Here is a 144,179-nt window from a genome sequence, read left to right on the forward strand (position 1 = left end):
ATTATGATTAAGGCAGATGGCTGGCACCGTGTATTCCAGGTTTTGTAATTTTAGTTATGAAAGCTGCATGTCCCAGTCTCCCACACCAGATCACATTTGCATCTTACCTGCTTAGGAGGCTTTAAATCATTACTTTCTTAACTCTTGAGGACAGCTTGCCATGTTACCCCAAAAAAAAAAAAAAAAAAGAAAAGAAAATCCGATGTCTTTATAGTTTTAGTCTTTTTTTTCTCTCTTTGTGTGTGTGTGGTGCTTTTAAGTCTTTCCCTTCATGCTTAGCTGTCAATCAAAACTCAAAAATGTGAAATCAAACCTGAGGGAAGCAAATACTTTTTATTTTTTCCTCAAGGAAAAAAGGGATTACGGGAACCAAACTCAACTGTAATCTCCATAAACCATTTCTACGACTACTACTCCTAACGGAAAGCTCTGTTCCATTTCTGAAATAATTTTTATTTGTAAAGTGAAATGTGTAACACATAATAAAAGATCCTCTGAAGAACAATTATGCTGATTTGGTTTAACCAGACCCAGAGCATAACTGAGACTGGTCCACAAGCCTTTCAAATGTTCACATATTTTTCTGGAACATTCAAAACTGCTCTACACAAATACCTGCTACAAATCCAATGGAGCTGACAAGCCTCATTATCCAGTTCCCACTCCAGGCAATCATGAAATCTGAGTGTTGCTGACATGATCCATTTATATACAATATTTATTTAAGGACAAAACTTTACTTTTTCCTCAAGTCACTCTTTAACCAGACACTCAAAGGAAATGAATCAGTACTTCGTAACACTTGTGGAATCAGTCTCTCAGGTTTATTCAAGCTGAGTAACACATCATCTGGCAGACAAACTTTAAAGGACAATTTTGCAGCAGGTTATAATAATTATACTACCCTGGCTTCTAAGTGGTAGTAACACTTAGGACTGGCTAGACTCTGTCTGAGAATGAGTTAACAATACAAAGGATACCTGATTTATTGAGTTAAACTCTCAAGGTGTTATCTATTTCTTATGTGCTATGCCCACGTTTAAGTGTTGTGCAGTGTTTCTGGACAACCTTAGTTAGCATTTTCAAGCTTTTATTTTATGACTGACAATACAAAAGAGAAGAATGACTTGAAGATCTTATGAGTCATTAAGAATAACCGGAAGATGAGATTGGAAATAGGCACATAGCTAGGTAAGCATTGGTGCCTTATCTTTTGGCACTGGGCTACAGGACAAATGGGACTCTAGCTAAGCAATCCGCCTGGTATTTAAAGCTCTTAATTTTTAAATAATAGACAGCATAAGCAGTTAGCCATAACTCAAGTTTGTCCAACACACTTCTTCAAAGAATCACAGAATGGCTGAGGTTAGATCAGAATCATAGAATAGTTTGGGTTGGAAGGGACCTTTAAAGGTCATTTAGTCCAACCCCCCTGCAATGAGCAGGGACATCTTCAACTAGATCAGGTTGCTCAGAGCCCTGTCCAACCTGACCTTGAATGTTTCCAGGGATGGGGCATCTACCCCCTCTCTGGGCAACCTCTTCCAATGTTTTACCACACTCATTGTGAAAAATTTCTTCCTTATGTCCAATCTAAATCTACCCTCTTTCAGTTTAAAACCATTACCCCTTGTCCTATCAATACAGGCCCTACTAAAAAGTCTGTCCCCAAAGGCTGGAAGACTCTAGAAAACATCTAGTCCAACCTCAAAGTAGGGTCACCTACAGCAGGTTGTTCAGGCCTATGTCCAGTTGGGTTTTGAGTATCTCTAAGGATGGGGATTCCACGACTCTCTGAGCAAACTGTGGCAGTGTTCAGCCACCTTCACAGCTGAAGAGCTTTTCCTTCTATTTAAATGATATCTCCTGTTTCAGTTTGTGCCCACTGCCTCTTGCCTTGGGCAACACGGAAAAAAGTATGGCCCCATCCTCTTTATAACCTCCCATCAGCTATTTATGCACACTGACAAGATCTCCACTGAGACCTCTCTTCTTGAAGCTACACAATTCCAGCTCTCAGCCTCTTCTGGTACGGTCAGATGCTCCAATCTCTTCATCTTCGTGGTCTTGGACTTCCTCCAGTATGTCCACATCTCTCATGTCATGGGGAGCCAAGAACTGGACATAGCACTTCAGACGTGCTCTCACCTGGGCTGAACAGAGGCGAAGGATCACCTCCCTTGACCTGTTGGGCAGTGCTTTTCCCAGCACAGCCCAAGATACTGTTGGCCTTCTATGATGCGGTGGTGCACCGCTGATTCACGGCCAACTTGCAGTCCACCATGACCCACAGGTCTTTTTCTGCAGTTGCTTTCCAACTAGTAGATCTCCAGCCTATACTGCTGCACAGGATTATTCCACCCCTGGTGCAGGGCTTTGTTAAACTTCATGAGATTTCTACCAGCCCATTTCTCCAGCCTGTTGCAGTCCCTCTCAGATGGCGACACAAGCATCTGGTCGGTCAACCACTCCTCCCAATTGTGTATCATTTGCAAACATGCTGAGGATGCACTCTGTTCCACCATTCAAGTCATTAATGAAATGGCCAGTACTGGCCTCAGTATCAGATCCCAAAATACTCCATTAGTAATGGGACTGCAGCTGGACATTGTGCTGCTGATAACAATCCTTCAAGCCCTGAAGTTCAGCCAGTTTTCAATCCACCTCACTGCCCATTTATTTAGCCCATACTTCATCAGCTTCTATATAGAGAATGTTATGAGAGAAAGCTGTGAAAGCCTTGCTGAAGTCAAGATAAACAAAATACACCGCTCTCTCCTAGTCCACCATGCCAGTCATTTAACTGTAGAAGGTTAATGGGTTCGTCAGGCATGAGTCTGATCTCCTGAAGTCCAGGGTTATGATCCTGCTATTTGTCTTGTTCCCCTCTCTCAAGATCCTGGACTCCAGCATCTTACGGTCACTATAGACCAGGCAGAGCTCCATCCATCCCTGCTGCTCTCACATAAAACGTCGGTTCTGCTCCCCACTGTTCTGGCTCATCCTTCCTGGCCCAGGTCTGTCCACAGCAACACTCCAGTCATGTGAGCTATCCTGCCACGTCTCTGTGATCCCAAAGAAACTAGCACTGCAGCTGCACACAAGGGCTCAAACGTCCCTTCTTTGATCCCTGTGGGGTGTGCATTAGTGTACGCACACTTCAGAGCACCGTTGGTCTGATTTCCACAAAGAACTCTCAGAGCTTCTTGAATACTGTTAATGGGTAATGTGTAAAATACTGTGGCAAATGAACTGCTGGGGAGACAAAAGGCCTTCCAAAATGTTAATTCAGTGCACATCACATTACTGAGTTCCTCTTTGTAGCACTTTTAATGCTGCTATGCTTAATTAATACCACTGAATTGAACCACCTCTTCTTTCATCTAGTATAGAATTAAACAACTGACTGACTGAGTTGCATTTTGAAAAATTCGAGGCTCCTGTACTTTCTGTGGGTTTCAGTTAGACTTGCAAATGTTGAATGCATCTGAGAATCACTAGCTTGCTTTGTTTTCAGACACACTGACATGGAGGATGCTGCAAATGTAACTAAGCTGCCCTTTTTAGATGCACATCAGTTAATTTATCTCCTCTCTGTCGGAGAAGAGTGAACAGGAAGGCCACAATGTTACATGTGAAATGGTTTCAGGGATATAGCACATATTTAAAAAGTGCTTATCCCCATCATCCTATTCATTTTGGTTGTTATCTGAGCCTAACACTTCTCTTATGAAATCTAAACTAAGTCAAGTATGAGCAGAGTTCAAATTTTCATTGTGAGTTTGGATATATTCAACTTTCCACTAATGGCAACAGCTTTTCAAAATGAAATCCTTTCACAAACCATTCCCTGCAGAAACATGGTGCAAGACATTTTTGACATCCTAGCAAGTAACTTCTACCTCGAGCTAGAAAGATTTCCTGAAAGGACTTCTAAACTCCCAAAACTTTCAAAGATACATGACAGAACAAAATAATTCTCTGGCTTCTGAAAACATTTTCATTATGGGCCTGGTCCAAATGTCAGTGGGCCAGCCAGTTTTCCAGCTTTTTCTCAAAGTGGAGTAAAAATACAGAAACTTCTTGTAATCTGCTGGAAGAATTTTAATGGCAGGAGGAAAACTACATGTTGACAAGCTAACCAACGGCTCCTGTTCCTCCCTTTGTTCTCCCTCCTTAACCGAAGAGCTACAAGAGTGTACCTAACTGTAACAGGGACGCGTCCTGGTGATTTCACTGGGATTTTCAGGTGCAATTCTGTTTCCAGCTAAGCCACTGAGGTCTTACCGCTGACATAAAAGCAGAACAGGATCCTTAAGAGTGTAAGCAGAATTTTACTACCTGTTTATTAGAAAAATTAAAGTGTTTAAGCAAGAGTTTAATCTGTTTCTTATTTCCTTCTATTGTGAAGTCATAATATTGTTATTTGTGACTATAAAATAACAGCTGTGCTCTGCATCAAAGAGTCCCATTAAGCACAAATATCTCGGTAAGAATCAAATGCAACATAGTATTTGTTAAATAAACACCTTGTGGTATAAAGACACATTTATCTTCAAACATGATACAGTTTAAAAGCTTGCCTTAGAATCCGAGCCTATATTCTCACTGATTTTTCTAAGATGCTCTGAGGGCTGATGTGTATTAAGTATCTGAGGCCATGGTAAAGTTACATTGTGTTTATTTTGCCAAATTTTTAAAATCTGAAATGTCATCCTGTTTTCAGCTTTGTTTTCATGATGGTATAGTTCTTGTCACATTCCTTTGGAATGCATGCAGTTAAATGTATGACTATATGTATATTTCTAAAACAATGTAATTTGTTGGTTCTACATTACTTTTTATTTTTGAGCCACCGTCCCCAATGTATGTGGTGGCTGATATTCATGTAGTTTATCGTTGCAGCAACTGTATTAGTGCTTTCATGCCTGCTCTTCTTCCATTACTCTAATGTAACTGGCTAATCAAAACCCATGCACCTTTCATTAACTTCTGTTAGAACAAAACTCTGTCTAACTGCACACAGCTTAAAGATGCAACTTAACATTGCTCCAAGTTGCACAAATCTTCATTACTCTTTGAGCAGGCAGGTAGCTGCCTGCATGTCAGCTGCATGCAGAAAGAGCAGGTAGATCCAGGTATAAGGAAATTTATTGCCTTGCCTTGTTTCTGAAAATACTGTAGGATGTAGAATTTTGATTAGCCAGTCTGACTATCCATTTTCATTGTACACAATTTTACTGCACATGCCAAAAGGATCATGTTTTTTCTCTAATGCTTAATCCCGCCTTAACGTGCCATTAGAGTGACTGAAGTTTTCCGATAATTAGAAACAATGAGATTAATCCCAAACTGATGTCTCCTGCATTAAAAAAAGTAATCAAAGCTGCTTTAAAAATAGATCTTGCATGATATTTACACATAAGTGAAACTACTTAGTATTGAACTATTAAACGCATGTTAAAAGCGTTTTGCCAAAGTAATATCAAGGAGCTGGGAACTCATGTCCTTCATGTAACACTCTATTAAATCGCTACCGAGATATGAGGCAATCTGGATAGCTTTCTTGGTGGGGCTGATTTTTTTCAGCAAGAGTAAGATGGCTGTTACTGATTGCGTTTATAATTTGCAAAGCGTTACTGCATCCAGCTAAGCTCTTCGGAAAACGGGCAGAGGCAGAACGTTCTCTCACTTCAGCCTCTCCCGCAAACGTTCGATCTCGCTGCATGTCTGGTTCTTACCACACTCCCACCACCTCACTGCAGCTACCTCCTCTCTACCACGCCAGCTGCAAGGCCGCCGTCGGCCAGAGCGCCAGTTAAGCCTTCCATTGCACCAACTGTCCTCCCTGCTTCCTTACCTTTCCTTAGAAAGAAACTTTAGGTTCCTTTTTTTCCCCCTCCTCTACAGATTTTGCTACAAACAAGGGCCGCATTAGGAGGAAAACTGTATAGGCAGTATGGGTGAAGACGCCACCATTCCAGCTGGAGCAGCGACGCTCCACTCAGGGGCCACATTCCGGCCCCACGCCGCGTCTTTCACGTGTCACAGGCCTGTACCACACCGCCGCACGTACCACGCTCCACCTCGCGCGTGCCTGTGCGGGCGCGGACTTAATTCGGTGCGCGGAGCACGGCCCCGCGGCGCGGTCCCGCCTTACTCCCAGCCCTGCGCTGGGCTCTCCCGGGGGCTCGCCCCAGCAGCACCCACTCAGGCCAGGCGGCCTCCGGGCCATAGCTTCACGGCCGCCGGCTGCCTGAGAAGCCTTCGCGACAGCGGGGGCGCCGGGCGGCACACACCCCGGCCCCCGCCGCCTCGCGCACGGCACTTCCCCGCGGCGGGGCCCCACGCCCAGACCGCCTCTCGCGACACCGCCAGCAAACCTCGCGATAGCTTCCCCACTCCTGTCACTTCACCGCGGGCTCCTTTAAGAACGAAGTCCCGCTGGGCGGCTCCTCTCGCGATACCCGCCCTGGAGTCCGGCTGCGGCCGAGCCTGCGGCGGCGGGGGTGGGGCGACCAGCGCGGGGGAGCAGGGGCCGCTCGCCCTCGTCCCCGGGCACGGTTACGGCCCGCACCCTACGGGAGGGGAGGCCACCCTGGCGGAGGGCGCCGGGCTGTTATCGGGGCCGGTAGTGGTGCGGAGGTGGCGGGGGGGCAAGCGACGGTTTCCCTCGCTGACACGCTGTGAGCTGCCCCCTGCGTCTCCTCAGCCCCTTCCCCGCTGTGCTTTGCCCGGGGGAGCGTGAGGCCTCCACCGAAGGGGTGTGGGCGCTAGACCGGCCAGTGCCCCCGCTGCTGCGGCGGTAGGCCCCGCGAGCGGCGGGCCCGGCTAGCTTCTGGTCCCCACCTGCCCCGGGCTGCCTCCGCACACGGGCTCTGCACGGCCAAAAGTTAAAATGTGTGATGATGTCCCAGGTAAGCATCTTCTGTGTGTCTTTCCAGAGGGCTGTTCAGGCGCTTGTCGCTTACTCACGTTTACCCAGGTGGAAAATGAGAGCAGACGAGGCAGTTACGAGGTGCTTGGTGATCCACGGTGGGAGCTTGCTGGCAGTGCCTTGTGCGTGCATCTCCGTGCCACAGGGCTGCGAGGCCTCGCCTGACGGCAAAGCTGAGGTGCTGGAACGTAAGAAGGGTGGTGGTGTACGTGTTTTAGAAATAGTCAGTGAGAAAGCGCTTCAAATCGGTTCTGTTCATCAGAAACAATTGAGTTTGTTTCTTGGGACGAGTGGAAACTTGTCGTTAAGTCAACTCAAAACATCGCTTTTGGAAGACAACATTTTGGGGGTTTTTAGCCTCTTATTTAACAATTTTGTAGGTAAGCTTTGCAATTCAGGAAGGGCAATGTTTTTACTTTATATTAGCCTTGAGTTTTGCTTTTACAGTCATTTATTGGAGTGTAAAAAAACCTTGGCACTCTACATTAAGAGGTCAAACCCCAATACTTGGAAAGCATTCATGGTACTTTTGCTTTTTTTTTCGTAGAGGAGTAGTTGAAATGAACTAGTGTGTGACAGGAGGCCATTAGCAGCATGATTTAGTACAGTCGATATACATAATAGCATGGTTTTTTTCAACTGTGATAAAAGCGGTAGGTGTAGGCAGGCATCTTCAATACCAACTTTCTTCACTGATGGGGTGGTGTACTGTACCCATGCTAGGAAGCCATACCAGATCATTTTCTTCTTTTTTGAAGACAGTACCCTACATAAATTATAGTTCTCGTTCAAAACCCAAGAAGTCAGTGAATCAGGCTAGTTAAAGTAGCAATTCTTGCTTTAGCTTGTACAGCATTATTTTCTGGCGTCTTGTAGCAATGGTGTCCTTAATACCATTGCTTTGCTTTTCTATCCTTCTTTTTCATTCTGTTCCTTGTTTCTCACTATGTTTGCAGTTTGGTAATACTGAAACTGTTCTCCAGTGTGATATATTCCACTTTGTGCCTGGAACCCTAATTCTGACAAGTCTCATGCAACTCATTAAACTCAAGTAAATGCTTAGTTAAAAGCAAAGGCACTGTCATCTTAAATCATAGTTTTAACTTGAGAGTCTTTAAACTAATGTCACATGTCACTTCAGATATTACTGTAAAAGAAAGTAATTACGGAAATGCTCTCTTTTATTTTAAACTTTGTTTTGCATATTTAACAGTGTGCTGTATATAGCTGGTTTCGTTTTTTCAGTCTTGCTTCTTGATTTTGAGAAATTGCTCGAAGACTTAAGTGCTACTGGGGGAAGTTCATGTGCACATTTTTTTGCACGGATTTGAGCATGTGTGAGAGGCAGTACAAATGTCTTGAAGTTTAAGAGATTAGTTATATATGATTTGTTGAATATACTGTCTGTGCTTCACCCTTTGCCTCAGAAAGATATGTTTGAGCTTAAAGTCTCTGAGAAGGTCAGTGGGAATGGCTGAAGGTATGGAGCAGCTTATGTACAGGTCATAGGGTTTGGGGTTGAACTTATCAAGGATGATGGGGGGTGTAATGAAAGAGATATGCAAAATGATGAGCTTAACGGAGAGATCATGGTTTATGATCTTGTTAGTATAAGAACTAATGGGCCGTCAGTTTAGGTTGTGGGATCCAAGTTCATAGCAGAAAAAGCTTGTCAGGTATTAGAGAGCAGACCTGTGAAATTAATGGTCAGAAGACACTGAATGCAAGAAATCTGCTTGTGTTGAAGGTGGCATGGAGCTACTTGGGAGAGGTCCACTGGGGTTTGCTAAACAAACAAACCACACCTGGCCTGGGAAAGCTCTGTAGCTAAAAGAATACTTTAAGGATGAAGAATTTTAGAGGAGAAGTATTCTGTATGCTTTTGCAATTTTTGTTGTTACCTGGATGTCAACTTACGGCCACTGCTGGTTGCAGAACAGTGGGATACATGGATGTTTTTGTTTTCTTCTAATGCATGTAACTTAATTAATTTAAAAAAAAAGGAAGTATAATTGTCACTGATCTAACTAATACGTTGTGGAGAATAACCCTGCGAGTGTACACTTCCAGGACCTCAAGAAGTAGTGAGAAGAACCCATCTTCTCCATGAGGTTTTTTGCACTGACCCATAAAAATGAGGGAGGGTGGAGTTTCTTGCCTACCTCTGAAAAGTAACTGAGTTGACACACCCAGAAAGGTGTAATACCACTGATCATAGTTACAGAGTACGAATACATGCGCTGATGCAAGATTCTCTCTCTCTTGCTCCTTCCCATAAAAACGTTAGGTGCCTCTCACTGCTGCTAATAATGACTTTCTCAGAAGTAGCAGAACTTATTCCAACAAATAGATAAGAAACAACAAAAGTTCTGAAATGAGTCATACATGATCCTCTCTTTGTTTTGGGACAACTTAGCAGGGGAAGGTTGGAAATTGTTTCCACAACACAAAAGGCCAACACTTCCTCAGTTCAGATTTGGAAAACCTTGTGTGCAACTGTTCTTTACTCGGTCTTTCTGTTTTTACTATGAAGAGTGAAGGCCTTGTTTTTTTCTGATAGACATGTTTTGTTGGTTTTTTTCCTTGTCAGTGCGATGTGGATTCTTTGGACTCTGACATACTGCTGTTCATATCTTCCTCTTTCTTTGTTAGCAGCATACATACCATTTAAATAATTATCTTTGTGCATGAAATGTAAAACTGAGATAGCTGAAAATGAATCAGTTCAATCATACCTATTGTTAGTATCTGATAGATAGAGGAACAGATTTTAACAGTTCTAGACTGGACAGCTATATAAGCAGTTTACTGAGTAATTAGCCACTTTGATGAACAACATAGGCAAATTATATGCTGCTAAGTGCTTTTAGAGTATACTTCTGTTGTTTCTAAACATAAGGTTTTTTCACCTGTTCCAGACTTTAAGAGAAAGGTGATGTGTTCGTATGCAATTGTATTTGTAAAATAATTTACTGACACTGCAGTACTAGATTCAGATAGATCAGAACTGTATCTAATATAGAAGGCCTTTTTGACCAGTTCACGTGGTCTGTTAATTGGACACTAAACCTGCAGGCATCGGCATATCGGCATTTGGCTGTGTGAAGCTACTGTGGAACAACTTAATGTATCAGAATATGGCTTTTACATGAGATTTTTTCCAATAGACTTTCAGATATTTAAAAAATAGTAGCCCTTCAGCAAATTGTAATTTAATTTCTACCTCAGGATTTGGTTCTAAACGGTAATCAGTATCCTAATTCTAATTCTACCTTCAGTAAAATCTTTTACCTGGAGTTGTATGGATTTTGTCAAATTAAATTTATATCCAGTGTTTTATTACTGTGACAGAATGAAATACTTTCTACATTTGGCCAGTTTATCACTATGTGTATTTGGTTTTTTATAGGTAATTGGCATATTGGGGAGAAATGCCTTGCCCCTTGTCTTGAAAATGGGAAACTTCATGAAGGAACAATATCCTCTATTGAAAAGGACAAGAATGGAAAATCATTTGCTGTTGTATCATTCTTGGAGTCTGAAGAAAGGAAAATACTAATAACTAAACTTTGTAGAGTCCAAGCCAGTAGAGGACCCTGGAAAAGCTTAATATTTGATGATGGTGATCTGGAAAAGCCTTATTTTCCTGACCGAAATCTTCTGTCTCCTGCAGTTGCTTTTAAATTATCTGACAATGGCGATTTTATCCCATATACAATTAACAGATACCTGCGTGATTATCAAAGGGAAGGAGCTCAGTTTCTGTATGGACACTATGCTAATAAAAGGGGATGTATTCTTGGAGATGATATGGGCCTTGGAAAGACAATACAGGTATTCTTTTTGATTGTTACACTGAGAGAATAGATAATTTTTTTTGGCAGTGTATTTTCTGTGAGATGTAAGTCTTCTTTAAAAATAATGTATTTACGAAAAGCCACCTTAGTGGAGCTTAACCTTCCTTTTCTATTGTGGAGTTGGAGGAGGCAGGACGTGACCGTCCAGGACAGCACGTAGAGCCAGGAGTTATTGCTGTATTTAAGATTCATTTCTGACAGGCCACAAAACTGGGGTGTGGCCCCTTTTAGTGTAAGCACAGACAGTTACTGTAGTTAAAATGTTAGTATTCATTTTATGTTGAATTTACTTTGAGGATTGCTACCTATGCATCATGAAAGTAATTTGTGCTGGAGTATGCTGAAACTACTTACAGCTCTTACCTGACTGTAGCTCTTTAAATGTCTTTTTCCTTTTTTCTATGGAAACCAATAGTTTGACCCTACTGGGAACAAGAAAGAGCAGACACATGTACTCCCATCTCTGGAAAAAGTGCTTAGGTGTTCCGTGTTATTTTTATCACTCTTTTGGAAATACATCTTGGGTTGATGAAAGGACAAAGCATAGCTGGATTTTTCCATTATGCCTTGAATCAGTGTGGCCCAAATGATTCATTCATTTTACTAAAATTAGGGTGTTTTTATGTTTGAAAATTCTCTTGAATCTGTCTGGTTTTAAGTTAGCAGCTTGAATCTTATGGTGCCTAGTCTTTGTCCCCCTTTCTTTTTTTCCCTCCATGTGTCAAATGCAAACTCATTCCTTCACTGTCAAATTCTGGCTGTAGCATCTGTTGCCCTTCTATTCAGGAGAATGTTGACAGACACCCATAAGTGCAAAGAAGTAGAGAAGTATTGTTCTGTAGCAAATTTGACAAGAGGAGAGAGTAAACTAAACTAGCAAAACTCTGGATAGAGCATGAATCATAGAATCACAGAATCATTAAGGTTGGAAATGACCTGTAAGATCATCAAGCCCAACCATCAACCCAACACCACCATGCCCACTAAACCATGTCCCGCAATGCCACGTCCACACGTTCCTTGAACACCTCCAGGGATGGTGACTCCACCATCTCCTTGGGCAGCCTGTTCCAATGCTTCACCACTCTCTCAGTAAAGAAATTTTTCCTAATATCCAGCCTAAACCTTCCCTGGTGCAACTTGAGGCCATTTCCTCTTGTCCTATCACTTGTCACTTGGGAGAAGAGACCAACACCCACCTCTCTGCAGCCCCCTTTCAGGTAATTGTAGAGAGCGATGAGGTCTCCCCTCAGCCTCCTCTTCTCCAGACTGAACAACCCCAGCTCCCTCAGCCCCTCCTCATAAGACTTGTGCTCCAGACCCCTCACCAGCTTCGTTGTCCTTCTCTGGACGCGCTCCAGCATCTCAATGTCCTTCTTGTAGTGAGAGGCCCAAAACTGAACACAGGATTCGAGGTGCGGCCTCACCAATGCCAAGTACAGGGGCACGAGCACTTCCCTACTCCTGCTGGCCACACTATTTCTGATACAGGCCAGGATGCCGTTGGCCTTCTTGGCCACCTGGGCACACTGCTGGCTCATATTCAGCAGGCTGTCAATCAACACCCCCCAGGTCCTTTTCTGCGGGGGAGCTTTCCAGCCACTCATCCCCAAACCTGGAGCATTGTGGTTGTTGTGACCCAAGTGCAGGACCCGGCACTTGGCCTTGTTGAACTTCATCCAATTGGCCTCGGCCCATCGATCCAGCCTGTCCAGATCCCTCTGCAGAGCCTTCCTACCCTCGAGCAGATCAACCAACTTGGTGTCATCTGCAAACTTGCTGAGGGTGCACTCTATCCCCTCATCCAGATCATCAATAAAGATACTAAACAAGACCGGTCCCAAAACTGAGCCCTGGGGGACTCCGCTTGTGACCGGCCGCCAACTGGATTTCGCTCCATTCACCACGACTCTGGGCTTGGCTGTCCAGCCAGTTTTTAACCCAGCGGAGAGTGCACTTCTCTAAGCCATGATTTGCCAGCTTCTCCAGGAGAATAATGTGGGAGACAGTGTCAAAGGCTTTACTAAAGTCCAGACAACGTTGACAGCCTTTCCCTCATCCACTAGTCGGGTCACCTGGTCATAGAAGGAGATCAGGTTGGTCAAGCAGGACCTCCCCTTCATGAACCCGTGCTGGCTGGGCCTGATCCCTTGGTTGTCCTGTACATGCCCTGTGAGCGCCCTCAAGATGAACCTCTCCATAATCTTCCTGAGGCACTGAGGTCAGGTTGACAGCCCTGTAGTTCCCCGGATCCTCCTTCCAGCCCTTCTTGTAGATGGGCGTCACACTGGCAATCCTCCAGTCATCTGGGACCTCTCCTGTCAACCAGGACTGTTGATAAATGATGGAGAGTGGCTTGGCAAGCTCCTCAGCTAGGAGGGATGCATTTAGAGGTGCATCACACATTTGCATAGCTGCTGCTGATCTGTTAACAGATGTTTATTAAAACTAAACCATGTCCATTTACCTTATGTTTTACCTAAGCTTGGCCACATTTCTTGTCCATGGCAGTTTAAGATCTTGGTAGTTGTGGGAGTTTGTTTCTGCTCAGAACTGCAATTATCTGATTTCATACAGTAAGAAGCATCTATGTAAGGTAGCAGTAAACTGGAGGAGAAAAGTTGAGTTGTCTTGCTTCCATCTCATGTATTTTTCGATCTCAGAACTGATTCTGTAATGACCTGGTCACGTTTATTGCACAGTGACAGTGTGTTCTTGTGTGGAATTCACATCTGATGGTTATTTATTCTGATTACAGTGTCAAGTTTGCAGAAGAAAAGTAGAAGTTTTGAAGAATGTCTTGTGTATTTTTTTATAAAACACAGTATTTATGTTTTTCAAGTTCAGTATGGGAAAGGCAATTCAGTGGATATGAAGTAAGAGGATTTCACTTCTTTAGAAAAGATTAGTATGTATGAAAGAATAAATATTAAACTTCATCAGGTAGCAAGTAACTGATTTAGTCTTATAGAAAATTTGTTTTATAATTGGCTGAACCTTATTGTTTCTGAATTATAGGTTAATTTATGAGATAAAGAATTCTTCTAGAAAACTTTTGCATTTTAATATTCTTTGTACTTCTGAGCTGATTTCTGCTTAAATGGCCTGACTGTATGGCTTTTTCTTTTCAAGCTAAAGTTGAGGTGGAAGCAAGTAGAATAATGTTTTCTTAACATGATTGCAGTAAGTTAAAGTTTCCTATTAAGGCATTTAGGTTGCTTCCTGCTTTGTCTGGAAGAGCCAAAGGTTTCTTAGCAGAGTTGCCCTTTTACAGCCTTTCGCTATTGTTACAAATTTGTGATGCATAATTCTTCCAAAAATGGAGGATCTGGAAGACACATGGAGATTTTGTGTTCGGTTGAATTTTATTCTTATTCTTGAAAGGATTAAAAAAAAAAAAAAAGTTAAACAACATGTGCAAACTTGCAGTTCCTCTTAGCCTCAGTTTATATGAAATATTATTTATAAAATTATTTGGTTTTCTTCTACATACCTCTTTCCCATCCCGTGGCCCCATTTGTGATGGGTTTCCTCTCTCTTCTGCTCATCTAGCATTACTCTTCTCAGGTATTTTTCCTGCATTTCTCCACTCCTGGCTCGTTCTTCTCCCCTCATCGTTAGAGGGAGAAAGCTCTGGAAATTTCCTCTTTTTTAGAAATCAACAGATGACAGTTTTACCTCTGCCCTGGTATGAGCAGCTGTGTAGCAGCTGCAAAAGGAAGCGGCTGGAGCTGGCTGCTCAGAGTAAAGGGGGCCTGTTAAATTCCTAAAAGAAGGGCACCTCTGTGATGATGCATCTGGTTCTTGCTGCTGCTTAGCCCCATGGATACCAAGTGGTTTTTACGGATTTGAATGTTCTGGACAGATATCTCTGTGCCTTCTTCCTGTTTTCGATTACCCTGGGAGCAGCTTGGAATAGCCTGTGCTGGGATGTTTGTCCCCACTGTTGTATATTATACTGTGTCTTCTCATAATCAAAGGGAAATCGCCTTGACTGGTTTGAGGCAGATGAGAGAATGTAGGCCCAAACACAACAGAAAGAACTGGTTTTGAAGTAAACAGCAGGAATTGGAAGGAATGGAACATACAGAAAATGACATATTAATAAAAATCTGATCACTATTTAAAATCTCCTCTTCCTTTTGCAGAAGTAGTGTTGGGAGTATAGTTAGCGAGTATCTCTTCCTTCTGATTTCTCATCCAAGATTCAGGTTTCCTCCTGAAAATGGAGGAAGATTGCAAGGCATGCCTCATCTGTAGTTTTTGCTGGCTCATTCATAATATTTTCTGTATTTTTGGGACTTCTCCACTTAGAGGGTGAAAGAGTAAAATAGAGCAATTAATTGCTGTTATCATGAATTTGGGAATCTCCAAGGGAGTTCCCATGTTAAAAACAGATTGATGTTAAAACAAACAAACAAACCAATCCCCATTTCTAAATCCCATCCGGGATTTTGTCTTACATGTTTATTTTCAGTGGAACTAATTCACTTTCTGTTTGCATTTTTGTACATAATCACTGAGAGTTGTTTTCTTTCTCAAGGTCATTTCGTTTTTGGCCGCAGTGTTGCACAAAAAGGGAACACGTGAAGATATAGAAAATAATATGCCAGAATTTTTGCTGAGGACAATGAAAAAAGAATCAAAGTGTAACCCCAAGAAGGTACAGCTTTTAGTGGTGCAAGCTTAAGGATTTTGGTAAAAGGCAATGCTTGGATATTTTGTTTGTTTGTTTGCTTTAGGAGTTTACGCTTATTCATTTTTAATGTTCAGCTACTTAGGTAGATTAGGGGTTCATGGCCTTCCTAGTAGTGTTAGGGAAGCCTTCAGTTTTCCAGATTTTCATAGTGCATTATCTAGGTGTTACTGTCTAATCTGTTAATACTGTTGATTGGCACTAGCACAAAACATTTGGAAATATCTGAATGAGATTTTTGGCTAGAGTACTTCGAAAGGCCCATGCTAGTGAGTAGAAAATCGTAGTTTTGTGTGATTGTGTTTCTAAAGTACAAAAAGCACGTGTATATATATTAACATGATATTTAAATAATTAAGGTGAATGCATATATTTGGAAAATTTATTGCTAATATTCTGGTGCCCTCGCATATTTTCTTGAATGACTGTCATAATGTCAGAAGTAAAGCTGACTGATAATCTAGATAATCAAATACAGCAATAAAGATACACGTAAAAGTTCTGTGTGAACAAGAGATATGTGAAGAACATTTTAATTTTGCTCATCACAGTACCCATGCATTTTCTGTTTCCCATTGCTGTTTTTAATTTATTGAAATATTTAACTGGCATAATGGTTCATATGACACTATCTGTGTGAATAATGGATACAGGTTCCTCAGGAAAGACAGGGAGAGAAAAAGAGGTGAAGGGATAACACTTGTGTGAAAAAAAACAGGTATGCTTCTGACTGGGAATAAGAGAAGAAGAATTTTACTTTGAGGACAATTAAGTATTGGAACAGATCACAGAGAGGGGTTCTGGACCTCCCCATCCTTGGGGTTTTCAATACCTGAGTAGGGAACACACTAAATGTCTTAATTCAGTGTTGTGCCTGCTTTGAACAGAATGTTGGACTAGAAACTTGCTGAGATCGCTTCCCACCTCACTGATTTTATTATTGTATGATATTAAATGAGTTGTACAAGCTGTCTTAAGTTTTTAAACCCTTTTCAGGTCTTCCTGTTTTGAAGTCATATATTGACTAGACTTGTGGATTGAAGGAAGCTGCTTACCCTCTTCATGCTTTTGTTTTCTCCTGTAAAACATTTTATGGTACACAGATACAGATGCTAAAACAAAGCAAAGTGATAGTATCTCATGTCTTATTGCAGTTCTTAGAGTATAATTTGAGTAAGTAGCACTACTTTGGTATTTTCTGTAGTATTAAAGTATTTTTCTTCTGTACTATTTACATAATCTGAGTAAACGGATTACTTTTGAATTTATATTGACTCTTCAGATATTTTCTATACTATGCTTTGGAGTGACAGAATTAAACAATTCAAACTATAAAGCAGTAAAATAAATCTCAAGGTTTTGACTTTCCTTATTGCAAAAGTGCTATCTTGTAGTTTTTCCAGTAATACTATAACAGCTATTTGTTTTCAGATTTTCCTCATAGTGGCCCCTCTTTCAGTGCTGTACAACTGGAAGGATGAGTTAGACACATGGGGGTACTTCAAGGTCTCTGTCTTACATGGCAGTAAAAAGTATGATGACTTGAGTCGCATCAAGCAAGGAAAATGTGAAGTTGCCCTTACAACTTATGAGATAGTTCGCCTGTATTTGGATGAATTTAACAGGTAACGATTTTAATGTATTTTTTTACACACAGAATTTTAACTGTCTGTCTACGTTCGTGTTGCTCTTTGCAAGTACATATTCTTTCTGTGTAATGTATTTACTGTTAAATCCAATGACTCATTGTGTTGAGGAGAATCCCATTTAACTATCTTTGGAGAGTTTACCCTATACTATCTTTGTAGTGGGATGCTTGGGAGAAGTTTGAGTAGTTTTCACAAAGCTAGTTTTTCCTGTTAACCTGCTCATGAAGTGTTTTCTAAAGCATGCAGGAATTGCCTGCCTGAAAACCTGTGGTAGCTAAAAGATATGCAGAAGATATTTCTATCTTTCAGTACAGTGTAAGGAGCAAAAAATCTGGAATTTTTAGCAGATGTTCAAGAGTTATTTTCCTTGTTATTTGCGCTTTTCACCAGTTTGAAATTGTTGAGTCCGGAAAACTTTGAGATATAAGATGTGTCTGTGTGTGTACTTTTAAATACCTGATGGACTTAGCAGAATCAAGGTCTTTCGGACAGCAGATTGTATTAGAAATCCTACTTTATTTGCTCCATAGTTGTATGCATTTTCAAACTAGGACTGTTGACTTGCCTTTTTCTATGCTCAAGAGTACTTAGCCTCTCATCTGATTCTAGTGCTCTTCTTTTCTTATGTCGTCTTGGAAGTGGGGTGCAAGTTGTGTGAATAGCTAGGAGTAGCAGCCTTCTCTTAGCAGCTGGTGTTGTCAGTGGCTCTACAGATCTTGTCGTTTTAGGTGTTGGGAAAGGTCTCAGCAAGTGTCCTAGTGTTCTGGACAGCCATCACCAAAACAATCAGATCTCCAGCTCTGTCTGTGCTCAGGTCTGAAAAAGAAGTACAGATAGGGGAAGATTAAAGGAGTTGTGTTACCAGTAGCCTAATTCTTGCTGTTGTCTTTCTGAGGAACTCTTCAGGCATGGTCATTGAATAGGCAGTGGTCAGGAAATAGGTGCATGTGCAGAGCAGATCAGATTTGCGACTGACTGTATGCTGAAGTAATATGTTTGTAAGCAGATTTACCAAACTGTTTCTGCAGTGCATGTGACTGGATGGGCCTATGATTTTGACACTGGAAGAAGGTGTGTCTTGCTTAGCTAGAATGATGGATTGGCCTCAAAACCTGGTCTTAAATAATTAATTATCACTAATAAGAATATGTAGACTCAGTTATGCATGTAAATCAGCATAATGAGAGGTTAAGTTGAAGGAGCTAGCATATGGTCATCTGTTAGGCTCCTTTCAAAACCTCCAATTTTTAGCAGATTTTAGGAATGTAAGGAACTCGGATTGAATGAATGTATTTAGCAGGGATCAAAAATGCCACAAGATCAGCCTTTAGATTAGTGAACTAAATGCAGCCTGCTCAGGAGAGAGGTTTCCTTCTAAACATGTCTGTTTCAGCTTTTTGCTGCTTGAAGTATCATCAAAGGGGATATGATTTTTGTTCTGAAATATTCATTCATATATATAAAGCGATCTCATAAAGTTAATACATCTCTTCCTAGCAACTTGATGGCTTAAATTAGTATCCCAGTGTGCATGTCATTCTACCTCCAAGTTTTATGCTTGAACTGGCTGCAAAATATCATTTGGTCTCTGCTTCTAGGTATGTTTCTCCTAGTCACAAAATCATGAAATACTAGGACTCCTCTGCCATATTGGTATCATATAGGTATTAAAGAAATTGAGTGGTGCTTTCATGTAGGAAACATGCAGATTGAAATTCTTTCAGTCTGCTTCTGATTACACTGGATAGGTTTTGTTGGAAAAATGAAGCACACCTGTGTTAAGCATGTTTCAATAGTTTACCTTCAAAGACTTATTTAATTTTTCTAAATTTTACTTGTGGGTAGAATTAATGCTGGTGAGATATGCTGGATTGATTGCTCTGGAAATTGAAAGCTGCTTTCTTCACAGAAAGGATTTGATACAGTTAACAGTAGTTCATTTATTTGGTTATATAGTTTTGCCATTATAGCCAACTATGCCAACTAGCCATTATAGCCAACTATCGTAACTGAATTTACTAAACAAACAGAATATAAGGAAACTGAGTAGCATAATACAATGTAAAACAGGAAAACCAAAAAGTAATAGTGTCTTACAATAATCGTGGCTGTGTGTGTGGCTGACTTCACTTTGTATGTGTATGTGGGATGACGAGATAAGTAGTTTCAGTTAATACAATATTTCTTGTTGATCTGCAGTGTAGAATGGTCTGCTGTGATAGTGGATGAAGCACATAGAATCAAGAATCCAAAGGCTCAAATAACTCAAACCATGAAGTCATTAAAATGTAGCGTTCGCATAGGTCTTACTGGAACCATTCTTCAAAACAACATGAAGGAACTTTGGTGTGTTATGGACTGGTAAATAACTTTTTTATGATTTAAACACCTCTATACATTAACCATGCAGTGGGACTGGGATAGACCTGGATGATTTGGACCCATCTGTGTCAAAAAAACAACAACAACAAACCACAACCCTGCCCGAAAAAAACCCCAATGTTTTGAGAGAATGTATGTTTTTCCATAGATGTATTGGAGGTAAGCTCCTGGTAGATAAGCAGTATGTATTTTGCAGTTATTTAATACATTTGGAGCTCCTCTTGTCATCTGGCTTCTTTGTGGTATTTGGAAAGCAGTTAAAATTACTGTCTTTTTTCCCCTATGTTTACCTTTCTTTTTTAAGGACACTATTTTCTTCTTCATCTGTCCTCCACACAGTAGATTGAGAATCTATACACAGTTTTGAACAATGTTGTGCCTTTGTTCTGTCCAGTATATGCAGGTCATTCTGACTTACTTGGAAGTTGAAAGTAATAATATTTTGCTGTTTTTCAAAATGCACATATTTGGAAAGCAACAGTCTTGTCCAGGAAAACTTTTAATGGAGAGGGAGAGGTGGAAATAACCCTTTGTGTAAATCTAAGCATAGAAGACTTACTGGGCATGCTTTACAGAGGAGGAACAAAGTAAACATGCCTTAAATATAAGGAAATACAAACTAAATTGAAATACTAGTAAAGAAATAAGTTAACAGTAAGCTTAGTTCTGCATCCTATTCTGATATTAATAGGTTGTTCCAATATGTAGTGCTGCCAGTGATTACCAAATTCTTTTTCCGATTGGGTTTTTTAAGATTTTGTTTAGTAAATTGCAGTATCTGCATAACCTGATTTTAATAAAAACAGTAAAAATTGAAAACATGACTGCTTAGCTTCCAATTTAGGCTCCTGAACAGTAGCAGCCTTTTAGTTTAGAGGTTCTACATACTTGTGACTTCTGTTGCTCTGCTAAGCTTTAGTTTTTGTGGAGATGGCAACCCTTTCCTAAGGCGACTCGCTTAACATTTGAGGATCACAGTAAGTAAATGAAAAAATGGCATGTCTGGAAGTAGTAATGTTTCTATTTATATACACAATTTTTATTAATTTCTCTAGTGATTGTTAATCCAAGATCTCTTGCTGTTAGCCAGAAACAATTTATGTTATGCTTTTAATCAACGGAAAAGGGTAGACTGTCTTGGAGTAAAGAAAATGCTGTTATTCCTTCACCACCCCTCCTTTGTTTTTTAATAGGGCTGTACCAGGACTTTTGGGTAGCAGACTACATTTCAAGAAGAAATTTTCTGATCCAGTGGAGCATGGCCAGAGGCACACTGCAACTAAAAGAGAGCTAGCAACAGGTCGTAAGGCCATGGTGAAGCTAGCAAGAAAAATGTCTGGCTGGTTTCTGAGACGTACCAAAGCGCTTATCAGTGATCAGTTGCCAAAAAAAGAAGACAGAGTAAGAGCGCCTGCACATTTCAAATACAGTGCTAATGAATATATCTCTTCTTTTTTGTTTTTGTTGTGTTTTTTCTCTTTCATCATGCCTTTAGTAGTTTATGGTTTTCTTTTGGACTTACAAATTTAAGAGGAATCCAGAGCCTTGGAAAAAATGCACATGCAGTAGTTTGCTTTGTTCACATAATTACTATGATTGCATGTTGAAATGGAGTTAATCAAGCATGAAAATGCTCAGCTAGACTTCTGACTAGTGATTTACACATCTATTTTATGTGCACGTTTGTATTTATCTGTGCAAACCCAATGCAAGGTATGTAAATCTCTTGAAATTCTATGTAGGACTTCTGAATTCGCAGCTTGACAATTTGTACATAGAACAGTATGCTTTTCTTTTTTAACTCTCTCATTTTCGATCACTAAATAAAAGAAAAACCCCAAACCTAAAGCTGATTGTTTATAGGACTGTAATCCTGTTAATCTAATGGTATTGTAAACATTATATAAAGTGATGATACTTATGACTATAGGGAAGAGTTCTGATAAATTCTTATTAGGTATATTAGTACTTTCCTTCTAAGTAGGCATACACATTAGTTTGCAGCTGGTTTTGTTTTCGAAATTTGGTATTTATTCTTCATCCTTAGTGTATAATAATGTCATCTAAACTGTCTTCTGAAGGAAAGATTAACACAAATGTCAGTCATTTGCTTTTCTAAATCTAGCAGGTTTTATTCTTTTCATTCTCTTGATAATGTGAGTATGTGTTCACGTTACCGCTGTATTATTATAGCTCAGCATGGTGCCGCTACTGTGTGGGTGGCCTAGGTTAAGGAGTGAGCTTGGGATTTCTGTCTCCTGCTGCTTAAGACTAAAGATGTCATGGAGATGCCACCCATGGTCTCTAAGAAGAGGGATAAGAGTTTTGGCCATAGCACTGTGTAGATCCTTGCCTTCTCATTGCTTATTCTGTTTGTCCTGCCTGTGGTAGTGCCCTACAACAGCTAGTGCCTAAAAAGAGGAAAGAAAGGGTAAATTAAGCAACTGGCAAAGCAGAGGGGAATCCTTGATTACAATTATGCATTTATTTCTCACTTTTCCCTCCTCTTCCTATCCCTCCACAAAAGCCGTGCTGAAAGGTTCATAGAAACCTAACAGCAGGTTATTGTAGCTTGATATTGATGCTCTCTGTAGAATTTTGGGAGGGGTTAAAATAACTATACATACATTTTTGGCTATAATTTCGTACTATTTTGGTGTCAAGATCCAGATTTTTTCATTTGGTGGTAGAATAATTTCACGTAACTATTTGCTCAAATATATTCTTATTTTCTACTTTATTTTCAATTTTTTATGGTTTTTGATGCAGTGCTCTTTGCTTTTCATTGTATGCTGCCCCTAATTGTGTTTTGGGGGTTCTCTCTCTTTGGCAGATGGTATACTGTTCCCTGACGGAATTCCAGAAAGCGGTGTACCAGGCTGTGCTAGAGACAGAAGATGTAAGCTTAGTATTACGAGCAGGAGAGCCTTGTAGCTGCAACAGTGGCCATAAAAGGAAGAATTGTTGTTACAAGGTAGGAACTTGCACTGTTTGGATTTTAGAACATAGTCTTTCTGGTTTGAGCGGTATATAGGTTTTCTCAAGAGACTCTCTGCTGATGAAGAGCTGATTGAAATAGCTGCGTGTGGTTGTAGGCCATCTGTTTGGGAAATCCTGACTGGAAATATAGGTGGTTGCATCATGAGCATGATGGAGCTAGGCACTTTGGTATTACGCTTTGCATGCCCTGAGCAGGTGGTTGTTATTTATGCAGTAAATTCTGGATTTGTTGTATTAATAAATGCACCTGTGAAACAGTTGATGTTGGCAAGGATATTGCATTGAGATGTTCAGTATGTGTTGGGCTTGCTGCTCCCATACACCTCAGGTGGTCAGTGCAGAAGCTGCAAATCAGAGGCATACTCGACCCAGCAGGTTGTCTGGGCTTTGCTTGCGTTATAACTGCAGTTGGATTTCCGTGCCACTAAACATGCGCTTTGCTTTGCTTCGTTGAAGGGAGAACTCCTGACAGTAGCCATAGAGCACAAGCAGAACGTTGTTCACGAGTAGCAGCTCTGGAGATTTCTTCTGTCGTCTCTGGACTTCATTAACACTCAATTAGTCTAGCTTTGTATTTTTCTTTTGTCCGTATCACTCAGTAGGCTCAGATAAAGCATGTCTTTTTAATGTTTAGAAGCATATGTCTCATGCTTGCTTCTCCCTGTTTTCTTTCTGGTCTGTTTTGATTTTGTATAGTGTGGTTTTTTTGCTTTTTTTTTTTTTTCAAATGATGTAGCTTATTCAGTCTTCTGCATCTTTCTTTAAATGCAATCCCGCTGTCAGCCTGTTTAATATTGCATGGATACTAGCATTAGTTCTTTGCAGGCTTCTGTTTCTCATGATGTTTTGTACAAAAAAGTAAAATGCTGTTGAACTTAATTCACAAAGGGCATTAGGCAGGCCTGCAGATACTTAACTGCTCTTAGGGACTGTCTTATTCCAAAGTTAACCGTGAAATCTAGTAACTTGAGAATGGAAAAGTAAATTTATATTGGTCGAATCAGCCAACCATAATGAGAAAAATAGTTGATGCTGTTGCTGCTGCTGCATTGTAGAATGTTTGAAGTAGGTTGAATTATGTTCCTTGAGATGTTTATAAAACTTTGTACATTTCTGCTGTAAAGAAAAGTAAAGTTAGCAGTTGTAGGGTAAGAAGTCATTCAAACAGCTCTGGTTTGATTTACATTTAAATCAGTTGTAAAGTTACTGTCTTTTTGTCTACCAAGAAATTCTTGGTTATCTTAGTAATTTCTGTAGATATCATGCTATCTGAAATGTTTAGCAAACGATGAACATAGCTGTGGGTTTTTTCTCTTTTTGAGAAGATATTTTCTATCAATACGGTCACAAAGCTGAGGAAAAAAAACCTTGCTGTGCATTTTTGTTAGAAATACAGTATGCATCTCTTTGGGATCAATTATAGTACTACATTGCTAATGCATTAAACTTCATAAGAATGAAGATTATTTCTTTTTTTTTTAGGAGTATTTGTTTGCATAAACATTCTTTTTTTTGTAGGTAAATTCTTATGGTGAAACAATGAAGTCACTGCGCTTCAGTTACTTAACAATACTACAGAAGGTTGCAAATCATGCTGCACTACTGCAGACTGACAACACTAGCAAGCAGCAGGTGAGTTTCAGACGTATCTAAAAATACTTGTGGAAAATGGGATGAAAACTCTTGAATGAAAATTGCTGCTGGCCTCCTTTTTAAGTCTTAACTAACTGAAATTAAGATATTTTGCAAAATTCCTTTTCCATTCAATAATTCCAAATGTAGTCTTTATTTAATAGAGATGTTACACAATAGTATGTTCATTTAGTTGATATCTGAAAATGAGGGTTATAGAAACATTGGAGAGCTTTAGGGGGAAGGTAGGTAATTTTTTGTGATTTCTGATAACGCCATTTCTGTTCCATTTATGACAAGTGCCTAGTAAGAGGAATGTCTTTGTGCAAATAAATAAATAATAAGCAAATATAATATGGTTTTTTTCCTCTAGTATTTTATATTCAGAGCTGAGCTTCTTTAAATAACGAAAAGCATGTTTTAGTAGAAAATGCTCAATGAGAGAACAGTATCAGTTTGTCTTGTTACTGTGGTGAGTAACCTGCAAGACCCACAAGTGGCAGAGTTTTTAAAAAGGCTTGTATGTGATCCGGAAGATCCAAAAGTAAGCAAAGGGATTTAGGGATGTTACCAGTTCCTCTCAGAAGCCACAAGGGAATGGAAATGAGGAAATCGTAGCTAATTTTGGCAAGTTTGTTCCATAAAAGCAGTTTTGCTTTTTAGGAAATGTTAGTGTTAGTGTCCAGGGCCTTATATGCAGTAAATACCCGAATGTTTTCAGTGGGTTTTTTTGGTTTTTTTAATATTGTGTATGTAGTTTTTGTTGTAATAACATTGGAGAGTTTAAATAGCCACTGAGATAACTATAGATGAGTATTTTGAGACTTACTATCTTTTATAGCATACATAATTATTAACTTCTCCAAAATCTACTGCAGAAACTATACTTTGTAGTACTTCTTACCTTTAGTATTAAAGTCCATCACATGTGTTATTCTTAGGCGAGAGATGAGATCTTTTCTGCCCCTCTGGAAAAGGAGACTTAAAGTGTATGGTCACATTCAAGTTCAGAGCTACCCAAATTCTAGCAGTGGAGCTTTAATGTGGCTTTTGAACAGTTTGAGAATATATCCCATATTGTTTTTTGTCATATTGGTGGGACAATATGTAATTCCCATATTGGCTTATCATGCTAGAGGATCAAGAGAAATGCTGTTACACAACAGTTCAGTAAAGCAAACCTCAAGCCAACAGAGTTTTTGAGACTGACAATTCTGGCCAATCCTATTGTAGTCTCTGCCCAGGAGAAGAAATTTTGTGCATCTCTTACTCTAGTAACTAGAATCCATGGTTTCAGATTAGGATCCTCTCTCTTTTTTTAAATGAAGCAAATCAAAACACAGAGGAGATGTTTTATCTTGGCACTTTGTAGTGAGCTGAATAAAACACGTAACTCTTTCTGCTTGAGTTACTTCAGCAGATTACTTGTTTCAACCTGTTTAACTCCTTGTATGGCTTACTGGTATCCCAATGTAGCTCTAATTTTTAACACCTATTCAAATTTTCTGCTTTTCTTCCAGGAAGCACATATCAAACGGGTGTGCAGCCAGGTATTTTCCAGTTTTCCAGATTTTGTGCAGTTAAGCAAAGATGCAGCCTTTGAAACAATTTCAGATCCAAAGTACAGTGGAAAAATGAAGGTAAACCTGTTCTTTAGAGCAAAAATAAGTATTAGTGATAGTAATAGATCTACAGCTGTAGTATATGATATAAGAAAATATACACCTAATAGTTGTGGGTTTTTAATCATTCTGTTTATCATGGTGGTACCACAGCAGAGATCTCCTGTCTTAGATTGAGGTGCCTCTGGGCAAAGACTGGATAAGAGCGATCTGTGATGCTAAGATATCTTAAGATAATAGCTTCACATATTCAGTGGTCATGAATATAAACCTTGTAGTCAAGGAGGTTGGGGTCATAATATTATGACAGGTAGTTCCATGAAACCATCAACTCAGTGACAGTCAGAAATGTTTGGGGAAGGAAAAGAGACCAAAACAAAGTCCTTATGGACTTAATCGTTTGTGCACACCTTCGACATTGTGGGTAGTTCCAATCCCTCCTCCCAAAAAGCCTGTGTTAGACCTTGAGAAGGTTCAGAGAAGGGCCACAAAGGTTATCAGTGCTGTGGAATAGAAGCAACCAAGTGGGCTGGACTCTCCAGCCTGGAAAAAATGACTTAGGATGAATGTGAGAGGGACGATCATCAGTAGCATGGAAGTGGTGAAGATGTACTGAGTGTTTACTGTCTTTTCTAAGATTAAGCTAATGGGAGCCAGACTAAAGATTAACAAAATAAATGTGTTAAGGAGTTTTACAGGTTTACACTAACCTCAGAAACTGGTTTCAGGGGGCAACAGGATGAGTAACTGAAAAAGTTGTCTAATGTAGCTAATTAAAAAGAAAACCATATTAGGTTTAGGAATGTTCCTGAGCTGAGAGTAACTGGAGGTTGAGAAGCTATACAGAATGGAGTATACTATATTTTGGTATCTCTTTAAACCCAGATATTCACAGTTGCTGGTTGAGACTGAGGGGGAGGCAGCGGCTGGGCCATGTTTTTTTGTAACAGTGATGGTTGTTACCACTTTAATGATTCATTATTGTGTAAGCAATCTCTTGCTTTTCTGTTATTACATGCATGTAAGAGGCCTGCATATTACCTTTGTTTTATGCACTTTGTTATCTCATGAAAGTCAACTTTATTGTTAAATTAGCTAGCTATCAGCAAATACTTAATACATACCTGTAAAAACTAAGACCATGATCTTCAGTGGTGCTTATGAAGCTCTTCTTTTATTGGTTAAAACTAATTTTGCTTCTCTAGAAATTTTTGTCTTGGGGCCATTGCATACTTCACTCCAGCACTCCCTTAAGACATTTTCATTATGTGTTTTTTGACACAGGCAGTGTTTTGAACAGCACAGGCAAGCAAAAATGCTTGAGTAAAGGCAGAGGTTCCAACATTATGTGCCTTTAAAGTCTGCGGCTTACAGAGCTGCCTGTTGGGAGGAATCTGTTCCAAATCGTGGCTGTAAGTTTGAGTTGTTTCTGGGACAGCATAGACTGCAGTGTCTTCTCGGGGGTGCAGCTGGCTGTGGCTGTGTGGGTTGGGTGTAACCTTGGCTGGTAGCAGTAAGGCTCTTCTGCTGTGTGCAATGGCCTTGGGTGGTAAGGAAGAAGGTTCTCCTATATTGCAGTGCCAGAGGAAGAGCATAACTGATGCGGCAAGAGAGCAGAGGCTGTGATCTTTTTAGGTATACTGAGCTTGTCGTGATGGCTTGATACTGATGAGATGTCAGGCAGGTTGAATGTTTACTTTTGGCATTGAGAGATCCACATGGTTAGAAAAATGAATCTCTGAGCGACTAGTAGATAGTGCCAGGCCAATTTACATTTCTAGGTAAATTGCCCAAACATAAGTAGAATCATAGAATAGTTTGAGTTGGAAGGAACCTTTAAAGGTCATCTAGTCCAACCTTCAAACAGAACGAGATGAGAAATATGTGATTAAAAACAGTGAACTACTAGCATGGTGATTACTCCTGTTGGGTGGTTTTTTTGTGTTAGTGAATCATCTAATGCTTATCTTAATTTTCTCTCAGTAGAGACATTTCTGATTGTGCTTTTTATTTAATTTTTGATCTTTTAGCTTGTTACCAGTCTGTACTGATTACTATTCCTGTATTTCAAGGTATTTTTATATAGATTGTAAGTAATCACTAAAAAACCCCAAAACAAAAGAAAAAAACCCGCAACACCCCAAAAAACATAAAAAACCAAACCCCAAATCCTAAATAAGCACATCTTCTTGAGAAGAGCCTTGGTATGGAGAATTTCTATTTTTAAGAGAAAGTGCAGTGTATATCATGGAAAACTGGATTTTAAAATCCAACCTTGTGTTTTTGAAGTAATATTTATATTGACAAATATTTCTTCAGTATGTTTGGTGGATGAAAGATAAAGGCCATATATATTTCTGTAGAAAAGTAAAAAAGGAAATTAAAAAAAATTGCTATAATTCTTTCACAGAACATTTTATTACTCTGACCTTTTGAAAAAGCCAGGTCAGACACTACGCTGCAGTAGTAGTACGCAAAGGTACAAAGCAGTATGGACCTTTCTTTCCTCCAACGTAAGAAACTATGATCTGGTATTATGATGAGGGGTTCTGCTTGTTTTGTTTGTATTTCACTTTATGAATTATAGAAGCATTTTCAAATGCTGCATTTATGACAGTCCAGTAGACGTATAGGATATTTTTCCACTGTTGATGACCTGTGTTTTTGTATGTATGATGTTTTACTTTAGAAATCTGTAGTGTCTATTTCCGTCCATTGCAAATGGGATAGAATTTATCTAAGAATTATTGAAAGAATTGCTTACTTTGAAGGAAATGGGTCTGCTTCCTTTTTTAAGGGGAACTTGAATTTTGTATCAGTTCATGAACTATATCTTAGTATAAACAGTATAAACATGAACTATATCTTAGTATGAACTGTGTGGTGGTATCTTTGTGCCTGGAAAGAGGAGTTTTATGTAATGGGTCACGTAGCCATCATTGAAAAATAAGGTGGTTTTTGGGTCTGTTAAATTCGACTTCAAAGTAATTACAATGCCAAAAATTGGTTCATACGTGTTTGGTATTGTGGTGGCTTTTTTTCTGCTGATTGCATTGGAGGTTTGTCTTGTGAGAAAAGATTATCTAACTCTCATGTTTTCTATTCTGAATTTTAAAACAGAACCTGTTTGGGATGATTTTGGCTTTTATGCTCTGGAAGCAAAGTCATCCAGAAGGTATTCCATTTAGAAGGTCCTCTTACCATCAGAAAGTAATCAGAGGAGAGTCATCAGATACTAGAGCTTGAAAACTACTTTATATATTTTTAATGTGTTTGTTTGGAAATAAATGAGACAAATTATAGTAAAGTGCTTTTAATAGCCTTGTCCCACAGTAATACTTTACATTCTCTGTTCTATAAATAAATTCTAGAAACTAATTGAAATGCTTTTGTAACTTTCAACTGGTAGTGTAGACTGAATAGGCATTATTTAGTAGTTTAAATTAAAATTTAGTACAGGATACCCAGAAGTTTTGGCACAGGTGATTATTCTTTTGTAGATGAGCATATTTACAAAGGGAAAGTTTGTGGCATTTACTTAAATTCATTCAGGGTGGGGGGAAAGGCGGGATTTGTAAATGAAGTTCAGTAGCTAAGCAGTTGTAACTGTTTTGAACGGTTGAAAAGGTTAACGTATCTGCTAAAATACCTTCTATTCTCTCACAAAGCAGAGAAAACACGTAGGGAAGCACAGCTTTTTGTACTGTGGAATATGCCTACAGCCACCAGTAAAATTAGAATTGCTTGAAAGGAAGTGTGGGAATGTGGCATGTTGGTGTTTGTGTCCTACCTTATGCTGTGGCTGCAGTCATCTCTACGTGTTTTGCAAGCTGTAACACTTAAAATGTGCCACCCCAGGTTTGCTGTTTTGAATTTAAGATTATAATAAGAGCCTGGAAAAAAGAGTCTCTGTAATCCAAATGTACATGTGTAAGCGTTGATGGCATACCTGTGACTCTAATACATCTCGTTATGGTGGGAGGTGGGTAATAAAACAGTGACGTGATCTGAACTTCAGCTATTTTTGTGGAAGTATCCCTTTGTTTTCAATCACACTGCAGAACGTACAGTTTTCAGAAGACTTCGCTTACGCTTTCTATTGCAAGATGAATTTCATGCTTAGATTTTTAACTTGTGTCGTGGTATAAGCCCAGCTGGCAGCTAAGCACCACACAGCTGCTTGCTCACTCCCCGCCTGCCCCAGTGGGATGGGGGAGAGAATAGGAAAAGTAAAAGTGAGAAAGCTCGTGGGTTGAGATAAGAACAGTTTAAGTGAAATGAAATAAAATAAAATAATAATAATAATGATAATAAAAATTGCAATGAAAAGGAAAATAACAACAACAACAGCAAACAAGAAAGGCAAGTGATGCAAATGAAAACAATTGCTCACCACCCTCCAACCGATGCCCAGCCCAAGCAGCGGTCCCCAGCCAGCTTTCCCCCTAGTTTATATACTGAGCATGACATCATATGGTAGAGAATATCCCTTTGGTCAGTCGGGGTCAGCTGTCCCGGCTGTGTCCCCTCCCAACTTCCCGTGCACCCCCAGCCCACTCACCGGTGGGGTGGTGTGAGAAGCAGAAAAGGCCTTGACTCTGTGCAAGCACTGCTCAGCAGTAACTAAACCATCTCTGTATTGGCAGCACTGTTTCCAGCACAAATCCGAAACACAGCCCCATACTAGCTACTATGAAGAAAATTAACTCTATCCCAGCCAAAAGCAGCACAACTTGAAATAGTTGAACATGTGAGAATTGAAGTGAAAGGAGTGTGCTGCCTTGTTTGGAAAGCACCCTTTTCTGTCATGAAGTAGGAAAGTAGGGACCTGCAAATTGTAAGGACAAGTGATTCCATTGCTTTTTAAACACAAAGATTGGAGATTGTTCACACAGAAGTATTGGGGACTGCTTGAAAAACAAGTAAGGAAAATAAGGGTAGTTTTAAAAGCCTGCAGTAAGTCTCATTACTACTTTGTCTGATTATTTCTACAGTTTTGTTAAAATTCTGACTCAGAGAGGTTTTATGCTTTCTCAGTGAAAAGGGCTATTAAATATCTGGGCACTTGAAATAACTTCTTTTTTTTAAAACTACACGTATAATATTACCACAGACATTCATTTGTGGAGTTTTGGAATACTGTTCTTAATTAATATAAATCTCTTAGGAATAACTATACTGGATTGATTTATTTATTTTGCCTGGTATATTATCATTATTTCAGTAGGAAAATGGAAGTCTATTGGAGCACCTTGCAAATAACAGTAACGTCCACTATTAAATATAACCCTAACCCAGGCAGGCATGTTACTTTTGCTTAAGTGTGATCAAGTAATTATTTTTCAGACTAACAACTTTCAGGATAATACTCTGATGTGCGAGCATATAATTTATTTCTCTTTGGTGCAAAACCATTCATTACTTTTCCCTGTTCATCAGAGCTGTTCTTTACTCCAGAATACCTAAAATCCCTATGGGCGTGACATTGATCCATTTTATTTAAACAGACTGGGTGGATTTTTTTGTGTGTTCTCCTATAGAAAATTCATTATTTGACCTATACTTTACCCTAATAATAGCAACAATAATACAGTAGCCAAATTCCTTCTACTTTAAAAGCATGTCACTGTTTTTCTTCTGCTTCTTATTGTGGCTAAATAAAATGCAAATGTAAGTCATTTAGCTTTTGTTAAATTACCTGATGTGGATTTTTTTCCCAATAAAATAAACCCTGCTTTACATGTTGTTGTACAATGAAACCAGGCAAAAATGACCTTGTTTGTACCTTGTTTTCCCTTGTAACTGGCTGGCTAATATATACAAAAGGGCTTGTAAGTGATGTAGAATTACTATTTTATATTCTAGATATTATCCAGAACTGTAAATTTAATATAAACATTATTCATTTTTAGGTTATCAAAGACTTCCTAGGCTTTTAGTGAAATCACTGTCAAGTAACAATTTATGCATTTATCACTGAATAAATATAATTTTTAAATATTTATTGCCCAGTGGGAGAAAGCTACAGACAGGGTACAGAAAATTCCTCTTTCCCTTTTGTGTATTGCTTCTGCATGGTACTCTGGAGCTGCCATTGCCAGATGTGGACATGCTTCTGTTGAAAATAACAGTATCACTATTATACACAAGGCTCTGGATTATTTGCTTCCCCACCAGAAGAACGTTGTGTGTGGGCGGATTATTGGCATTTCAAGGTCTGTGCAGAGTCTGGGAAGCTGGATCCTGCTGTAAACAGACCAACAGTCAAGAGTGGGTGTGGGGAGGGGCATACATCTCTGATTATTTTAAGAAGAGAAGTTCCAAGAAGTTCTGAACTGAGATGTAGTACAGGAAACTTAAACAGACCTTCCTGTTTTCAGGGGAATTGTGTGCATTTGCTAAATGCAAAAATTCACAAGCTGAGCTAGTGCATGAGGTAAGTAACATTTTGTTTCAGTCTATGCACTGACACAAATAGCTTCTGAATTTACCTGTTAGTAGTATGATTGCCTTTTTATAGCAGGATTTCCATGTAGATCACTGAAAACCACGTAGGTCTGACATCCCCATTACCTTTGGTGCATTTATTATGTTAGTAATGTTTTTGTTATGCCTCTGATTGGCTTTGCAAACAATTAATTACAGTGTAGCCTCTTTAAAGGCTGAAAACACAAGTAAGTGTGTGTGAGATAACCTGTAGATAAAATGTCTTCACTTGTATTCTGTGATTCGTTTACAGGTCCTTCAGCAGCTTTTAAATCACTTCAGAAAAAACAAGGATAAAGTTCTTCTTTTCTCCTTTTCCACAAAGGTGAGCTCCATATGTTTGGTGGTTTTTTTTATCTATTAACTGCAGCAGTACGTTCTGAAGCTTAAAGCACTGAAGTGGCAGCTGTCAATCACTTTTCCTTCCTCTCTGTACTATGGGAAATAATGATAAGGACAGTGTGCCATACTCCAGAAGGATGTTGAATCCTTATGTTATCCCATGATAAAAATGGTGATGGCAAAACAAATGTAACACTTGGCTGCCTTCCTTAGAGCTTTTTAAAATTGTTGTATTACTTCACGTGTAGATAGCTCATGCTGAGTTCAGCTGTTATGTCTTGAGTTAGAACAGCGTCACGGCAAAATACAACTGAAATACGACTGAAATTTCATACAACCTTTATGGTAGCACTGAAAGTAGTTAAACTTCCTCTGTTCTGCTGGCTTTTGACTGTCACCAGTGGTGAAACTTCAACCTTGAGACTTACTACACCAGTTGGTTTGAACGGAAAACAGTGTTTAAATGGAGCAAGAGGTGTATGTGCACTTCACTTTTAAGGGACTTGCTCCTTGATTTTCTTGTTAGGGAATAACATGTTTCCTGAAATGGTGCAAACTATAATATGGTTTTCTTTACTTAAATATTCATAATGATAGCATTAAAAAGTATTAAAAAATAATAGTGTGAATGACGGTTCAGAGTCTTAAATATTTAATAACTTTGTGGCTTTAAGGTAAACTGCAAGTTTAATATTTAGATGTAGTAATAAAATGCTCATGTGTCTTAGGCTGTGCTTCATGGTGTTCGAGACCAGACTGACTGCTGGTTACTGCAGTGTCTTTTCACCCTGTCCCTTTGAACTCTGGCTGTGCATACCAGCCTGTTCCTCTGTGCTGGCTCTGGTGCTCATTTACCATAATTCAAGTCATTGTAACTTGCTAAGATGGTACGAAACTGTTTAAGTTGCCTCCCTGCTTTTTGGGTTGAGCTGACTCAGCATCACTTAGAGGTGGGACAGGCAGCCAGGGTTGGAGGATTGAGTGAGACCACAGCGGAGCAACAGGACAAGAGGAAATGGCCTCAAGTTGCACCAGGGCAGGTTTAGACTGGGTATTAGGAAAAATTTCTTTACTGAGAGAGTGGTGAAGCATTGGAACAGGCTGCCCAGGGAGGTGGTGGAGTCATCATCACTGGAGGTGTTCAAGGAGCATGTGGACATGGCATTATGGGACATGGTTTAGTGGGCATGGTGGTGTTGGGTTGATGGTTGGGCTTGATGATCTTACAGGTCATTTCCAACCTTAATGATTCTGTGATTCTGTGATTATTCACCTTGAGTGCTGTAGAATCACAGCTAAAGAATGTCGAGGATGTTGGTATGAAAATGGGAAAGTTTTACTCTTTGTTTTCAACACTTGGTCTATTGAAAATATATTTGAGAAACATGGCCTCTGTTTAATTGAAAAGATAATGGTAAGCACTTAATCCTTTTTTTTATTTTTCCACCCAGTTGCTAGATGTGCTGGAACAATACTGTATGGCATCTGGGCTAGATTACCGAAGACTTGATGGAAATACAAAATCAGAAGATAGAATCAGAGTTGTAAGAGAGTTCAACAGCATTCAAGAAATTAACATATGTCTAGTATCTACAATGTAAGAAAATTTAACTTGTGGTCTGTTTCACTCTGTCTTTCTAGTGTTTAGTAAATAGGTTACTCTGCATTTTATTTGATGGCCTTGTGAGGGATTACTTTTTTGAGAAAGTTGAGTTGTTCTCTTGTCTGTTAGTAAACATAGGCTCACTGCTGTGGACGGAATCTTCTTAAAATACCTGAAGACTTCCGCCCTTCCCATCTCCTCTGCTTTGAGGATTGCTAAGATGTGAAACGAGTGGGTCTTCTGAATCCTAGTTTTAAACTTCCACTTGCTGTGGGAGTGAGGAAACATGAAATGCTATATTGAACTGAAAAATTATCTTAGTGTTACTGTAATTTATTAACCACGTTAATTAGCATATGTCTATCTAAAATACTTGAAACAATTCTTAATTGTCTTCTAAAAATGTAGTTGCCTATCAGATCTGCTTATCAATTTATGATGGGTAATGAATTATTTTGAAATAGAGCAATATGTTCAACTAAAATTAATGAAAATATGATGACCATTCTTTTATCTTCTTTTCTTTTTTTTTTTCCTCCTTAATTCTGGTTACTTCCATGTTTCATCTTGGGTGAAGTTTGTTACCACGCAAGGGCAGGAAGTGAACAAAGAAAACTTTAATCTTCCTTCCCAGAGCAAAACTTAGTGAAACTTGATGAAACGTGTGAATGTGCTGTTGTTGCCTATATGGTCACTTTGGTCCTTCTTTACTGAAAGTGTGCATTTTGGAGTTAGGAGGAGCCACACTATCTCTGTTTAATTAGAAGTTAGATGTAATCTTAAAGACTGTTACAAGTGCATGTCAGAACTGTCTTCAGATACTTTCTGGTGCATGTGGGCAGGGTTGTGAAGAGATTTGTTTTGTTGGTCGTGCACATTTGTTTGTAATCTTCGTCAACTGTGGAACCTGGCTATCAGCTTGCCTAAGGCCTTCATGGGTCCCTGTTCTTTGTCCCAAAAGACAGCAGGGAATTACTTCATCTGTAGCCTTAGGAAAGACTATAGTTTGTGATTCTATCAGTCTTGTTTAGTTGTGTAATTATAACCTTTTCAATTCTGTTCCATTAATTTACATAGAAATAAAAATGAAGGTCAGGTAAACAGAGATGGAGTTTCTCCTTTCTGCTATTAGAGCTTGTGAATAAAGAGATTGGTGAGCTTTCTATGCCTGCTGGTCATGCTGGAGATGAGTCTTGATTCTGTTTTTCTTAGTGTTTCTCTCTTAGTGTTTCTCATCTTGCTGAGTAAAAGGAAGGAAGAAACAGTGACGGAATTGCAGTCAGTATAACCAGTGTTCACAAAGAAAAACAGAAGGTGCAATTCTTTGTGTAGTTTATCACAGATAACAAAAAATTATCTTTTTGCTTGCTTGATGTACAGTAATGGAAGCAGCTTTAATTTTGTAATCCTTTGGAAATCAGAAAGTGATTTATCCCAGTTCTACTCTACAAGAGATTCATCCTTCCCCTTAACTCAGGTTTCAGGCATTAGGACTTCACAGTATATTCTTTATTTCTCAACACATAGTAAGTTGACAGAATTGGATCATACTCTTCTGTCCATACTTTCTTGCAAAGTTTTTGGCCGACTGTTCTGTGTAGTCAACTTGTACGTGGTCTGAAAGTCCCTTTGCTTGAAGAGCCAAATGTTGATTTTTGCTGAAAATACTTGCACAGTCTTTTGGCTGCAAAAACGCATTCTGCAGAGGATGAATTCCCCGCATAGTGATCTTGAGTCTGCCATTCTAGTCCACTGTCACAGTTAACATACAACTTTAAACAGGAAGCTCCAATATATAAATTAGTGAGTTACAGTGCAGACAGTGGTGATGACTTCACTGTTAAATTTACAGTGTTCTTGTTTTGTATTCCATTTTTTTTATACTGGCAAAATGCCATTTCTGCCTGGAATTGCCTATGTATAGCCCGTAGACACTTGGAAATTCTGATTTTAATTGGTTGGTGAATTTTTTGAGAAATAGGGCCTTAAACAATAAAGTAAAAAAAAATATTAATAATCTATCTATATAACTTAACCTCAACTCTTACAGTTAATGTTAGTATTAAACATAGTCATGTAGCTATTCCTAATGCTTTCATGGATAGCTATGACTAATATAGCTATATGGGTATTTATATTTTATGGGTGTTGAGAGAAAATATGATTGATTTTTTTTTCAGAGCTTGTAAATTCCATCAAACCAGTAGGTATATATTATTAATTTCAGCCTTGAGCTTTATGGAAAAATAGGTATACATGTGTTGGAACTTTTAAGGCTCATGAAGTAAAGTCTATTTCGGAATACTTCAGTCCTGTGCTGGTGTTGCTGGGAAAATGTATGATTGTTTGGAAGAAAGGAAGGGGATTTTTGGTCATGCTTAGAAACATTAAAATAATTGCTGGTGTTGCTATAACTTGATAGGAGAATGTCAGAGCTTGCAACTCCATTGATGCTGCTTAGCCTGAAGAAGGGGAACAGCATATGTACAATACTCAAGTCTACACAGTCCTGTTCCATTGCAGTGTTCTGGAAGGAATAAGAGCAGCAAGCGTTCCCACCTTTTAAAACTAAATCACTATTCTCTGGGTTTTCTATGCTAGTCTTTGTCTAGATTAATTCCTTCAGAATAATCATAAACTAAAATCTGTTTCTGCTTCTTGGTTTTTTTATTATGTAAAGAGAAGTGCTTGAATGATGAAGAGATGATGGTTACAGAAAGTAAGATATATAGTATACTAGATAGTTTGGGGTTTTTTTATTGTGAAAGGTTACGGTATGCACTTCCATTCTGCCTGCAGTGTTGTCAATTACTGTCCATTCCTGAACTGCTCTCCATTACTTTGTACTTTTCCAGGGCTTCATTTAACTTGAATTCTTCACAACTAGGTTGCAAATAATTTTTGTTGTGCTTGCAATCACTTTAAAGAACTCTCAGCTGCAAGATCTCACTGAAACAGCAAACTTGCAAACTATAAAAAACTTACCTCAGTAAAGAGAATTACATAGTCACAGCCTTCATGGAAACTTTCCTAATGCGATATTGTTTTGTAACTTCTGAACATTGTGGTATTAAGTTGTCAGTGACAGAATATAAACCAAAGCCATTTATTTAACACTGTGCAGTTTTAAATAAGATGATATGTTGAAAACTGTTGTTTGTAACAGAACTGTTAAGAGACATTTCATACAGAGCTCTTCATTTGAGCTGTATTATAGTAATTTTCATGGACCATCTTACAACAATGACTTTAACCTCTGGTGAAAATGATGTCTAAAATGGAAGACCTTCTTTACAATGCACAAACTAACTACTGCATTCGTTCTGTTCATGAAGGATATAGGAGCCATTCTTTTTCTGTTTTGGAGTATCTGAATTTTTGTGGCACACCTAAAAATATTGAAAAGTAGAATCTTTAAGTATGCTGTTTAGTTAATTTTCATAGTCAGTCTGCTTTACTGACGCTAAGGCTTTGCACTGAGGTTTAATTCACATTTCAGTTCCAAATACTGCCATTTTTTTATGAGAAAGCATTTGGAAAAACATGTTGACTTACGTTTCAGTCTGACTGCAGGGTTGGTTTGGTAAGATGAGAGGCTGAATTCTGTCCTCACTAAAAAGAAATACACCAAAATTCCAAAATACAGTAAGGTATTCTGAAAAATACAAAGATTTTTATTCAGCATTTCAAACTTTGAGAGTGCTCATCCTCCGGAAACCTCCGTTAATATTGGTAGGTTCCCACATCCTCTCCCTTTCCAGATTTAACTAACCCAACACCACACCACACCTGGAAGGAAGAGGCCACAACTGTATTTACGTTAACAAGGATTCCATGAAGACCAAAAGGTGGTGGGGCTCCATAAGGTTTTGGTTTCTGTCTCCATTTGTTCACATCCCTGGAAACTTTACTTTTCACACTGCTTCAAACAAGCAGAATATAAAGTAATCTATTAAAACAAGGTGCTTGGTAAATTAAATGGGATTGACTTTTTCAATGTTGTGGTACCTCATTCAGAAAAAAACACACTTGAATTAGTGCTGTCTCTGTCAATGTAAAGAATTGTTTTAATAGTTAAATTAATAATAGTATTTGGCATGTGCTTGTATGGGAACTTGTCTCTTTTTGTAGGAATGTTGGTTGAGCCAGTTGAAAAGAATTTTCAGTATTAGCTTGTTTTGCAGCTGGATGAGAAGTGGCGATTTCTTCACTTTTGTTCCTGTCAAATCATACAGCTATGCACATGCCAAACTCCAAGTAACTGAGGAGTTTTGATTCAGCAAGGGCATTAGTTAGCTACCTCAGGTTAAACATATGCTCAAATTCTTTGTTGACTTGCAGGCTTTACCTGAAAGTACAATACAGCTGTTGAATGTTTAAGATGATGTAGCTGGTACCCCTGTGACTCCTTACCCCCACAGTAGACAATTTTCTTACAGTAACTTTTTTCCTTGTAATGACAGGTATGAATGTTGCTGATATGCAGCTTTGTGGCCAACTGTATTTTTAACAGTTGACTTACATACTGTACAAATATACTTGTGACAGTTGTTAATTCTTATAGATATGACTTACCCTAGACTGTGACCATTTTAGTGGAAGCTGCATAGCATTTTTGTCAAAACTATGTTCTGGGATTAGAGGAAGTAAAATTTAATGCAGACTTTTTATTTAAGCTATAGTTTTCCTGCTTCTATAATGTTAACTGGCATGAAAGTGGTTATGAATTTCAGTATAGTCAGTGGGGGAGTTAGCCTGTGTAGGGCTCAGTGGGTATGAAGCAGCAATTGACTTTACTGTAGTAAGCTGATAGCAGTTAGTTATGACTCAGCGAGTCATACAGTTTGTAACCTTCTTGCTACTTGGGTGCATTTTACATCAGTGGTTATTTAAGTATGTGGTGCTTGTTAACAGTAACACAAAGCTGTACCCCACTATTTTCAGTATCTCTATTGTGCTCTGCTTTTATTTTGGGGAAGGGTATGCTAATATGGACCTAATACACTGAAAAAAAAATATGTGTTTTTCGTACTGCCAAATAGTTCTATTTTTTCATTTTTACATTTTTAGGGCTGGTGGACTGGGTCTTAATTTTGTTGGTGCCAATGTTGTTATACTGTTTGATCCTACATGGAACCCAGCAAATGATCTTCAAGCTATTGACAGGTATACTCTCAAAATACAGAACTTGATCCATGTTGTACTCTTCTTTTGCTTTGATCCTGTAATCCAATTGTCCAACTAAACCTTCCTAAGGGAAGAAATTTTTGACATAGTCTGACTTGTCCACAAGACAGTAAGAAATGTCCAGCTAAATTATTTTTTAGCTTTGTTCTTGTTTTTAACCCTGAATTTTACTTCTTATTTTTCATTTTATTTTTGTGGCACTGTGGTGATGGGCTCATTTAAAAAAATAAAAGCAAAACGCTATAGTTACTGTAACTTTTTGTGATCTCTAGAACAAGTGTGTATGTGTGTATAGCTGGATGGCATTTTTCCTGTGTTTGTCAGGACAGAGTAGGTTGTAATTGACACTAGTTCAAGTGATGTTTTGAATTCCAGAATCCTTGAAGAAAAACATATATGTTCTTTACTGCTTCACCCTTGTGGAGATTAGTGTCTCTTCAGCACTCACTTCTATCTCTGATATTAGGCCATTGGAGGATTTCCAGGAGTCTGGATTTTTCTTTCAAGGCTTTTAGATCATAGGATATTTCCCTAGCAATTTGGGACAGACTTGTGAATAGGTGAAGTAAAGAATATTGGAAGCCTTCAAAATTCAGTAGGCTTATATATTTCCATGAGCAGAAATAAACTTGTTTCTGTTGTCCCATCCAATTACGTAATTCCATTTTAAGCATCTTTCTGACTTCTAAAAGATGTTTATGTGCACCTGTTCTAGAGAAATATGTATATCAGAAATGTGTATTGTTGGAAGTAGCTGTCTTTAAAGAATCCTTGGAAGACCACATTTCTATAAATTGGTTCAGTCTCTCTTGAATTTTCAGAATATAATCTATTAGAAGTCTCAGAATTTGCCGTTTAGATAGAACACTGCTTGTTCATTAGCTTTTTTTATTATGATGTAACTTGAAGTGTTTTATAAAGATAAGAAGGAACAGGATGCCCCAGGTAACCCATGATCTAACTCCTACATAATACAAATAATAGAATATCTTGTGTAAGAGCAGATAAAGATGGGGGGGGGGGGTGGGGGGTGGGGGGGGGTGGGGGCGGGCAACTGAGAAAACATAGTGGAAGATGTGTTTCAAGAGAGATAGGAGACAGGCCTTGTGATACAAATTGAGGAGAGAGATTTTTTGACTGGATAGTCCTGGGAAGAAACTTGGAAAAATAAGGGTGAAGGAAAAGGGAATGAAATACTGAGGAAAAGTGAAAAAGCAAACAAACAAAAAAAACAACAAAAACCAACCAACTCATAAATGATGTAGAGTACTCCTGTTCTATTGGAATGCTTTTATTTATTTATTTACTTATTTTACTACCCCTAAGAGCTCTCTTTTATTTTTTTACTGTTAAAATTTATGTTTTTTAATATGCCACTGTCCTTGCAGAGCTTATAGGATTGGCCAATACAAAGATGTCAAAGTGTTTAGATTGATATCCTTGGGAACTGTGGAAGAGATGATGTACTTGCGACAAGTTTATAAGCAGGTAAAGTTCACAGACTATTTAGATTGGGAGCTCATCAGCTGTTTCAATGACTGAAAGCTAAGCTAGCCTATAGCAAAATTGTAGTTTACCTTGGTTTTATGATATATGCTGTTACCTTAACTTACTAAGCAGAGATACATCGTTTAGCAATGGTCAAAGAACAAAACAGAATGATATTTGCATTCAAGTTTTTCTGTAACTTTTGACAGTATAATTATGCGTTATGATTATGCGTTAATCAGGTTATAGAGAGAACTATTTTATTTAGAAACTTGTAAAATATATCTGTGAAGGTTGTAGTTAGTATCTGCAGCAGCCTGATTCAGGCAGCTTTTTCTGTTGAAAGGTTGGAGAAAGAGAGCAAAAAATCTTGCTGGTGCTATAGAAGAAAAGCAAGAAGACATTGCTACTCTCCTGCCTTTGAAAACTTGCTTATAAAAGGAGGGGGAAACAGCTTGTAGTTGCTGCTATTATGAAGACAAGAAGTGATCTTGTCTGCCAGAATACTTAACCTGGAACAATTGCTCTGTCTAAATTTTGCTACTTGCATTGATAGGTTTAAAAACCTAAGAGTGGGAAAAACAAAGTGTGTGGTTTGAGGAACATAATCTAGCAACTGTTTCCTCATGAGATCAGAATTAAAACAAAAAATAAGCAAACTCAAACATGAACACCAAAGAGCAGGCTGCAGAATAATAAGTAACTAGATGAAATATGAACGTGTTTTTCTCAAGAAAAGTTGCAAGTTAAGAAATAAGATGACTGGCTTTAAGTTAAGATACTGATATTATAGGCTTATAAACTTGGAGAAGGGAAGAAAATCAGTGAGATAGAGTTGTCCTGAAGAATGCATTGCATAGAAAAGGCAAAGTAGGTCACCTCAGTGGGCAAATTTATACCATGTATTAAAGAAAGCTTTATAAAATTTGATGAATTAACCTAATAATTTCAATTTTTGGCCTTAAATAGGAAAAATTTGGTATTGAGTCTTCAGTGACAAGCACCCTCTTGTAGCTCGGTGATTTACAAGGAGGAGGTTGGAGGCTGAATGAGTGGGAAATGCAGTAATAGACAGATTCTCATTATCCTCATACAGATTTAAGTAAGTGACAAATAAGAATAAGGTTCTAAAATCAAGTGTTTGGATATGCTATCTGGTTTCACAGAGCAGATAGTCAGAAACCCCACAGCTGAAAGATCAAATCTTGAGCTGCTCTCGGTAATGTGTATGGCCTGCTTTAAAATGTTACTTTCAAAAGTGTAACTGACATTATCTCAAGTAAATTCAATGTTTTGTAGAAGCCAAAAAAATTAGTTCTGTTTATTTAGATAACTCTGACAAAATTAAAGAGGACACTTGTGAAGAAGAAATTAGAAGTAGTAGGTGATGGGCTGACGTGCTCACAGGTAATTGGGCAGTTTTCAGAGACTCTGTATGAGAAGCTCAGAATGAAGAAGACATTGTATTAATAGTTGAAATTATATACTAATGAGGTGAATTAAAAACACAGTAAGTCCAAAAACTGCTTTTGAGGGACAGTGGTCTAAAAACATAAAAGCTAATAATTAGGTTTTGAACACATCAGGAGCAGGAATTGTATTGCTCTATGGGTATTACTTGAGTGAAGTTTAAAGGAGTGTTCATTGCAAAATACCCCCTTGATCTGCTCTTTATATCCACATTCATGGAAAAGCTTAGAGAGCATCCTGTTCCAAAGTTTCTCTTGTGCAAAGTACTTCTGAGGATTAATTTCAACAACGAGAATAAATGAAGGAGTGGGTCATGCTTCACAGAGATCTTTGGAGTTGGTGATCTTACAGATAAAGAAGACCTGGATGATACTGTCTATTTGGATTTCCAAAAGGCATGTATAAAACTTCTTGAAAAGCTCTCGTTTTTTGCTTTTTTTTCAAGTTGACTTGTGTTTTTCAAGTCGCATAAGAAGCAATAAACAGAGTAATTGTAAATCTGGAATATTTTTTTTTAAGTGTGCACTTGGATTGCATTCCCTGCTATTGCCACTTGAGCACAGTTAGGAAGTTTTCAGTAAGTTGTGAAGAAAGCCTTTGTATGCTGTTGAAAATACAGAAGCCATGAGTACATGTGGATGTGTTGCTTTTGGTGAGCTATGCAAATGTGCTCTCAGAGAGCTAAATGTTGTCATCCGTCCTCTTAATGAATTTATGTGAAAGTGCCTTATCATGTTTGTGGTGTATTCTTACTGAGGGATCTATTTTGATTTTTAAATTGCTGATTTTTTTTTTGTTAGTGGTGTTTGGTTGTCTGACCTAGCCATATGTGATTGAAGAATCTGATATAAATAAAATGAAATCTAACATAATAGAAACCTGAATAAGTTATATAGGTATCCTAAAGTATATTTTTGTAAATACAGTGCATAATTCAGGAAAGAGTAAACTGTGCTTAGCTAAAGTTAAACTAGAATTTGACTGTATAGTTACTGGCCTACATAATTCAAGAGATATGCTGTCTAGGAAGATGCCTGTTCAGTGCTAGAACTAGAAGTGAGTAGAACTGAAGAACTACCAACTGCTTAGAGACAGTTACAAAAAATATTACAGGTCTGGTATCATAAAACCATGGTATTGACATTCTTCCACTTGAAGTCAAATATACTAATTGTGTAAGTATTGAAAATTTGCAGTCATTGGAATGTAGCTAAACCTGCCTGGCTTCAAAAATGTTTTAATTCTGCTTGACAAACTATTTACTTGTCTTTCCTTTTCACCTGGAAGATTTTTAAGTCACTTCTGTTCAATCTACTTAGCAAGAGTGCATGATAATTAAAATATTCAGAGACCAGTAGGAGTAATCTTGTGGCTTTTATTCAGTCCTTACCAAGTAAGCATGCAATGCAAAGGACTACGAAAAAATGGTAAGAATTTAGTATTGAGGAAAGATGAGCAGTCAAGGTATAGAGGAGTGTCAGTAGTGTTTATAGTGGGTGTCTGACACTAGACAGCAATGAAGTAAAAGACTTGAAACATTTTTATATTTTTTTATTCACTAAAACCAAGCAGGTTCATACTATACCACAATCTATTATACCAACATCTGCCAGGGAAATTAAAACAAAATATCCTCCCTTAGGAATTTCTGCCTGCTCCAACTAAAGCTGTGTATATATAATGTGGATGCCAGGAAATTCTGACATGTTGTTCGAGCACTTCTGAAATCTCTTGTGTTGTTCTGTTTTAGCAACTTCACTGTGCAGTGGTTGGAAGTGAAAACGCCAAGCGGTATTTTGAGGCAGTGCAAGGATCAAAAGAACATCAAGGAGAGCTTTTTGGGATCCATAATCTTTTCAAACTTAGGACTCATGGGTCCTGTCTTACCAAAGACATCCTGGAGGTGTGAAGCCCTACCCTTTTACTTCTGGATATTAGTTTTACATTTTCCTTTCCTCATGAGATGTTTCCATTCAAAATTATGACAAAATACTTGATAAAACAGAAAAACTTAAACAGTATCTGTCTATGCAGTGCCTTAAATGAAATAGGCATGCTAATTTCTTGCTCTGATGTAGATCAGATAAATTTCCTTAAATCAAACAAAAAACTGGGAAGAGTTTGGATTATAATTTCCAAAAGTTGGCTAATAAATTTCTTTTCCTAATAAAAATGCTGTAACTTTTTTTGTGATATTTTCACGTATTTTCAACTTTGTGCACATTTTATTCATCAGTAGCTCAGAGTGACCTTTTAAGCCAGAATTCTGATTATAAAAATATCTTTTATGATCATAGTAACCTTTATATAGTACATCTTGATGTCAAAAGCTGTTCAATAAAATATATTTTATCATGCTGGTTTTAAAAATGTTGCAAGGTGGAAGTAAATAACTGAGGCTCCATATGTTAAGATTTATTTCTTAGTTACTCTAAAAGTTAAAAATTATTAAAACATATGCATAAGATCCTCCCAATTTACGCAGTATGTTACTTTTCCTGCAGGTTATGGCTTAGATCAAAGAGCAGTAAGTGCCAAAATACTAAGTCTTAGTCTGGTCTTTGCTGATTGTAGTTCTGATGCTTATATATCTGTAGAAAAAAAGAAAAACTAATTTTTTCTGTGTTTGTCTTTGTTAACTTGAACAGATAAAGTTTTTATACTATATGTTCTTGATTGTTTTAGAGAGAAGGGCGAGTAGAAGCAGGAGTCATGACAGCAACTACATGGCTAAAGGAAGAGACTCCTCCATGCAGCTCAGAAAAGGTGAGGTGTCTTTGTGGACTATGGATCAGAGCATGACAGTCCCTCTAGTTCCTGGTACTACAGTGGCAAATGTGGACAGTATGTTGTGAGGCTGGTAATGCTTTTACCTTAGATTGCACTTGCCAACTTTTATTGTCTGCTTGCGCTTGGTTTCACATATTGTAAAGCATTAGATAATGTCATACTATTTGTATTTAAAGTGGAATATTCTGAACATCTGGTAATAGGGTATTCTATGACCTTTACAACACTTGGATATCCTCTGTCTGAATGAAGGTATTACTAACATGCTGTTATTACAGAGCAATATTGTTTACTGAAGCATTGCTCTGTAGTGTCTTAAGAGTGACAGCCTTATGATACGATGTGACATGATATGACAACCTTCTGATCAAGAAGTCAGTTGAGAATCTAACACCTACTGTTATTTAGATTTTGGTTAGGGAACTGTGGAAAGGAATACAATTGGTTTAGAGGATTGAAAGCTTGCTTCAGGCTTTGTGGGCCTCTGTAGAAGACATGGGCTGTTTAGTTGATGTAATCAGACAGTGATTTCCACTAGACCAGTGTTCCGTTCAATGCTAGCTTTTTTTTTTTAAATAACGTATCTAATAATTTCCCTCTGGAATAAGATTTTTTTTTTTTCCCTGTAAAGGCTGGGTTTAATGGGAGCATTTTTATTAATTTTTTTGATGGAACACTGTGTTCAGATGATTTGGAAAAGAAACAGGTCTACAATATGGCCTCTAAGCGTGACAATATCATTAGATTAGCTCACACTGAATGGTACTGAAAATTAGCCACTGTCTCTTACATTTTTTGGAGATTTCTGAGGGTAAATGTCAGTATCAGTTTAAATCAGTATGCCATCACGTTGGTCATAACCTCACATTGCTAATACATCACTGTATGGTCATGATCTCCCGGTGGATTTGGTGACAGAACTAACTTTTTTAGCTTGTGTTAAATGCTTTTTATAAACGGGGTGGTATTAGGATTAATATATTAATTTTAAAACTTCTCTTCATGTGCAAAAGTTTAGTATTTACCCTTCTGACTTTTCATTTACATATTGTCATAATTCTTATCTCAGTAGTACACAGGTTTGGAGTTGTATTCTGGACTTCCATAGCTTCAAAATGTTTTAAGGTTGCCTGGAGGTAATTTTTGTTTGATTACAGTAGGCCTTAACTAATTTTAAGAACAGAATGTTATGTACTCTGCTGTAGTGTTTAGCCCCCATATACAAGGAGGTTGACCACTGCTGGGAGATTTTTTTTTTAATGAATGTCATGACACACTGTTAAGGTTTGAATCATGAAGTCACTTTCAAACTATCCTTGAAAGACGAGAAGTTGCAGCAAGATCAGTATAAACTAGAAAAATATGGGTGTGGATAGTGAAGACATACGTTGTTTTAACAGTGTGCAGCATCTATAGTCTCAAACATATATTTTTGGTTATTTTCATTGTTGTTCTGCTAAAAATTTTGTTCTGACAAAGACTTTTATATAACTTCTCTTTATGTTTTTTTTGTATTTGCATTCTACTTTTGTATTGTAATACTATTTTGTATATTTTTTTGGTTGAGTAACATAGTGAAAATCCACTTGTTTTACATTGCTTTGGAATTAGGTGTGTTCCATATATTATTTATGTTTTAAATACCTTTGCTGTAAATTACTTTTATTTTTAGTGTGAACAACCAGATTATAAAGAAGAGAGAGATCCCAGAAGTATTCAAGCACAATTAAAGAGAGAAGAAACAGATTTTTGTGATGACTTTAGTGATGATGATATTCTGGAAAGTTCTGTGAAAAAATGTGACAGAAGGAAGCCTTGCAATGCAAATAATTTAATGGTAACAAAGGGACAGCTTTCCTTAATGCAGTGTGGATTCTCTAAGTTGTTGCAGAGAGAAATTGAAACTACCAAAGAAGAGTATAATAATTACAACTCTCATTGTTCAAATACTGATGATCAGACTGTAAGAACAAATGTAAATAGCAAGCATAGTGATTTTCAGAAGTGTGAAAGCCATGTGCATGTTTTGGGGCATGGGAAAACCGCTCAGTCACCAAGTGGAACTGATAAACAATATATGCATAGTACAGACTGGCTTGTTTTATCAGCCTCTGAGGAGGAAGGGGGCAGAGAAAGTGAGGATCAATGCATTTCAAAGCAAAGTGATGTAGTCATTGAAACTGAATGGAGTTCTGAAGAGAATGATGATGTCATCTTTCCTACCCAAGTTCCAGCATACCAGCAACCAATGCTTACTGAAAAAGCTGAAATTTACAGGTCAGCTTCTGAAAGTTGTGAAGAGTTAGCAAAAGAAAAAGATGGGTCAGTATGTAAGGGAGACAGTAGGCAACTTGGATTCCATAGTACTGAGTCATTTTTCAGCAGTGTCTTGTCTTTTGAAGACATCAAGAACAGCACAAGAGATTTGAAAGGGGTAAGCGACATAAGTGATGAGTCTGATGATATTGAAATTTCCCATAGGTCTGAATCAAAAAAGTTAAGAACTTCCAGCTTTCCAAAACGGAAAGAAAGACATGCCCATAACAATGGACTAGGTAGCTTCTCCAAATCTCTGCTACTATCAAAGAAGCCAAATAGAAAAGAAAAGGAAAGCGATTCTCAGCATATAGATGAATTTTCATCCTCTGAAGATAACTTACCCGTTGAGAAAATTCATGCCAGAAAGCAAAGCTATGAGTGTAAAAGACAGAGAGGCAGAGTTCACCTTGGGTCTAAAATGCTTCATCCTATTCAAGATACCTGTGTTGCACAAATGAAGTCTAGCAATTATGCTGTGCGTAGAACTTCTGCAGGTAAAACTGAATTTGAATATCAAGAGCAAAAAGTGGAATCAATGGACAGATACTTAGGTAATTAGTCATTTAATGTCTTTGATTTTATTTCAACTAAAGTAGTAACATGTTTAATTTACCATTGTTGGCAGGTTTTAAGTTCTTCCTGCTATACATGGTTTTTGTTACAAGATACTAATAAATGGTCTGCTAAATTATTTAGTAATGTCTTTCTGTATCTCTCTTTTTGCCTATTAGCCTTACTTTCCCATTTTCTGAGGTGATGGGTTGCTTTGTAATATTTTGTTAAACACTTACTGTCTGCTGACAGTGTTAACTGTTTGAACTATAAAACCTTCAGTCTTGACAGGGCTGTTAAGTTTTTTTTCACATATATAAGTTTTTATTTATGTGATTTGGGAGTTTGAAATACCATGTAGAAGATTTGATTCTGTTAGAGACTCAACCTTAAACATTAGTATTGCAGCCATTAAGTCATAGATGCTTTGAAACTTCTTTGTCCATCTGAAAAAATCCACACTGAAATGGAAGCAGTATTAAACTGTCTGGATAAATCTGATTAAGTCTAATGATTGTTATTCATTTCATAGAGCTGAGAAACTTGGTGCTGAGTGAAATCATGACAAATTTTACAACTTTAATGTAAAACTTTGTTAATGTAAAACTTTTTTAAAGTTACAATATCCTTCTTCAGTGCAACTGTGTACCTTCAGGGTTTTGGAATAAATCTTTGATTGTATCTTTCTCCTAATATATCAGATGGTGTTCAAGAAGTGGCATATATTCATTCAAATCAGAATGTGGTTGGATCCAGCAAGGCTGAAAATCGCTTGAGCCGGTGGGCAGTGCGAGACGTATTTGAGTTGAAGCAGTTTTCCCAGCTCCCTGCTAACGTAGCAGTCTGTAGTGCCAAGGTAAAGACAAATGTTTGGAAAGTGTTGTTTTTACTGTTTTTATCCTAATTTTTCATCCTAAAAAGCTCTAACAAACTTGTTTTTCTGTTAATGGCCACCATGAATGATCAAAGCCACTGAGGATGGGAGGAGGAGACTCAAATGGAGGTCTAATAAATTACTTTTGTGTTTTGGTTTTTTGTGGTTGGGTGGTTTGGTTTTTTTTTTTTTACATTGGCCAGCTCTGGAAGAGTTAGGAATTAAGCAGCAGAGTACCCTCTGTGGGATTTTTCTGAGAGGAATCGTAAGATTAAAGATTGGGTGTTTGAAATCAAATTCTGTGCCGTGTTTTTCTGATTTGAGGCTTGAAAAAACTTCAGTTTGTCCTGGATCCAGTTAACAAAAATACAGTTGCCACAGTACATGCTGGAATCTCTGTGGCGTAGAAAGTCCAACATAAATCAGTTTACAGATTATTTTTTTTGGGGGGTGGACACATGCAGTTGCTGTGATTGGTTAAAGTCATGGTCATTATTGTATGCTTAATGTCTGAAACGTAAAACTAGAGTGCTTATTTGCAGCAACAGATACTTTTTATGCTTTTTGTTTGTCATGCATCTTGTTTAATTACATTTTGAATACATACAAATCTGGAATAAATTCAGGTACAGCTTCCAAGTCTTTGTCCTTATTACATAGTGGTTTTAATCTACGCTGATTATCTGGACACTTTGTTGTTTGCTGTGCAATAAACATTTGCCGTTTCCTAGACTGATTCTTAAGATAAACCACAAGCATAGAATAAGTAACTGGTGAATGTGCAGTTTAGTCTTTACAAACATATTAGCAATCTCTATAAAAACTGTAGACAGAAGACTATGTCGTTCTGGAGTGCTGAACATCTGCAGTGGCTAAAAGAGTTTCTTCCAGTATTGTTGATGTACTGTATTTAATTAAGCCATTAGCAGGGATGCCAAAGAATTTTTGCACTGTAAAGATCAAACCAGGCCAACCAGTAAAAGTGAGGCCTTTTCAATTCTGACACATTTGCATTAGAATGTCCCTTATTAACAGAAGAGTTGGTCAAAAATACTCAAGACTACTGTAGAAAGGTCCTTATTTAATGGCAATGGCTGACAGCATTAATAAAACCAAATATAAGTGAAAGAAAACTCTGAAGAGAGTACTTTGAATAAATGTCTGTTGATCCACCTACATTCAGAACTAGTTTGTGGGAGTCATTTGTATTGTTCATGTAACGTACGTCTCATTATTTAGAGTTTGCGTGACTGCAACTATTACAAATTAACCTCTCGATTAACTTGTCAGTCAATTTTTGTATGGTATCTGTTTTTCACTCAGAAGCAACAGTAGTATCAATTCTCTTGGAGATTTAAGTAGGAAGAAAAGCATCAATAATTATGGAGAAGGCTGCCTTTTCCCTTGCTTCCTGTTCTTTCTTTGACATAGAGGCACTAACCTAGAAATAATCCCTAGATGGCTGCCTGTTCTTAAATGTGGAGCTTTGAATTTTTTGTGCTCGGCTTAAAAAAAGAGCTGCCAGAGCTTCACAGACAACTTTGAAATGTGATCTACTAGGAAAATAGTAGCAGTAACATTCTTTCTTCATTGTTTTATTTTTATTTTAAAAGGCATTCTATGAAAAACATGATCGTTGTTGCTCTTTTGGCCATCAGACTTTGCTGGTCATTTTGCACTTACTTGCCATCAGTTTAAGCTGAGACATTCACTGTCAGAGCAACTAATTGTGTTATAAGGAGAATGCTGATTTCAAATGAAGTTTAATAAAAAAGTTTTTCAACAGATTAAAGTAGCATTATGTGCAATATTAAAAAAACAGCTGAACAGTTTAAATTTCTATCATTAGTTTTGGTAAATAAAATTACAGTATTAAATACTGGAATGTTAATTGTAACCTCATAGTATTGAAAGAAAAAACTTTTGGCAGCTGAAATTTCTCACTAATGTTGCGCTTTCTAGCATCATTGTTCTAACTGTTTCTCAGAATTTGCATAGCTGTTTCTGTTCTCTCTGGGTATCAATGATCACATTCTTAATTAGAAGCTTTTTTTACAGTGTATTTATATTGAAGCTTTATTTGATAGCATCATGAAGGCTCCTGATTAATGCCCTGATAATATTTATGTCCCTTTTTAAGCGCATTTAATACATTTTTCTTATTTCTAAGTAAGAATGATCAAAAATGGATCTCTTCCTTTCATTTCATAGATAGGTCTCATAGATAGGTCTTTTTGGGACAAAAGTAAAATATCCTTTGTGCTGTTCAGTTCACTTATGCCAACTCTTTCCTTCCTGCTTTGCAGTTTTGCTCTGCAGTCTGTCTATAGTAATGCATTTCTGACTTAATAAAGTTTAAATAAATTTTTCAAGAAATGATTAATATCTCTGGGAAAGGGATGCAAGAACAATTAAAAAATAATGAAGTATTCCATTGAAGTGGGTGAGTTGGAATGTGGGAAATAGAGCTTTTTGTACAAATCTTCATTGAAGACTGAGTGAAACATTTTTATGTCCTGCTTATGTATGAATCCAGAATGACAGGCTTAATAATCTTGTAAGTAATAAGCAAAAAGTAATAAATAATAAGCAAAAGTAATAATTAAGGTAACATCTTGTAAGAACATTGACATTTTGTCAATTTTTTTTTTCTTTTTTTTTTTTTCTATTGACTAGTCATCTAATCACATTTTGGCTTCACTAAATTTCCATTAACTTTTACATCATAGGTTAAGTTCTTTTAGTTTCAGTAGCTAATTTGAGGAACAGAGGTGAATATGAGTAACAGCAAAAATAAGTTGCTGGAAAGCAATATAAAAGAAGCCTTCTTCCTGCTTTTCTACCTGCAGTAGATAAAAGGAGTATAAAATTAGGTTTATTAGTCCTTCCTTTATTGCTGAAGCATGGAGACTAAGGTAGTCACTTGAGTTGTAGAAACTGCTTAAAACAGGAGCAGACTGCAAAACCTGTGGGGACTCTTCCTTCAAAGTGAGAGAGGTTGCATGGGAAGAAGATCCTTGAGAGCCAAGGTAGAAGGGATGGGAGGCAGGGAGTTTTGTTTCTCAAATGAGAACTTTGAAGGTATGTAGAATATCTTATTTAAGAACATAAGTAACTAGTGAATAAGTAAACTTAGATTTAAGTTGATTGTAAAAAGTGTAAGATTTGAACTTCAGGATAAGAAAAGATGTTTGTCTTGGTGATAGTCTCCTTCCTTAACTTGACTTCAGAAGGTCTATGTTAGATCTGGACTGTTGGCACTAATGTAATTCACAGTCACATCTCTCTTAACCTTTTAAACTGTAGGTTTCAATCAAGCGTATTTTTTTATCCAGTAATAAGTAGTCAGTCTGTCCTTAATATTACTTGGGCTAGTATTCATATACCCCAGCTACATTTTCTCTGAAGTAATAGAACATATTATTTTAACCTGCCATTGTTCTGTACCATTAAAGGCTTAAGGGAACAAAATCTTGGTTCTTTTTATGAGAAATAGGTCTTGCTACTATTTCTTCTGTTCTTGCTTGCTTTGTGCTCCAGGTTCCGTAACAGTCCTGGTACATGGCTTCAAGACTGCTGCAGAGCCTTTGACTCTTCTTTCTCCCGAGGTGGTAGGGAGCACAGTCATACTCTATTTTTGTTTGTTTTGAAAGGGATTGTGTAAATTGACTAGTTTAGCTAGAACGTTCATGCTTATAATACTGAATGCTTGTTTAGCATGTATTTCCAGAAATTCTATATGACTATTGAATATACAGTTAGGTAACAGCAATCAGAAGATGATGTCTGCTGTCAAGAAATAAAAATAGAACATCATGAGAGCTCTCCCACAACTTATCAGCTATGAAAGGTGAGATAAAATCTAAAAGTAGTAAAAGTAACAGTATAAAGTATGCACTAATTATTCAAGCAAGAGAATAAACCGTATTTGGGTTGAATATCATTAGTCAAAATAAGTCCTGTCCAGCATCTGAATTAAAGACCATTATTTGAAGATAGTTTGTGTATGACAATAGTAGAAGCAAACAAATGTGTAAGGTTTTATTGCATGATCCTGAAGAAACTAAAATAAATTGTCATTTTGGGAATATATTCCCTTTATCACAGAAGTCCATGGGATTGCATAAAAGTGGAGGAAGATTCTGTAGCTATAGTTGAGTTGGAGTAGCATTTTGAATGAAAAGAGATTCTGTTGCCTTGTTATAGATGACTATTTATGAAAGCTCTCTCTACGGCATTGGATGTCTGCTTATACTTTATTTTGCAAGTGTAATCAGGGAGGTACTTAAAAGATTAATGATTTTTTTTTATAGACATGGTAGTTATATACTTAGTATTCTACATTTAAGTGATATCTAGAATTACAGTAAAAATATTTTCAGTCACTACCAACAGTTCCTGAATTGTACATGTTATCCTGTGTCTGAAGATGGTCCATATTCTGACTATTGACCACAGCTTACAGTGTCAGATCAATATAGATTTTGAGAAGAAAGGACAGTAGAACAGTATGATAATTGTCCCGCAAACAGTTGATTTTTCTGGTAGTGTTGCTTATGTGGAAGGCACTGAAGCATCAATAATTAGAGGTGTTTAAGAGCCTCAGTAATCAAAACAAAGCCAGGGATTTTTATTCCATGCAGAGATGGGGCAGACAGCTGTTCCTGAAGAAATTTTGGAGATAAAGATTATACATCTCAACTTCCTCTGTAGTTCTAAAAATTTATTGTACATCGCAGAACCTAAGTGTCTCAGAAGGCAGTCCGGTGTCTCTTTTTAGTTCTGGCTATTTGTAATCTTTCACAGCAAGTCCTAAGTGTTAAGGCAGAAATTATGGTCACTTCTGTGATACCACAACGCAAAGAGAATCACAGCAGGCTTTAGTATTCTAAACATCTGAGGGTAGAAAATGCATGTCATTTAGTGTCGCAGATATCCACTCCATTAAAAATTACTGAGTGAGTGCAGATCTTTGTTCCTTCCTTATGTATGTGACTACAAAATACACTTTATCTGCTATTTCATAGAAGATCATTAGTAACAACAGTTTTCTGGTCTTCCTGTGTAGAAGTCTGAGTGAAGAACATTATCTTAAAAATTAAATCTACAGGAATAAATAACTTGTTTTTCCTGCATTATTTTGTGTGTTGTTTTTAGGCTGATTTAATGACACTGAGTCATCTTTGTTCTGTGTTTTAGTTTCAATTCAAGTCTTCTGTTTGCACATGTGTGCAAATAGACTTGGTTAAAAACTCTTTTTTTTTTCCACAAAACGAGTGGAAGATTGTCTCTGTTACCCCATTACTATCTGTTAAGAGGTAGTTCCTCATTTTGTTTTTCATCTATCTTATGTAAATACAGAAAGAAGGATATTGAAAACAAAAGCTTCTAAAAGAAAACATGTGAGATGAACCTGTAGTCTGGACATGGTGGACTTACAAAGCCAGACTATAATTATCAGAGCAGACTTACAAGTATTTCAGCATTTCAGAAAAAAAGAAAGTCTTGAGTCATTCATGTGATATTTTGATCAAAATTATGCTGGCATTATTAATTTTGGGGAAAAAATGGAAGTGTTAACATTTTCTCTGAGATCTTAGTCATCTACTAATCATTTTTAGAAATTTTGGGGTGTTTGACCCTTTTTTTCTGGTGGGCTCCAGTTGATTTTCAGTGCAGGAGCTTGTTACTTTGGTTTTTGGGTAACTTGCACTGTTGTTTGTGAAGCTTTTTCTTAGCTACCATAAGAAATAGAAGCCTTCCAGAAGCAAGATTAAATACCTTCTTTTCACGTTTCTCATCTATTCTGAAGCAAACGACTGCATTCCTTAATTTCCTAATTAATTTCTGTGTTAATTGGCAAAAACAGTCTGTGTGAAATGTTTTACTTAAGTACAGAAGTCTGGAATAGGTTTTCTCTAGTTCTTATAAAGCTGAATTTGTGTAGTATTTCTTCAGTAGGAGTCTTGGGGGGGTGGTTAGAGCACGGGGAAGACTTTGGAGAAGGCTTGGAGGCATCACGAAAAGGACAAAAAATGGGAACAGGACATACTAAATTTGAAAAACTGATGCTGTCCCACATTAGAGCTAATTTGCACTTTTTAATATATGTGGAAAAGTATTAGTCACAAGGACTTGTACTGTACGTGTTGAATATGTGGAGTCTCATTTTTCTTTCAGTCAACTACATGTTTTCAACTTAAGTTTACTTAAAGTTTTACTGAAAAGAAATGTACAAAGACAGCCATTCAATTGAGGATTAATCACTATGGCAACAGAAATGTGGTGACTGAAAAGAGGGAGGATGTATTCTCCCCTCAGCTTCCTGCCAGCTGTCATACTCAACCTCTGCGGCATGAATTCAGGCCAAAATATAGACTGTTACCACCTCTAAGAAACTATATCTGTATTTTTATAAATTGGTACAAGAATCGCACTATAAAAGAAGACTTAATCCTCTGAATTGGATGACAGACATTTGGCACTCTTGCCAGTGTTTGACAGAGAAATAACGGGATGCTTTGTAGTAAAACCTGGATTAATGGTAAACCCCTCTTTATGTTATTGCAATGTGGTGTAAATGAGAGAACTAAGCATGCTGTCAGCCTAGGGAAAAACACGCCCTTTGTATCTCCAATGCAGACTTAAGTGCTGTTGAGAATACTGTAAATACAAAAGTTGTGTTATTAAGAACTCCTCTATATTGTATTTGTATAACATGGATGTTTTGTAGATTATTTGAACAGGGACTTTCTATCAGTTATAGTAACTTTGCAGTGTGTTTGCACAGCTTTCAAACTGAACAAGTTTAGATAGTTGTTTACAAAAAGTAGGCTTTTGGGAGATAACATTCCATTATCCCTGCTTTTCTAGGATGGGGAATGCTATGCAGCTTTAAAATAATTGTTCCCAAATGATTGGCCTGTAACACTGCTTTATTGAGTTTACAGTTTCAGCTTACAATGGAATTAACCGTTTCAGTATGGCTTTTGTTTTTGTTTTTTTTAAATGCAGTGAGTTCCTATGCGGCTTTCTGTGAAGCATGCAGTTGCATATTCATTATGGGGTGTGTGTGCATGGCTTGGTTTTGCTGCTGTTTGATGGAGGGGTGAGAGGGCGAAAGAAGATAGGTGCAAGTCCACAGGCTTCTGCTGAAATAAACAATTACCTTAGCTTTGAATTTGGAGACAGGCTGATTATCTCCTCCCATTCTCAACAGTAATAACAACTATATTGATTTATGGTCAGATTTTTGGTGCAAGAAAGTGATATGGTTTATAGGAGTTCTTTTTGTTAAAGAGACAACAAATAAAATAAAACTGCTCCCAATGAGAAATTCTTGCTGTGATTGGAGAAGAAACAGACTCAGAAGTAAATGTGAAATAGAGAGAACACAGTCCATCCTTGTGGTGGATTCTCCTCAGCTGGACAGGGGAGAGAAAATATAACAAAAGTCTTCTGGGTCGAGATAAGGACAGGGAGAGTTTATTCACCAATTACTGTCATGGGCAAACCAGACTCGACTTGGGGAAAGACTAATTTAATTTATTACCAATCAATCAGAGTAGGATAATGAGAAATAAAAACTAAATCTTAAAACACCACCACCCCCACCACCCCCCCCCTTCTTCCTGGGCTCAACTTCACTCCCGATTTCCTCTACCTCCTCCCCCCGAGCAGCACAGGGGGACAGGGAATGGGGGTTGCGGTCAGTTCATCACATGTTGTTTCTGCTGCTCCTTCCTTGTCACTCTCTTCCCCTGCTCCAGAGTGGGGTCCCTCCCATGGGAGACAGTTCTCCATGAACTTCTCCAATGTGGGTCCCTCCCACAGGCTGCAGTTCTTCACGAACTGCTCCAGCATGGGTCCTTTCCACGGGGTGCAGTCCTTCAGGAATAGACTGCTCTGGCATGGGGTCCCCCGCAGGGTCACAAGTCCTGCCAGCAAACCTGCTCCAGCATGGGCTCCTCTCTCCACAGCTCCACAGGTCCTGCCAGGAGCCCGCTCTAGCGTGGGCTTCCCACAGGGTCACAGCCTCCTTCGGGCATCCACCTGCTCCAGTGTGGGGTCCTCCACGGGCTGCAGGTGGATATCTGCTCCACCGTGGACCTCCACAGGCTGCAGGGGCACAGCCTGCCTCACCATGGTCTTCACCACGGGCTGCAGGGGAATCTCTGCTCCAGTGCCTGAAGCACCTCCTCCCCCTCCTTCACTGACCTTGGTGTCTGCAGAGTTGTTTCTGTCACATATTCTCATTCCTCTCTTCTCCGGCTGCTGTTGTGCAGTTGTTTTCGCCCTTTCTTAAATATGTTACTCCAGAGGTGCTACCACTGTCGCTGATGGGCTCAGCCTTGGCCAGCGGTGGGTCTGTCTTGGAGCCCGCTGGCACCGGCTGTATCAGACATAGGGGAAGCTTCTAGCAGCTTCTTGCAGAAGCCACCCCTGTAGCCCCACCCCCAGCTACCAAAACCTTGCCAGGCAAACCCAATATAGTCCTCAACTGACTTAGTAGTCAATTCTCCACTACCATGCAAAAGATTAGAGTTTATGGAATGTCCTTGTCTTGGTTTATACAAGAAGAAAAGCTAGATATGACAGCCAGCGGAAAATAGCTACACTTTACTCTAAAATTTCTTTACTTTTATCATCAAGTATAGCTAAATACTGGTCTCTAGGTGTTGGCAGGATATTTTGCAGGAGTAATTTGGGCCAAGAATAAGTCTTAACATTTTTTGTATCTTGAAGAATATTGCAGCTATTGGTCTTCTGTGATACAGTCAAATATTAGATATCTTTGTATTCAGAGCCAACATCCTGAGTAGCTTTGTTTAGTTCAGAAAGTTTGAGTATAAATATGATTATGCTAGAGTTTTCTAAAATTTTAAGGTAGGTTAGCTTCATTTTCTAAAACAATTGAGGTACTCATCATTAGCTGTACAATTACCTCTAATTCTCATTCTACAATCCTGTTTTGTTAGAACAATAGACAAATTCAGTCTGAGTGAGACTGCTTTTCAGTTAAGAAAGTTAAATTCAGAGGGAAAATTAATGTCCACATCAGAAACCATTCTAAAATATGATAAGATTCATTCTTATTTCAAACCGTAGAGTGTGTAAATTACCATAACCCTCTGAAGTAAATAGTTTGTTGAGTAGTGTATTCTCTAAGTAGAAGAGCAATTCTGGTTTAGTTAAGAATCACGTGAAAGTAGACACATTATTTGATAACTTTTTTATTATCTTGACCATATGGACCTCATTTTTAGACAAACTATGTGAAGTTTTATGTGGACACTATTATACTTTGCCTTCCTTGGCATACAGAATAATTTAGGAAGAAATTCTTGTTTGACAGGTATGTGTATAAGAGAGAAGGAAACAAGACCAAGAACTAACAGTCAGGTAGCAAACATTTCAGGCTATTTATATATGTCCTGACAAGTACAGGAAACATAGGTAAAATAAAAACAATATCTAAGAATAGTGTATGTTCAAGAAAAGCATATAGAAAAGTCAGTAATTCATACATATTATGGGAAAAGCTCCCATAAAAACAAGGAAAACTGTAAGGGAAAAAAGATTAGCTGAAATAATTTCAAATTGTAATTTGGGTGGATAAATTCACTGTAATGCAGTAACTATCACTTGATTAAAATAATAACAATCATCCAAACCCCACTGCAATGCACAGTATATCTGGAAAGTCATTTTTTTCTCAGGCTTTGAGGGGAGTGGGAAAATACAAAATAGAATATGGCATAAGGGTTTGTTATTTGCTTGCAGAGGCTGTGTTTTAAGAGGACAGTCATACTGAATTCACTGTGTTTCATGCTTTTGTATTATTTAGGCGACTGCAAGGCAGCTAAAGATTTGAGAAGGCCTTTCTTGTTTGTTTTAGAAATGAAAACAAACAATGAAACTGTGCAATGGAAAGTATCCTAGATATCTGGCAGCAGTGGTTTCATGCATACCTGAAGAGAAAAGCCTGTTAACACTGTTTCAGCTGTGAGCGGGGAGGTCAGAGGGGGTTGGTGCTGACTGGAAGTCAGTATTTGGCAAGATGCTTACCATAGTGATACTTTGGGTATTCAGGCAGTAAAAGAGAGGAAGATGCTCAGACATAGTACAACTATGGCTGAGGAATAATTATGCAAACATGTTTTCAGCTTTAGATTCAGGTTTTTGAAGGAAGTTCATTATCCTCTGAGTCTGGTAACTTGAGCTACCACAAATGTGAGACAGCTTAAAAAAACCCATGTATCCCTGAATCTCTGTTTCTCTTTTTTTCTCTACTCACCATACTCCTAGCCTCTGCTCACTTGCTCTCCCATACATTTTCATTTTGCTATATATTGAGGTGAACATTGTTCTCTTCTTGCCTTACTTGAAGCGACTAACGTGAGGAAAAGGGAAATCACAGGCTTAAGGCCAGTCATCTCAGTCATGTCTGAGGATGCTTATAGCACGGATTAGCACTCATTGCTCTAGAGTGTAGAGCCACCTGTTTGTGCCTGTTGTACAAAGAACAGATACTGAAATTTTGTACTGTCAAAGATAGTAGATACACAAAAATTGGTTTTGGTATGTATTTATTTTTAAAACTGCTGTAACTACGCAGCAGGAGACAGATTGTCACACGGAGCTAAGAGATCCAAGAGTTGTTTCAAATTCAATATGGAATCTCTAAGTAGAAGTTACTGCTCCATTGTGGCACTTAAATTCTTCCTTGATGCTCAGCTGCATGTCTTCATTCTTCTTGAAGAGCATTACCCTTAAATGTGAACTGGTGTGGGACTCTAAATGTCCAGATGCTACCCTCTTTGCTGGACTCTTGATTACAGCCTGTATGTAATATGTAACTCAAAGAAATGGAAACTCAGTATTCATAACCAAAACTTGCTATATACTTCTAAGAATAAGAGACATAAATAACAAAAGAAGTAGTGATGGGTGAAAATATCTTATGTGGTAGGAAGATACAATGTGTTTATGTTGAAAACCCAATAGACTAAATGGAACATGAAAGGTGAAAATACATGCTTTCTTTGATGTATTTTTTTTTCATGCGTGGTAAGAGTCCCTAGGTTTTCTGAACACTTTGGCAAGAATGCTTTTGGATTTCTGTACTGTGATTTTTAGTTGTCATTCAGAATAACTTGGTCATAATCATATATTTGAAACTTTTAAGCATATTTACGTTTCAAAGTGAAAGAAAAACATGCTATTACTTATTTAGGCACTGGATGGAATCTTAATTCCAGGAGAAAGAATTTGTGTTGCTACTTGTGCAATTTGAGGTTTTTTTACTATTTTTCTTCCCCTGTCTTAAATTGGTCAACATTTTTTGGTAGTTACGTGGCTGAGCCGTAAAGCAAAGCCAGACTTGCTATTTGGCAAAACAGTTGGATTTTTTGGACAAAAGAAATTGACTTGTTCTTCTTAATTTTCCTGTCTCCTATCTATTGGATCACTCTTTCTAGTCCTGAAGATATGCTTATGGACTGATCGTTATCGTCTTTCCAGTTTTCCAGTAATGATTTGAAAACATTGTAGTTGGATCTTATATCATTAAAATGTTCTTTCAAGAAGTTCTGCAACACTTGTACTTACCTAAGTGTATTAATAAATATACAGTACTTTAAGTTAAACAAAGATAATGTGCACTTCCAAATGCACAGAATACTTCTTGTGTTGAAGGTTTTTTGTTTCCTTTATTCCATTCTTTTGGTCATAACATTTATTAAATCATAAAGGGTCTGACATTCAATAATATAAACAGAGTGTTAAATGCGCTAGCATCAGTAGTGTAAGAACAAGAGTCAGAGGTTCCTAGCTGAATCAAATTCTAATAATTTCAGTCTTGCTTTGCAAGATTGCCTTATGCATTTGATATACTTGATAACTCAGGTGAACAAGACCGGTGCTGCAAAGTCAACATGGGATTTCATGTAGGAGCAAATTGTGGGGGACACACACAATAGTTTGGTGGAGAAAGTGCTCAAGGAACAGAAAATAGAAAGCTGTTGAAAGGAAATGCTTATCATAAAATAGCTTTCAATCAGTGAGTTAGAAGGCAAACATTGAAAGAGAATCAGAAACAAGTTGGCCATGAGAGGGAAGAATTGAGAGTAATACATGAAGTCAAATTCAAAAGGAAGCTGAATAGTGTGGAATGTTGACAGTGAGGCTAGTAAAAAGATACTGGGAATATTTTCATCTATATGTGTGTAAAGCTTATCTCTAGCTAGAGTCTTGTCTATGTATCGTTCAGAGTAACAACCTTTAATGAACACGGAGACATCTTAAGAAAAACTGAGAGAAGTATTTTAGTTTTACTGACAAAATGTTTATCATTTTTTAAAAAGAAATCACAGGATTTGGGGGATGGATTTAAATTGGCAAACTTTCAAAAACATTCACAAGTTCAACAGAGCCAGTTGTGTTTCAGCCTAATTGGATGCCATTTAATCAATTGGCTTTGCACCAGAGAGCTGAGAAGTTTTTCAGGAGTAACTCACAGTGGCTGTGGGCTTTCACTGGCATTAGCTCCTGCAGCTCTTGGGGTAACTTATTTATAGTAACTCTTTCTACTGTTGGGGAAAAAACTTAGAGCAGCTATTCTAGGTAGAAGAGGAGCTCTTTGTGTGTATATTGTGGTATTTTGCTGTTGTTCTTTCGGATTTGGTGGTGTGGGTCAATGTACTTAAAAGTTTTGTACTTCCAGAGCTAAATATGCCATTTGTGAGTTTATTTGTGATTAACAGTACTTTTTACATTAATTCTGATTCTCTGCAAAGACAAGCAAATTTATGGCTTTCAGTGTGTTTATAACATTTGGCTTTTTTCCCAAAGAGATTTTTAATCTTCTGTGTTTGAACAGATGTGTAAACCAAAGTATTGCTGCCTCATATACTTTGGTCTTGTTTAATAAGAGGTAGATGGATGCACATTTATGGGGGTTTAAAATACTTTAAAGGCAGGCATTGACGTGATTAGGCTTGTATTCTATGCAAGTTATGCTTGCTTGAATTAAATTATACAATCCTGATTTCCTGACAGAGTGACAAATACACTAGGTCTTATCACAGGAGATCTGAATACTATGAATATTTTTCATGCAAAAAATCCATCAAATTAAATATATTTTAAAACTACCATTACTTGCTTCTTTCAAACTACATTTTCCAAGTAAAGTTCTGTATTACCTATGCATATCTTTAAAAAAGTAAACATTTTACATGCATACAGAATTAGCAAGATAACTGTAGAATATTTATGCTGTTGATAACATCTGCTAATTCAATCTTAATTTTGTTACTATCATCATAACATTATTATTGGAAGATAGGGTTTTTATCTTAATTGGGGCATTGTTTTCAGTTTTGTGTAGTATAACTTTTAATAGTGCAGTGAAATTTTAATCTTTGGAGTTGTGCATTTAGCTGAAAGAGTGAAAATTTATGCCTGTAGGTCCCTTACTATTAATGTCTCTCTCTGTATGCTAGTTTGAGGTTACTTGCCAAAGTAATGGATTGAGAACAGATGTGAGATCCTAAAGCTCAAGAACATTGTGAACAGCCCACGGAAAAAAAGGAAGTGGACATGGATCAAATAGAAGCACATTGGGAAGATACATTGTAGGTCCAAAACCAAATTTTGAACTGCAGATGGCAAGGTGTGAACACAGTTTGTGTTTTCATCTCTTCAGGAGTGGTAGTAGGGGGCTAAGGACGTCACTAAACAGTTATTGTTTCCCTGATCTCATTTAAACAACAACAAAAAAAAAGGGTAATGTTGCTTTTCTGGTTTTCCTCTGTTTTTCCCTGCTCTTCAAACACATTCTTTAATTTTGGTATTTCTCTTGGCTTGCCTTTTGGGAAGGGGGAAATTTTGACAAGAATTTGTGAGAATTTCTGAAAAATAACTGAGGTGTAAATAGGATTATATTTTTGTGCAAGACGTTGACTGTCAATGCATGATGAGTTGATCTGTAACAGGATCTTGAATTTGATTAAAACATTAGTTTTTTATGGCCATTGCATTTAAAATTTTGATCTTACCAGTTTTAATTGTATCATTATTATAATGAAAGTGTAATGTCTAATTTTTTTTCTGTTCATTTACAGGTAAGTCTAGTGATAACTCTTCTGAAAGTATCTGTACAACTGTGAATGTGTGTGTGTGCATTAGAAATTGTGATATTGAGAAAAATTATTTTACCTTAACTTTGGTATGTTTGAATAGTGTTGTGATTATTTATAGTTTTTCTTTGAGTGTTATATTGCTAAAGTAACTAAGAGTTATGAATACACACTATGCAAAAATTGTGTTACATACATCAACAAGCAGGAAGCAGTGGATCCAAATAATCCATTAATCTTGATACATAATATCTTCCTGGATTAATTTATTAAGAATGTAAGCTTTAACACAGGCATTTTCTAGTTTAGAGTAATATTTGGAGGTTGTAACTGATATTTGGGTCCTGTGGTGCAGGATTAAGTATTTGTATAAACCCTGTTTATGCATTAGAGAACTTAGAGATCTTTCATCTAGCCTCACAATTAACCTGTTTGGAAAAATAACCCACCTTATTCGTAGAGAACCAAGACTTGCCTTCAGTGTCCATGGAAGTTTGTGACTGAGTAGGGAGTTCACACTGCAACTCTGAATCCCATTCTTAGCACTCAAACCATTGAGTGCTAGCTAAGAGTGACAGAATTGGGTGTAATAAAGCTCATTGCTATGTCTCAGACACAGCTGTTTTTACAGTTTCCATGTCTCATTTTACTAGAAAAATGAAGAAAACCCAGAGGACACAGCAGAGAAGAACACTATTAAGGGAGGGCAAGAAATGTTTGCAAACAGTAAGCAACATCACCTGTATGTTATGCATCCTGTGACCCAGAAAAACAAAAAGGTACACCGAGTAGGTTCAACCACCTTCTTGGTTGGAAAGACACCCAAAGGAATCCGCAGGTGAGACTGTGTTGGTGAGATGGAACTAAAATGCTAAGCTTGAAACAAATTTCTCTCTGGTCAGTTGCTTTTGTCTTCGTTTCAGCCATATTCAGGGAATAGTGATGATTTTCTGTGGCAAGAGCAGAACTAATGGGAAGCTTCCACTCACACTATACAAAGAGTACCATAATTGATTAATAAAATTAATAGAACCCACAAATCACTTTAACGTGTTGATGCAACGTGTCATGTATTACATAGTTGTGCAGATGTCATCACCACCAGTGTTCATGGTATGTGCACCATGCAGTACTACAAACCAATATTTAAGTGTATAGAAGCAAGAAATTTTGTAGTCTGAGCTTCTGACTGCCTACTGGTTTTGCCCAGCTCTCATCACTTTCAATGAAAGACTTAACTAAAGTCCAATTTTTCTTTTTTTTTTTATTTTTTAACATGGGGCTCTATTTTTTCAGTACTTCTTTTAGTATGTTGTTTCCCTCCTCATGTTTGGAAGGGTAATAATTTTTGTGTCTCCTCGTTTTCCCTTTCCCCCCATACTATTACTACTATTAATATAAATACTTAAATTCCATTGTTACATAGATAGAAGTTCAATAACAATAGCCAGATGGTATGTGGAAATAGAAAGTGGAAAGCTGTAGCTAACTAGGCAAACCTACAGAACTGGGATTTGGTATATATTTTTAATTTAGCTTTGAGACAAATAAATTACTATATGAGAGTTGGTGTCTAGGTAATACCTGTGAGTGTTCAGAATCTGGCATATTAGCCAGCTGGCCTCAGCTGTCCACACTGTTACTGTTGAAGTGCTGGACTTGCTTACTATGACAGATACTGAAAATTCTAAGTATTTAAGAGGCAGGTAGAGGAGAACCCTTCATGCTAAAAATACTCAAAATTGTAATCATAGTTATCAATAATTTTTGAGGTAAAAATTTTCAAAGGCAATGAAGTAATTAAGGATGTTATTCCAAGATCCTTAAAGCCATATCTAGCAAAAAACTTAAGCACGTTCACTCTTAAAAGTTAAACAGGTCATCTGTTAGCACTTCGTTTGCAGTTGTACTTTGTAGCACATCTGGATCTGCTGTGCAATGAATGAGGATGATTAGGTGCCTCAGTTTGGTGTATTGTAGTTTTAACGCGGAGTCGGAAGCTGTCTGCAGTCACCACACACAAAGGATATAGCTGGAGCTAGCCAGTCAAGTGGTATTTCAGGCCAAACAGGTTTAAATCTCACTGCCTACTGGAGCCCTCATACAGGAAAGGCAACACGTTTCATACCCGTTCTCTGACAAGGGAGCGTAAACCCACCTCTCCAGCCTTCCAGTTAGGTTACCTGATCCCAAACTATGGATAACTTTAGTAGGATGATCTCCTTTAGCTAGAGTTCGGCCTCTTAGCAGAAACAAAGATTCCATAGCTCACTAGATAGGATGGAGGGGGACAGTCCCTGTCTCCTGTGAATGTGTTTATCCAGCTCTTGTTTAGCAAGTCTTTTAAAAGGAGTTTGAGCAATTACTTTGTGGGTTTTGGTTTGGTGGGTTTTTTTTCCCAAAAAACACTCTACCATCTGTCCACATGCATCCTTCTGAACTCTGGTCCTTTGGTACGAAATCTTACCTACACTGAAAGTTAGTAAATTTTGGGGTTGTAAGCTGAGGAAATCACGCTGGAGTTTGGGATTCAGAAGTCACTTCAATTCTTCTAAGGTTGTTATTCTTTCTTCTCTTTGCTAATAAAAACAAACAAAGCTCCAGATAAGGAAGATACTTTTAGTGGTTGCTTTCTGGCATATGTGAAGTATGTGAGTTGAATGAATTGCTTGAAAGCTGCTTTTGTTTCTGGTTAAAGATGTCACCACATTTTTCCTTCTTGATGATTACAGGAAACAATTTGAGGAAATGGTATCCCACTTTAATATGGGATCAGTAGAAGAACTGGCACAATATATTGCAAAAGCTACATCAGAAACAAGGCAAATGATGTTGAAGGAATTCTATGTTTCCAAACACCCAGAGATGGAGTCTGTCTTCCCGGTTGAAACAACAGCACAAGCTTCACATGACTATGAGGAAAGAGAATTGGGTACAACACGCTCCGGAAAAAGAAAATCCATTGTTAAATTCAGAAGATCTAAGTCTAGATCATCATCAGCTAAAGGTCTGCTTCTGAGTGGAACTACAGAAACACAGAGCCAGCAGAGCTGTAAGGGAAAAGTAGAGCAACTTCATAATGACTCCTACGTGCAAGATACGTGTGTTGATGCAAAATATAAACAATTACCTACTGTTGTTACTCAATGTATCAAAAGGAGAAACAGTCAGGCATTCAAGGATTTTATGGCATCTGGCTCATTAAGCAGTAAATCAGAAATAATTGAGGTGCTGTCTGTAAAAAGTTGTGAAGGACAGCAGGAATCCAAAGGAACACAGCTGCAAAGAAAAAGATCCCTGTCTCAGTCAGAAAATGGGGAGAGAAACGCTCAGACTTGTAAGAAAAAGTTTTTTGTGGACTTACTTGGAGATACCTCTGTTCTCAATGAGCTCTTCAGAAATCATGGAGACGGGCTGACAGAATCACCAATGAGATTTTCTTCAGGGCAGGTAGAAAAATCAAAGGAGAGACCAAAAGACTTCTGGGACATTCTGAATGAGCAGAATGAGGAGAGCCTCAGAAAGCTCACGGACATAGCAGTCATAGAGAAGCTATGTGAAAGAGCACCTCATCCCCCAGTGACAGAAGAGAGAGAAGTGTGTGAAAGTTCTCTTTGGAAAAAAAATGAAAATTTTCTGTGGAAAAAATACAGTCCAGATGATTCAGATGAACCATCCGCTGCTACATCTTGTAATGTAGTAAAATGAAAGTTTTCTATGTGAGTTGCACTATAATTATCTTAGTTAAACATTAAAATATGCACAACTTCAGCAGTATGCAGCAAAACATGGTGCCTCCATGAAGTTAAAGGCAAAGTGATGAATTCATATTTATGATATGGGTTTACATTTTACAGATGTGAATATATATGTAATTATATATGTAATATATAGTACATATGTGCATATATAATACATATGTACTATGTATTATTGTAAGCTATGATATATTAATTTTAAATTAAACTTTTTAAAATGTTCTAAGTGCACTTTGCTTACTTGCATGCTGATTTTATTTCTGGAGTCAGTAGCAGTACTAAGTAACTTTTCCCCTTTACTTCCATTTGGACACCCTCAGTCATCTCAGCAGAATCTAATGATATTAAAAGGATTTGACAGTGATACTCCACATATTTTCTGAGCTACTGGAGACTCAGGGACTTAATGAGACAGGGATGATGTCTTTGTGTCTAATATCATTTGATGGAATTTTTTTTTCTTCTATGGTTTTGCTTAGTATCTCTTTGAAGCTGTGGAGCTTCTAAGGATCTTCAGTATCCTATAGCAATGAGTTTCTCAGCTTAGTTGATGTGAAAAATCACCAGTTTTTGTTTGTTCACTCTTTTTCAGTGCAAGATCTACAGCACGTTAAATGATATTAGGTGTTAAATTTCATCTTTCACTGCACTTTCATCTCCCATTTTTGTTTGTATAGACTTCTGTCATGTCTTTGTGAGGTGATGTGGTCTGGACAATAACTTGGGTGTTGTTTACTTTTCTATGCAAGGAAAGAAGAATGGGAATAGTCTTTTAAAATAAAAAAAAATATATACACAGTTTCCTAGTGAATTTCAGGAAGAATCTAGTGGCATTCAGACTTATTGTTGTCTCCATTTATTTCATACATTTGAGTATCTGATAGGAGAAAAACAAATACAGTTTATACTGGGAAAACTTATTTCTTGCTTGGCTTAATAAATGAAACAAGTTTCATTTTGTGAGCATTGTATTCTGAAACACTTCTAAATACATTGTTGTATTGCATGTGCACTTAGAAAATATCAAGCAATTGCATGTGCAGATTGCTGATTGATTTTTTTTCAGATATTTAAAATATGAATATTTTAATATGAGAAATTTTGTGGGCATTTGTATGGCCACATTTTTTAAACTCAGGTGTGCATACTCTTAAAATCAGTGAGGTAAACTTTTTAGGAAATTAACTGTAATCTTCTGTTGAGTTAGTTCTGCTATTGACACTGAGGTTTACTGTTAAGTGTACTGCAGCTTGAATTCAGCTTCTGCTCATAGTCAAAAGGTTTGTCAGTCATATTATGCTTACGTAATTATAATTCTTGCTGTGCTACATCAGTTTGCTCCAATGTGATACTTTAATAATTTCTGCAGCAGGAATATCCTATGAGTGTGTCTCAGGAGCACTTCACCAAGGATGTTGCTTACTGCATTTGAAGTACACAAATTAGACTAGACACAGCAGTTAACTACTTGAGGGCATTTCAAGAATCATAGGATCATAGAACCACAGAATGGTTTGGGCTGGAAGAGGCCTTCAGCTGTTATCTAGTCCAACCCCCCTGCCATAGGCAGCAACATCTTTCACTAGATCAGGTTGCTCAAAGCCCCATCCAACCTGACTCTGAACACTTCCAAGGATGGGCAGCCACAGCTTCTCTGGGAAACCTGTTCCAGTGTCCCACCGCCCTTATCACAGAAAAATTTTCTTCCTCGTGTCTAATCTAAACCTACCCTCTTCCAGTTTAAAACCACTACCCCTTGCCCTGTAAAAAGTCTTTCTCAGTCTTTCTTATATGCCCCCTTTAAGTATTGAAAGGCTGCCTTCTCTTCTTCAGGCTGAAAAATACCAACCTCAGTCCATCCCTCTGACCATTTTCGTGGCCTTCCTCTGGACCTGCTCTAATAGGTCTGTGTCTCTCTTATACTGGGGACGCTAGAGCTGGATGCAATACTCGAGGTGGGATCTCATGAGAGTGGAGCAGAGGGAGAGAATTACTACCCAAATTTGTCACCTGGAGGAGTCCTGTAGTGATCAGTACTCTTAATTATGAAGGTTCAGTTAATCACCCGGTTTCAAGTCGGACTGTTCTCTGAAGCCACTTCATTATCTCATCTATGCAGATGACCAGCAATTCAAGGAATAAATCACCCAAATAAACTGGGTGTGCACACTGTGCATTCCTTCGCCATTGAAAGCATAGAAAATCTGTGTTCCTGATTGTATCCTGCTGTTTAACTCCATTACTCTTTGAACTTGTTTTCAGGTAGGCAGCAGGAGACAGTTGTGAATATATTCCTGATAGCATTCTGTTTTTGTGAGCAGGCGTTATCTTGTGGCATGTGATGGGCCTTAATGGAAGTATGGACACAGGAGCATCTATTGGTTCTGCTGCGAGGGCTGTTGAAGAATCAGCTTATACAGCAGTCTATGCTTGAGGAAAGCACTGGTGCCAGTCCCTGCTTTATGCCACCTCTGCTACATAGGCAGATTTCTGTCTGTAGTGCTGGGTATTGTGCGTTCCTCTGGCTTTGGCATGACAGCTGCTGGGTGCCTGTTTTGGCTGCTGTGTTTCAGCCAAAGCAAATGTATTTACATGTGTCTGCCGCATTTGACTTTATCCTCAACACTGGAGTTGAAATGGGCCTGGTTGTGATCATAACACTTCTCACAACATCAAATTTATGTACTATTACTTCACGCTTATAGCTTTCAGGGCAAATAATTTTCATGTTGGGCTTTTTAAATATCAGTTTTGCCCAACAGTTCACTAATGCTATGTAGGGTTGCAGACCCAAGCTTTTAGAATAAAGATGTATATAACTGGGATCAGGCCATAACTCATCTCTCTAATGCATGTATCAACTGCACGCATTATCAAAAAGAATGATACACAATAATGTTGGGTTTTTACCCAGTTGTGAATAAACACAGGCTGCACCCCATTCAACTACTTCTGTAACAGAACATACTCATTCTTCCTCTTAAGATGGGTAGGAACATGACCTCAGGGTTCCGTTTAACATTTTGGATGCAAAACATAGATAAATCTATACATCTCTGAGAATACAATAAATACTTTCCAAGATGTACTTGGCGGGGGGGGGGGGGGGGTTGGGGTGGGTGGGGCAAGCTGCTGTATCTCGTTTTTATTCCAATACTTAATACACTACCAGTATTTCAGAAAAGAAGGGTTCACCTTGTCAGTTGTTGAGCATATGCAATACAGTATATACAGAGTAAGGAATTTCTACATACTGACAGGTTATCATCTTACTCCTGAAATGCTGGCTGTAATAAAATTTCAAAATGAAAACTGTTCTTCACAGATTGGAGAATTGGTTGTAAGATAAGCAATATCATATCCCATTTGCTGAATAGTCTGTCGCATTTCTCAATGCTGTGGGGTCATGTGAAGGACTACTTTATCATAACACATAAACAAAAGAAGCCAGGGCTTCATGTTACTCTGGAAACTTTAACCCTAATCTTTGATTTTTGTAAGCTTTGAAATCTCAAATGTAATGCTGTATTAGTATAGGGGTTTACATTGAGTATACTGTATAAATTGTTTTATGTGAAGGGTAAATGTTATGAAATTTTAAAAGTTTGGACACTGAAGCTGCACAGCAGCAGTCTGTGAACGGTGGTGGTTTTTGTGGTCTGGATGACTGCCCGTTGGAAAATAAGGTTAAATTTGATCTGGAGCAGCTTCTACTTTAGGTCATGGGAAGCTGTTCCAGGCTTTGCTCTGTCTCTGTGTTAACCATTATGCACTTATTGTGAGTGGAAGCCATCTAAAAACTTAATTGGGAAATCTGACTTAACTACCTGGAACAAGGAGCTCAGTATTGAACATACATGATAAAGCTGTAAGAGGCTTGGTCTATGCAGGCAACTAACAGAAGTAAGATAAATGTGTTCCCTAACTGTTTCGCTCACTCTGAATCTATGTTGTTACCATTGTATTATACCCAATGATACTTAAGATACAAACTGAGATTTAGGATAGTTAGCTGGAGCAGCTTTTAAAAAAAATTCTCAACCAAGAAAACAAAAGAAGCCATAAAACTCTTAGTTATTGGTGCATTTGAATTATGTGCAGCTGAAGGAAGTCAACTTAAGACAGGGAATATGTGGACCCTTCTTGTTGATGTTAATAAATAGGGCATAAATTAAGGCCTTTTACTGGTGGCATCAGTACTGATTATCTTTACATCATTCTTCTGCTTAGAGAAGCAAACTGCTGCTTAGCTAAAGAGAAGATTTGGTGGAAGGAAGAATATGGCCATCAAATACATAACAAGGCTGCTGCATAGAGAAGGGGAATAGTCCCTTCATGTCCGCAGCAAAAAGCAAAGAGTTAAGTGGCTTAAACTGCACCAAAGACAATTGAAGTTAAATAATAGGGAAATTCTGTAAGGGTAAATGTTGTATAATAGGTTGCATAGTGCCAATATTGGAGGTCATCAAGAATGGGAGAGACAAATATCTGGTAGAAGTTGCATAGGTCTTATTTTAGGCCAGAAGGAGGGACTGGTAGCTTCTCAATCTGAGGGCCAGAAGGGCCTAAATAACCTTGTTGATTTCAGTTGGTATCAGGGCGCTAGAGAGAGGTTTCACCAGAGCACCACTAGTTTGTCAGTCATGTTCTAAATCAGTAGATACTGGGGAGGGCAAAATCTGATTGAGTTAGGTAAGATTTCTCATTTCACTTCTTTCAGAACTACCTCAGAGCAGCGGAACTGTACAGGTATAAGGCTGGACTGGAGGGCTGATTCCCAAGTACAAAGCCATCATAGTTTTCCTGAAGTACTCAGGAATTATGTTTCTCATCTATAAGTGATGATATGCATCAATCAAAACATCCATAGAGGTGCAAATTTTATTCACATGTATGCCAAGTACTGATAATATCTTTGTGGAAATGCATTTGTTATCTGCAGTTAAACTGAGCTGCAGGAAGATGTCTTGAAGTAAGATTTATGTCGGTCTGTAGCTTCCTGTGCAAATTTAACGTATTTTACTAGGTAGTATCACCTAAGCTATAAATACGGCAATTTTGTGCCCTAGGGATCAGTGTAAAAAATATTTTTGTCATGAATAAGATGTGTGTATCATCCAAAAAAAAAAGAACCTGAACAGATTCAAAAGGGAGGAATTTGACCTATATTTGAAGGCATATCCTTCAAATATTAGAAACAAACAGGTATTTTTTGTCATCTCAGAAATCTGTGATTATCATTTTGTTTGGCTTTAAAAATGGAGGTGGCATTGGGGGATGCTGTGTTCAGGATTATGGTAGAGTGGAGTTCATACAGCTGCTGCGTGCAGGTTCCTGCACGGTTGCAGGGAGGCACAGGCTAGAGGGAAACTGTAACAGCCTCCTAGCTGAAGGAAATGGCTTCATGATAGTTACCACCTGATCTCGATATAAATCAGCCAGGAGGACAAGGGTGTCTGTCTTGTCATCGCTTTTAACTGGAAATGGCTCGCTCGGTTTTTACTGTTACTTGTTGCCGTTTCCTTGTTCTTTTACTCGGTGAGGTGCCTACAGGTCCGGCTCTGGGTCCCTGACCTAACAGGGGGTACCAATAAGTTCCGTTGCCTTCAATGGAAATTCTTTGACTGGGAAAAAAAACAGCTTGCCAGTGAAATAGCAAGAAATCTGACCCTGCCTATGCTAACAAATGCAGCTCTGTCAGCAACCTGTTTACAAAACTGTCACCAGACCTAGTTAAAAACACTGTGTGTGTCCTGGGTCTGATTTGCAATATAGTTCAGATCTTAAGCACATTTTGCAAACTGGAGCTATGCTTATAACTAGATTTTGGAGTAGCCATGTGGTACACAGATTTCATATTTGGTCTGGGAGAGGGAGAATGAATAATTTCAAATAATGACATGTTTGAGAAAGTCAGGCTGTGCATACAAACATTTCGTGAACACAATAAGGCAGTTTGAAAGGATGTATTCGCTTGGCTTTAGCAGGTCATGACTTTGAGCACTGAAAGGCAGATTGATGCCAGTGCCACGTCTTCAGCACAGCAAGTGAAAGCAGCATTAATAGGAGGGAAGGGAAATGGGTAACAGCATAGTCAAAGTATCACTGGATACTTCAAGGATGAGAATACAGTTACTAAGTATGAAAAGGATGGTTTAAGTTACTTGCTTAAGAATCTTTAACACCAGAAGGAGGAGAGTTCTGTTCTTCCAAGGAAGCATTTAACTGCCTTTGCTGATACATATTTTTCTGTTCCTGCAGTGACCTGCGTATTTTATTCACTGCATACCTTCCAGCTTATGCAACAAATGAGGTAATATTCTTATGAAAACTGTCTCCTTGCATTTGCATATTCCATGATTCAGTACATATTGACTGGTGCATCCTATAGAAAAAGAGTAATAATCACCTAAGTAGACTTCGTGCCAGACTCTACCTTCCTGATTAAAGCACCTGAAAAGTAGATAACTGGCTTACAGTAACTCAGGAAATTAAATTTCTGCGATATAAACTGGACGTCTAGATGTGCAGATGAGAGACATAAGCAGTGATTCAGAGCATTTAAGAGGTATCATATGTGGATCATAGGAGGATCCTTGTGATGCTAAATGAGAAGGAAAGTACATATAAACAAGATGGTTGGAGACCTTCAGAGTTGTTTGCTTGGCATCCTAACCTTTATTTAGTTGGCATCCAAAAAGATGAATTTCGTTTTTCAAAGACCAAGTGGAGACTGTGCTCTAAAATGAAGGAAGTAGTTGAAGGTAGGTATGTTGCATAAGCATACTTGAGGACAGATTATCTCAATTTTTCTTTGAGTTTGCTTGAGCTGAGAGGATAGAATTGAGTGGTCAGAACCTGACCTTGTGTCTGTGTGTCTACACGCAGTATGACTAAATTGAGATTGCATACTTTAACTTACACAAACTGGAGCATGAGCAGGCCTGCTGCACTAGAAGTATTGTTTTCTGAAAATGCACAAATACAGCATGATTACATTAGAATTTGCACCGGTCTATTGTAGCAAGTTCCAATGGCTGAACATTGGTAGTATGTTTGGTATCAACATTAGCAATCCCTAACACTGTACCCATTAAAGACAATGGCAAAGCAGTGGGGATAGCTCAGATGCTAAATGAATACCAGCTCAACTCAGAATGAATCTGTGTTTTACTTCAACGGAACTGTTTATACTAAAGGGATTTTCTTCCCCTATGGTTTGATATTAAGTTGTTTCCATCAAGTCAACGCGCATGTAAACATGATCTCCTATATCACCCTGAAAATCATTTTATGCCAATTACTTCAAAAACAAATACCAGATGTCTGTTTATATTGTTTGAGGTAAATGCTCACAACTGTTGGCAGCACTGGCCTCTCCATGATTCAGGCTGCAGTGGAAGTTCCAGCACAGTTTCTGGTTGTTTTGGTTTATAATTCAATGGCAAAGAAAACAAATTCATACTGTGATCTAATTGGAAGCATAATTTAAGTACCTCTGAGAAAGCTGTTTTCCTAAGACTTCTCTTTTGTGCTTTAGTCTTATCACCTCCGTGGTAGATTCAGATGTGAACTTGTCTTGGTCCTACATACAGGTATTGTGCTAGCATAGCTAGTGTAATTCGGGCTCCTCTTGCCTCCCTCTCAGCCCCGCACTGTTCTGTAGTTGCAGTTCTGTATATTGCTGTATTGTAATACACCACTTCCAATTTGAGAGTCTTATACTTGGAGGGAATATCAAGGAATGTCTGCTCTTTAATCAAATGCTAAGGTTCTGTTCTGCTTCTGACTTGTCACTGTATGCAGTATTTGACAAAATCAGAATCTAAGTTACCTTGTAATGGCCATTATTACTTTAAAATACTAAGTATCCTAATCATTAGGGGTAAATAGTATATTATACTATATATAAAATAAATTGTAATTATATAGTGTATATATATGTATAGTACCAATTACAATTATATTGTAGATTGTCTGTACAATATAATCTACTTCTAACATACATGGAGAGGAGTTATGATTGTATGAAATGCGTATTTTAGGCCTGAGGCAAGCCAAATAATAGGTATTTTATCTACATACTGTTGATTCAGCCTTGGGAACGTAGAATAATTTTGTGTTTCTATCAAACTGTTGTAATTGGGTGATTCACCATCTGATGGCACTTTGTTTCAAACTCAGAAACCTTAGGCTGCTAAGAAAACACTGAATAATTGTAACTTGCATCCATAGCAAATACCTGAATTCAGTGGCATTCATCTCTCTGAATTTTTTTTTTAAGCTGCACACATCAATGAGGAAGAAAAAATATAGGAAAATGCACTTGGCCTAGACTGTGGTATTCCTCTTGAAACATTTCTGGATATTTGTGAAAGGATTCTCTTCATAAATTCCATTTCATTGAAAGAGATACAAGCAGTAGGGAGGCACTTAAAGGGAAAAGTTGGACTTGCTATTGCTTATGTAATGGAAAGGTTAAAATTCCCAGTGATAGTGAGGAAAGCTGTTTAAAGTTGTTTTTTGAATCTTCCTTCACCCTTTGGTTCAGTCACTCTACGTATTAGCATTTGTGAATACCAGTAAAAGGAGGAATATCCTAGCTAGTGACTGAAAAAGCCAAAGACATGGAACCTGTTTGCACCTGGAGACCCTGGTGTCCAGAATGTCAAACTGTTCTGCCACCCTTACCCCAAGAAAGGTAAAGGTTTGGGCCTTTTTGCAATACTGCAGTGTTTTGCCTGCATGGCTAGGTATTTAGACTGTGGTAGTAGGTTCAGTATCGTTACAGTTTTTCACCTCATACATGAAGCCTTAGCCTCTACCATGAGAAGAGACAGCTGTCTCCTGGTAGTCTTGAGGATGATGTGTTTGAAAAAAAAAAAAATCATGGTAAGAAAATAATTTTAGAAAGTTTAAGGGAGTTTAAAAAAATAGAATGAGACACTTTTATTTTACTTTCCTCACCATGGAAATCCCAAGAGTCATCTTAATAGAAGACTTTGTGTTTAAGACTCGGAGTGAGCAATAAAAGCCTCTGTAATTGAGTTACTATAGTTTAAGCATGTCACTGGTTTATCTTTTGTTGTTTCATTCCTTCAGAGGCAAGAAGTGGGTGTTCAGAACCACTGGGAAGCTGCAGTGAGTCTGTTCCTCCTGGTGGCAGAGAACTTCCATTTTTAGCCTTGCAGGATTACAGGGCAACAGACATGAAGTCTGTGATATGTGTCTGGCTTTACCTTTTGTTTTTGTTCAGGCAGGGAACCGGGAATTAACTAGAAAAGATTATAGCTACCCAGTAGTTTGGTTTGGATGAGTTGACATGGTAGCCACTGTGCAGCTGTGGCCTCTTCACAGCTGCAGAGGCTGCAGCTGATCTGAAGGTGCAACCTGGAATTTCTTCATTCTCGGCTTTCTGCTGGGGCAATCATAAGGAAAAACTGCCTATCTGAAAGGGAAAGTAATAAAGGGATCTTTCCAGAAACATGGTGTCCTCTGCAGAGAAGAGGGGGGATACCCTCAGGGAAAAAGTTAATATCAATGAGCATACAATTAAAGACTATACCATAATGCATTTACACCATTTTGCACGAGTGTTTTTAATGCTGGCATTTTCTAACTTTTGAGTGTTTTTATAACTTTAACATTTCTAGCGTGGTTTTGACAATGTGCTTTTTGAATAATACAAAACCAAAAAGAAAAGGAATTCTGTTACTCAGAAGTGATTGATTCCCATGTGGATCATCATCAACATTTAGAATCACAGTTTCTGTTACTTGATGGATTGGAGTGGCTAAGAGCAGGAAGTGGTAGGTTACAGTCTCTTCTGTGGACCAGCCAGTTAGGCGAAGAAAGGATTTGGTTGCTAGTAGAAGTCACAGAAACTGGTTGAAATCAAGAGTGTTGGCATTTGTGAATTCTTGGTTCTATTCTACAGTCTGGAGAGATTATGTATTTAACACAATAGATCATTATACCCTGGCTATTCTGCTTTCCTCTTGAACCTGTCTCTTGGAGTCTGCTATGCTTTTCCATTTCTTTCTTGTTACCCCAAGCTAATGAGCTTCCTCAAGTGTACTGCATGGGCACCATCAATGGGTATTGATGGTACAACAGGCAGGATTTCTCAGCTCTGGTGCCACAGCAGCTCCTGGGAGCCAGGACTAGAAACTGCATGAAAAGTCCCAAACTACCCTATAAATCCTTTTGTAATTGGGAGGCTGCTCAGTTGATCTGTGGGAAGGGTGCATACACAGTCTGGTGGTGGACATGGAGGAGGTGTGTGAGGTCAAGGCCATCTTCTGTTTCAGTGAAGTATTCAGAAAATAATGGTGCTACTGTCTAGGAGACTTACATGGAGCACGGATAAAACACAGTTTTTAGAACTTTATAACGTGCCCAAAATTTGGCACATTTTCAGAAGGCTAGTACTGGGCATGACCCTGACAGTCTGATCCCTTACAGTAGGGTAACCCCTTTTCCTTCCCTCAATACCTCTCCCAAAGCATGCAGACAAAATAGATTTTCAGTGAAATGGCTGTAAGAAAAACATGGGGAAAAGGGAGATTGCTCCCCTTTAACCCCTTTTTCAGAACAGCTGTACTATTTTAGTTGAAACTTACCAGAAAAATTCAGCCTGACGCAGACACTCAGCATGGAAAATTTCAGCTTGAGCACTTAGAGTTTGGCAAAGTTATAAACAATTGAAAGCAGGGTCCTATAATGGAAAGTGTTAAGTGTAAGTGGAAGTAACAGCAGTGCGTATAATACAAGTATAGATGTACGTTTGTATGCATAAGCAGATAGAGAGTATTCAGGATGATGGAGTAGATATCAGCGGCTCAGCTGGATGGTGGTATTACCGATTAAGTGCAAAGCAACAAATGAGGCATAGAAGTCAATCTAAGTACCTTTGTTTGTTCATTTTTAGCTCTGCAGGGGCAATTCAGCAGATGTGCTACAATTGTAATGCAGGAGAACTCCTTACCTGTTGAACGCAATGAAGCCATTTCTTTTAGACCAGCATAAAGGAAACATTTAAGGAGAGCTGAGCAGGGGTTTGGCCAACGTCTCAGTGTTTAAGTGTACTCACTTGCTGTAAGGCTGTAGAGAATTAAGCTCTGGAGATGATACTGAAGCAATGGAGTAACAGCTGTGGAAAAGTTTGCCCTTTGCCTATTCTGTGTGTAGTTTGTTCTCACCAGCCATGCAACATAGTTCCTATGCCTGGGAGAGGAAAGGATGTGAGTTTTTTATATGCAATAAACTTATCTGTCTGTTTTACTTCACTGGATTATAATGGAAAATAATATTTGAAACACTCACTCATTTTAGTTTAACTAAACAAGGAGTGACAGAACCTACATTATTCTTTACGAAAATTGTGGGGAGGGCTTTACCGCATCTCTCTATGCAGTAAAAATAGCTTTAATGTGTTTGCATCAGCAGTTTTTCCTCCTGAAAGCTGTGTTTAGATGGCATAGGCTTTTTGCTATTTCTCTTTGGCATGGTATGCACATACTGTAGTAATCCATTTTTTCATCAGCTTGTTGCTAATAATGAGCCACCTAAGCTCTGAAAACCTCCCTCTGCCATTAGCTGTAGAAGAATGCTTAAAGGATTTAGGGATGTCAGTCATCATCTTGTATTTTAGCAGAAGTGTGTGTATGTGTGCGTGGGGACGAGGGGAAGAGAGCGCAAGCTGGAGTTCAGAAATTACACTGTGTGTGTGGTCTGAGGTTATTTCTCATTTCATGAAATGCATGCTTCATTCCTGGCTCAGGCAAAACTTGCACGTCACTGAATAAGTCCCTTATCCACTTTCCAAACACTGAAGAGATTTGAAAGGGCTCTGTGGGTGGACTGCTACTATCAGCAAAAGCAAATAAGCTAACCTATTTAGCTAAGCATTTTTTAATACTTAAGCAGAATAACCTTCAGCAACACTTGAACAGTTGTGGCCAGCCAAGGGAAGAGAAGGGGAAAAAAAATTCAGAAGTTTAAGCAGTCACACCTTAATTAACATTAAAGGCTGGATTATAGTTCTTGGTGTGTGAAGGTGCTGTCTGATCAGTCCAGGGAGAACACTGGGGAATGATTAAATGAACTGACTGTGCTGCTAGGAGTCCCCTGTGGTGTGCTGGTCATAGTTTATTCAGCGTTTCACCTTCCTTTAATCAACTGTGGTGCAAACTCATTATAGTCACCCCAAAAAAGATGAATCCAAAGACTCCTTGTATCAAGCTGTTTTAGTGTCCAACATAAGTAAATGGTTCTACCCTGGAAAACCATGGGTGTCCAGCAGCAAAGCATTAGAGTAACGAATGCTAGCTCTGTGCTAAATCTTGGCATCCAAAATAAATTGTGGTTTATCTCATAGCAGGAAAAAAACAACAACAACAAAACCCCAAACAAAAAAAAAATCCCAGAATGCAGGCAGGATATTAACGAACCAAACCAGCAACTGTGGGTACGTAAAACCCAAATGACAGGACAGCACCAGGGAGCCTTACAAAATGTTACTATTCATCTAATTGGAAATTATTTGGCCAGAACAGGGTTGAGTACTCCAAATTCTGTTTTCAGTCCATTACTCAGTAATCAGAATAACATTGATCTTAATAGATTTACCCTGAATTAGCAATGTAGCTAACACCACAGCTGACCATCCCATGTATGTACAGGATTAACCTTGTTATTGGTCCGAGCTAAATCAAGATGGAAGAATCTCTTTCAAAGTGAATCTTGGACAGATATCTTGGACACTGAGAGATCAGGACAAAGCATGGTAATGTAATTTGGTTAAGGCATCCAGTGACAGGCATAAAGCAATGATCTCCTTGCCCTAGGTAGCACAGGGTGGACCCACAACTCTCAGAGGTCCAGCAGAGTGCAGGGCTACTGGCCTTTGCCTGAGGAGAGAGGTTCCTGCTTCGTTGTGGCATGAGAGAAGCAAAAGTTGGGTTCAAAGTGAAGGATTTTCCTGAGACCTTTTCAACACAAAACTCAACTTCGAGTACTTCTCACCTGCCAGTACCAATGTTAAATTGGGTCCCAAGGGTCACACGTTCTGAATAAACAGTGGAGAAATGAATGGTGTGAAGGGGCCATTGAATCACAAGGGAGAAGGAAAAGTTATTTGATGTTTTTGCTTTCTTCATGACATTAGCAATTCTTGCTTGCCCAGTGCAGGCTGAAGACTGATGAATTGCCAAAGCCATGTCACATGTTGTTTTTGCAGGATGCACAGAGCCAGGAAGAACTGGGGACACTGCAGTTCTTGTCTGTGTCCACAGCCCAATGCCACAGATCTCCCCCATCACATCTTCCGTTGTGGGAATGAGTGGGTTGGCTTAGCCTTCACTTCGATGTCAGATCTGCATCTGTCCCTAGTTACCTCCTCCCCATGTGGAAACTGAGGCACAAGGCAGGTAAATGGCGCATGCAAAAAGTCTGTGATGGATCCAGGTTGCTGTAGACCTGATCTGCAAAACTGTTCTTAGTTTGCAAAACTTTTTCTTAGATTGTGTAGCATCCTGCCGCAGATCTTCTGCTGGGCTGGTTGGCAGACCTGCCCTAATAGAGAGCATTGGAGGGGCTTGTGACATGAAGCACTTTGTGTGGTCAAGGATGGTGTGGAAATCTCCAAAGCGTGTGCAGATACAATCTAGACAGGTTAGTCAACATAGGCCCAGAAAAGATAAATCTGTTGGGGCACGTGTAATTAAAAGTTAAGGGTAAACAAATTTGGACGGTGGAACAACTTAGGTGATGGGGAAAGGTGGGATTTGAAGACATTTTTAGGGTTTACGACAGGCCTATCACAAATGGTCCAGAGAGAGTTCTGAATGGCAGCATACCAGTGCACTACAAAAGTCGTTATACATTTTCCCTGCCCTTGGATGACAGCAGTTGCTGTTGAAGTTCTCCACATTTTCGCTGGCTCCAAAGCTGAAGTTTATCTTGTGTTTTTTATTTAGTCTGACTAGTTCTGGACAAGATGTTAGCCCCTCATTCATTTGTGCTTAATGCACAGCAGCAAGTCCAGCTACTGAATATGGGGCTTTTCTCGGCAGTTGTCTGCATTAGTGTCTGGCTACTAAGACCAAGCTGTGCTGCCAGACCTCCACAACACTGTCCAGACAAGACTTTCCCAGAATTGGATGAGCCTAGAAAAAAAAAAAATCAAAACCAAAACCCTCTTCGAGAAATCAATGCCAATTTCAAATACTGTGCTGTAAAGTGCTTCTGCTTGTGAAGCTAGCAATCAGAAAACCTCCGCCTGGAAGAGGACTCTGAACTAGCTCCTATTATAGGACCTGACGCTGAGTTCTTGGTGGTAAATGACCACATTACTCTCCGGGGCCTGTGGGTGTCGAAGAAAAGATGCATGTGAGAAAAGTCACTGAAAGCGAGGGCAAGTTTTGAGCAGTAGAAGTAGTTTAGTAGCCCAAGCCTGTTTCTGATTAAAATCAGAGTCCTTCAGATGAATGGAATGTAAACCACATACCAATTATTGGAATCCCATAAAGGAAACTCCCTTTTCCGTCTGTCTATCCATCCATCCGCCCACCCACACAAGTACAGTGTCTCAGAAATATCCCTCTGTAGAAACGATGGAAAAATTCAGTGCTGGCTTCCATTTTCCTTACCTCCCAGGTGCTGGATGACAACTGAAGAGATGAAATTGCAGTGAAGCCACTTAAACACTTATCAAAGAAATGGACCTGCTAATTAAAAGGATAATATTTCCTGGCACCAAGACAAAACACACAAAGCTGAATCTCGAGGCCGTCCTCAAGCAAACTTCTGTGGGAATGTGGCTGTGTGAGGGCTGCAGGAACAAGCCTTAGAGTAAGACCCGCTCAAAGTGAAAGCATTAGATCAGCACACTAGTTAGAAGGAAACACTAAGGCATGCGTATGCCTCTTTCATTTGCCAGATCTCCCATTGCTTTGCATTCCTGTTGCACTCTTTATTGAGGCTCTTCTGTGCAATTGATTACAGTAATTAATCTTCCCATCACTTCTGTGAGGCAGGAGGTGTTTCTCCCAGGTTAGCTGTGCATTTGTAAGTATCACCGTATCTCTTTTACAGATGGTAAAACCAAGACACAAAGTTCAGAGACAGGAAATCGGTGCCAGGCTATGGTAGAGTCCCGTTCCTGGCTCTAACCACAATACACACTGTTTCTCCTTAGTATGCACTAATCTCAAACACACTGCTTAAATGAGCAGATCTTCCCTATATGAATGAAGGCAATATATCTGTTTTGGTGAGCAGTCTACTTCTAACATCCATGACCCCACCTAAAGAATTTAAATCTGTGATATAGATAATACTATGGCGTGCTTTTTACATTCCTACTATATTTGCAGGACAGTTCAATCTCAATGCAAAAGGCAGCCTTTGGACAGCTGGAAAGAGTTTTAAATGTTAATACTTTGGATAACAGTTGGTTCTACAGTGGTATTATGGTCTAGTTCACGGTAACTTTTTTGATACTCTGCTGGCCTCTAGAGGGATAATTTATACACAGGCTGAAGCAGTGACCTAGGGATTTTAAACATTACTGCCTGCTCTTCAGTATTCTTGCCAGGTAATTCTTTTCTATTTTGTAAGGCCTTTAGGTAATGAGGCTTTGTAGCCCTTTGGAAACACTGTTTTTTCACTTCCATGAATTTCCTTCTCTGTGGGCAACAGACTTAAGGTATGTTTCTTCTGCTCGAATAAATAAGGGTGGAAGATCCTGGCAATAAACGCCTCTCAACTGCTGAAGTGAGAAGCTCTGAGGAAAATGTGCCAGAGGGGTGAGTGAGAGAGAGAAATGCAGAAAAGAAAATAGAGCTTTTTATGTATGACATTTATTCATAATTTAGAAGCTTCTAAACACTGAGAATTCTTCTCATGAATCCTGTCATGTTCCGTGAAAACTGTAACTGCATTGGGTTAACAATGTTAACAAAAAAAAAAGAAAAAAAATTCATGGCTTTGAAATCCTCATCAGGCAGCACATCTTCCTTGGCTTTTTCTGCTTTCTGTTTCTCTACTTGCTGCAAGGGTTTGCTGTGTTTTCTACTTCATTCCCAGGCTCCACCTTTTTTATTTCTTTCAGGATACATGTATTAAATCTGAGAAAACCACTAAACAGACAGGTTGACAAATATCTGTCAGGGGTAGGTAATGGTTTGTAAGCAGTAGCTGTTTTCAAGGAATGTTGTGGTTTTGTTCAGTATTAAGCAGACGTTTTCTTAATGCGTAAGGTGTACCTTTCTGCAACTTCAGGGCATAGGAGGCATCTTGGTACATCTAGGTGAAGGCCTGAGATATTTTTCCAAAGTCATCTATATCCTTTATCCAACACCAACAGCATACATTTTCCAGGTCCTCAGTTCCATCCTGGCCCTTTGCCTCCACTCCCTATGGCCAGTTCTCTCCCAGTCAAAATGTCTCTGGTCTCCTCAGGGCATCTCCATTACCACCCTACTGGCAGTTTTCCACTTAGAGGGAGGCTGGCTTGCAGGACCCCAACCTGAACGAATTTGTAACTTCTCTGTGCCTATTGATACAGTAATTGTAGACTATACTTATATTAGCTTCTCCTTTTCACTTGAAGGTGAGTATCAGGAGCTTTCAGTGTAGTGAGGAGCCTCATCTAGAGTCCATCCTCATGTCAAATGCTATTTTAACATTTAAGTTGACATACTTGTTGATCAAATTCTCCCACAAAGTCCTTTCCACCATTTAGACATGTATGGCAAATATTATCGGGTGCCACAAAAGGTCAAGTAAGGCCTCTGTGGTAGGATACACATCTGTCACCAGATTTGCTTCTGTTAAGCCTTATTCTAGTAAAACACCGAAGGAAGTAAAATGCTGTAATAATAAAGATCTGCATCTGTCATCTACAGCAGAACTCATTTTGGCTTCAGGAGGGCTGGGCTTTCCAGTCTTGTGTGGAAAAACAAAAGATCCCACAGCACTCCAGTGTGCCTGCCTCCCATGGAAAGATTTCCTCGCATTCCTCCTCTGTGCTGTTGTTCTGCAGATATGTCACCAAAATAGCACACACTGAGTTACCTGTTATTCATCAAAGTTCGCGTACACTCTGCAGCACATACAGAAAGCTATCAGATTAAAAGACTGAAGCATAGTGTAGTGACATACAAACATTTGGTCAGAACTTTTAAAATGGTCTGAGCAGCTACTGGTGCTTGCTGCATCCCACTCAAGCAGCCAGAAAACGTAGCCTGTATAAAGCTAATCTTCGTATGGCTGTGTATCTACTAAGTACAGTTATCAGACATCATAGCAACTCTATGTTGTTTCTATGTATGGTTTGTAAAAAATATGTGCCCAAATGGAGAAAGAATGAAACAAAGGAAATTCTCAGTGTTTGATTCAATTAAGAAAGTTAATGGAGCTGTGTAGAGCTGCAGAGTTTCAATGCTGTTTTATGGGCTTGGTTAGTATGTGGTGTGCAAAAGGAGGCAATCAAAAAGCAGCGAATGGCTGGCTTGGCCCTAAAATGTGCACTAGAAATTACTGGATTAGTGGCGGCAGTAACTACAGATGCCAGGGAACTGCAAGAGCGACATGGCGTCTGTGCAACAAATAACTGGGGTCAAAGAGAAAGCACAAAGACCACATTCAAAGACTGTGTCCTTTTGTTGTGGGAAACAGCCTCACAATGCAAATGCTTATTCGTTCAAACAAACCTTGAAGAAACTGCTAGAAATTGGGACAAATTCAAAAAATATGCAGGTCAGTGCAAGCCTTTCAGGAAGACAATACCAGGGTATTTTGGATTCATCAGGTTGCAGGTGACAGCACAGAACCAGCTGAAAATGTTGTAGCAATTCTGCTGCTGTGAAGTGACGCAACAATATTCACCATTTATTAAATGAGAGTGAAAATGGAGCTTGATAGAACCTCTATGGTTCCTCTAACTTCACAGCCAGACTATCGCAGACAACCTAGAGGAGTGAATATGCAAAAAACCCTGATGCTCTGAGCCACTTAAACTGGGGAAATCTGTCTCTTTCTCTTGGGTGTTATTACAGTAATGTTCACATGTGGTTGTAAAAAGCTGAGGCTAAAACTCCTACATTGCAAAGCATGGGAGTGCTGCATTCATTGGCAGAGAGTGGCAAAAGGATATTCATCTGATTTGCTGAAGTACAAAATATCCAGATGGCTTACTATGGAGACTTAATTAGGTGCTGAATCTCACCTCCTTCCCCACCCCACTTCTGCCCCAAGCTTTGGTCTGAATCACTCATTATTCTCTTGAATCTGGAGGCTGTAACAGGCATGCAATGTCAGTGAATATGGCCCAGGGTGCCTGAGAGCTTAGAAAGAAAGGGGCGGGGGCGGGGGGGAGTTCCTGCCTAAATAAAAATGGAGCTTCAGTTTCAGGTATGTCAACTTTGGATCAAAACTTCTGGGAAGTCCAAGAAGTCCGTGGTTTCTGAAAAGGTTTCACCTTTGTCTAAAAGGTGAGCAAGTGATTTTCCCACGTGGAGTAGTGGCGTGCCATGTGTTGGAAGGTCTTTCCTGTCCTTGCGTTTCATTCTTCCGCATCAGCAGAATGTCACTGTGCTTGTCTTAGAGGAATTTAGCAGCTACTAAGGGCTGCCGGCTAGGAAATTCTTTTCTCCTGTTGCAAATAACCAACTGCTATATCTTGGTCTAAGAGTACATGTAAAGGTCTTATGAGAACGACAGAGGAACGAGGTCCTTTATGGCACCAACTGTTACGATATTTATTTCATGCTGTCAGTTAAGTTGCAAGTCTTGGTTGCTTGCCAGTGAAAGCAGGAGGTAGCAATAGTGACAAGGACCTGAAGACAGTCATTTTGTGGCATATTCTGATACGATGAGGCAAAATTTAATAGGACCCCACATTGGCAAAACCATAGTGTATTATGGCAAATGGATTGACTCATACACACAAACAATTTTTTTAGCCTTCTTTCTTTATTTGAAAACAAGTTAGAGTAGCTAATTTGTTTTTTCAGATGACTGTTCCCGTGAATCACAGGTCTTTTATACTCCAAGAAACATCAGGATCTTTGGAAGATGCTGAAACAAACTTCTGAAAGAAGTAACCAGATATTCATGTACAACTAAAGGAGAAATTTTATGTCATTAATAGTAATGCCTCTGTAACTTTTTAATATCTTTTTTATAGATTCAGAGAGTTTAAAGCCAGAAGGGACCATTAGCTTCTTTCACAACCGTTGAGTTTGATTGGTTTTATGTTAGGATATTAAGCATGCTTACAGTACCTGAACTTTAAAGAGCTTTCACTGTGCTTTATACCTGCAAGTCCAGAGCAACATATGCACAGATAGCCTTCAGATGTTCATTATAATTAGCAAATCTTAGTATCCAAAAGCCAACCATTCCTATATGATTTTTCCACATTATTTTGCTGTATCAAGAACACAAGATACGAGGGGAGCTGTTCCATCATCTGTTCTTATTCATCTGCACACACTGTCAAAAACAAGACAACTGATTTCCAGTAAACCTGTTGGCGTTTTTTAGTTTTTTGTCCTGGAAACAGGAATACAGGGAACCATGCTGGATTTGTATTTTCCGGACTCCATCCCACTACCTTGCTTAGGTTTGAAATTGCTGAATAGGATTTCCAGTGGGAACTCCAATATGGAGTTCACTTTTCATGACCGGACTCTTTTTCCTCAGTGAGGTTTTAGAAATTCTCCAAGAAAGGGAATTTTTTTTTAGCCTTTATTATTGAGGAAACTGGAAGGTATTTACTGAATCAAGCAGGGCTCAGGAGGTGAAATGCTGCCACTTACAACTGAATTCTCTCTCTCCAACACATGTAACATGCAGCATATCGCCAAGAGTTTAGCAGGTAATTGCTTGCTCTGTGCAGGGGTCTCACTTGCAGAACTGTAGAGCACTCGCAAGAGCCATGGAAGCCAATGGAACTGGTGTCTGGAGAATGTAAAATGCCTGCTAGTGCCAAAAGTTCTGAAAAAAAGTAATCCTAGGAGCCTCAATTTAGGCACCCAAAAGAGGTGGGCCCCTTGGACGTTAATCTGTTTGTGCTTCAATTCCCCCTTTTATAATAGTCCCTCATTTCATAGACTTGTTATAAATGCAGTCTGTGAAGCACTCAAGTATTATAAAAGAAGGAAAACAGAGAGACCTGCAAGCAACTTAGCACTTCTCTCTTCAAAGTTGTGTCTGAATTATGCAAAAGGCACATGCAGAACATTGGGGATGGGACACACTGATGACTAGCAGCCCAGTCTGTAAGCCCTCACTATACCCTGAGGCACACATGCAAATGAACCCAAGGAAGATTTTATGAGTGAGGGAAGTTCTGGTGTTCTTCATTTTAAATAATTGAATCTGAAACTTCATTGTGTATTTTCAATTCTACATGTGTGCACCACACATGCAAAATACTGCCACCCCTAATAGCCTTGCTTTTCAGGATCCTTATAGCCCTAACCCTAACTGGAGGTTCCTAAAATTTTCCTTATATTCCTAGGCTTCTCTTTCACTAGAAGACTGCTTGTGGGTTTTCTGCATCATGTCATCTTTTCTGTCTAAATCAGAGAAATAAGTATTTCTTTGTCCACAAACACTCCCTCCATCTCTCCAAAATCACAAGGAAAAGCAAGAGCTTTGCATTCTGTAGCATTGCTCTGTGGGTACCTGCTTTGGCTCCCAGTTCTATAGGTGGTCATTTACTGACCCAGCTGACAATTATTTCGCTTCTGCTTTGTTTTTACCTCCCTGCTCCCTGCCCTATCCTTCTTTCTGAGGATGTCCTGTCTGGTATGTCAATGAAAGAATTTCTCTGATATTATGAACATTCACCAAAATTGCATCATCCTATGCACAAAATCATACATTCTTTTCCTAACACAGCATGAGTCACTTTCTCGTCTTTTCTTGTAAATGGTGCTTAAATTTGCAGTATTTCTCTCTTTAGCTCTATCAAATACCACAGAACTTTCTCTTCTACCAGTAAATGAAACCTTATAAATTTTTAATGGCTATCATTCAGTATATTCCTTACTTCAAAGGCACTTCTACAATCTTACTAGAATTTCCCTTCCTGAAGAGATATCCATCAAAACTGTCATTACATATAATCATCACCGGAAAAGCAAAAGTTTGACTAGACACAGTGTAAGCTTACAATAACTGTAGGGACATGGCTGAAAGATCACACTTGTGGATGTAAGCCTCAAGGATATAAGCTCCCCTTCCAACACCTATCCATATAACAAAGGTATTTTGCAGTATACTGCTCTCACAGCCCGAGTCTGTAGGACATTTCTCATTCATCACACAGAAAATGGGTTAATTTGTAATGAAGCCAACAAATCTCTAGCTGGTGCATTCTCCTTATTTGACATGCTATGCTTCTTTTTGTTCCTGTTCTCTAGTTCATAGAGACCAAATATGGTGTTCTTGGGTGAAACAGGAGACCGGGGAACTGCTGGGTTCTTCAGGATTTGCAACTTCCAGATGTTTTTACACAACTGTTCGAAATTGAGATGTTGGGTGTATGGCTTTCATTTTGTTTTTCTACAGCACATTCTTTTGCTCCTTTGCCCCCCCCTTCCTTTGTGTGGTATTTGAGATGGTTTAAGGTAAGGGCACATATTGTCTATCCATTTTTATTGTGGCTCTGGATCCAATCAGTGCTGCTAGTGGTTGAGTGAACTTCTCTATTTAGTAGCTTTTTACAAGCCACTTTACGCTGTCTGAGTAGTTGTGTCTTTCTTTGGCAAAAATGTTTGACACTGCTGGATTGAATGAAACAGAAATTTTCAAATTAATTTCTGAACTCTGCTAATGAAAAGGAGCAATGTGAAAACATAAATCATTACTTTGAAAAGACCCCTCTGTTATGTCTCATAAAAGAGCCTTCAGATGTTCTTTAGTATGAACTGTATTTATTTTTATTACTCTTCCTAATATCTAATAATGAAACCTTCTATTTATGTGCTTCATCTTCAAAGTGCCTTGAAAACATTTGTTATCTGAACATCTGCAGGATTGGATGTCCTTCTACCACGCAAAATGTCTCCCACTACTACACGAGATAATCTGATGTCTTAAATGATTCCAGCACGACTTTACCACATGCCAGACTCCTGGGAGGATGATTTTGCTTCAACTTTAAACTCATCTTCTATTTGCCCGAAGGTTTGCGGCATATTTTAGACATTCTTGGCTGTAGATTCAAATATGCTATAGCAAAATAATACATTTCGGTATGACACAAAAATTGAATTTTATTCTTTTGCAGCTGGAGTTTTTTAATACGTGCTACCTGGTAGCCTTAATCTTGGAATCATGGGAAAGTCTCGTCAACACATGTATATTAAGATCTTCCATTTCAGTTGGATGTATTTATCATGTTCTTCCTTCACTGTGACAAACTTGCATTTTTACTGGTGGTTTAATTGTTCCATCACAGTCTAGTTACAAGAATTGAATGCCTCTCCTGTTGTGTGAGCTGATCTTCTACAGGAGTCAAACTTTGCCTGTGTGGGTGTTGAAGGGGAGTTTCAAGCAAGATAAGTGAGCACAACTGATTGACTCTGTTGAAAAATATTCCCTCCCCATACATAGACTGCAGTGCATAAGACTGCAGTGGAAGTCTTTAGTATCTAACAGGACTACTCCCTGCCACTGTTTGTGATTGCCCCGTGTCAGAGATTATCACCTCCCAACTACGGAGTCAGAATGATAACAGAATGCTCCCTGATTTCCTGCCTGCAGGAGTTGGTTTATTAACCTAGCAGTCACTTAGGGTGATTTACTGTGATTTGCAGCTAAGGGGAGAGTATTACCAGGCAGCAAAGCAGCTCAAGAAGTCCATAACCTCCTCCACAGTGTCTCCCCTAGATCCCTGTACAGCAGTGGAGCTCAGGAGTGACTTTCGGTGTCAGCGAGATCACGCTGCTGAAAAAGGATTAATGAATGGGTAATAAAGTTAACAGTTTTGCTGTGGGACTTAACATTCATTGGGATCTCACATTACTTTTACATGGGGTATGAGTCTAGGTTCAGCAAAACAAAAAACCCCACCCCAAACCCCAATTTCCACAGACTTTCAAAGGAAGAGCATAATAATTCAGCAAACTAAAATTTGGAGCTGAACTTTCATCTCCTGCTCCTGAACAGTCATTTAGGGCCTATTTGTCCTGTTTGGACCTATTTTATCTTTCTTGTTCCACTTGGATCCTTTGGTAGTTGAGATTGGGAAATGGCAGATGAATGTGGTTCATGGGAAAGTTTAAAGGAAAGGGTTCATGCGCAGCATGTTATCAATCATGTCTTGTAAATACGATTACAGCATTTACACTGCATCACATCAAAAGCCAAATGTTATGTGACATCTCCACCATCATAAACTTTAAGGAAGCTCTTTTAAAGTATAGTGATCCATCTCTGAAAGTGGATGCCTGCTGTCAGCATTGGAAGCAGCAGCGCTCTGATGTGAAAGAGCTGGTAGCAGAGGGTGCAAATGCCAAGCTGTCAGTGGTGTGGCTGCTTAGGGAAGAACCAGAGATTCACTGTCACCTGTTCCCGTTGCAGTGAGGAAGTTTGGCATCTCTCCAGCTATGCCTGTGTTGAAATCATTATGGTTGTCTTGCTACAGCATCTGGAGAGTCATCTGTCTTTAACCTCTGCCTCCCACTATCCTAGTAGGATTAACTTTGATTAATCTCATTGGTATTTTATTGATAGAATTTGGGCTTTTTTTACTAGAATTTTATGATGAGTGTGACTTTTTGGATATTTCTATCAGGACTCAGCAAAAGTAAGTTTTTCACGGTATGGCTGGGGACATGGATCTGAACAGAATCCTTGGGTCTGAATTTTCACTTGTTAAGATGAATCTAAGTGCAGCCTACTTCTGTCTTATATTTTTACTTGCTGTCACCATCACCCAGTGTGTACGTCTGGCCAGAAGCTTGTATGCAAGAAAAAGAATGTGCCTTTGAGGAACACAGTGTCTGAGCATGATTTATTCTTCGCTCATTAGCTACTCATCAACTCCCCTGTCAAGGATTATGGGTAATGTAGTCCATGAGGCATCTCCTTGGGGTAAACAGTGCCAGATGGTTAACGTTAGCGCTGTGAGAGATCATGCTAGAAAGAGCCCTAGGCACAAGAACCTAACACAATACAACCACGCTCCAAAGAGCAGGCTGTGTGCCTCTGCTGCCTGCAGAGGCTGTTTCTCAAAATGAGAGCCTGTGAGACTGTACACAGCAGGACTTGTGGGCATGGGGAGGTGGAACGGGGACATGCACTGGAAAAAAAGTTTAGCCTCTGGGTGCTGGGGTCTGGGATGCAGGAACAATGGGAAGAAAAATGGTTGGGAATTGGGATTTCTGTTCTAAAGGAAATTCCAATGTTTTGAAACAAACCTTGTTCCAAAACAGAGCAAAACGTTAACATGCTCCCATCAAACAAAATTCTGACAGGGTTAGATTACTGTGATAGTATTGAAAAGAATTTTGTTTCAATATTAGTGTTCTAGTTCTACGGAACTTTGAAAATTAAATTAAATTAGCCCATGTGATAGTGTCAGTAATGTTTAACGATTTAACATTGTATATCTATAGATTGCAGTGTTACATAAACTTGATATTTGTTACAGTCTGAGCAACTAAAGCTTAATAAAAATGGAGAAGTGTCAGTTACATGTTCGAGCCACTTCCTGACAAGTTTGTGGAAGCCAACCCATTCCCACAAAGCTTTCTGATACTGACAAACTGGGTGTTTTTAAACAGTCTAAGTGGGGACATCAGCACCTATCATGTAACAATTGTGGCCTAATGGAAGCAGTTCCTTTGCTACCATCTGTAGGAGGTCTAGAGCTGTCCTGATAGCCTCATCCAGCACTATTGTGCTAAGCCCAGATATTCACGTTTAGGGACCAGGATTTAGCATGCTAGCAGTTTTCATATGAATTTTCTTCTTCTTTTCAGTTTAGGAAGCCAAAATGCTGAGTTCTGGGCAGTTTCCATGGCACTGCTGCCTGATCAGACATCTGCTTCATCACTCCATCTCAGCAGAGTGCAGTGGCTTTTTCTGATCTGCTTGTTCCCAAGTACAACCACTATTAGACTTGTAGTAGGTAACGCCAACACTATCACAGGCAAAGCTAATTTATTGTAACTTTTAATTTTTGAAATATCTCCAGAATAGCAATTTAATTGTCCCTGATGCATTTTTAAATTTTGTTGTACAATCCAAGACAAGAATTTTCTGTAAGGCACAGTTCTTCCTTGATTTGCTCAGGAGCACCTTGGCACATCTCTTTGGAAACCAGCAGCAGGATCCAGGAATTAAGAAAATGAAAACCACAGTTTTGTGCAAAGAGGTATTTGTGACGCCATGATGCTTTGGCCCTGTGACTTCTAGCAAATTGGTTAGTTTGCATTCCCAGCAGGTGGTGATGAGAGATCAATGCATCCTTCCTAATCTTTGGTTAGAACTAAACAGGAAAGATAGAGACCCAGATAGACTATTAAAACAGCTTTAGGCATAGACTCTGTATCTAAGCAAGATAATAACTCAGGACAACAGTGATTTCACCAACCTGGTGTAAATATATTCTGTCACTTCAAGAAAGGTAGCCTGGATCTGCAACTGGAGCTCATGTTTGTGCTGGTAATTGCATACTTAATGTTATTTTTAAAAGGGACATATGCTATAAATGGCTGTGGTCTCCCACTGGAAGTCACAAGGTATCACTGAAATTTGTGCATCTCAAAAAATTGTCCAGCATGTCTTTCTTGGTAGAATTAAACTGTTTGCATCCATATGTATCCACCCATGTGAACTGAGCCCTTTACATGCAGATTTCAGACTAGGGCATTTAATCAGGTCAGCAGTAAAAATGGCTATCTCATGCTATCAAGAGGGGTAAGTGTCCCCTGTACTACAAGCACCCCCGATCCACTCTATATACTGAGAGCAGTGTACAACTGTCCTTCTGGGAAGAAGTAAGAACAAGGAGTGTTGGGAGAGCTCTGACTTCATTGACAGCCTATGAAATACAGCCAGACGGCAGAGGTGAGCAATTTCTCTGCTGCCAAAACTTGTCAATTGCCAGAGCTCCTTACATGATGTCTTATCGTGTGTCCTGCTCCATGTCTGTCCAGCATCTCTCTGAGACACATCAGACCACCAGTGCTCAGGCTGGTCTAGACACCTCTGGCAACTTGATAGCCCTTTCATCACTAACTACTCTACTTGCTGCTGAAGACCAACAAAATGAAGCTGGTTTTATCTAAAGCTGAGGTGGATATGATGGGGCAAGAGACCCTTTTCAAAGGTTCAGCAACTACAGCCGCTGGTAGATAAACGGGGTATTTTGTAGCTTGATAATTCATCTAGATTTGTCACTGCTTCATGATAGTCAGGAAAAAATGGCTGAGGTAAAGTATGATTTCAGTTCCATATATTAAAGTATTTTTTTGTTATACCCCTCTTTCACTTTTCTTTGACACCGTGGAAGAAATTCAGTTGCTTAAACATAGATGTCTAGCATCATTTTAGGTGCTATGGGGTATCACACCTTACTGCCAGCTGTTGTCCCAGATGCCTACAGGGCTCCCACAAGTCCTTTACAAAGGTTTCAGGTGTCTGAGAGTCTCTCAAATCACAGTAGGCTCCCGCATTGAAGCAACTGCAGTTGGCTTTATTGCTGCAGTTGGACTATGTCTCCTATGAGGTACTTTAGCTATAACACCACTGCTATGGTGCAGAGGAATAGCTCTGGTTTTTTACCAGTCCCAAGCATTTATTAAGAGGAAATTCATGTATTATTGCAGAGGGATGAAAAGACCAACAAAGAAAAGCTGGATAATTCTCTGTGCTTTTAGCTCATATTTGGGGAAGTGACTACTTCAAAGCACTGCACATAGAGCTTGTTCAGCCTCAAGCTCCAAATATTTATTGCCCAGCTTTCTGAGGTCCAAGTTGCTTAATCTCACCACAAACTTCATCCGCCACCTCCCTCAAACCCATTCTTGCCTCCTTGGTGGACAAGGGGCCCATGGAAGTGGCAACCCTATGCAGATCCACTGCGATCCACCAGCCGCCCTTCGCTAGGTCCCACCCTCAGTACACCCGTACTGTCTGGTGGTATCAGCCCTGCTGCTGCCAGCCAGAAATCGCAAGGAGGTTGGCTTTGGGTGGCTGCCACCAGCCAGGTTCCCGCGTAGCCAGCGTTGCGCAGACACTGCTGACTCCATCAGTCCTTGCTGTGAAGTCAGCTCTGCACCGTGGTTGTGGCTCCTCTCGGCACTCCTTGTTGGGAACACAGAACAAAGCAGAGCCCTCTGCCACCTCTGGCTGAGCTTTTTAACTTTAACTTTAACTACAAAGCCAAAGGCTGTCACTTGTAAATTCAGTGTCCTTCTGTAAGTATACTTAGAATAACAATCTGTTAACAATCAAAACATTACAAAGTTCCAACTGAACCTTCAAAACTCAGCAAGTGAACCTATCAGTAAGCATGTAAGTGAAGACCTCCAGAGCTGTATTTTGTCCTTCTCTGGGGAACAGAGACGGGTTTAAAATGAAAACTCTCTCCTGCACCTAAAAGGAGACCTTTACCTCATCTTCTCTGTTTCTCCTTTAAACCCATCACCTCAGACAATGTTTATTCTTTTCTCATCATTCCTGTCTTGAACTATTGTCCTCTGCCATGCCTTCTGGTTGTCATGCCTGATTTAAATTTAAATTCTTTGGGACAGGGGAAATATCTGTATTTGTAAAATGTCCAGTAAATTTATGGTTCTGTATAATTTATGATTGTAAATGCAGGACATATTTCAGTTTGACATTCCAACTTATATTTTCAAAGCCATAAATAAAGTATTTATGAGCAAGATCTTGACCATTTTATTTTTAACATGTTATACTTTAATGTTTATTTCAAGGATGAATAAATATTGAAATAATATGGGCAGAACATATTCCTCACTTTCTCCTTCTTCAGGCAATATTGAGGGGCCAATGCCCTCTTTACTGCCAGAAAAGGGATATTTTACTCTGCTTATGAGGATCCAGCATACTGTGCGTCACCAGGGAAGAGTGAGCAATGATGGCTCCAGCTAAAAATGGCTTTAAAACGACAAACAATGACTCCCTTTCAAAAGCACTTGCGAACTAAGCTGATATACAGAAATGTTATTTTGATATAGCACAGAGTGAGTATGAATGTTCATCTCTTAAGAAAATATTTGAGTGCAGCTGTTGCTCTCTTGTCCCATATGGTTATGCTTTTAAGCATGGCTTGAACTTGAAGCATTTTCCATTTACAAAAAAATTCTTTAACAAAATCCTTTATCCAAAAATAATATTCACGTGTGAGTCTCTGCTTCTGATATTTTTCTAATTACTTAATCTCTTGATGCATGGTTCGCTTGTCCCCTTTCTCTGCTTTATATGCATTTTATACCCATGACTCTGAAATCTTCCTAAACGGTTCAAGAGTGTGGAAAGGTTAGGCTGCCTTGTTTTGGCTCCAAAGGATCTTAACTTACCTATTATGACAGAGTGTAAAGTCTCACTAACCAGGTGTGCCGCCTCTTTGTTGCAGACTCAAACAAATCCTCCGATATTAATGGGCTCACTGACAGAGTTTCCTGCTGTATTTGTGAGACTGTCCTAAACTCAGTCCTCAGCGTGGGCAGATGCTGTGTTAATGTATCGCTTACATGCTTCTGAAAAGGGAACATCCCTTTAAACATGGGAATGTGTTCATGCAATGTACTCTGGGCCACCTGGCAACGTAGCTGAGATTGTGCGTTAGGAACTGGGCTCATATCAGTACTGACAATGAAGCGTAGCTGTAGACAGGTCATTTTCTTTTAAAGGTAATGTTCTGCACGGGATGTTAAACAGACACCCTCCCCAGTAGCCGTGCAGCTGGAAGAAAAAATTGCACTGAGCCTCCCAAAGAAGATTGGTAGACTTTAAATCTCACTGGCAAGGCAATAGCCTAGAGTGCTTGCTGTTTATCAAATGGCCTTCAGGAATGCCTTTTTTGAGCATCACATTATTTTAATGAAAGTAACGAAAATAAAAGCAGTTTGTCTTCCCATATGTAATCTATTACTGGCTGAGCAAAAAAGACACATGCTGTTTCTGCACCTACTTTTGTGGTGGATTTTTATAAGGGAGATGAGAAGAGAGCCCTTTATCTTACTGGAAAATGCTGAAAAGGCTATGATATATGACTGACAAACAAAAATAATATCTGAATTGGCCAATTTCTGCAGTGCAAGCAGTGCATCCATTGTGACATTAGATACTAGATTTTGTTTTCCCCTGAGCATCCTGTATAAATAATCTGTGACAGTTTAATAGACCCAATTTAGTACCTCTGTAGCCCTCTACTATCCGTTGCTCCTAACCTTTGCATTTTGTGTATGATGCTGGAAGAGGGTGGCACGTGGAGCCTCATGATAACATTTCTTCCTTACAGACTCGTGATATAAAATGGCTTGTGGTCAGGCAGCTACTGAGAATGATTATATTTCCTCATCTTCTTTTTTTCTTTTTTTTTCTCCTCCTTTTGCAAGTCTTTCCTGCATTAACACTGTACTCTGAATCTCATGTATATCGATACACCACCTTTCCACAATACCTGCAGCTTCTACTGCTTTTCTGACAGAGCTAGGAGGTCAGCATTCAGGGCTCTACAGTGGTAAGTGCCCAGTTTGAAAGCCACCTTGAGAAGATGTGAAGACAAGATCTGGATGCTTAATATTAGCAGAAAAGACACTAAGAATGATGTTGTTACAGTGAGTAGCTAGAGAACCCTTATTACTAGTATTGCTGAGGACTAGACAACAGAAGTTTAGAGAAGAAATTATGCTTTTTGCCAGTTCAAAAAATCAAATTATGATGGGTCAAGCCTCAAAAATTTGTGAAACTGCCTTAAATCAACAGTTAAAAATATATAATAACGAAAGTCACATTCTTTTTATTGTGCTTTCTTTGTTTGAGGCTTATGACTGCACTGCAGTTTTCAAACTTTAGTTAGGGAGTCTAGACACTAGTCACAAAAATCCTCGATTCAGCAATTTAAGTGCTTGAGGCTTTAAGAAAAAGGATCCAAATAGCCTGAAGATCTGGATAAAATCACGCATAAGCAACTTTAAAAAGATAAAAGCAGGGTTTAAAATACCTGAAAATGCATCAGTCGCTCAACTGATTAGATAAAAATTATGCAATCTCTACATAATTATTAAAAAAAAGGGATGAAGTCTGTTCTTCCCAGTCTTTATGTGTGATCCAGAGCCTGCTGAAATCATTGGTGGAACAACGGAATGATTTCCATCAGCCTCGGAGCAGGCTTTGAACAAAGTCTTCAGTCAGGACGACAGGAAGGCTGGAGCCACAGCCGGGGAAGCTGGAGAACATGAGGAAATATGGGGGGTTTAGGGAAATTTTTGTGTATGTTTGCCCTTCCTATTCACCATATGATTGATGCACAGATGGTGTTCAGCTACAGAAGTGAGGTCTTGTTCCAAATTTGGGACCATTCAGAACTTGTGCTTTCACTGTCTTTTATTCAGAGTGAGAGAAAACGTTCAAAGGATTTAGTATTAGCTTGCCTTTGAACGCTGAATGCAAAATAAGGGCATGTAAAATACATCTCCAGCTGAAGAACTACATCCTGTAAGAATGAAAGTGAATATGACCAAGTTTTAAAACGTGATACTGAAGAGTCAGTAACAGTATATGAAAATCAACATGAATGTGAATCTCCAGTATTCACTTCTATGTAATGAAGGCCCAGTGGTAGGGTTCTGCCCTAGAGATTCCACGCTTGCTGGTCAACAGGGGTCTTTAAATTCTCAAGCCGTTGCTTTAGCTTCCTTGGGACTACGCAGATGTGAAAGTTTCTTCACATGCGTAAGGACTTTCCTGATTTTGCACCCAGCCCTGCAGCTCCCTGCCGCTGACACATGGACTAGGGCACTACTGAGGTGCCTGAACACCGCTTACTGCGCAGGTGACAAGTTTCTGCCTCTCACCTCTGCACAATTTTTTTGTTTGACTAGTTGGCAGGCCAAGTAGCGACCAAAGCGTCCAGGTTGCTGCAGACCGGGCTACGGAGGCATATTGCAGTCCCGTCTCAGTGGGCAGTTTTCTTCCCACCAGCTGTTGTTGGGGAGGTGGGTCATGAAACCAATGCTCAGCTCCTGGTCTTGAGAATTCTATACTTCTGAAATTCAAATCACAGGAAGCCTGTGATAAAATCCTACGGACATTATCAATATTTCCATAAGAGGTAGGACTACTTAATTGTGGTCTACTGACAACCAGAAAGTTCTTTAGCTTTCCAGATGCGGTGGCCAGAGAATTTATTTTTCAGTATAGCTTTCTGTTAATCCTAATTTTGACCAGTGTTGGGAATATTGATTACATACACCTTCAAATCCATGTAAAAGTAGTAACAATTGTGTTGTTTTTTAAAAATCCTGGCTGTCATTGTTCCTCTCTCTCTTGTTTTCTGCTTTCTTCTCTGGCCCCTGATTGTTCAGCTGCAATAGCTGTATGTAATGTGTGTTTAGGAAAAGAGCAATTTGTACCCTCAGGAGTGATGAATGCATTTCTAAAGAAGCATTATTTAATCTTCTCATACATCTTGATGCATAGACTTATCTTAATTCTGAATTTGCGTATTTGGGACTTTATAATATCTATAAGAATTAGATCTGTGAAACTAACCAAGGTATTTTTCTCTGTTGCTGTTTGAACAGATTCCAGCTGAATTTAATTCTGAATATCTGTGAACCTTTGGTGTTTGCTGTCCGCAAATATTGAATGTTCGAGCTTAAGAAGAACAACTTCTTACCCTCCTGAAAGGGAGGGAAAGAATTTTAAATGAGCATTTGAATGCTTATGGAATAAGTCTTTTATGGTCTTGGCTGTGGTGTGTGCAACTCAGAACTTACTCTCACCAGCACTAGAAAATCTACATCTTGTTTTTAAATATGGAGGTTTGGGTAAGCCCCTGTGTGAAAATGCCATATTAAAGAGTTGTATTCCCAGGCAACGGATTACCCATGGAACCAGGCAGTCTCTTTCCAGACTGCACAGACATTTAACTGGTGTGGTATATATCACCTCAGATGGGGCTTGTACAGTGAAAACCCTGCTTCTGCAGTGCAGTGAGAGCATCTGAGCTTGCTTCAAAGGCAGTAGAAGTAAAGGGTATTCAGTGCCTTGATATTCAGCATAGAGAGCTGAGTAAATGAATGCTCTATGTTACCATCACTTTGCTTTCCACAAGAGCCAGTACGGTAGCACCAGGGTTGGGTGCCCAGGCAGTGAGCGCTCTCCACAAAGGCTTTAGGCGGGGCACTGGCAGAACCAAGAAATACAGGCAGAGTCATCAGTGATTTCTCCAACCCCAGTTCCCTGTGCCTCTCCATGATCCCCCACAGCCCCTCCAGGTATAACAGTCATCATAAAAAATTAGGCCTCTTAAGTGACAGGAAAGATCACAGGCTTGGATTTTTTCTTGAGCTTGCCCAACAACAGCCATCATCTGGCTAACCATCACCTTGCAATAAGTAACGCAGATCAAAAAGCGAGCTGAATTTACTGTCCTCTCACATCAAGGCAGACTAAGAAAGAGCTATTTATGTACCACTAAAGCTAAAGCAATACAAAGATAATTTAATCTAACATCAGAAAAAAATCTGTCAGAAATTCCACTCTCAGGAAAGGCTATTACCGTTATTCCTAGTTCAAAGTCCAGGAACAGTAATGTATTTCAGCAGCTAATAAAATTACTCTCTGGGACTTTTTTAAATTTGCAATCCACCGTGCTTATATGTTCCAGGGATAAAAAGGAAAAATACATCAATGCTTTGAAGAAATGCTGTCTAAAATGGAGTCATTCCATCTGAAAACAAATCAACTGTAATATTATAAATACCTAGCTGTGATACAGTAGACATTGAGGCAGTTCACAAAGAAGTCATTGTACAGGTGGGATGTTGCAGCAGGGTCTGGGGAGGTGGCTTGCGAAGGTTACCTGGAGCAGCGCTGGTTTCAGAAGTGAACAGCGCGGACGTGTGCCCAGCAGGACACGTGCTTACCAGGTCAGTTTAGGTAAGTGAGTTTCCTCCCTCCTACAAGTAGAGGAGAGAAGGGCAAACACAGAGCAACACCTGGGCCTCTAACCAGGCTTTCTAAGGCTGGCAGTGCTAGGCTAACGAAAAATACAAGATTAAAATCTAAGCCTCCTGAGCCTGTCACATCCATCAGCATGTAATCCCCGCCCCTGTTCTTCAGTCAGTAAATCCACTGATAGTGTAGTGGAAGAGAGCACACATTTTTTCCTTTGCAAGGAAAATGTGATTGAACTTTTGAGATACATTGTGACCTTTTAGTGTGAAACTCTTGTTAAAACAGTAGAAGAATTGTGGTAGGCTAGGGAGAGAAGAGGAAGAGGCATACCAAAATAGAGGAGGGCAGGATGCCAAGGTACCCTTCCAGCACTAAAGACCTTCTGAAAATGTCAGTGGGTCTGGGGTGTGCCTGCCAATTCCCCCCCCCGGAGCTGCCCAAAGTAGGCAGGTGACAATTAATGTGATGCTGCTTGGATCGGAGGAAGTCAGGTAGACCTTCGTGCTCTAGTTCTTGTTTCTTTTTGTGTGCCTCGTTTGAGGTTTCCAGCTGGTGTCGCTTGGGGACCTCAGTAGCTCCAGTCCTACCCCAGCAGGAGTGTGGGAGTGGTAAGGAGTCCGCAGTTTCTTTTTAACTACTGTCTTCTCACTAATATGGCCTTCTTTCTATACTTAACCCCTGTTTGCCCCTGCAATATACAGTTCTTTCACTCCTGCATTTGTCCATTTTGGGGCAATATAGTATTGCCAGAGATAGGGACTCACCTCACAGAAACTCTGTTTCACCCTCTTGCTCCTGCAGCTGTTGTTGCCTCCCCCTTCTGCCGTACCATATAACAAATAATATGCACCAGGGAGTGGAAGGGGCCTTTTTACAGCTACGTATTTTGGTCACACTGTAATGAGACGAACAGGAGAAATGCCTGACTACTGACCACCCCAGGTGCTAGGCAGGAGGGTGGCTGCTGTTGTTTCTCTTGGTGTTGCTACAGCTGTTGCTCCCCAACAGGGATATTTTGCCAATATTTTAACTCCATCACTTATACAAGTCTCACTTCCTCTGCAAGATGTACATATGTGTATACACACACAAAAACATATAGTTCCCATAGTTCGCCTTTCTTCCTGCCCCTCCTCAAATCCAGTGATACTTCCCCCACTTCCTTTCCTCTTTAGCTGGCTGAAGCTTGTTTTGTTGGTCCCCAAATTAGCAATAGCATTTGTGTAGGACAGGTTTCTGGCTGGCCTGGGGGATAACTTCCCCTTGGAGAAGCTGCCATGATCATGGCAGATAAACTGGCTTTACTGCTGGCTTGCTCGGGAGGCTGGGAGCCAGCCTTCCCTCCCACAGTGCCCACTCCCCAGGCTTGGGCACCGACTCAGCTGCAAAGGGAGGTGAAAACAGCTAAGGAGAAGGTGGATACTGAGCCATACGCTTGCAGCTTTGTAGAATCATAGAATCATTTAGGTTGGAAAAGACCTTTGAGATCATCAAGTCCAACCGTAAACCTAACACTGCTAAGTTCACCTCTAAACCATGTCCCTAAGCACCTCATCCATATGTCTTTTAAAAACCTCCAAGGACGGTGACTCAACCACCTCCCTGGGCAGCCTGTTCCAATGTCTGATAACCCTTTCAGTGAAGAAGTTTTTCCTAATATCCAGTCTAAACTTCCCCTGACGCAACTTGTGGCCATTTCCTCTTGTCCTGTCACTCGTCACTTGGGAGAAGAGACCAACACCCACCTCTCTGCAACCCCCTTTCAGGTAGTTGTAGAGAGCGATGAGGTTCAGCCTGCTCTTCTCCAGACTGAACAACCCCAGTTCCCTCAGCCGCTCCTCATCAGACTTGTGTTCCAGACCCCTCACCAGCTTCGTCGCCCTTCTCTGGACACACTCCAGCACCTCAATGTCCTTCTTGGAGTGAGGGGCCCAAAACTGAACACAGGATTCGAGGTGCAGTGTCTAGTTAACTTATGAAATATGACTGTGTGCAATGAACACTGACTAAGGAAACATTAAGAAATTAGCACGGAAAGGCGGTGCGAATGTAGCGTAACTGAAAAATGAATCAAGGTGAAAGTGTTATTTGCAACATGCACACATAGGGCCTCAAAAGGAAAAGACATCACCATAGCTTCCTTCACACCCCAACTATTTCTCTTTGCTTAATTACATTGTGTTTTACAAGTTTTTGCAGAAAACTTTAATATGGAGTCTCTACATGGATCGTTGTCCGAGTGAGAATAACAGTACTTTGGTAATTATTAAAAGATTGGTTGCAGTAGTGCTTCTTTTGCTTTCTTTTTTTTAAACGCTTTTAAAGCTGAGCTTTCTGATGTGCCTTTATTTCTTTTTGCATGAGTAGCAACACATATGTACGCTGCAGCCAGCCTGGTAAGAGCTGTAATTTGCTAAGAAATTTTTAAATTGATAGTAATCTCCCTCCCTTTAGCTCGCCTCTGCATGGTCGTTGGAATTTTGCTTTGACTGTGAACCAGAGTATGATGAAAAAGTCTTCACTTCTCATGTTTGCATCCTGCAAATGTTGTGTCTTAAATCCCTCTTTTTTCCACATGACTTCATGTGCTAGCAATTTCACTTAATGAGTAGCTACAATAAATGTACAGTATGGAAATATTGTTATAAGTCTGCTAGAGCGTTCCCATGCTTAAACAAAGTGTTGCGTTGAAAGAGATGTAAAATATATAATTACACTGAGGCCTTGAACAAAATCCCACTTCTTAGTTCATTCTTAGCCTTTTTTGGACAATGAGTGTGGGCCTTGTTTATGCCTTCTTTTTGAACAGTATTACTGAGCTTCTAAGCATCAGAGCTGTACTTTCCCTATCATCATCCATGGGTGCATTCAAGCTATTAAAATGAATAGATCTCCTTGTGTATTGTTTATTTTATCTGAAGCTCTGCCAGATTCCTTATGTAATTATGTCATTTAAAAAAATCTCACATATGCCCATTGGTAATTTTATCTGGAAATTTAATTTACTGGAGGCAACAAACAATCAGAGCCTAGAATTAGATACAGTGAGATTTCCTCTCTGGTGTATTTACAAATATTAGACAAGTTAAATCTGCCTTCCCCTCTGCTTCAGTGTTAGCCTGCTTCCAGTCTGTTTTTGCTTGCCTACAAGAGCACAAGTCATGGCTGCAAGTGTGGATTCCACAGATGAGGATTGCGATTTATTTTTTAATTTTTTTTTTTTTAGTTCCTTTGCAACTTAGGTCTTTCAAAAGTTAGGGAAATAAGTTAGTGCTAACTTATAACCCAAACAGCTCCAGTCTGTCGCGTCCCCTGCCTCCAGGCTTTGGCGAAGTGCATGTGCCTGGTGCATTTCAGGGGGCACCTGGATGCCATTTGCAGGTCTCTACCTGAGTAACTGATGAGCTGCTGTGCTCACATTTCGCATTTTCCACTGACCTGCCAGTGCTAGCAAGGATTTCTCACCTGAGTACGGGTTCCTCTGTGAGCTGTGTTTTCCTCCTTCATTCCAGCCTTTTTTCTTCCCGAGACACAATGTGAGCATTAAAAATCCCTGGCTACAGTGTGTCATGGGAGACAAAACGTGGCTGGGGAGTCCTGCCCCATGGGCCACGAGACAGCCCCATCTCAGCCCTCATGCTATCAACAGCGTTTCCAAAATGGAATACTTCTGTTGACTCAGATGTTTTGGTTTGTCAGTCAGAGATTTTTATTATTCTTAAAGGAAATTCAACATTTTCTGCTGGAAGCAGACATTTATTGGTTGAAACTTCATTTTTCCTCCAAGTGAGCTTTGAGTAGAAGTCCCCTGAGCTACCACACTCTGCTCCCCTGACCAGTTTCAGACAGTGATCTTGGGGTTTGTACCAAACCACCATCTTTACCTCTGGGCTAGGGAGCTCATACATGGTTTTTTTCATGTGAGCATCTTAGTGTGCTTCAGCTGGTGAGGGGTCTGGAGCACAAGTCTGATGAGGAGCGGCTGAGGGAGCTGGGGTTGTTCAGTCTGGAGAAGAGGAGGCTGAGGGGAGACCTCATCGCTCTCTACAGTTACGTGAAAGGAGGTTGCAGAGAGGTGGGTGTTGGCCTCTTCTCCCAAGTGACAAGTGACAAATGACAAGAGGAAATGGCCTCAAGTTGTGCCAGGGGAGGTTTAGACTGGGTATTAGGAAAAAATTCTTTACTGAGAGAGTGGTGAAGCACTGGAACAGGCTGCCCAGGGAGGTGGTGGAGTCTCCATCACTGGAGGTATTCAAGGAACGTGTGGACGTGGCACTGTGGGACATGGTTTAGTGGCCATGGTGGTGTTGGGTTGATGGTTGGACTTGATGATCTTACAGGTCTTTTCCAACCTTAGTAGTTGTGTGATTCTGTGATTCTGTAAAATATCTCCTTTCAACATTAATATTGTAGGGAGGCCTGGGCAGACTACGAAAGACAAGACAGGACATTTTGTAGCAGTGCTTAGAAACAGTTAGCTAAACTGTTCTTGACCTTGACACCCTAGTTCATCCTCGTAAAATTGAGATAACAATTTTTCTCATGAAATGTCTGTTTCCTGTTCTGCCAGAAGACGAGAACGGGCTGAAAATCCCACAAGAAATGTTGGCAATCCCCAGCCTGAAGCTGGTCCAGCCCGCCATGAGGAACGGCATTCAGCATCGCACTAGGTCCTGGTTCATGGACGCCTTTCCTGAGCAGACATACGTTACTCCAAGGTCTCCTGCTCAGATTTACACTACTCAGTGTCACGGACTCTCTCACCTGACCATCTCCTGAGAATATTTTGAGAAACTTGTTCAAAAGTCTTTTTTAAGCAGTTTGTAGCGCCCGCACACTAATAGCACTGTCACACTGTTTTACAAGACCGTAATTTGGTTCCCTCCCTGGCATGAACCAGGAGAACTTTACTCTGGTAGTTTCTCCACTTGGTGACTGGCTTACTGCCTTGTAAAACAGCACGATGGGACTATTACTACTAGAGTAAGGGACAGGCATCAGGAGAGCCGATTGGTCGACACCTCTTTTTCATTTGGCATAATATTTTTCTTCTTGGAAGTAGCATATAAAACAAAATGTTTGCAACTGTAACACCTCATAATTTACTTTTTCCCCCCCACAATGACAGATCAATTTCAATATAGTTTGCTTAATTTATAACCAACCTACCTATACGATTATCCATTGTTTATACAGCACCATAACCAAGGGGGATGCGGCCACCACACAAAGCGGGGAGGATGAGGTGGCCGTGCTGCCCCACCGCACTGAGCAGTGGCTGGCGGCAGGGCTGCAGCCCCCGGCTTCTTCCTGTGAGCCCACGCCGGCTGGAAAGGCACGGGATATTTCATAACACTGGCAGTGTTTTTCTAAGCACCCTCATGGCTCTTTCTGAAAAATTTGTTCACTTAGACTTGCAAGGCTTCTACGTGGTAGGGAAGTGCTCATTATCCCCGTTTGACGCATGAGCATTTCAGGCAGAGAGGGGCAAAGCCACACACTGGCTGGCATTTGGCCACCAGCGCCAGTACGGACCATGTGGCCCAGCCCTTTGCCACCTGCCTTTGGGATCAAACCTGCGTTGCCCCTGTCCCAGTGCAGCACGCGGGTTCCCCTCTGAGTGATGCCTGACGTGCCAGAGGGAACCCAGTGTGCTGCAAGGGGCTCTGAGCATTAAACCAGTCTGACTGTAATGGCCCAGGCACAGAGAGGAGCTGTGCTACTGCTGCAGCAGGAAGACTTCCATAACGTCTTTACTTCCACTAAAACTAGGTGTACTTTGTGATTAAATGCTTCTTAAAAAAAAAAATTATTTCAGAATCTCAGAGCCAGTACTTCTGTGTGTGTAAAATTTCTCATTATTCTCTTCTGCCTTGGCACCCTTTAACACATTCAGCTTGAAGCAGTGAATTGCCAACCTGAAGGTGAATTATCTGTAGGAAAAAGAAGTCTCCTCTGAAATAATGCCACTTAGGCATAGTTCCTGGTCCTGGTTAGCTTTGGCTCTTAGGGTCATGGTTCCTCATACCATCAGACCCAGTCTCCGTAGCAGACATAAGGAACAGCAGTGTTACAATTCTGATATGCGAAAATAGTAAGCAAAGAACAAATTTTGCTCAAACTACAAGTTGTGAATTTTCCCTTTTAATTTTTTTTCCCAACTGGATTTGCTTTGAACCAAATTCTGAGAGCATCTGCCCAGGATGAGGTCAGGGTACTGCTGCTACTGCTCAGATAGTGGCAGCGTTTTTCAAGACACAGTCATGAAGGTTTTACCTCCTTCTTTCCTGCATCCTCTGAGGCAAGGGACTTTTTGGGGATGGGTCAATAGTGCGTCAACACCAGGACATACTCCAGCTATACCTGGCTAGCATGGGACCCCAAAGGCTACAGTGAGCCGTAACAAAACGCAGTCTGCAGGCTGCTACAAGCTTTGCTAGGGCTACGTCAAATAATTCAGCCAATTAGCTCCTTTTTCATCCTTAACCTGATGATGTACAGTTCATAAATGTTGCTAAACATCATACAGCCAGATGAAGAGCATTTGCTCTTCTAACCATGCAATTGCACATCTCCTTGCAAACTTGCCAAATTTCTTGTTAGCTGCACTTGGCCTCTGAACTGCTACCGAATGATGGCTTTCAGGTTCTCTTACCCCAGGATGGCATTGAGCTGCCTAAGTGTTGCCTCGAAGCCAGGTTCACCCACACATGTAAAAACTTGTCATTAGAGTGGGATTGATCTCCTCAGTTCTCTTTTTTGCACTGGAAGCTCTGGTCTGAGTTGCTCAGGAGACTGTAGCTCTGAGCGGTGACCACCCCTGGGGCCAGGCTCTCTCCTGCAGATACCTGCTGTGTCCTGACTCCTGGTCCTTTGCCTGATTTTGCAGTGGCAGGACACAGCCCAGCTGATGGCCCCGTGTCTCAGCTGCCCGCTGCTGGTCCTGCTGCGAAGGAGCAGAGCGAGCGGTGTGAACCACCACGCTTCATGCCCCACCGCGTCCCTACGAACCCAATTAATGATCTTATTGCCATGAACACTAACAGCTGGACTGCAAAGAGCGGCAGCTGAGTAGCAGGGTAGATCGCCCAGCCTGCCACCTCTGCTGCAGGGGTGGTAACCTGCAGCCAGGAGCAGCAACTGCAGCTAATTCCCACATAAACTCCGGTCGGATCCCTTTAGGGAGCAGCGTGCTAATATGTTTCAAGCAGACTGGGACGAGCCTATCAGAAAAAAACACGTGTGTGCATTCTGCCTTGAAAATACCCTGGTTTCAGGAAAATGAGGAAAATACCCTGGTAGAGGTACAACCCTAATTTAAACCCTCTTCAGATCCCACCAGCGAGTTTCCCTGTTAAACCCGATCCACCAGAAGTCTCTTCGTTGTGAACCTGCTGAAGACGTGCAAGTTGTGATCAGCGCCGCGGGCCTGAGGACAGCAGGGAAGGGGCTGGAGGCTGTGCCGCCGCCCTGGCACCAGCACAGGGCAGCTGCCCGTGCAGCTTCCCGCGATCCCCCTGCTCCCCGCGGGCTTCGGCCATGGCCATGCCCAGGCTGCTGGCCGTGGGGTCACCGAGGGGGAGGCCGAGGGGGCACGTGGGAGGCCTCTGGGTCAATGTCAATATTTTTCCAAGAAAATCAAACTTTTTTATTTAAATTGTGGAATCCGTTTCTCTCGGGGAAGTGTGGAAAGAATGACATAAGCTCGCAGATCAAAATCTAACAAGTTTATTCAAATCCCAGATCACTTTTTTTTTTTTCCTTTTTTTAATTGAAGAAAACATTCTGTACTGAAAGGAAAGTCTAGTTCCCGCTTGGTAACATTCCCAACACGCCGCATGCATCTTGGCTGTGTCTCAGAGAGACTCTTCAGAGTGCTGCTGACAGGATTTAAAGCTCACCAGTGGTGCTGGGCTGAGTTTAAAGCCCAAAGCCAGCCGCTGTGGGGGCTGTCTGTGTTTGCATGCATAGTTAATCAGACATTGATTAACATCTTCGGTGCAACAAATCCCTGTGGATCACAATTTTTAATGGATCCCTCCTCGGTCCTACAAAGAAAACGTGGAGTAGTGCAGTCCCCGTGAGCTTGCAGAAAACCGGCTCCTGACTGTGAAATGGGAATGTTTCTGGTCATGTTATCAGCACTTTAGACGCGTTTCTTGCTTTTGTATACGCGTTGAGGGTGGGACCTTTTATTTATCAAGAAGCCCTCCCTCCCCCCCAGAAAAATCCTGCATTAGTCTATTCACCTTTATTTTCCTTTTTTTTTTTCCCCTTTTTTTTTCCTTTAAAACTTTCAATTAAAACCACAACTGATCATTTTATTGGCCCAGTGTTTCTACTCTGAGAGATTGCACACCTGGAGGTTTTTACAGGAGTTTAGTTTTGGTCTAATTCCTATGGGGTTTTGTCCCCCTCTCTTAACAAGAATCAGAATAGCTTACATTCCTGCACCATGCCTTTCCTCCCAAAGGATCCTAAAACCATTTACAAACTATAAAAGCTGCTTTTTCTGTAAACAGAAATCACTTTACCCATCAGCGAAGTGCAGCCACCTGGAGGGGAGGGAGAGTGGAGAGCAGCAGCTGTTTAAAAGCACCCTGCATTGTTACATTTTAAGCTGGAAAGTGGTAAGTACTGTATCCAGCTGAATGTACGGCTGGAATTTAAGAAGGTAGGATGTAATTTTTCAAACTGTAATTTGACCGAAAGAACATCCCCAGCTCTTGCCCCAAGTGCAAAGAGGCATTTAATTTTAGCATGCAGTCAGGATAGCAGCTTATGACTTATCAGAAAAAAAAATCAGGACCTCTGGCAGGAAATTATCCTAAAGCCATGTAGAAAGGAAGAAAAGAACCAAGTGGATAATCAGCTCCCAAGCACAACTGTGTAATATTATTTCATGAAGGACTAAGTGCTGAGCAATCTCAGGCTGCTTTGTTTTCCAAGTCTCAGAAAATTACAGCCCAGGGGGATATGGCTGCAACAATTCTCTTGATGATGGTACTCACAAAAATCATCTTTCTCATCATTGTCAGAATATAATAACAATAATAATAAAACACCTACGAGTGATGATACAAGTAAAACCAAGTTCATGTGAACATACTTAAGGCTGGTTTTGTTTGTTTTCAAAGAGATTTCTTTTTGATGACTCAGAACAGATGCTAAGCTCTGTTATGGCAAGTTGTGTACTTGGCAACGTGTACATGAAAGGTACAGAAAAATCAACACACGTTTGGAGTTACAATGTGCATCTTACCCAGTTTGGGATGATGTGCCAAGGCAGAAATCTACACGCATTTTAAAACACTGCAGCCAGAGTGAAGATTTTAAATGAGCACCCTACTGTAAAGGAGTTTCACAGAAGACATTAACAGCTACCGAGGCTGCAGTTGTCTGATCATCACAAGAAGAATAATACGCTCCTCATCCAGGGGTCTCCCAACAATCCCAAGGGACTGCATGAGAGACAGAAAGGACTGTGACTCCGACCAACATGATAAAAAGGCACCATTCCTCTTTTCATTAATAAATCCAGATTTTTAAAAGTCAGAAGAGACTATTAAAGCACCTATGCTGTCTCCAGCCTATCACGGAGCAGGCAATTCCTGAGAGTCACTCCTTTGCTGAGCCTGGTGCTTGGATGTGCTCTAGAAAGAGGCACTTCTTCCTTTGATGACAGGAGGCAAAGGAGTGTCCACCGCTTCCCTTAGTAATATTTTTCCTCATTTTCCTGAAAGAAAATGTTGTTAAAGCACTGTCATCCAGTGACCAACGTAACAAACAGAAAGCAGGAGGGGAGAGCTGAAAAAGGGCTGAGTGGCCTGTGGTGGCATACAGGCAAAAGGGAGTGAACTGAGCCCAAAATGGCAAAAATGAACTTGTGCTGTTCCCTCTGCATTTGTCCCAGAGGTATCCAGACTCCACATATGACTCCCATGTCCTGCCCCAAATCAAATCTGCATTCTCCACTACACTCTTTTATACTATTCATGTGAAATGCCAATGTTAATGCACTTTGACTGGGATGTTCATTGCTGTTCTGAAGTGCTCTTGGCAGAGTATGAAGAAAATAACACGTTTTAAAAAAAGACAGAAGAGGTTCGTGGGCAAAATAGAAATAAGATAAATTCTTCCTGAATTTCTAAATATATTATAAATTGTGGAAGTGAAAAGAATTTTTAAAAATAGCAAGTTCTTTGTGTAGCTCATTTTTTTCTTTTCTTCCCACCTGGCCAATGAATATAATCCAGTTTCGCTTATGCCAGTGAAATCCAAGTTGAGGTCAGAGGAGCACCATCATGACAGAAGACTTACACCCAAACACCAAGTAAACAAGTTTTCTGCAACTTTATTCTTCTTTTTCTTGATCAAGATTTTGTGGCTCGGTTAACATCTTCTCTATAAATTTATACTTTCATTCAAAAGGAAATTAGATTTTCCTACTACAGTGACTTCCTCAAAAAAAAGCCTGCTAAATGGTAAAGTTAGAGTTAAGGCAGCTTGACTGCAGCAGTTGGTGCATCTAATTTATTTTCTTTTATTAGCACTAATTGAAGATAACCCTTTTAATTCCATTTGCTTCCCACATGCTGTTTCCATGTTAGAAGGTCATTCACAATGTATAAGTCATAACCTGGTTCACTCCACGGAAAGACAGAGCATGTAATTCTTGCAAGGAGATCAACTGATATTTCATCCCTCAGCGATAAGAGTCCACAACAGGATGAAGATAATATCAGAGTCATTGAGGGAAAGAGTAACTGTACCTGAAAAATACATCATGATCAAACCTGTAAAGTATGTCTGCAGGAAACCTTAGAAGGCCTCAATGTTTTTATCAACTCTATCTTTTTTAAGTACTGAAATGATGTAAAAGCAGGGGGAAATGGTTATAGGATATCAGTTCCTTTACAGTATTTCTTTCAAGGGCATGGGTCAAGTAGAAATATACCAGAAATAACCCTGGCCAAATTTATTTGAAAAGTATAAATGCAACCAAAGCCATGGAGGCTTTGGAGGCACATTATTTTAAGTATGAAGCGTAAGTTCCTAATCCAACAAACATTTACACACCATCTGATTTTGAGAGTATCCCATCAAGTTCAACAAACCTAATAGGGTGCATAATTTTAAGCAGTCTTGAGCATTTAAAGATATTTTTTGTCTCTCGTTTTGTGTCTAGCAAAACTTATTTTGAGTATGTACATAGAAGCTGGTTATGCTTTGACAAGCCTGCCGAAAAGTTGTGTTAATTTATATAATGGACAAAAAAGAATTTGTACCTTGGACATATGAGTGAAATGTTTATGTAAAGGTGTGCTCTAATATGAGGAGAATCGCATGGATGGAGGAATAAAAGTCCTGTAATGAATTTACATGTTAGCCTGAAATTTTGGGGAACTAGGTAGAAGAGTATTTGGGCAGTTAGTGTCCATATTATCAAAGCTGTGTTCTGAATATATTTGAAAAATTACTCTTTGGCAACCGTATAATGCTGATTGAATTACAGTATTAGCATAGATAATTCTGACATAGATAAAGTATGGCAATGGCTAGAGTTTGTGAATGTGCATCTAAGTATTATAGCTTGAGGGTAAAAACAGAGCCAAAGAGAACTGTTTTCCTAGGAAGAGAGCTCTGACATCTGCCATTTATTTTTTTCTACTAAATATGAAAGGAGGTTTGCGGTATGAGGAAAGGCTTTGGCTTTGTTAGAAAGCTTGCTCAAAGAGTAATAATAAAGAGTATTTAACTTATACTTTGTGTAAGTAGTGTTTATTGTGCAAGCATATAATATCCTCTGTAATAACTTTAATATGTCCATGTGATTGTTCAGTAGGATGTACCAAATGAAAGGGATATTTAACAGGTCTATTTTTATCACTGCTTCTACCTAACAATCTGCCTCATATGCATACCATGTGGAAGACATGGGGCCCAAATAGGCAGACTCGGAGTAGGTTCAGGACAATATTGTAGGCAAAGTTGGAGCCTGGATTCAAGATCACCCTGAAATCACCTTTTCAGCTCTTACAGGACTTCACATCTGCATGGCAGACAGAGGGCATGAGGCGACGGTTCTTCTAAGTTATTAATACTGGGAACCTCACTTGCTAACAGTCATCCTTTTGACTGTCCACTGCTTGTCCCCAAAATTTCAGAAGTAAAGCTCTCTTCAATAAATTCTGCTTGCATTTTTGCCCCATATAGAAGAAGAAGCCCTTTCAGATTTCATATGTGATCCAAACCTGTGGAGCAGTTTCTGATCTGAGAAACCACCGAACCCTTCCACCTAATCCCCCATGATGGAAGTGATCTGTTGTGCTGAGTAGGACCTAGGCTCTGTAGCAATGTGACATGGTTACATAGAAAGGGATAATATCCTTTCATAAGACTTGCAAATCTTCCTATTCTGTGACAAGGATATAATCCCCTATTAGTAGAGTATAATTCAGAAGGGCCTCTGTTACATTTTATGGGAGCTTTCCATGAATGTGCGTTCTCTTCCCTCCTTTCAACTGCAGAAATGCAATGTGACTCTAAATTGAGTCCATCCCTCAAACTTTTTAAAATTAACTGGATGGGTTGCATGACTGGCAGTGGTCTACAGTACCTTCATCTAAATCTGAATGGAAGGAAGTAGCCAGCCATTTCCCAAAATAAGAACTTTTCTCATATCCACCGCAGGGCTTTTAAATGCTTTAAATCCACATCTCAGGAGACTAATGCCACTTATAGTACTAAGTGGCTCCCTTTGTTGTTCAGGTAGATGTCTACTCTTAGGATTGTATGAGGCCTGAACACTACTTCTAGAAGTGATTCTTCCATGTTAAGTTTCAGGTAGTCGCATTGGTAAGGAAATGCTAATATTCATGCCATATCACATACAACAGGCCAGTTCCTATAGCTATTTGTAAGTTTTACCCACCAGTTGAACCATTTCCAGACACATGAACAACAAGAAGGGATTTGTTTTCCTTTTTTTTTCTTATTTCTAACACATGAGCTGTCTGATTTAAATTTGATAGTGTAGATGCAATATAATTATTGAATTTTCCTACCTCTCTTCATGTTGTGGAACAAAGATGCTGTTTTCCAGGGGAAGTTCTTGCTGTTTCTTTTTCTAAAGAGCCCAAGTATGTATTTAGGTGAACCTGTTTCCTATTTCACGCTTTATTGGTGCTTTGCATCATTTTAAATAGATTTGAGTTCACAGAATTCTGTGAAGTCTAAACCAGATTTTCTAACGATTGGTGCAAAGGTATCAGGGCAAATTCTCCTAGGGACTGTGGTCATTGTCATTCAAACCCAGACCTCAGAATTGAATATGCAGACCTTCAAAGATTGCTCAAATGCCAGTGAGGTTTTTGGGTGGTATTGAGTTGGCTTGGAGGCTCTTATTGGATTCTCCTTCCCTGCTGCCCACAGCAGGAGAAAAAGGGCCAGGCTGAAATAGTCCTTTACCAATCTGTGGGTATGGTTTTAATTCCTTGGGGCTGAGAGCTGTAGTTGGCATTAGATTGCTCTAAGTATAGGAAATCAGAACATAACTGAAATGGGAAAGGGATTAGAAGGATGGAAAAAAGGGAAGGGACATAACCGCAACCCCAAAACTGTTTCTACTGCATGCAATTCAACCCATGCCTATTGTGCTTAGCTGCCTTTTCCCATGCACTTGTTTTTGATCTAGAGCACATGCGACGGTGGTAAACACTAAAACCAAGGGAACATTTGCAAGCTATCAAAGGAGGTGGAGTCACTCAGGCAACTGGAAAGGGAAACTGCTATTTCTCAGGATATTTATAGAAGGGTACCCCCACTGCCATTTGTGCTTCAGGGAGGTCCTTCCCTTGATTGCTGATAGTGTGTACTTTAGCCATGTGTGGTGCAGCAGATTGGGCTCAGCACTGCGAGCCACAGTTCCCCTTTCCCAGAGCTTCCTTTGAACTTTGCAGCCCTACGCAATAAAGTTATGTGTGGTGCTGTGCTGGGCCACCCAGAGAGCGAGACGTTTCTTGGAAGCTGGCTTCCACTTCCCCATTGCAAGCTACTGTGAAAATGCTATGGTAGGCTCTCTGTGTCAACACTGCTTCTCCCTCCCCTCCTCGCTCCAGCCTGCCTGCTGGAGGCAGACTAGGACTATCCCAGCCAGAGCAGCACTCTTTGCTCAGTGTTGTCTCTGATTTGGGACCTTTCATTACCGTCCCACTCGGTGTGGCTTGCTTGCAAAGCAGGATGTTCAGTGACAACATCACTTTTGTCCAAAGCTGTTGTTTCAGCTTTTGTTTTTAATTGCAGCGGTCTCAATAGCTCGCCTTTTTTCGTTTTCTTTTATTATGAGAGAAACGGGGCTGTGTTCCATGTGTTTTGTTAGTGATGGTGCCTTTTAAATCTGTAGCCCATTCTCAAAACAACAGTTGGAAAATACTTTTCAGGTCCCTCTCCCCAACAACAGCTGGTGCATTTTCAAGGACTTTGGTTTAAGATGAGAGAAGGGAACACCAGAAGGGGTGAGCAAGCCCGTCAGCTCTCTTATCCAAACACACTGTCATTCCCATGATTGATGGGGTCCTTGGCCAAACTCTGGAAGGCTTTCAAACACACTCTGTTCTGGGGTGGTGTGAGTTTCAGAGGGTCATTCTGGCAGGTGTGACTATACACAAATTAAGTGTTAGCTTCCCGAATAAGTATTGACTACAGGAAGATAACAAGTACAATTTTCGCAACTCACTGCCTTTGAGCAAAGCAAATTGTCTTAGAGTTTAGGGTTATTGAGGAAAGACTCTCAGAAGTTTACAGTTCACTAGGCACCAAGCATTAAGTTAGTAATTTCCTACTTCTGCCAACAAATATATGCTTCACACTCAAAACTGTGAATGTATGTTTTTATTCTGTGGCTTTAAAAAAAAAACAAAACCCAAACCATATAATCAAAGTAAAATTTTATCCAGGAAAATATAACCTTTTTACTCAAAAACATCTTCCAGGACTAGCTTATCAGCAGGAAGAGGCTTGTGATATAGCTATCTTTTCTCTGAGAAGAAAAAAAACCCTGATTTTTAATGGCTTTAAAAGAGTCCCAAACTTGAAGAGAAGCAGCCTTATGGTCATTGTTGATACAAGACAAATATTTGATACAATACAAAGCTAAATGCAAATGTGACTCAATTTGACAATTTCAAATACACTACCTAAATGGAAAGGTCAAATAACTATGCACACCTATTAAATTGAGCTCTCAATTTTGATGTCCATAAATTAGAAAAACATGTTTTTCTAGTGTTTTCTTCTACTGTGAACTATGACTAAAATTGCGCATCAGCCTATAAATGCACTGCCTGAACACCTGTTTCAGCGTCAGACAAAAGCACTTCCTTCGGCTTCCAGAAAGTGAATCACTGTCTTTTCTTTTATAAATAATACTTTGCACATAAAACACCTTCCACTGAAATTTCCAGAAGTGGGAAAAGTCTCCCTATACCTTTGGGAGACCGGAAAGTGTGAAGTGAGGAAGAGAGAAGGTGTTAGGTTCCCAGCAACCTAGGGGAAGTCAGAGCAGATGTAAAGAATCAATTCCAGTTCATCCCTCTGCTAACGTGTTGCTGTAACTATTAAACTTTACCCCCCTCATATTAATAACAGGAAGTCAGTGGAGAGTTACCCATCCAGCTCATGGATCTGCTTGGAAATACGCTTTTTCTGTGTTTTCCCAGGGTTCTCTGGAGAACAATAGACTCCTAGGTTTTCTCTGGAATTGGCATAGGAAGATTAAAAGAAGAAACTCCAAATACTGTGTGATATTTGTGGGTCTATACATTTTGCGGGGCTCTTGGTTTTGCCAACAGGCAGATGGGTAGAAATCAAAGACTGTATTCAGTCGCTGTATGAGCTTTGTGGCTGCTTCCATATGAAATACTCTGGGAATTTGCCTTTATACTGGAAAATGCTGGAATTAATTTTGGTTTTACAATTGCACTAACCATGGTCAGTGCTTCATCCCCTGTCACTGAAGGACAAGAGAAATTTTCTGCCATGGATGAGTCAGATTTGTCATGCACAAAAATCTTGCTCTTGGCAGATCTTCATAACCAAGTCCATTTCTCATTACCATGGATGCTTCAGTATTGTTTCCTCTGCTTCGCCAGCCGCCTCAGATCCCTGCCTCTTTAAAAGTCCCAACTAACTTGTCGCAGGGGCCCAAACTCCTGCACGTGTCTAAGACTGGAACACTTTAGCACTTTACAGCCTACTCAAATTGGATCATTGTGCATGTGCCTCCAGTCTGTCCTGGCACATGAATCGCCCTTTAAACAAGAATTCTTATTTACCATTATACCACTTTAATTGTACAAAGGCAACTAGACGTTTCATTTACAACCGGGTTCTGAATCCTGGCTTTGAGGATCTCATTCTGGTTTTAATTTCTCAGATACTTTTGTTTTGCATATATTGTCAGTGACGGAGCGTATACAGGGTGGGAAGGGGAAAGACAGCAGAAGAGTCACCACATTACACAGCTTGTGAAAGGCTACAACAGGACGGCTGCTGTAGAACAATGCACATTTAGAAAGGCACAGAGCCTGTGCTGGCAACTTTAGGGAGCTTTAAAGTGATATGTATATAATATGTCCCCAGCATGAGGCTGCCAGAGTACTGCAGTGGAGAAGTACTGCCAAAGGGTAAATGCAGAAAAGTTCCCAGTATCTTGTTGAACACGGGAGCTATGAAAAGCAGTCATAGAGGATGCTTTGTTGTTGCAAATATGAGGGGGGCAGGGCTGATAAAAGGAGGGAATTACACTCTTCCACCACCCCTGCCCCCATATATGTTAACAGTGTTGTCTCTATGGTCCTTTTACAGATAATGGAGATAAGTCAGCCCTCTGCAGAAAATACCAGACTATTTCAGAACCTACTTTAAAAAGGAATAAATCATTCCCTATTCCACACTGTATATTGACTTAATAGCTACTGACTATGAAAAGACTCTGGAGTGACTAGCTCATAGGCAGACGTCTACATTGCAGACTTCATCGGACTGTAGTTAGTCAGATAAAATCCCACCCAAAATAACTCAGCAATGCAAGGACATCTTCCAGAATTGCTTCATATACTCCTTGACCTCACTGAGTCTTTTTGTAGGGAGGGCCTTTGATGCCAGCATGGCAAGTAGTAACTTCTGTATTACGTGAGGTCTTTGGACTGGGCTCTGCAGCCTTCCCATATGTCTTCATGAACAGATACTCCTGTGGCAGAAGTTGAATAAGAAAGTATACATATACACACATTTTTATAAAATATGTACAAACACATAGATGTACAAATATGGAGATGAAAACTCAGATTTTTGTTCTGAGTTTGGAAAAAGGGTTGTAAACGTGTAGGTACTTGATTAATAAGAACTCGTTTATCCCTTACTAGTCCTTACTGCTGTCATTACTTTGGGGAGGTGGCACAGTGTTAGCACTGCATGATTTCACATGGATCCAGTTTGAGACCGGGGTTACAATAAGCAAGAAGAGATGATTCACACTGAGAGTCATGAATGTAAAATTAATAAAACTGAAGTGTTTTTTCTTGTCATTTTACATACATGATTACCAAACTTCTGCTAAACTAGTTCCCTATGTGTGGCATATTCTTTTCTGACACTGAATATGGTTTGGTCATGAGTTACCATTCCAGAGTTTATCATGCTGTATTTTAGGCACCTGTTAATTTACAGTAAAGGTCTAATTATGTTATATTCATAGTTTATTTGCCAAAAAAAAAAAACCAAACCAAAAAAACCCAAAACCAAAAACAACCACCCCCCCAAAAAAACCAGAAATGTGCAATTTTAATTGATTAGATCTAAAAAAATCAATTAAGTGGCAGCAGCACCATGGATATTCTTTTCTTCCGTGTTGGGCAGTTGACTAATAGAGTAGATTGCTCTGAAGGTTGTTCCCAAATATTGATCTGTGGCAGGAATCCAAACTAAACTTACATGTGTTTCTAGTAAAGTAGTAGTACAGCGATTACTTAAATAAAGGAAATATGTTACCTCAACTTGTTATGCACTCCAAAAGTGAGCTGAAACCTTCTGAAGATGATGGGGGTCAAGCCTTCATTAATTTCCTTTCACACTTCTTTAGGCTAGGCTCTCAGTATACTACAAGTAAGGTGTTGTTTCGTTGGATTTTTGTAAAAAGGAAGTTATATTAGAGATTTTATTCACCCAAGTGCAGGCAGAATGGAGGTGAGTCAAATAACAGTTTCAGAAGAGGAAATCCTACAGAGAATCAACCTTAGAAATAATGAAGTTAGGTGGAGAAACATTTGCCAACATTCCCATAGTAGTCCAAAATATCTAAGCCTCAAGGAGAGTTGTGAGGAGCAAAGGGAACACAGAGGAAAGAAAACACACAAGCAGGGGAAACAGGCTGTTTGGAAGGTTGTTACTTTAGAACGGCCTCAATACTATGCTTCAAAGAACAATTCAGTGTTACTATTAAAAGAAAGGAATAAAACCAGGCAAAGAGTGAGAAATAAGGGTGAGAATAGTTTCTTCTTGCTCTTACTCACATGTCCTCTATTTCTGTGAAAATACCTACTTTCTGGTTTATTTAAATGTTAATGTCTACCCTGAAAAGCATGTAACAAGGACTTTGCTCTTAAGCCTAGGCAGAGACTTGAATAGATGTTAATAATTTATATGGCTTTAGTGAAAGCTGTTATTGTTTAGATCCCACACAAATAAAAAGCATTGCTATCACCTGTCATAATACGCTATATTGTTGTAGGTTAAGATAAAAGTCCATTAGAGTGATTGGCTGACTCGCTCAAGAATTCAAAGGCTGTTTATCTCGATTAGTTAAAGACCTGTAATTACAGCAGTTTGACCTCGAGGAAGGTAATTACTCCACGAAAGCTCTCTACAGGAAACCAGACATTAGCCTTGGCTAATTAGCTTGACATTCACAAGCTGTCCGTATCAGAATGCAGATGGTTTGGCAACACAGCACGCAAACAGCATCCACAAATGCTGCATGAGCAGCCCCAGAAAAGCAACTGCCTGTCAATGATAGCTAAGAGTGAAATTATTTTCTTGATGACTTTTATAACTTGCTTTAAGAAAAATCCTTTTCCCAGAGACAATTTCCCATGGACGAAGATGGAAGAAGTGGATGGCAGCCTGGGAGACTGACTCAATTTATTATGGGAAAAAGTAGATGAGGCTGGTTCCGTAAACTTTTCTGTTATTCCTGGTCCTTCTGACAGTGATTAGTCTTCTCATGCCTGTTGGCACATTCTTCAATCCTTCTTCTTTTTACTGTCTATGGGATTTATATTTAGGATGCAGTAGGCTCCCTACATGTGGTCCAAATACATCCAGCTACAATCAAAGAAAAAAAAATCATATAATTTACGCTAAAAGTTACATCATTTGCACACAAAATAAAGCTGAGTTTTGGTTTGGATTTAGAGTTCCAACTTCCATACACGTATAAATGATGATTCAATTAGTCCTGTAGAGATGTTTTAACGTGTACTCAGCATGTAGCTCAAAATAAGCTCTGAGTAGAGTTCACACTTTTTTAAGAAAAAAGAATTTAGGATTATTTTTTTAGTGTTCTTCCCAAGTGAGAGCCAAATTTTATCCTATATTTGAATTTTTTGCTCCAACACAGTTTCATGCTGCGTGTCTTACCAGGTTATTGATCTGGTGTCATTTGTGTGAGCACAGTATAGTGAAAGAAAAAAATTGTCATTTGGCAGTGTGGTAATGTATGGTGGGCCTAGACACTGAAATGCCAAACTTTTTTATATTTGTCCAGCAACAACTATAGAACAAGGAGTTTATTTATTATGAATGAGTGTTTCAGCAAACGATCAGCCTGTGAATTTGGGTGGCAGCCCAATAACCCACATCAGCAATCAGAATGCCTTGGCCCTGCTCTGAAGGCATAATTCTGAGAGATAAGAGAGTCACTTATTCCTCTGCAGATTCAGTGTGCCTCACCACACTGTTGGGATGACTGTCCATTTGGGGTGGCAGCAGATCCTGCCAGCTAGAGATTACAGTAGCACAACATCTAGGGCTGGCACAAAGCAGGCAGTTTGCCATGGTTAAATGGTAGACGCTGATGTGTGTCTGCTTCCTGCTGCCACTAGGTAAAATTACCCTCTGAACCTCAGGGAAAAAGTATTTGAGAAGGCCTAAGCTTGAAATTACACTAAACCAAACATTCTCCTTTGCAGTTTTACTGGAAGACACACATGACACATATATAAATGTCAGATCCTATGTCAAAAGTGTCATATATATTACTAGTGAAAGAGAGGACCTTCAGAGAATTCTTCTGGAAAATTTTGGTTAAAGCTTCTCATGCTATTTAAAAAATATTAAAATAATATTTTAAAAATATTTCATATTAAAAATACATTTTATAATAGGTTATAATATATATAAAGCTTTGAGGACCTTGCTAGTAAAAATGTAGACACAGAAGTTAAAGCTATGATAAGAAATATTCTTATAGCATGTCTAAACTTTAAAATTCAGTAGGTACCCTGGTGAGAAGCAAGATAATCACCATATATAGATAATAGCGACATACCTGCTTTTCATTTTTCATTGTTTGTATTAAAAACTTCTTATTTGATGTCAGAATATTTTATTATCTCAAATGCAGTTTTAAAAGCAAAATATTATAATGTCATTTTGTTCCTTCTGCCACAGACATTTTTTGTGATGGAAGACATGCTTCACTAATCAAGAAAGGATCCAAAAAGAGGATGAACCAAAAAAATGGAGTGAGTTGTTGAAGTCCTGGTAAATGAGAGCTCATGGGTATTGCTGGGAAACTTTTCTGCCTGCTTCTTCTGTCTGTCTCTGAACATTAGTGTTTAGCTTTCCGTCAGCTAAACCGCTTTTGTAATGCCTTCTGCAATTGTCCATAAACTTAACAGAAGAAAGGACTAGATTATCTTGCAACTTTTATGAGATGCAGATGAAATGGGGAACAGGGAAGAAGAAATACCCCCTGTGGAGTTAAATATGTTCTGTAGTCCTTTCTTTTAACTAGGTTTTTTTCCCTTCTGCAAGATGTGAGATGTGAAGAATGCTGGAATAAATATTAACAAATGTACTTCTCCTGTGTTTATTTGTCATTCACTTATTTTCCAGTCTCAGCACAAGCAGTATTTTATTGCTCAACTAACTGAGAAATATCTACATTTGTTAAGTGTTGTTGGACCCTCCCTAAAAGTAAAAAAAAGAAAATATGTATACAAAGGAAGCTTCTGTTGCACTGAAAAATGTCAACTAGCCCTGTAGAAGAATGTGCTAATCAAAGAAAATTTGCCGATATGTAGAGAATCATTTGACAGACAAAATTAATATTCTTCTTTCACCATTCCCGACACCTACTCTTGCCCCAGATTTGCTTCTCTGTTACATTATGGAGTCTTTAGAAATGTCATGAAATTGTCCATTATGTTCACAGACATTCACAGCATGTCTCGAATTTGATGCTTTTGCAGGTAGGTCCAGAATCTGCAGAGGCACATTTACATTGCTCCATGGAAGACTGGAAATGCAGGCAAGGACCTGGTCCTTTTCTGGGATAGCTGCAGTTTTCTGCTGAAACAATTCAGCATTACTGAACAAGGTTCTGGCGGTGTTACACTGTCAGCACTATCAGAGCTAGCTGATCTAAACCTGACTCAGGTATGTCTCATGATGTTCAACTGTTTTTCTGGTTATAACACAGACCAATCTCAAAGAAAATGCAAGGACTGTAAAACCGATAAATTTTGACAAAAAATAGCTTGTCCACAATCCCGCTCAACCTCCCCTCCCAAACATTTCTGATCTGTTGGTCTGTCAGAGACACCTCCTTCAAAGGCCATACACAGAGTCTTTCTGCTGGGGTACGCACATGTACAGCAGTGCAGTCACAGGGCACTTTCTTGGGGTAGAGAGAAAATGAAGACCTACACTATGCACAAAAACACACAGGAAGCACAGCAAAATAATTTCCCCTCGTCTGCACTTAATTCTGCCTCTGGCCTTAATTCTGACTTATTCTTGCCTTAATTCTGATTTATTCTTGCCTTAAATCTGACTCATGGCGACTCCTTTCAATGTAGGAACATCCTAAAAGTAAATGCTGCTTGAGATTTCTGTGTGGAGCCAAAAGTTAGGAGTAGCCCTCAAACACCAAGTGGTGAATTCTTCTGAGCATGAAGCATTTCAGGAAAGCGAAGGGGTAACAGAAGCTACAGAGTCTCAGGACTACAAAGGAGGACCTTGTGTGGATTCCTGATCTTCCAGGTAGCATTGCCACCTCTCATGGTTCCCTCACCTGGCCTCCAAATCCCATGCTTCATGGTATATCCAGAACCATGAATGACATCCCTGCAAACATGTGGACAACAATCCAGTCTTCCTGCATGGCACTGAAAATCCACAGAGCAGGACTTAGAAATTACAGTGTGTGCCAATGCTGGAAATGAACATGCTAGTGAAGACACCTTTTCCAATTTGTCCCTTCCATTCCATGCCATGAAGTTTCACAGGGAAGAGCACCATTCAAGCTGCCTCCAAGGCCTAAGGGACAGGATTACAGTGTAGTGAGGAAAGGACACGTATCTACTTTCCCACTCCACACAGCCATGGTGTTTAAGCCTGCCTGCTTTCTAGATGCTCCAGCCCGTGTGAAAGGGGAGGAGCAAGTAGTTACTCTTTTCCAAACCCATTCAGTCCTTATTCTTGCCAGTCTTCACCAAAAAGCTTATCAAACACAGTGGTGGGGCATGGGGGGCTGTGAGTGGGGGAGGGAAGTCAGGTACAGCTATTTTTCCTTCAGGAATTAGGCTAAATCCCAACGAAATACCACTGGACTAAAACCAGTGACCCTGAGTGTGATGCTTCCCAAGTCTGCTTTTGGAAAGGTAGCTTGTTATGCATATGGGATGAAAAACTGTATCCTGGAAAAACACAGAAAGTAAATATTTAAAGAAAAAGAAACACAATGAAACAAATGCCTTGTGTTTATATTTCCATGGGCCACTGCCAAGTATCTCTCCGCCTGTTACCCATCTAATGTTTAGTGTACCATATGTTTTTTAAACCAGTGGATTAAACTCCTCCATGGTTGTGAAAAACATCAGTGTATTTGTTCTGGACTTCCTTTCTGTGCATTTGTTGTTAATTTACAAGTTTCTCACATCCCTCTGACAATTTCTGTCTGTCTGTTTACATGTTTTATATTTCTGATGGAATGTATATAGTGCTCTTACCGCCACCCAGGATCTGTTATGCCCAGGAACACCAAATGTCGCTCAGCCATATTTTACTGGACATCTGAAAACACAGGCCAGGAGTATCCGTGGTGTCTTTTCAGTCCCAAGCTCCTTGACGCCTGCCTTTTAATGCTCAGAGCACCGTCTCCCTTCAAAGAGAGGAAGATTGTCAGGTCTCAACCTCTGTTCAAAGCTCAGCAAAAGTCTTAATCCAAATCTTTTTTAAGTGAGTAAGAATGAGAAGCAGACACTCCTAATTCTAATTTAGCCTCTATCACAGCTATTTTAGCTGCATACTTCACTTCGTGACATTTTGGTGGTCAAGCAACATGTCCGAAGCCAGCTAGAGAGCTCGTTTTTTGCACATCGTGTTTTTGCACATCTCTGCATAGCTGGAGATGTACATACCTTCTCAGTCTCAGAAGCTCAGCTCTTGAAGACACAACCACCAGTGCCACACATTTTTCCTCCTCTCAGCTCTCTGATCTGTCAAATGGAGAACGCAGTTCTATTAACTCCCATTGATATGGGCCTGTGAATTACACAGCAACATTAATATAAGGCACAGCTTTAAAACTCTCTAATGTTACTGATATCTGTGCTGAGGCTTAAGAAACTTGGTTGAAGCGCAAGCATTCTTCTGTGTGGTTTCCAGTTTCCCTGGAAGCAGAAAACATGAAGCACAAACAGAACTGCAGTAAAGACTAGCAGAACTCCTACCCTCCTTTTGAATGTATAAACAATTGGTGGCACGTTTGTAATGACTTGCAGAAAATATTCTGGAGAATGTGTTTGCTAGTGAAAGCCTGGTTGGAGCAACAAGTATAGATAAATGACACATTTTGATTTGTAAATGTGACAGTTCTCTGCAGGAAGAGAGACAGTTCTCTGCCCCTGTCAGAGGGGCACTCATCCTCACTGGAGACATACAGGTATGCCACATCCAACGTGCACACCAAACATCACAAAATATTTGGCTCTGGGTGCCTGCAAGGGAGGTAGTTGGTCAAGAGCGGTCACTTCCACCCCTGAGCAAACAGCCTTGTCCACGCATTGCCTATGCAGTCGCAGGTACAGCGCTTGGATGGATGTTTGATCGCTTCTGCTCTCGGATGTGGCTGGACAGCTTGTGCCGATGTGGAGCCCCAGCCAGCCGGTGGGATGCCAGGAACTTGCTCATTCGTGGTGGCAAAAACAATGAGGCTGTCACTTTAAACCAGAACAGCAATCTTTTTCAGTGTTAGATCGTGGGCAAGAGCTCATTGCTGATGTGAGGGCAAGAGTGAGCTGTGTCTAAATATTCTGAAAATGCATTTGTTTACTTGAAAAACTTTGACTCAGCTTACGCTATGTGATAAATGTTTTCTAGTCACAGTACCTAACCTGAAAAGGTCTGCATCTCTTGCTGGGAAGCAAGGCAATGGGCAAAATGTCAAAAATTCATTTTTTCAAGTAGGAAAACAAAGGGAAAGCCTTCTCACTGATTGTGGCTGGGAAGAATATTAACTGGTGCTCAGCTACTCATAAGTACTTAGTACCAAACTCCCATTGATTTCAATGATATGACTGATTCCTGTGGGAATTAGACTCTTGAATTTTTTTGAGGAGCTGGCCCACCTGACTTGTAGCCTGAGACTTTGACAGGATATGAGGCATCAAAAACTGCTTTAACATAAGCACTTTAGTTTCGCTTTTTTGCTGCAGCCCCCCCCAGAAAGGACTGGGACTGTTCCTGCAATTGTTAGTCAAAATCCAGAGCCAAGACTGGCTGACAAATCTCAATTATATGTCCGAGCCTAATTCCCATTTCTTCCCAGAGAAAACAGCAGCCCACATGCCTCTGTTGACATGCCCTGCTCAGCCTGGACCGTTGCTTTCCATCAGGTGGATGAGAACTGGGGAGGATACCATCTTGTTTAGACCACATCAAGCTCAAAGTCCACTACTGTCTGATTTAGGCTTTCCTTTCCCTTTGTCTTTGACCCTGTTTTGCGTGCCTTCTGTCAGTAAAAGATGTAACAGCACAGCTCCTTTTTTGGAAGAAAGTCTGAAAAACACAACTCTTAATCTGAACTCCACAGCGGCAAAAAAAGATCTCAGTGATCCCTGGATGCAACTGTTACAGAGCAGACACAGCGCCGCAGCATTTAGCAGGGCAAGGTTTCCATCCAGTGTGGCATCTTTCTTCTAAATAGTCTGCTCTCAGAGTCCATGACAGATAGCACACAACTGGGTACAAATCCTAGCAGGAGAGATTCACACCCGATTTTAAGAAAGCATTTCTAATGGTAGGACTGGTGAAGCACTGGCATGGATCATCAGGGTGGGGTGGGAATTTCTGGTGCTTAAGCGTTCTAAAAATGTGTTTGGCAAACGTCAGTCAGGAATGATATAATTCTGTAAGGTACTGGGGTCTTACCAGGCTTCCCTGCCTATTACTGAGCTTTTCAGAAGTAAGGCAAGTGAAAATCTGCTTTACTCTCTACAACAAGGCAGGGAAGGGCTAGGGCTTTAGGGGAGGAAGAGCGTCCTCTAATCACCAACAAATCCCATCAGCCTCATGCCAACTTCCAGCATTATCAGAGCCCAGCTCCCAGTGCTGCCGGAGCAGACGCAGAAGCTGGACTGCCGCAGTTTGTGCAGAGGACACAGGGATCAGCCCCCTGCACTGCCCACAGGTGTCTGCAGCACCACTGCCACAGTTCTCACCAGGGCGAGCCCCAGCGATGCCCCTTGTGTTATCATTAATGCACATACGTACATTTAAGGAATAAAAAAGCACCTTCAGTCTAGACAGTACCTGCACCTTCCTAACACCCTCCTCCTCTGCTGACTCTGGACTTATTCCAAAGGGTGAGAGATGCATGGAGAGCCTGCAGATGCCTGTCTCAGTCCAAACGCTTGTATGCATGCATGTTCAAGGAAAGTTTGCTGCTGGGACATTAGACTACCCCTGCCTCCAAGGCTATCTTGTTGGTCCGCGAGGCAAGAAAATTGCTGTGAGGTTGCAGGTGGAGCGTGTTTGTGTGGTACGGTGGGAAGGGAATCTGCATTGTGTGCCTCTGCATTGAAATATGGACTATGTCCTGAGAACGCAAGTGTTGCCATCTTCTTTACAAAACAGCCACGGGAATGTAGAAGTTGTTTAAAAACTAGATAGGCAATGTCTGGTCAAAATGCTGTCCAGAGAAATGGCAGGTGTTTGTTCTCATGGGACCTCTTCATGTCACAGCTTGTCTGAATATTAAAAGGGACCATTTGTGTGTGAAGGGGTAAAGAAGGGTCAGGGTCACATTGTTCTTTGCTCTCTTTGTTCTGTTAGAACAAAGAAAGGAGTCAAACTTGAATCCACAGAGCGGAGGGGCAGCCAAACTGCATGCTGGGGAACCTGTTTGCATTTATAACTAGCGTAGTGTTAATTAAATAGAAATGGATTCACAGGCATACTTTCTGTGCTGGTTTGTTTTTCTATAAAACTTTGTTTCAGGGATAGGAGGGAAAGAGGAGAGCTGTTCCTTCTGTGCATGCGTGTGACAATTTCAGCACAGTCACTTAACACTCCAGCTTTCTCTGCATGCATGGTGCAAATCACAAAAACACAACTCACAGCCCAGAATATTATTATAGTTCACACAGTAACCGTACTTCAGCTTTGCTTTTTCCACCAGAAACTGTATAAGGAGTAAAATAGGATGTCAGTAAAACCTGAGGTTTAGCTAAATTAAAATGTATAATTGCTATGAATAACACCTCCAATTTTGAACTGGGATTAAATTACGTGTTATGTCATTAGTATTCAACATCATCACTACAGCTTTCAGTTGCAGCTCTGGCCTATAAAGTGTCTGTGTGAACACAGCGTTGAACAGGCTCTGTGTTTCTAAATCAGTCTATATCAAGGTAGTTCAGTGATACACGCACAGAACAGGCTTTCTGTGTGGTGCTCTGCTACCAGTCTGTGTTTGCAAGGCCAAGGGATATACACAGCACATTCGGCTTCAATCTGTGAGACACACGATAAGCACATTTCCATTTTAAAGTCGTTCTCCAAAGCAGAGCTGAACCTGATAAAAAACCCCTATACTCACTGAAAAAATAATAAAGAAAAAGAGAAATAAATATGTTGCTCGAGTAGGGAGAAAAATTACATTTACATAGGGTATGAGATGGCTAGCACTGCTGTGTTTATAGCACTATTCAAGTCTGGTTTGGCTACGAGGAGAACTATATAGTGAGCCGTGGGACTTGCACTGCTCTGAAGTGCTTGCCGCCAAAGCCATGGCTCACACAGCAGGCTAGAAAGGCTGGCTCCAGAGCCGCTGCCCTGCCTATCACTAAAGCAAGATGCTACAGACCAGCTAGGTCACTCTATAGATCTGACTGTACCCTAAGGCCAGGAGGAGCTGGGAGATGGTGCTGGATCTGGCCTCTGGGAACGGACAAGGGCTTCTGCCTCCTGCTGAGTCTTCAAATCAGGTGGAGAAGGGAAGACATGTTTCCATGCTTGATTAGGAGGGGAAGTCCCCAGTGCCATCCAGACACGAACTTGGCCAAGGACAGGGATCAGAAGCACTTGCCATTTCCAGAGCAAGGACCTGGCCACTGGGAACAGCAGTGTGTCCCCACACTGAAGGGGCTGAGGAATGGGTGGATGAATGACCAGCTGTACCCTGCCATTCCCAGGCAGACTGTCAGCTGAAGCTTAGTACAAAATAGAGAACAAAAACTGGCTGCAAGATGTGACATGCTTGATCTGAAATGGCGTTTTGCTCAACCTTTTATGGAAACACCTACGTACACTTGGTCTCTTGCTAAAGACACTGAGCGTCCAGAGTTTTGTTCATGACATATATGGATGATTTCTTAAAAGGAAGGACAGTGGCTGCCTTGAAACCAGACCAACTTGTTGCCTATTGCATTGGGAGGGGTGTTGAATTCAGTTATTTGTAATCACAGCTGTGGAAGCCTGACTCCCATAGCCAGTATGATTCCAAAAGGGTTTAAAGTGCTTTGGGACATATTACTTGGTATGTTTTCACTTATTTACACTCTTTTAATTACGCCAGTAGTGGCTTAACCTACCACCTGAGGATTTTTTCTGCATGAGGGAATCTGAGAGCTAAGATTTTCTTTGTGTCTTTTATTGAAGTTTTGAAGTTCTGTATTAAATGAAACCTTTTTTTTTTGTGGATCGCTTTTTGCTTTGATTTTTTGTTTCAGTAAAAGTGAATGCAATTGAAATATTAAACTTTGCTTGATTTGAAGGGAAGGAGGAAGGAGAAATGTGATCTCTTTAAACCACCTCATTTCTCCCTGAGAGCAACAGACCTTTCTTTCCTGTGATTTCAAAGCTTTCCTAAAATTTGCCGGAATCTTTGGCAAATGCAGGATGTACTTTGGTTTCATAATGAAATATACAGCTAGAATCTCGAGAAGTTCAAAGCAGGCCCCCAGGAACTGCTAAAGATACTGCTATCAAGCACTCGTGACTCCGTTTTCTCTTTCTGTGCTTATCCACGGTGTGTCCTGAATTTGGCATTAAACTGATTTTCTTTTATATAGCCTATTTGTAGAAGTGAAAACCACCTCCATGGTGACAAGACACCCTGTTGAGGATTGTGGGAAAGTAAAGAAATTGAATGGAAGGATAGAAATGGGTCTTACTCCTAAGGGTTGGGTTTTCAGGGTTTGGGGATTTTTTGCTTTCTGTGTGAGTTTCAGATGCAAATTGATAGAGTTCCTATAGTGGTAAACACTGCTGAATTCAGGAGAAACAGATATAAGAATATGCCTCTAAGTTTTGAATGTTAGTCCTTTTGGGAACAGGAGATACAAGTGGTATCATGAGAGACTGCAATTCGCATGGGCCTGGGGTTCAGAGAGGAGAGATTTCTAGTAACCTGTTTGTGCTCACAGCTGTCTCTCTTGACAAATTCCAGGGGCTGAGCCCTCCCAGCCTGTGGGCTTAGCCTTGTTGCCCTGCTTGTCTAATTGAGAGGTGCTGATAACTGTGAGAAGTGTCTTTTTCAGATTGTTTGTGAACAACTCTATTGAGAGACTAGGGAAATCAATGAACCATCACCACAGCTCACTGTGGCTAACTCATGATTTTTGACATCTTCACTGAATCAAGAACTTCTGGAAGCCAGTTTTGCTAGGCACCCTACAAAAACATCCAGTTAGCCCTCCTGCATCTGCAGGATGCATCTAATGACACAGTTGATCTGTGCCTTACCTCCTATTTCAATTGAGGTTCATCAATCCACTCTCAAAACAGGTGAACATGTTTGGGGAGGGAAGTAGAACCAATAGTGCAAACCCTTGTGATCTGTCACCTTTCAGTATTTTCCCCTTAATTAACTTTGTCTGCGCAACAAACAGGCAAGGGATTTCTCCAGGAGCAGTGTTTCAGCAAGAAACTCTCTTCCCAGGTAACAGATAGGCATAAAGACTAATGTGCAAAGAAGTAATTTAATTCATTAAATGGCTGGCATTTTGTAGATCCAGCTAGCTTTCCCAGGCTCCCAGTATGGGCAGTGGGAAGGGGGAAGGGAAGAGAGAGGGAGAGAGGGAGAAAATCATGCAGATGGTGATTTCAAAGACGAGTTATTGGAATTATTCTTATTTGCCCTAATTTTTTCTCACTGCCTACATATGGAATTAAGCGTGGCTAGCCAGCTGACTCAGTTGATGAAGTGTCTACATTTGGATGATGTGAATACCCATGGATTTACCAACAGAAGTATAAGAAAAACTGTATGCTGTGCCAGACAATATGAAAAGTTCCTATTAACTCTAGAGAGAATCTCTGTTGTAGCAGACATCTGTTTTCCCTGATGTAGCTTAACATTGAGATAGGAAAAAAAGGCAGTGGGGATGCAGTAAAACACAAATTAATCTGGTTTGCAATCTTGCTTGTACACCCTTGACAAAACAGGTGCAGATTTATGATCTTGCATCTCTCTTCTACAGCAAATACAACCCTTAGCCTAGAAAGGAGGCAGGCTGACAGCAGACCTTCAAACAATATTCCTTCAGTTTTGGTGAAGCTGACCACTGACTTGGAACGTGAAAGGTTTGTTTGGAAGAAATGAGGAAAACCAAAGTATCCCATGATGGCTGTTTCCAAGAATCTTCTTTCTGAAAGAGACAGGGAAGATGGTTTCTAAATCACCTCCACCATGGACTTCCCATCGGAAGGCTGAGTGCTGACAGGATGTTGGGGCCTCTAATGACACCATTTGGTCACCGATTATTTGTGGGTTGGGGCTTAGTGGGTGGCATTGGAGTTCTTTCTGAACTTTTTAATCTTGTTGCTTTTGGCTGTTTTCTTTTTTTTTTTTTTTCCTGTTCCCTGGAGTGGCCGGGAAAGGGTGGTGGTGGGAGGACACAGCATTCACAGCTAGCCCGAGACACCGGCCAGTTTATTTACTTAAACAACAAACATCCAGCATGCCAGGAGAGCAGTGACAGAGGGCAGTTCCTGAATGGGATGAGACAGTATGTCTGCTAAATCGCCCACCCACATCGCCTGAAAGGGTTTAGCGGTGTTGACTCCTTGTGAGGAAATGACAGCTTGTGTGTTCAGAAACGTCACAGGCTACCCAGCAATGTGTGTGATGTGAGGATCTCACAAGCTGTTTGCAAATGGCCAGAGGCAAAACTCTGCTTATTTTCCCTTTATTTCCTTCACCCCTCTGTGTCCCCCTCCCCTGCCCCCTTTTGGGGGCTGTCATTCTTCTCACCATCCTGTGTGCAGCTGGCATTAAGGAGCAGAGCTCATTCTCCATCGGATGGAGGAAGAAGGGGGTTATATAAACAAACAGAACAACAAGAACATTTCTAGGAGCAACATCAAACCTGACCTTTTGTTTTATGGCAAAAAGTAACAAAGATGTTCTTGGGAAAACAGCTTAGCTGAGAGGGGAATAAACACGAACCCTTGAACTGTTGTGCCTGTGTGGAGCTGACCAAGCAGTGCTTTGCTTTCTTACCAGGGCTCTGAACTCTGCTGGACTATAAAAATGTACATTGTTGTTCTCATTCTGTAAAGGCTGGTAACCTCAGAACTCTGCTGAAATGAAGCAAAACAAACCTTTTGCTATCTGTTGTTTTTCTAGCAAGCCTTGAGTTGGATTTCTGCTGACAGCTCCTCAGCATGGCAACGTGTGACACCAGTGCTCTGTGATCTCTGCTGCTCGCCTGCTGCTTCTCCAGATTGAAACAAAGGTGTTGACTTTGACCTACAAAGACCTAAATGGCTTTGGACTTTCCTACTTGATTTTCTCCTTCTGTCAGTTGTGACCAGCAGAGGTGCCCCAGATGCTGTATTGATGAGAGAGGGTGAGAGTGGTTTCTCACTAAGGACGCCTGATGGATGGATAAGTTCCTCCATACCCACTCCAAAATACTCTCCTGAACCCTGAGCACGTGAAAAGCTTGCGAAAGACCAAACCATTTCCTCTGGGTCCTGTCACAAGCCTGATGCACCATTGAAAGAGGACCAGGGAATCAAGAATCAAGAAGTTTAGTTTTGGGTCTTCTAAACACCAACTCCCCAGCTCTGTAGAGGGGTTTTTAACTACTTGGCTACCGGTAATGAAGTACCAACTGCAATTGAGTTTCAGCAGCATTTGGGAGACTCAGTTCCTCAGTCACAGGGAGTGAGATTAATTTCATCTAAGTTCAGGTGCCTAAAATTTAGACATCAACATTTATTATCTAAGTAATGAGTACTTATCATTTAATGCTACTGCATCTAGACATTAGTTGAGATGAACTACTAGACTGGACTTCAACAGCAGTCAATGGGGAGGAATTTTTGTGACCTATCTGGACACCTGCCATGGGATGAGAGGACCCATGCCCCGGCACTTCCCTTTTCTCTTCACTGATTAAAGGAAGTGTCAGTGAATATTCATATGCGTCTGAATCACAGAATCACAGAATCACTACGGTTGGAAAAGACCTGTAAGATCATCAAGTCCAACCTGAAAAACAACAAAAAAAAAAAAAACAAAAAAAAAAACCCACACAAACAACCCACGCAAGCCAACCACCACACAACAACAACAAGGCACAACACACCAAAAACCAACCCACCCAACACCACACAGCACCATGTCCATCAAGCTACATCCCACAATGCCACATCCACACGCTCCTTGAATACCTCCAGGGAGGGTGACTCTACCACCTCCCTGGGCAGCCTATTCCAATGTTTCACTACTCTCTCAGTAAAGAACTTTTTCCTAATATCCAGCCTGAACCTCCCCTGGCGCAACTTGAGGCCATTTCCTCTAGTCCTGTCACTCATCACTTGGGAGGAGAGACCAACACCCACCTCTCTGCAACCCCCCTTCAGGTAGTTGTAGAGAGCGATGAGGTCTCCCCTCAGCCTCCTCTTCTCCAGGCTAAACAACCCCAGCTCCCTCAGCCGCTCCTCATAAGACTTGTGTTCCAGACCCCTCACCAGCTTCGTCGCCCTTCTCTGGACACGCTCCAGCACCTCCATGTCTTTCTTGTAGTGAGGGGCCCAAAACTGAACACAGTATTCGAGGTGTGGCCTCACCAGCGCCGAGTACAGAGGCATGATCACCTCCCTGCTCCTGCTGGCCACACTATTTCTGATACAGGCCAGGATGCCGTTTGCCTTCTTGGCCACCTGGGCACACTGCTGGCTCATATTCAGCCGGCTGTCGATCAACACCCCCAGGTCCTTTTCTGCGGGGCAGCTTTCCAGCCACTCATCCCCAAGCCTGTAGCGTTGCCTGGGGTTGTTGTGGCCAAAGTGTAGAACCCGGCACTTGGCCTTATTGAACTTCATCCGGTTGGCCTCAGCCCATCGATCCAGCCTGTCCAGATCCCTCTGCAGAGCCTTCCTACCCTCAAGCAGATCAACACTCCCTCCCAACTTGGTGTCGTCTGCAAACTTGCTGAGGGTGCACTCTATCCCCTCATCCAGATCATCAATAAAGACATTAAACAAGACCGGTCCCAAAACTGAGCCCTGGGGGACTCCGCTTGTGACCGGCCGCCAGCTGGATTACACCCCATTCACTACAACTCTCTGGGCTCGGCCATCCAGCCAGTTTTTTACCCAGCGAAGAGTGTACCTGTCTAAACCACGGGCCGCCAGCTTCTCTAGGAGAATACTATGGGGAACAGTGTCAAAGGCTTTGCTGAAGTCCAGGTAGACAACATCAACAGCCTTCCCCTCGTCCACTAGGCGGGTCACCTGGTCATAGAAGGAGATCAGGTTGGTCAAGCAGGACCTGCCTTTCATGAACCCGTGCTGGCTTGGCCTGATCCCTTGGGTATTCTGCACGTGTCCCGTGAGCACCCTCAAGATGAGCCTCTCCATAACCTTCCCCGGCACCGAGGTCAGGCTGACAGGCCTGTAGTTCCCCGGATCCTCCTTCTGACCCTTCTTGTAGATGGGTGTCACGTTGGCAAGCCTCCAGTCATCCGGGACCTCCCCCGTTGACCAGGACTGTTGATAAATGATGGAGAGTGGCTTGGCAAGCTCCTCCGCCAGCTCCCTCAGCACCCTTGGGTGGATGCCATCAGGCCCCATAGACTTATGAGTCTCCAGGTGGCATAGCAGGTCATTAACTGCTTCCTCCTGGATCATGGGGAGCCTATTTTGCTCTCCATCCCTGTCATCCAGCTCAGGGAGACGGATACCCTGAGGATACCTGGTGTGGCTGTTAAAGACTGAGGCGAAGAAGGCATTAAGTACCTCAGCCTTTTCCTCATCCTTCGTGACAATGTTCCCCGCCGCATCCAGTAGAGGATGGAGATCCTCCTTGGCCCCCTTTTTGTTGTTAATGTATTTATAGAAGCTTTTTTTGTTGTCCCTCACGACCGTGGCCAGGTTGAGCTCTAGCTGGGCTTTTGCCTTCCTAATTCCCTCCCTGCATGACCTAACGAGGTCCTTGTATTCTTCTTCACTTGCCTTCCCCTTTTTCCAGAGGTGGTAAGTTCTCTTTTTTTCCCCGAGCCTCAGCATAAGCTCCTTGTTCAGCCAGGCCAGCCGTCTTCCCCGCCGGCTCTTCTTACGGCACATGGGCACTGCCTGCTCCTGCGCCTTCAAGATTTCCTTCTTGAAGAAGGTCCAGGCTTCCTGGGCCCCTTTGCCCTTTAGGACCGTCTCCCAAGGGACCCTCCCGACCAGTGTCCTGAACAGGGCAAAGTCTGCCCTCCGGAAGTCCATGGTAGCGGTATTGCTCACCCGCCTCCTTACTTGGCTAAAAATTGAAAACTCTATCATTTCATGGTCGCTAAGCCCAAGACGGCCTCCGACCTTCACTTCTCCCACCAGACCCTCTCTGTTTGTAAACAGCAGTCAAGCAGGGCACCTTCCCTGGTAGGCTCCTTTACCAGCTGCGTCAGGAAGTTATCTTCCACACACTCGAGGAACCTCCGGGACTGTTTCCTCTTAGCTGTGTTGTACTTCCAGCAGACATCCGGTAAGTTGAAGTCCCCCACAAGAGCAAGGGCTTGCGACTGTGAGACTTCTGCCAGTCGCTTGTAGAACGCTTCATCAGCTTCTACGCCCTGGTCGGGTGGTCTATAACAGACCCCCAGCAGGATATCCGGCTTGTTGGCCTTCCCCCTCAAACTCAATTATCTAAATAAACTTAAACAGATAAATCTCAGATAGTGGGTCACATAAACATGATTATTTTTTACTACTCCCTTTTAACTAAAATACCTTTCTGTGGTGCATATTCTTTCCCAAAATGTTTATGACTGCTTGCTAACATCATGCTCCTGCCATCCTCAAATTTTAGGTTGAGATCAACAGCAGTGGTTAGCTGTCTTATGCCCACAGGGCACCTAGATAGCTTTCTGGATCTGGACTTCACTACCCTAGGCACAGTCTACTAATCCACTCTTGCCTGGTGTCCTGGTTTCGGACGGGGTAGTGTTAATTTTCTTCCTAGTAGCTGGTATAGTAATGTGTTTTGGATTTAGGATGAGAATAATGTTGATAACACACTGATGTTTTAGTTGTTGCTGAGCAATGCTTACACTAAGTCAAGGTCTTTTCAGCTTCTCACAATGCCCTGACAGCAAGGAGGCTGGGGGTGCGCAAGAAGCTGGGAGGGGACACAGCCAGGACAGCTGACCCAAACTGGCCAAAGGGATATTCCATACCACATGACATCACGCTGAACAAAAACCTCTGGGTGGAGTTGGCTGGGGAGGGGGCGGGTGGTGCGAGGCCGCTGCTCTGGAACTGGCTGGGCATCAGTCAGCAGGTGCTGAGCAATTGCATTGTGCGTCGCTTGTTCTATATATTCTTTTATCATTATTATTATTGTATTCCTTTTCTCTCCTACTAAGTTGTTTTTATCTCAACCCACGAGTTTTACCTTTTTTCCAAATGTCTCCCCCATCCCACTGGGGGGTAGTGAGCAAGCAGCTGTGTGGTTCTTAGTTGCTGGCTAGGGTTAAACCACAACACCTGGTCAGACTTTACATTATACAAAACTATGTGCAGACATCCCCTTCTGTTCCTTACACTTGTGAGAAGCAGACAAACTAAAGCTCATTCTCAAAGTGCACATTCTTGGGCAGTTTTGAAATCTGCTAGAACAGAACTAGCCCCTGCTTGCACCCCATGGTTTTAGGGACCAGTGAAAGCAAGTTCTGAAAGTGACATCAGAGCACAGCTCACCAGCCGTCTTCAAGAAGGGCATTTCTCTCTTTGCTTTTCCCACAACCTAGTAAATACTTGGTACATCTGCAGCAAGCATCACAGATTATTCATGTAATGTTCAGAGTTTAACAGGAATATCCTAAACTACAGAGAATGATGTATTGTGGGGCAAGTAAGGCCAGATTTCTGTGTGTGTATGTGCACCTGCAGTTGTGCACCTGCAGTTGTGCTATTTCTTTACAAGTGAGAGACACAACTCTAAATGGAATAAACTGAATGGAAAAAGCTAAGCTCCAGAACTAGGGACAGACAGACCTGATTCTGCACTTTGCCCAGGCATACCTATCTACTTCATAGCTATTGCTGTCTGTCTGACAGCAGTTCAGTTCTACTACTTCACTGTATCAAGCAGAAGGAGATGAATCCATATGAATCCTCCCCAGATGCTGTGAGGACTCCCTTCTCCACAGGCATGTAGAAGACACAGCTAGTCTGACACCTCTTATGGATGAGCCCACTATAAATTTAAAAGGTATACAAATGCCTACATACACACCCAGATTAACAACACGTTCACAGAAGTATATTGGCTGAATGTAAACAATCAAAAAGCAGCACTCTACTATTTCTTGCATCTGACTCTTCCAGAGGAAGTCTCAGAATAAACAACGTCCTTACATTCCACGTGGACCATAAAGACAGCTTGCCTCTTCTGTCAAATCTGAGATTTATCAGCAGGCGCAATCTCTCTCGACTGTGTCACTGAACACCATTACCTAGATTGTTACCTATCCTGGAGTTGACAGCTGGTGCCTGGTTTTACCATCAATCAACTTTCCTATTCTGCAGTCTCCATGCTGATCATATGCATAACTGAAGTGTCTGCCTGAGAAATGTAACCCTGCATCCCTCCCTGCACATAGTGTATAGCCCTATGTATTGAGAGATGAAACCTCTACTAATAAAGCAATAAACTGCTATTCCAGTTTGTGTATCTTCAATTGCTATTTGCTGTGCATGGATACTGATACTGAGTCTCACACAGCATCACTGAAGCACCAAGCTATTGCTAAATGCTCTCTGAAAAAAAAGGCATTTATAAACATTGCCACCTTGCTTTGGGTCTCTGAAAACCTTTGCCCTGAACATTACACCATGCAGACAATCTAAATGGTCAGATGCTTGACCTACAGTAAATACATGCTTCTATGTTTCATTAATAAACCATACGCAATCATTCCCTGGTATAATTTTAATTGAAGCATCAGACTGTCCCTGGGGAAGGGCGAAGGAGAGGGTAGTCCACATTTTTAAACAGACATTTCGACTGCACTCTACCTGAGGGAGAAGACACTTGTATTTTCTGACAAGTAATGACTGAATCTGAAAAACTGCCTTTAGGCACATGTTTTAACTGGCAAATTTTGGCCCATTTCAAAGTGATGACACGAGAAGCAGTACGAATCCTGTTTGTTCACAAGCCTCAAGTGAATAACAAACCTCTAAGTTAGTACGCCAGTGGCACACATTTCAGTTGTGCCTAGAGTATGAGCCCTTTATCAACACCTGTCCTGAAGGTGGAAAGAGGTGTGCAACCGGCACTCGAAATCTGTTTGTACTTCAATAAAATATTGCCTTCTGCCCACACCAGCCAGGAGGGACAGAGCTTGATGGAAAGTATATTTTGGGAACAAGCATTTGTCTCCAAAATATCCCTGCATCCTTCTCGGTGCAGCTCCACCACTGGACTTCTGTAGCCAGTGTTTTGACTACTGTGCTTCTCCGAATTTGTGAGATAGCATGCAGCCCAAAGTATCTAAACCAGATGACTTGTTTTGGAGCTAGAGTGGAAAATCTGACTGAAAAGCAGCAGAGTAGATACAGACATAGATGATGAACAGCTCTCCCACGTAATAAGATTACCCTTAATTCCTTAATCCTAAAATATTTAGAACAAAATGAAGCAACATCATACTAATACACAAACTGCCACTTGAGCATGTGAATATATGATTGTAAAAATCACCTGTCAGCTCTCATTCTGAAGATTTTAATGTGGTGGAAAGTCTGCTGAGATCTATGTGGAATGCAGATACATTCCAATTGTCCAAGTAGCTCTGGGACAATCCAGGAGTCATGATTTCAAATAAACTCAAATACCCCATAAGTTTTAGAACCGACGGATATGTCTGATATCTGGGTAATCTGAAATTTGGTTACACTAAATCTGAACCATCTGAGATTACCACAGTGTCATATTACCAATATCTCTATTATGGATTTACAGTACTATCAAATTCAGGCTCTTGCAATCAGAGATACAGTTCCATCCACCTCGGCTATCTGCCAGAAGAGAAAGCAGCTGTTTTCTGCTAAGACACTTGCCACATGTATTGATTTTACCATTCTGGATTGCAAGTTTTTGGCAGTGACTGGGCATCATTATTAACTTCACTAAAATTCTCAGAGCAATTCCTACACATATGAAAACTCTCCAAATGGGGGACCAGAGTATTGTAAGTGATGCAGGGGTTTTTTGAGGAAATTATATTGCCTCAGTTATATAGAAGGTCAAAATAAATGATAATAACAGTCTCCTATGGCCTTAAAATCTATTAAGTCTAAATAAATCTAGAAATAAGTGCAGTAGAGAGGGGAGATGAAACACATTTTCAGTGAAGTTATTTTTTGCTGATGTTTACTTTGTAACAAGTAAGCTGGAATTCACATTGAATTTGTTGAGTTGTTTTAGCCACACAGAGAAAAGTAAAAGTTCTTTTAGACATCCTAAATCAACATTCGAGACATTTGCTTTGGCATTTTGAAGTCACATTCTGTTTAGAAACCACTCCAGCTTTATTTTATGAGAGAGAAAAATCTCCGAATTAAACTCTGCATTTCGGGGTTAAACAAAATGCCTTGTCCATTCTCTTCAACAATGCTTTTCTAACTTCCCAGTTTGCCTGTGATTGAAAACCTAACTTGTCCTACAGGTGGAGTGTAGGAAGGTGCAGTTTTTTTAGTGAAATCTTAACTTTGTTCTCAGGAACACATCCTGCCAGAGCGCAGCAGTAGCAATGAATACAGGCACAGCAGCATGACGATGAACCTCTGATTGCACTCTCAGCAAGAGGCGACAGGAACATGTGGTACCGAATCCACCACACATGCCCTTTCAATTTGAGAATGCAAAGCAACTGATGAGCTTAGACTGTATGAAATGGAAAGAGATTTCATCTCCACTGTATTCCTACTTGATGGACCCTCAGATAAAGGAGAACAGGATTGAGACTATGAGCATTTATACCATCTCTTTTCTGTTGAAGCAAACACAAGAGCTTCAACTTCTATAGAAAATTTTGGGTTATATTTTTTTAATTCATCATGGTGTTTATTAGATAAATAAGTAATACTGAGATTAATCATCATATGGAACTGCAAACCACTTCTCTGCTTCAGGAAGCTCAGATAGTCCTCTTTTAAATTGCCACCCTACTGCAAAACCATTTACAGCCTTAATAAGTGGGAGTCCTGTCTACATCCCAATGAAAAATATATAGGCAATGCCTCCCCTGCTAAGCTATTTTAAAAATTGATCTCTTCTGTGGCCCGTCTGATAGACGCAATAATGGAAGTCTGTGAAAAACATGACAAAATTGCACACAGATAGACAGACCCACAACAGAGCACGTTGAACGGCTTCTAAACCTATAGAAGTCACACTGTTTCCTGCACTGATTGTTTGAGGATCTGAGCTTATTGAAGCCAGGGTGATTTGGAACAGCTTAGAGAGGAACTATTGACTGAAGAGCCCTTTTGTATGGAAAACCATTGTTCGGTAAAATTTTATGACTTCACAGTTTTTAACAAGAGGAATTTTAACAAGGAAAGTTTCCTTCAAGGTTTCTTTATGAAGTGGGTGAGCTGAGTTCCCCACTTCTCCACAGATTAAGCTCTGTTCTAAGAAGCTTTCTCGTCTTTCACCTACTGGAAAAAACAAAAGGCATAGCCTGAGTTTAGCAGTGCAAGCACCTCATCATGAGTCAATCCCACCCACCTAAAAGGAGGAAGGAGAATTTCCAGCATAATTATTATTAAAGTTGTGATGTTTTTTAGAGGAGCTGCTGGTGGTGACCAGGGTATCTCCTCTGGCTAACAGTTACATTATCAGGAATCCCCTCCCTGTGGTCCAGGACATTTGCCAGCAAGAAAGGCTTCAAATTTCTCTTCACCACAGTGTCATTCCAACAGGGGGGCAGAAAGGGCAACTAATGCTTTCACTACCATGTCACCTGGGGGCTTGCCCTGCATAGCATTCAATGATCCAGAGGTAAAGGATCTTTCAGCAGATGCAAAAAGGTGAGAAGACTTGGGCTACCAAAACACACTATGAAATATACTCTGGGTGCATGTGTGCATTCTCTTGACTCATCCCATTCCTGTGAGGAGGCTATACTCTGTGGCAGGGCTTTCTTTGGTGGCTTGTCCTCAGGGGGCAATCCAGCAGTAAAAACAGCGCAGTATCATGTGCATAGTAGCGCTCATTCAGTGTTTCTAATGCTGCAGCGTTAGCCCTGGAGCACACGGAAGGAGAAGCAGATACCAAAATATGTAGACATCAAAAGTACCCTCATTACATTCCAAAGTCTTATTAAAATCCACTGTAATCCTCCTTGCCAGGACCTTTCTGCCAGACTATCATTCATGGCCTTTACAACCCATACTCATAAGCCTGAAGCATTATGTTTCATCTCACATTAGATTTTAAATGCCATTTCTAAAATGCTGTTCTGTGTCAGGACACACCGGGGATACTATCTGACGAGAAACTAAAGTGTAGCTTTTTATTATACTTTAAAAATATATCTAAATGGAGGCCAAAAGACTTTTATGCTTCTACAAGCATAAAAATATTCTGAAGTACCGTGTTCCAACAGGACATATTTTTCTTAGTGATGTCCTTCTTCCCCAATACCAGCAACATTTTCCTGATCATGTGTCCCTTAGGCTTCACTCTGGTTTTTTTCCCCTGACTCAAGGAAACTTCATGTTAATTAGCATAAGCCAAGGTCAAAGCAGAGGACATGAGTGAGCCTAACAGAGTGAAGACCCTTTTCAATGTATCTTAATATCCTAAAGCTTCACGCTTTGTAAATTGCATCATTGTAGGATTTATTCTCCCCATTTTTTCCAGTGTTTGGACTTGATAGGAAAGCCTAATGGTCTCAAAAGAAAAAAGCTGCATCTTGAAAGGCAACAATTGCTCCCTATGTGGTATTGAACTCCCACAACTACAAATTGATGTCAGTACACCACACCGCCAGCTGGGAGGGGGGGGAGGGCAGCTAGAAACACGCTGTGGGGACAAATGGCATTTATCTGTCATTTCCTTGGTGAAGCACCATGCAGACTCTTGTCTCGACTGAGCAGTGAAACGGCAGGTCCACCAGCACTCCCTTTTTTTTGCAAATCCCCCATATATTTAGAGTAGCACCATGGAAAACACTTGAAAATGCCACAAACTTATTTCTTTTCTCTGGCAGGTGAAGCTCTGGGCTCTACCAGCAGAGTGGAAATCTCAGAGAAACTCACCTGTAATTCTCTGCTATGTGGTGAGGCTCCTTAATACCTTTGCGTAGGGAGCAGTGGTAGCTACAGCAGCTTCCCCGTACACTTGCAGCAGACCTGCAGCTGCAGCTCAAGTCATTTTGAACTCTGGATTTGATAAGTGCTATGGTGGTTACTGTGCTCGATGTGTGGTCTGGAAGGGAAGAGGGTCTTCCTTGGCAGACAGCAGCACAAGTGCTGCACGCTTCAAAGAAGACCTCATGGGGCTGCCATAGTGTCATCTCACTTTTGTACATGGAGGAAGCTGCCTTATTTGGGTCACTTCTGTCGTATTCTGGTCAGAATTTTACTTTAAGATACGTTCTCCCCTTATACAGTCTGTGCTGTGATAGACTTTAAGAGTGGGTATGAGTTTTACAGCTTACAGAGTGCCAGGAATGTGGAAGGTGCCACAGATATAGAAGAAGTATATGGTCCCTGCAGCTTATTATCAAATCAAAGGTATGATTACAGCAGCAGCAGCAGAGAGCTGAATTCCAAAGATTAGCCACCCAACCATTTCTTTAATACTGTGGTCTCTGAGCTTGACACATTTAATAAGCAAGTATTTTACTCAACAACATCTCTTTACTTTTTTGTATCAGAGTAAAATAATTGTCACACTTCTGAAACCTTACAGATCAATGCTGCAGTTTTAAAGGAAATGATGGGAGAAAGGCAAATGGGATATATAAGAATTGCAGCACCATTATGGCCAGGTGCATGAGAATATTTATTACTTTATAACAGCTGAAAATAATTTGTGAATATGCAAGATGTGTACATGAATAATTTCGTGTCTGCTTGGTAATAAAAACCAAACAGCGTTATAAATGACCTGACAGTCTCATAGCATTCACGTCATGCATGTGTATGGGGGGGTGCTATGACATGTGTTTCACACATACTTTATTCCTGTGCATGCGAAAAGGTCTCGTCCCCCAGCAACACGTGTGCCCACATGTATTATTCAGAAGTGGAAAAGGACTTACATGGCCCTGAGACTGCCTGGGCTTAGCCAGGTGTTACCCTGACCTCCAAGCTGAGGTGTAGCTTTCCCTACCTACATCAACGCTACAGGTGATGCTGCTGGACTTGGCAGGACCATCACCCCAGCTGGGTGAGAGCAGCTTACCCCTGGTGCACCAGTGCCTGGAGGAACTCTGCCTCCCTCCTGAATTATACCACCACAGTGTAGTTCCTGAAGGTGAAATAAGCTGAATTCCAGTTTTGTGTACACAGGCTGCCTCTCTCTCTCTCTGGTCAGGCCCGTCCATGATAGCTTGATCAGTCCTGGAGCTAGGGGAAACACCTCATCCCCAGAGGGGCTGGCCCGTCGCCTTACATCGAGTTCCACAGCCCAGTCCTACATTGCTCAGGGCCAGGGTCAGCAGCACAGTTCCTGAGCACCAGGGCCCAAGAGCAGTCTTGTGAGGAAGAGAAGGAGGGATGCCCTGTGTGGCTGCCAACCCTGGGTGCAGCCGGGAGTCAGGCAATGGTGCCTGGGTCAGGAGGGCAGCACCTCAGATGCTGTGAGAGCCTGCACCTGCTCTTCGCACTGCTTCCTTGGGGAGGGAAGAGACATCCTACAACAGAAATGAAGGTTTCATAAGAAGGTGGTTGATGATGAAAAAGGAGAAGGCCAAATCCACACGCAGGACCAGCTTTAAAGTAGGAGTCAGCCGCCATCAGCATAGGCGTTGATGTACCAGCTGCATCTCTGTAGTGACCGAAGGGTGTGAAAATGCACTGAATAAGCAGTTATCAGCTTCTTGCTGTATTTGTGAGCACCCTCACTGTATCAGACAGTGCTGGGTGGCCCTTCTTTCAGAGAAAAGGTAGTAAATTACTTCACATTCAAATGGGATTACGAATATGACCACTGTAAGAACTGCACGGCACCTGGGAGAGCCAGAGGCTGTCTCTGTAGAGTCTTTAAGCAGCAGCTAAGAAAAGCAAACCTGTTGCTGAAGTTAAGCAAAGGTCTGCATCTACACTGGAGAATATCCAAAAGCCTAAAAACAAAAAAAAATTTTGAAAAGACACTGATCTTCATTTTTACTGTGAAGCCTGTAACATTGCAGGATACTAAAAAAAAAAGTAAGAGATGGCTGAGAGTGTATCTTTAGAAACACCGAAAGCAAATGAGTATCTCTGCCTGTTGTCCACAAGCATATGAATTCATTATACTAACAGTTGTGTTGATGTAGCTGTGATGATACAAGGATAAAAGCAGTCAAGGTTTGTCAGGAGATGCAATATCTTCTATTAGATCAGGACATGAAGAAGGGCATATGTGCCTGTAAGATTGCCTGTTTTTTCCAAGTCTAACAGTCAATCTAATAAAGGACATTATCTCTCCTGACAAACTTTGCCTCATTCTTATTACCCTATGCAGTTTTCTTTCTTTCTGCCAGACTTGCTTATACTTAAAAAAAAGCTGTTTGTGAACAAAATTTATTTAAAATTACTTTAATATTATCCAAAAAGATGGAGGGGGTGGGGGGGGGTGCTCCTCTGCTATAGCATCTTTCTCTCCCAACAAACCACTACAAGTCATTTATTAGCAATGGATTTGTCTGGACTGAAACTGCTGGAAACAAACTAAAACAATAGATTCAGAGTACAACATGTTGTTCA

General features: G+C 40.2%; 2 protein-coding genes across 2 annotated transcripts; both read left to right on the forward strand.

Annotated features, from left to right (window-relative positions):
* The first annotated feature begins 6,893 nt into the window (after positions 1 to 6,893).
* Positions 6,894 to 44,260, forward strand: ERCC6L2 (ERCC excision repair 6 like 2). Its single transcript, XM_059833353.1, has 14 exons — positions 6,894 to 6,917; positions 10,347 to 10,771; positions 15,338 to 15,457; positions 16,922 to 17,115; positions 19,339 to 19,500; positions 20,715 to 20,922; positions 22,355 to 22,495; positions 24,040 to 24,153; positions 25,674 to 25,793; positions 32,515 to 32,586; positions 34,055 to 34,200; positions 39,277 to 39,372; positions 40,782 to 40,881; positions 44,102 to 44,260. The coding sequence occupies exons 1-14, from the start codon at positions 6,899 to 6,901 to the stop codon at positions 44,258 to 44,260; spliced, it is 2,076 nt and encodes a 691-aa protein (XP_059689336.1). The 5' UTR covers positions 6,894 to 6,898.
* Positions 44,261 to 62,538: 18,278 nt separating this feature from the next.
* Positions 62,539 to 66,876, forward strand: LOC132320670 (DNA excision repair protein ERCC-6-like 2). Its single transcript, XM_059833354.1, has 3 exons — positions 62,539 to 62,561; positions 63,681 to 63,865; positions 65,760 to 66,876. The coding sequence occupies exons 2-3, from the start codon at positions 63,741 to 63,743 to the stop codon at positions 66,733 to 66,735; spliced, it is 1,101 nt and encodes a 366-aa protein (XP_059689337.1). The 5' UTR covers positions 62,539 to 62,561; positions 63,681 to 63,740; the 3' UTR covers positions 66,736 to 66,876.
* Positions 66,877 to 144,179: the final 77,303 nt, after the last annotated feature.

Source organism: Gavia stellata, chromosome Z (genome assembly GCF_030936135.1).
Source record: "Gavia stellata isolate bGavSte3 chromosome Z, bGavSte3.hap2, whole genome shotgun sequence".
Classification (NCBI taxonomy): Eukaryota; Metazoa; Chordata; class Aves; order Gaviiformes; family Gaviidae; genus Gavia; species Gavia stellata.

Excerpts from the sequence above, each read along its gene's own strand:
- ERCC6L2 (XM_059833353.1), top strand. Across the intron at positions 19,501-20,714 it reads CTTTGGTGTGTTATGGACTG|GGCTGTACCAGGACTTTTGG; the intron begins GTAAATAACTTT and ends GTTTTTTAATAG. Across the intron at positions 34,201-39,276 it reads ATATGTCTAGTATCTACAAT|GGCTGGTGGACTGGGTCTTA; the intron begins GTAAGAAAATTT and ends TTACATTTTTAG.
- LOC132320670 (XM_059833354.1), top strand. The coding sequence starts at position 63,741 with ATGTTTGCAAACAGTAAGCAACATCACCTGTATGTTATGCATCCTGTG. Across the intron at positions 63,866-65,759 it reads ACACCCAAAGGAATCCGCAG|GAAACAATTTGAGGAAATGG; the intron begins GTGAGACTGTGT and ends TGATGATTACAG.